The sequence below is a fragment of the Akebia trifoliata genome, chromosome 16 (assembly GCF_017979445.1).
Source record: "Akebia trifoliata isolate Shusen 1 chromosome 16, ASM1797944v1, whole genome shotgun sequence".
In the NCBI taxonomy this organism is placed as follows: Eukaryota; Viridiplantae; Streptophyta; class Magnoliopsida; order Ranunculales; family Lardizabalaceae; genus Akebia; species Akebia trifoliata.
Window position 1 is genome coordinate 2,918,481 of NC_141390.1, and position 142,650 is coordinate 3,061,130.

The following is a 142,650-nucleotide window of genomic DNA, read 5'->3' on the forward strand; positions in this document are numbered from 1 at the left end:
GCACATAATCGTAGATGCTTTTTACTTGTATCTCGTGGAAAAACATCTACGGTAATGTGCACGAACCACATCATTTTATCACCTTTGTGTCTCCGTTTGTGTCACCCCAGCACAACTATTTTTTTTTTTTATAGTGAGAGTCTTTCTAAAAGTAGTGAAACGTGCGAAATTTTCACTTTAAAACCTGCTTCGATATTGTTACTGTTTACGTTTTGGTAATTAAAATGAACAGTGAGCCAAAATCGTAATTCCATCAAAAGTTAGTCACATTTTTTAAATATCTCAATTCATTTTCCCAATTACTATTTTCCCTAAGAGTTCAAATTCCATTGACAATGAATTCTCTATAATTATATATGCAATAATAAATATAAGTTGATTCATCGATTTCCACTAATTTAAATTTTATACCTTATTTCATTAAAATGTGTATCTTCTACATATAGTGGGATATCACATTAAAATAGGAATCATCATTAATGAAATAATTTTGGTAATATGACAGTTTTTGGCTAACAACCCTGATGTCATTTTTTCTCTCTTGACCATATTGAAAAGAAAAAGAAAAAAACTTTCTGATCTGATCACCTTGTGACATTCATAAACATGATCCAATGCAATGGATTTGCAGAGGACGAAATTATATGAACTTTAAAAAAATAATTATTTTTTACCATTGAATTTTATTTTCAAATTTGGGCACTCATTGGCCGTCCATTTTTAACACCATGGATCAAACTCGAAAAATAATATTTTTTTAATATGAATATTTTCATGAAATCTACAAGGTTGTGTTGTTAGATTGTAAATGTGATAATCAATGTGGGGCCAACAACCCTTTTTAAGATTTGAAATCTAAAAAAATAAATATGTGGGCAACGGACAAGAAAAGAATCTCTATATTGCTGATATGATTCGTAACACATGTCAAACGTTTGTTGGCCTATGAGCAGATGCATGAAGGGCGTGCGCCAAAACTGTGTCATATTATCAGCACTCTTAACCAAATGAAGACATTATTGTTATTAATTAATTCTTTGCTGGAGCAGCTTTCACTACATATTCCGCTCTTCTTTAATAGTCATATATTTCAAATATTTAGTCAATCAGATAACGAAGCTTTTGACATACATTGTACAATCAATATAACTGCTTTATCCATTAGTAATTACCCCCACAGTATAAAATATTAGATTATATCTATACTAAAAAGGCACTTTTGCTTGAACTCTAAGGTAAAATTTTCAGATTAAATGATGAATTGATCTATACATCTTCAATTAAGTTATGTATGATTGCTCACGAAAAATGAAAGAACCAATGATTTCCCTAGGAAAATGTGATTATCCCTAAAAAACATGACTTTTTCAAGTGTGATGGCATGTTCCCCAGAAATCATTTTCCTACCAAAACAGAAATATTACACCCGTGGCCCTAGGAAAATTATTATCCCACTTCCTAATGTTATTCTTTCAAGATTATCCCCACCTCCAAATCGAAAAACCTACTCTCCTTTCAACATTTTCCTAGGTGGGGGTTGGTTCCATGTATACCCAGAATCAGATTCAAACTTGAACATCGGTTTCAGTTCCGATTTCAGGTATGAGAAACTTACAACTAGAACCACCCAATAAATGCCCGCTACCCATTTGGTACCTGTTAATAAAAAGAAAAATTAATTTGACTTAATTTCTAAGAGTTGTTTTACTCAAATAGATTATCACATTAGCAATCCAACACCACAACCCTCAAAACTTCATCCAAGAACTCATAATATATATATATGTGGTTGATCCAAGGTTTTGAGAATGGACGGCTACCGAACTTACACCTAAATATTTTTGAATATATTTTTTTCAAAGTTCATAGAATTTTGTCCTCTACACAACTCTAAATCAACGGATCACATTTTTTTATGTGACAAGTTGAGACCAAGGAACCTTAGTAAAGGTGAAATCATTACTAACTTAGTAGGGCTAGTCAAACTCTTATATTTGTTTGTATTTTTTGAACTATGAATGGGGTGTTTTAATTTTTAATTAAAAAGATTGTGATGGCAATTCTCTTCTTCTTTGAAGTCAAAACTTGATAAGGACAAAGAGAATTAAAGATAGAGGTTTAAAAAATAGATAGGGTTGAGACTTGAGAATTAAGTTAGTTGTTTGATAAATTATTAAACATTGAAATATCTCTTCATATTATACTACTAAATAATAAATATAAACATCCTTTCAAATAATTACCTAATGGGATACCCAATGGAGAACTGATTCTTAATGGGTCCTTAAAATTATTACCCATACCCGACCTGAAAATGAATCGCATCTCTCATAGTGGATCCAAAACCAATTATCCCATTGGAGAACTGATTCTTAATGGGTCCTTAAAATTATTACCCGTACCCGACCTGAAAATGAATCGCATCTCTCATAGTGGACCCAAAACCAATTAATTGGTTTTGGGTAAACAGGTGATTGGGTACCCATTGACACCCTAGGTGGAATCTATCAACGAGATCATTTTTCCTCATAAATTATTATTTTCATATAATGACACATGAAAGAGTCAATGCATGTACATCCATCAATTTGGACTAATTTATTAAATTTCAAGCCATCTTTCATTAGTATTTCTTGGATGAAGACATTATTGTCGTTACTTTCTTGCCAAATCAACTTTTATTACATATATATCGCCCTTTAAATCCTTCTAATGTATTCTCATACTCCATAAATTAAGAAAAACTATTACTTAATTAGATGGTTGGTCCTATCGATATGCTATACTTCTAGCATCTAAGGTTGTCACCTGGTGACACACCAAACTGGTTACAATAATCGGTAAAGTATCGAACCCTTGCATCAACAGCTCCAGGGTTTCCGCCGTTACATTTAATATCCCCATTGATTGCTCGAATTGTAGCACCAAATCCTTGGCCCGATGTTATGCTTGAGTGAACATTGTTCATCCAAAACCACAAGGCAGTCTTGAACGACACAATGGGATCGTTGGCCACGGTTTCTGGAGCATTTAGGCCATTGAATCCAATGCTGTTTCCTGCCGCACCATAGTTGTAGTTCCATGTGAGTTGAAGCGGTCCTCGACCATGGTAACTCTTTCCGGCTACACATGGGTACTGAGTATTTTTCGGATCACAGTAGTTCTTAGATGCACTATCTATCTCTTCTACGTAGCAAAAGTCTGTACAAGCAAGACAATTAAAGGGTATTTTAATCATTTACCAAAAAGTGATTGTTTTTAGGGCCAATTTATCATAAATTAGGGTAAATTACACTTTAGCCCTGTGGTTTGGCTTATTCGATTAAAAGCATCTATGGTCCTCATATACTTTCACGTCAATGGAGGAGAGAGAGCTACCTTGGAATATAAAAAAAACTAACGTCTCAGCCTCTCGTGATCATGATTTCAATCTGATTTAAAAAAAAATATCTCAAAAAATAATTTTTTCTTTTAGATCTATGTCTTTGAAAATGAATGACTAGTGAACACCCAATATTTTAAGAATGGGATCTAAGTGTATGGCTGATGTGGCACTTTTTCAATCATTTGATCTATACTATATGTGCCAAAGAAACAGTTCTTATATAAAGAACTATAGGGAGAAGTGACCCCGTTACATATAACTATAGGGAAGATAAGTGGAATTGTTGAAATGACTCTTTAAGGAGTTACTATAGAATTACACCAAACTATAGGGTGTGAAAATGTAATTTTACCCCCATAAATTACGTTTAAAACTCATAGAGTCGACTCAAAACTCAAATGAGTCAACTCACGAATCTTAAATGAGTTGACTCAATTAATTTTCAAGTGGACTCAGTCATTCAAGTAGGAAATAGAAACACCCAAGTCAACATAGAAATACATGGAGTCGGATTGGGAACACTACTGAGTAATTCGATCAATTATCTAATGTTTGTTATAAACATAGTTTTAAATTAGATTATCTCAGTCTCGATGAGTCAAATTTCTTAATATTATATATTTATATTTAAACAACTATCTTTTACTATTACAAGGAGCTGGGGCCACCTTATTCGGGGCCAGTACCACAATACCCGAATTTACTGCAACATAAACCTGGAGCACAGCCACAATTCTGCCCCACAACGGATTCTGACAGAATTGTAACAAAAATTCCGATGGAAATTCGGATTATAAGTAAGGTCTTCATGGCAGAGGCGGATGCCATTTTTTTGTTTTTTTGAGCAATACTAATAGGGTTTTGGAGGAAGATTGAGAGCAATGGGTTATGAGATTAATGTGGTAAAAGGTTGAGAGGTATTTATAGTTTTGTTTGGAGGAAAAAGTAGTTAGTGATGGAGTTAAGATTGTTGAATAAGGCAACCATACGTGTCTACTTTGGGTTTGAATATTCAAAATTTAAAGTCAAATTTGGCTGTGGAACCATTCATGAAAAAAATTTCCTGCCTAACAACAGATAATGTTTACTCTCTGCATTTGTTTGCTTATAGATTTTTGATACATTTATATGGGAAAGTTTTGTATATATATTTGCAAAGATTAACACTCGATAGATTGCAATAAAACACCCAACAAAAATTTATTACAATTTACGGTGGGACAACCAAGTACGTTAGGAATGCAAATTTTTATTGATGGGTTATAGTATTTTTACTGTAAATTTCTATTCAAAATATTTTAGTAGCTTACAAAATATGTAGGTTACAAAATTTAATTTTAAAATGGTATTTATTTCAAAGTTAACACGAAATATCAGAGGAACACGAAAGCCTAGGGAAGGATCGGATATAAACTCCCAATTTCCAAATAATTCAAGTGGATATTAAACTAAATTTTGTCCATGTATGGAAGATTCATGATGTAGGGTCCATCTTGAGACAAAAAGAGAGAAAAACAATGACAAGGCTTTATTATTTCTTGATGGTCATCTTGATTAGTTCTTTTTAACGAAATTTTACTTATAAAAAAAATGACTAGGCTTGATTAGGTACCGGTCGAGATACCACATCTTAAGGGGATGTATTTTTTCTAGAGTCAATTTTGTTGACAAACTGGTCAATGTTCCCAACCATTTGGCCAGGAGACAGAATGAGGAAGCCAAGAGCCCTGAGGAATGTTTGAGGGGGAAAGATAGCTTCCATTGATCAGATAAAAACCTTAGAGATATTTATGTGAACGTGACCAATTTTTCACTTATTTACGATTCCGGCTAATTGTTCATTTTAATTACCAAGACATGAATATTTAAAAACAAAAAAAAAAAGAAGAAGAATAAGGGTATCCCGAGACTGCCTCATAGTATTTTACCATTATTGGATAACATGACTAACTTAGTATGATTTGAAATCTTAGTAAAGGTCGTTGGACCGACAAAAATTATCAAATTGGCAATCCAACATCACAGACTTCTAGGTTTCATGGAAAAACTCAAATTCAAAAGATTTTTGAGCTTGATCCAAGGTCCTGAGAATGGATAAATAACTCATTTTTAGCTCGCAAAACGGAGGTTCACCCAAAACCTTACTAATCCCATATTCAAACCAATTAGATGTCCAACAAAGATTGGAGGAATTCAATATTTTTTTCTAATCTTCCGTTGTGTTAAAAAGAGGGTAAATTCGATACAATTCTTTTAAACACTATTTGAAAAGGGTTAAATTCGACTGATCTTGGTGTTGAATTTACCCATTTTTTCATGTGGTGTTCACTAAGTTAGTGAAAATATAGAAACAGATAAATTTTTTGCTCTAGTTAGATAACTTTATTATTCGTGTGAAACTTTTGTAGTGAATTTACATTTGAAACCATTTGATTTTAAAATATCAGTTATGTAAATTTTTTTAGAAATCGGTGGGTATAAAGCTAAATTCACGTCAAAAGTTTTACAAATTAACTAAAATTTATCTAAGTACGTAAATATTTCAAAATCTTATTTGGTTAAGTACACTACAAAATAAACGGTCTTCACCGGTGTTTTCAAATCGCCGTCATATGATAAAGAAGCGTTGGTATTATATATCAATGGTGGTTAGCGTTTAACTAGCAATTATAGCATCGAGGAAAATTATAGCGGCGCTTAAACGGCGGTTATAGAACCACCAGCAATAATATATTTTTTTCAGTGATTTTATTATCAATTACCGGCGATTATGAAATACTGATACAAATCTTGGTCCACGTGTATTTTTCTATTACTGGCGGTTATAAATAGCCGGCAATATATAATATAAATAGTGTTTATTGAAAACCGCCACTGAGATAATGTATTAGAGGCGCTTTAAAAACTACCGGTAATATATCATATTTACGGCATTTCATGGAAACCGCTGTTAAATACTGTTTTAGCGGCACTTTATAAACTGTCGGTAATATATTCTATTAACAACATTTTTTTGAAATTGCTGGTAAATAATTTATTAGAGGTGCTTGTCTAAACTGCTTGTAATGGATCATATTAACAGCATTTTCTGAGAACCGCAGGTAATTATATTAATAATATATTAAATATATTATTAAATATTATTTACCAATTGTTTCCTATAGTTGAGAAACAATAATTAATAACAAACAAACATGCCTCTAACTCTAGTACAAAACATCCTTAAAAAGTCCATCAAATGTTAAATTATGTAACACAAAACAATTTTGATTGGCTTAAAAAAGTAGTCCCATTGGCTCAACTATGAACAGTAACAACTGAGGCGATTAGGGTGGTGCGGGAGGTTATTTTATGAAGTTGAGTAGGAAATTTAGTGAGGTTTTAGGAAAATTGAATGAGAGTTGAGAGGCGAGTGAGATCTTAAAGTTGAGAGGGATGAGAGATTTAGAAATGAGAGTGTTGAGATTTAAGAGAGGGTTCAAGTATTGGGGATTTGTGATAAATTGATGGGTTTCCATATAACCATGAGGTGACTTTTGGGGTAAGATGGGGTGAAATTATCAAATGATGAAAAATGACATAAAGCTTATGGATGAGGTGTAGGGAATTTGAGTTTACAGGAGGGGTAGATATGAAAAATGATGTGAGTTATTTTTTACCCAAGTGGATTGGATCTTTCAACTTATATGAGTTGAGTGTTAGGTAAGGTTAAGGGGTGTGGGTATTGGTTAGAAGATTGATTATATAAGGAGGGTAGGTATTAATATTTTTGGAGGGTGGAGGAGATGGTGACACATGACAAAAGTTGTATGAGGGTGTCGATTAAGTGACTTGATTAAGGTGAAGCGGTGTGCGTGTTGCTTGTGATAAGGGTTTGGAGAAAATGATGAGGGTAGTTTATGACATAGGGTATGGAATAATGATGAAAATGATTTCTTTTTAAAGATTGATTGTGGAGGTGATTTGTTAGTAGTTTTGGTTAGGTTAAGCTTAGGTTTGGGTTTGGGTTTGGGTATGGGTTAGGATTAGTTTGGAAATTGATTAGAACCATGGGATTAGATTGAGTTCGGTTTAGGTTTAGGTTAGGGTGAGGTTGGAAATTGATTGGATTTGGATTTAGTGGGGTCTTAGGAGGTTAGTGGGCTTTAAGGAAAATGGCTTTGGGACTTTAGAAATGAGGTTAAGGATTGAATTTAATGGGTTTTACGGTGGACCTTTAGGTCAATTGGGCGTTGAGGATCCTTTATTTTGAATAAAAGCGATTTTATAGGGTTAGGGCTGTAAACCCATTTTGATTTTAAAAAATATATTTTTTGAGCTTTTTTGCACCAGGCCCATTCAAATTGGGGTGTCTGTAACTTTAAAGCCTCTGCTACTTTTATTGTTTACATTTTGGTAATTACAATAAATAATTAGTTGGAATCGTTATTTCATCAAAAGTTGTCACTTTTTCATAAATATTTCAATCCAATTTCCCATTACTATTTTCCCTAGGAGTTCAAAATCCATCGAAAATGAATTCCCTATAATCATATATGCAAGAGTAAATATAGGTCGATTCATCGATTTGCACTGATTTAAATTTCAAACCTTATTTCATTAAAATGTGTGTCTTTTACATATAGTGGGATATCACATTAAAATGGCAATCACATTTAACCATATGAAAGACATTATTGTTATTAATTACTTCTTTGCCAAAACAACTTTCACTACATATTCAGCTCTTTATTTCCTTGTAATTTATTCTCATACATCATAAAGAAGAACCAATATTTAGATAATCATTTCGCTATAGCTCTAGCATCTGAGGTTGTCACCTGGTGACACACCCAGTTGGTTACAATAATCGGTGTAGTACCCAACCCTTGCTTCAACAGCTCCAGAGTTTCCACCATTACATTCACCACCGTTGATTGCTCGGATTGTGGCACCAAACCCTTGGTTCGATGTTATGATTGAATGGACATTGTTCATCCAAAACCACAAAGCGGTCTTGAACGACACAACGGGATCGTTGGCTACGGTTTCTGGAGCATTTAGGCCATCGAATCCAATGCTATTTCCAGCTGGGCCATAGTTGTAGTTCCATGTGATTTGAATCGGTCCTCGGCCATAGTAGCCCTTGCCGGCCACACATGGGTACTGTGTATTGGTCTCATCACAGTAGTCCTTAGAGGGACCATCTATCTCTTCTATGTAACAAAAGTCTGTACAAGCAGAACAGTTAAAGGGGTAGTTTAGTTATCCAAAGGTCATTAAAATCATAAGCTATGTTTAAAATTCATCAGTTGACCCGACTTGTAACTTGGCTTAGTTAACTCAATTAAATTTGGAGTTGATTTAATCGTAAATTTCTATTATATCTAATAAGTTTTGATCCGTTGTCTCGTGAAAAAATGCATAATCCCAACAGTTGAAAAGTATATCATGAGAATATAGCATGTACCCTTGAAGATAAATCTTATCTTTTGGATTTCATATTTCAACGGTTGACATTGCGTATTTTGTTAAGAAAAAAGGAAAAGTTATGATCGTAAACTTACGTCCAGTCTCATGTGTGACATGGGCAAAGAAAGCAGCGATCTCGCGTTTTGAGTCATCTTGGGATCCAACAGTACCAAACTGAGGGTACGAATTCAGGGCTTGAAGGAATCTGTCTCGTGAGTAGAAGTTTTTGCCTGCACACCCTCCATCTGCTTTATTAATGATCCCATCAAAGAACCCTTGGGTTACAATGTCAGCAACCGAGCCACCATTCTGACCCACAACGGATTCCAAAAGAATTGTGCTCAGAATTACGATGGAAATTTGGGTTAGAAAGGTCTTCATGGTAGAAGGTGATATCATTTTTGAGTAATAATAATGGGGTTTTGGAGGAAGAATGAAAATAAGGTGTTATGAGAATTGGGTACAAGGTTGGGAAGTATTTATATTGTTGTATGGAGGGAGAGATATTTAAGTTTTGAATTAAAAGAGGTGGTTCTGAAGGCAAGAGTGTCGATAGGGGCAACACGACTTTGAATTTTCAGAAAAGAAAGTCAAATTTTAACGATTAGATGTCGAATGAAGATTGCAGGGGCAACATCTTGAGGGTAATGGCTTTGGGACTCTAGAAATGAGGTTAAGGATTGAATTTAATGGGTTTTATAATGGACCTTTAGGTCAATTGGGCCATAAGGATCTTTTATTTTGAATAAAAACGATTTTGGAGGGGTTCGGGTTTTAAACCCATTTTGATTTTAAAATATATTTTTTTCAGCCTTTTTTGCATGGGGCCATACAAATTGGGGTGTCTACAACTTTAAAGCCTTTGATACTTTTATTGTTCACGTTTTGATAATTAAAATGAATAGTAAGTTGGAATCGTAATTTCATCAAAAGTTGTCACGTTTTCATAACTATTTCAATCCATTTTCCCATTACTATTTTCCTTAGGAGTTCAAAATCCATTGAAAAAGAATTCCCTATAATCATATATGCAAGAGTAAATATAGGTCGATTCATTGATTTGCACTAATTTAAATTTCAAACCTTATTTCATTAAAATGTATATCTTTTACATATAGTGGAATATCACATTAAAAGGGCAATCATCTTTAACCAAATGAAGACATTATTCGGCTCTTTATTTCCTTGTAATTTATTCTCATTCATCATAAAGAAGAACCAATATTTAGATAATCATTTTGCTATAGCTCTAGCATCTGAGGTTGTCACCTGGTGACACACCCAGTTGGTTACAATAATCGGTGTAGTACCCAACCCTTGCTTCAACAGCTCCAGAGTTTCCACCATTGCATTCACCACCGTTGATTGCTCGGATTGTGGCACCAAACCCTTGGTTCGATGTTATGATCGAATGGACATTGTTCATCCAAAACCACAAAGCGGTCTTGAACGACACAACGGGATCGTTGGCCACGGTTTCTGGAGCATTTAGGCCATCGAATCCAATGCTATTTCCGGCTGGGCCATAGTTGTAGTTCCATGAGATTTGAATTGGTCCTCGGCCATAGTATCCCTTGCCGGCCACACATGGGTACTGTGTATTGGTCTCATCACAGTAGTCCTTAGAGGGACCATCTATCTCTTCTATGTAACAAAAATCTGTACAAGCAAAACAGTTAAAAGGGTACTTTAGTTATCAAAAGGTCATTAAAATCATAAGCTATGTTTGAAATTCATCAATTGACTCGAAACTTGAATAAGTTGACTCGACTAGTAACTTGGCTAAGTTGACTCGGTTAAATTTGGAGTTGATTTAGTCGTAATTTGCTTGAATGAACTCTGTGATTCAAGTAGAAAATGCATCCTAGTCAACATAGATCATATGCACCGAGTCGGTTGGAAAACCCCATCGGGAAATGCTATTATATCTAAGATTTATTTCAAATATAATTTCAAATTATTAAATCTTATGTATTTATATTTAATAATTATAACTTTACTAACTATTAGGTGAATAACAAACATCTAAATGAATAAAAAATAGTTATTTTATATCAATATAAAAAACACAAATATCAGTCGACTTCCGAATATATATCTTCCAATTTATTTTCTTCTAAAAATTTTATTGCATGAAATTTTCACTATTAACATAATACCATTAGAGATAAGCCCCCAATCATGTTGTTATGATATACTTTCTTAAAATTTTGATTAGATCATGTCAAAATAAGTTTTGATCTGTTGTCTCGTGAAAAAATGTGTAATCCCAACCGCTGAAAAGTATATCACGAGGATACATCACGTACCACTAAGATAAATCTTATCTGTTGGATTTCATATTTCAACGGTTGACATTGCATGTTTTGTTAAGAAAAAAGGAAAAGTTATGATCGAAAACTTACGTCCAGTCTCATGTGTGACATGGGCAAAGAAAGCAGCGATCTCCCGTTTCGAGTCATCTTGGGATCCAACAGTACCAAACTGAGGGTACGAATTCAGGGCTTGAAGGAATCTGTCTCGTGAGTAGAAGTTTTTGCCTGCACATCCTCCATCTGCTTTATTAATAATCCCATCAAAGAACCCTTGGGTTACAATGTCAGCAACCGAGACACCATTCTGACCCACAACGGATTCCAAAAGAATTGTGATCAGAATTAGGATGGAAATTTGGGTTAGAAAGGTCTTCATGGTAGAAGGTGATATCATTTTTAGGTAATAATAATGGGGTTTTGGAGGAAGAATGAAAATTAGGTGTTATGAGAATAGAGTATAAGGTTGGGAGGTATTTATATTGTTGTATGGAGGGAGAGATATTTAAGGTTTGAATTAAAAGAGGTGGTTCTAAAGTCAAGAGTGTTGACTGGGACAACATACGTATAATACGCGTTTAATAACACTTTTGAATTTTCAAATTTGGATACGTGGTCTGTTTGCCTACTTTTATCTTTGTATGCGTGTCACTTTATTATTGGATAAAAAAAGAGGAACAAATGTTTAATAAGATTCATTTATCTTCAATAATATCTAGTGGACTTTTTCTAGAAGCCAATCATACAGTTGAGGACTCCATCAAATAAGAGTGGGAAAAATTTTTAGAGATCAGTAATTATTTTTGAGGATAAAAGTAAGTAAGTATATATATATATATATGGGTCCTGTTCAATGGCAAATATTTTGGCAAACATTTTTTCAAAACATGGGTTAGAGGTCTTGGAATAGGCTGATTTTTGGTGAGGATGATCTCTACGGTGAGGAGATCATCCTCACCAAAAATCAGCTCATTCCAAAACTTCGAGCCCCAGTTTACAAGTTGAAAAATCATGGACCGTCAATTTTTTGTAAACCATTTTTGATGGGGTTATAAGTTTTGGAATGGGCTGATTTTTGGTGATGATGATCTCCTCACCGTAGAGATCATCCTCACCAAAAATCAGCCCATTCCAAAACTTCTAACCCATGTTTTAAAAAATGTGTTTGCCATTGAACGCTACCCCTATATATATATATATATGGGTCCCGTTCAGTAACAAACATTTTGACAAACATTTTGGCAAAACATTTTTCAAAACATGGGTTAGAGGTTTTGGAATGGGCTGATTTTTGGTGAGCATGATCTCTACGGTGAGGAGATCATCTTCACCAAAAATCAGCCCATTCCAAAATTTCTAACCCCAATTTACAAGTTGAAAAATTGTGGACCGTCCATTTTTTTTAAACCATTTTTTATGGGGTTAGAAGTTTTGGAATGGGCTGATTTTTGGTGATGATGATCTCCTCACCGTAGAAATCATCCTCACCAAAAATCAGCCCATTCCAAAACCTCTAACCCATGTTTTGAAAAATGTTTTGCCAAAATGTTTGTTGTTGAACATTTCCCTATATATATATATATATATATATATATATATATGGGTTCCATTCAGCACCAAACATTTTGGCCAACATTTTAGCAATTATTTTTGTCTTACATGGGTTAAAAGTTTTGAAATGGACTGATTTTTGGTGAGGATGATCTTTATGGTGAGGAGATCATCCTCACCAAAAATCAGCCCATTCCAAAACTTCTAGTCTCATGTTTATAAGTTGAAAAATCGTGGACTGTCCATTTTTTGTAAATCATTTTTGATGGGGTTAGAAGTTTTGGAATGGACTAATATTTGATGAGGATGATCTCCTCATATGTAAAAACAATGTAACATTAATAAATTTTCAAAATATGAGTTAGAAGTTTCAGATTGAGCTGATTTTTTTTTAGGATGATTTCTATAATGGGAAGATCATCCGAAAAATAAAAATAAAAAAAATAAAAAAAAATAGTCTAATCTGAAACTTCTAGCCCCATTAAAAGGGATTTAGAATGTAGACCGTTGTTTTTTTGTCAATAATTTATAAATCACTTTTGATGGATTTAAAAGTTTCAGATTGAGCTGATTTTTTCACAATATTTTAGTAGCTTACAAAATATGTACGTTCCAAAATTTAATTTTAAAATGGTATTTATTCAAGTGGAGCTTAAACTAAATTTTGACCATGTATGGAAGATCCATGATGTAGGGGTCCATCATGAGACAAAAAGAGAGAAAATAATGTCGCGACAATGACAAGGCTTGTTTATTTCTTGATGGTCATCTTGATTTTATAAAATCAAATTTGTGATAAGTATACATATTTGCATCGATTAGCACTCAATAGAGTATGATAAAATACCCAACAAAACTTTACTACAATTTACAGAGGGACAACTAAGTACATTATGAACGCAAATTTTTATTGATGGGTTATAGTATTTTTACTGTAAATTTCTATTCACAATATTTTAGTAAGATACAAAATATGTAAGTTAAAAAATTTAATTTTAAAATGGGATTAATGTCCATGTTAACACGAAAGCCTGAGGAAGGTTCCATCTTGGGATAAAGAGAGAGAAAATAATGTCACAAATCATGACAATGACTATTAGGTTTGATTATTTCTTGATGGTCATCCTAACCAATTCTTTTTAATGAAATTTAACATTAAAAAATGATTAGGTACCGATCGAGACACCACATCTTGAGGGGATGTATTTTTCTTGGAGTCAATTTTCTCAAGAATTTTGTTGACAAACTGGTAATTAATGATCCCAAGCATTTAGGCAAGAGCCCCAAGGGAAAGATAGCCTTCCATTGACCAGATAACAACCTTACTAGTCCGGTATTCACACCGGGAAGATGTCCAATAAAGATTGGAGGAATTCGGTGTTTTTGTCTAATCTTTCACTATATGGAAAAAAGGTGTAAATTTGATACGATTCTTTCAAACACTACATGAAAAAAGGGCTAAGCTAAATTCAATGGACGAAAACATAGAAACAGATAAAAAAAATTTCTCTAGTTACACAACTATATTAGCCGTGTGAAATTTTTTATAGTGAATTTACCTTTGTACCTATTGATTTAAAAATATCAATTGTGTAATTTTATAGAAATCGGATGGGTATAAAGCTAACTTCATTACAAAAGTTTTACAAATATGCTAACAATTATGTAAGTACGTAAATATTCAAAATCTTATTTGCTTAAATAATTTCATCAAAACTCTTTATTTGACTTGTAAAAATTAAAGATTTATGCTGGAGTGACCTAAGTGGGGAACACGCGGGGTACATCTTGACATGGTGGCGTGCGCATGGCTGTAAATGTGTTTTCTCCAAGATACGAGTAAAACACATCTACGGATATGCACACTCCACCACGTCAAGGTGTCCTCCGTATTAAAATACCCTTTGTGTAAAGGTATAGAATTGAAAAAAATAAGGAAGAGTAAGTGAAAATGCCTGAGTGGAGGCGGGAGTGGTCAAGATGATTGCACGTCACAATAAATCCATAGAGGAAGCCGAATGGGCATGACCCACCAATGTAATGATTTAAGGACCATCATTGTGATGGTTCAAATCGATGTATTTCAAAATGGAGGTACGAAAAATTGATTGTCTTGCGTGTTGATTTATGACCCGTCGACGAAGGCAATTTTTCCAAACCCCGTAAATCTTTTGTGTTATATTTTGTTTATCTCTGTTTGAAACTTCATAGTTTATCCATCTTGATCGATTAAAGGGAGTTTTTCCGATATATTGCGGGCGTACATAGCTCACGAAGGCAAAATTATTGGATATTAAAAGTCATGGATCCTTGGGATATTTTATATAATAATTAGAGAATCCCAAAGTGTAAGAAAACTACTAAAATTATAATTTAAGGAAGGTGATTCTAGAAAAAGAAAAAAAGTAAATTTATTGTAATATTTCTTTTTGAAGTGCAAAGGAAAAAAAGAATAATGGTTTCGTTCGGCCTTTATTTCTTCATCTTCCTATTTATAAGTACAACTTAAGCATCGAAGACGCCCTGATAAGAAGCATACTGATGCTCCAAGATAGTAGCAATAGAAAATGATCGACAAAGCAACATCAACAAGTAAAGAATTGCTCATTGATGATCTTGAGGTGTTGGAGTTGAAGGAAAAAATTATCCGCACAACACCCTTGATAATTATTTAAAATGTTATTTTTTTTTTTTCCTTATAAATAAACTTGGATTTTTGAATTTACAATCATATAGGTTGGGTTTTGATAAATTTGGGGGTCCAACTCAAAACAAATTGGCAATGAGGGAGAGGCCCACAAACTTATAAGGAGAAAGACAAGACAATGAGTCTCCGATGTGGGACTAAACACAACATGCCCCGAACGTGTGGGAAGGAATAGGCCAAAGCACGTGAAGATATAAACTAAGTGTTGTGGATGAGAGGAAGGCCAGCTATACCATGATAAATTTGGGGGTCCAAGTCAAAATCAATTGGCAATGAGTGGAGAGGCTCAAAAGCATATAAGAAGAAAAACAAAACAATGAGTGCCCGATGTAAGATTGAACTGAACATGTTTCAATTGGCTTTAGACTCATTTCATTACAGAGGGAAATGTTATGTTATATTTTGAAGTAATTATTAAATGAATCCCCCACATGGCATACTCAATTCATTCCCCTGACGTGACATGTGTTAGAATCATTGATTTGAACTCCTTGGGATACACAACTGTATATCCCCATAAATATGTGTTGTTATGTATTTTGAGGAGTATAGAACAGTTCTAGCACATGTCACCTCGTGGTAGTCGATTGAGTATGCCACATGGGGGAGTCATTTTATCACGACTCTATATTTTGACAGTGTCTGGGACATCTCAATGTATAGAAGCCATAATAAATAGGATATGGTTTATAGTGATATGTCTACCGGGAAATTTTCAAGTCATATAAATCTCATTAACTACATTTAAAATCATATGCATTAGCTCTTCGTGAAATTGAGGTGATCCAGTCGTACCTTCCAGTAGGGCTACCTTATTATGACTTCACCCAAGTTACAAGTCCTGCCTTCGGCATCCCCCTTCTTGCGGTTAAGGTAACAATTTCAGACATGACCCACTCCCATAGGGTGCCGAGCATTGTGGACAAGGCCCGGGAACGAATTCACTATTGTATGGTTGATCGGCGGTACTAGCGATTTTGACTTCATGTAGGCGAGTTCCAGTGTCCAATCCGAACTGAGGACGCATTTTTGGGTTAGCTGACTCTCGCAGGATCACAATCCTTTGGTCCAGCCATTGTAGCACAAGAGTCGCCTAGGGCATTAGGGGCATGATGATTTTACATCATCCTCACCTTCCTTTGTATGGGAAAGTTTTAAATAATTTCTCAAGGAAAATCTTGAGTTCATATATACATATTTGCATCGATTAGCACTCGATAGAGTATGATAAAATACCCAACAAAACTTTACTAGGATTTACGGAGGGACAACTAAGTACATTAATTTTTATTGATGGGTTATAGTATTTTTACTGTAAATTTCTATTCACAATATTTTAGTAGGATACAAAATATGTAAGTAACAAAATTTAATTTTAAAATGGGATTTATTTCAATGTTAACACGAAAGCCCCAAGAAGGTTCCATCTTGGGATAAAGAGAGAAAATAATGTCACAAGTCATTACAATGACGATTAGGTTTGATTATTTCTTGATGGTCATCCTAACCAATTCTTTTTAATGAAATTTAACATAAAAAAATGATTTGGTACCGATCGAGACACCACATCGTGGGGGGATGTATTTTTCCTGGAGTCAATTTTCTCAAGAATTTTGTTGACAAACTGGTAAATGTTCTCAAGCATTTAGCCAAGAGCCCCAAGGGAAAGATAGTCTTCCATTGACCAGATAAAATCCTTACTAGTCCCATATTCAAATCGATTAGATGTCCGATAAAAATTGGAGGAATTCGGTATTTTTTCTTATCTTTCACTATATGGAAAAAGGTGTAAATTTGATACGATTCTTTTAAACACTACATGAAAAAAGAGCTAAATTCGATGGATGAAATTATAGAAACAAATAAATTTTTTTCTCTAGTTACACAACTATATTAACCGTGTGAAATTTTTTATAGTGAATTTACCTTTGTACCCATTGATTTTAAAATATCAATTGTGTGATTTTTGAGAAATCGGAAGGGTATAAAGCTAAATTCATTACAAAAGTTTTACAAATGCGCTAACAATTATCTAATTACGAAAATATTTCAAAATCTTATTTGGTTTAGTAATGTCACCAAAACTTTTTATTTGACTTGTAAAAATTAAAGATTAATGTAGGAGTGACCTCAGTAGAGGACACACGGGGGACATCTTGACATGGTGGTATGCGTATGCCCGTAGATGTGTTTTCTCCGAGATATGAGTGAAACACATTTATGGACATGCACACGCCAACACGTCAAGGAGTCCCTCATATGTCCACCTCCGCTAAGCTCATTCTAGCTCGACTCAAAATTAAAACCCTTTGTCTAAAGGTATAGAATTGCAAAAACAAAAAAGCAAAAAAAAAAAAAAACAGAGGGAAGGGTAAGAGTAAAATCATTAAAGTGGAGGCGGGAGTGGTCATGATGATTGCACATCACAATAAATCCTTAGAGGAAGTCAAATGGGCAGGACCCACCAATGTAAAGATTTAAGGACCATCATTGTGATGGTTCAAATAGATGTGTATCAAAATGGACGTACGAAAAATTGATTGTCTTGAGTGTTGATTTATGACCCTAACTTGAGTTATATCTGGATGTAACTAGGGTTGGGTGTGTGGGATTTTGAGGGCTCAGGATTGGGATTTTTTTGGGTGTCTATACAATTTCTTAGTGTTTTTTTATCCTTAAAAAATTTGTGTTTCAAGTTCAGAAACCTAATTAAATTGTTTTATATTTATACAATTTTCAAAACTAAAGAATTATCATTGTCGCCCGTCGACGTAGGCAATTTTTCCAAACCCCATAAATCTCTTGTGTTATATTTTGTTTATCTCTGTTTGAAACTTCATAGTTTATCCATCTTGATCGATTAAAGGGAGTTTTTCCGATATATTGCGGGCGTACCTAACTCACGATGGCAAAATTATTGGATATTAAAAGTCATGGATCCTTGGGATATTTTATATAATAATTAGAGAATCCCAAAGTGTAAGAAAACTACTAAAATTATAATTTAAGGAAGGTGATTCTAGAAAAAAAAAAGTAAATTTATTTTAATATATCTTTTTGAAGTGCAAAGAAAAAAAGGAATAATGGTATGGTTTGACCTTTATTTCTTCATCTTCCTATTTATAAGTACAACTTAAGCATCGAAGACGCCCTGATAAGAAGCATACTCATGCTCCAAGATAGTAGCAATAGAAAATGATCGATAAAGCAACATCAACAAGTAAAGAATTGCTCATTGATGATCTTGAGGTGTTGGAGTTGAAGGAAAAAATTATCCGCACAACACCCTTGATAATTATTTAAAATGTTGTTTATTTTTTTTTTCCTTATAAATAAACTTAGATTTTTGAATTTACAATCATATAGGTTGGGTTTTGATAAATTTGGGGGTCCAACTCAAAACAAATTGGCAATGAGGGAGAGGCCCAAGAACTTATAAGGAGAGAGACAAGACAATGAGTTTCCGATGTGGGACTAAACGCAATACGCCCCAAACATATGAGTCGGGATAGGCTAAAGCACGTGAAGATATGAACTGAGTGTTGTGGATGAGAGAAAGGCCTGCTCTGATACCGTGATAAATTTTGGGGTCCAACTCAAAATCAATTGGCAATGAGTGGAGAGGCTCAAAAGCATATAAGGAGAAAAACAAAACAATGAGTGCCCGATGTAAGACTGAACTCAACAGGTTTCAATTGGCTTTAGACTCATTTCATTATAGAGGGAAATGTTATGTTATATTTTTGAGTATTAAACGAATCCCCCACATGGCATACTCAATTGATTCCCTTGACATGACATGTGTTAGAATCGTTGATTTGTACTCCTTGGGATACACAACTGCATATCCCCATAAATATGTGTAATTTTGTATATTGAGGAGTATAGAACAGCTCTAGCACATGTCACCTCATGGAAGTCACTTGAGTATGCCACATGGGAGTCATTTTATCACGACTCAATATTTTGACAGTGTCTAGGACATCTCAATGTATAGTAGCCATAATAAATAGGATATGGTTTATGGTAATATGTCTACCGGGAAAATTGTAGGTCATATAAATCTCATTAACTACATTTAAACTCACATGCATTAGCTCTCCCTGAAATGGAGGTGATCCAGTTGTACCTTCTAGTAGGGCTACCTTATTACGACTTCACTCTAGTTACAAGTCCTGCCTTCAGCATCCCCTTTCTTGCGGTTAAGGTAACAATTTCAGACATGACCCACTCCCATAGGGTGCCGAGCATTGTGGATAAGGCCCGGGAACGAATTCACTATTGTATGGTTGATCGGCGGTACTCGCGATTTTGACTTCATGTAGGCGAGTTCCAGTGTCCAATCTGAACTGAGGACGCATTTTTGGGTTAACTGGCTCTCGCAGGATCACGATCCTTTGGTCCAGCCATTGTAGCACAAGAGTCGCCTAGGGCATTAGGGGCATGATGATTTTACATCACCCTCACTTTCCTCTGGCTTATCATGGGAAATTTGTTCAGGGTTCTAAACTCAACGGTGACAACTAAACATGTGGATTGCATTCCTTGCGAGACTTAACCCAACATCTAACAACTTTAGCATCCCCCACCATATATATATATATGGACAATGTTCAAGAGCCAACTATTTGGCCAATGTATTTTGTCTTACATGAGTTAGAAGTTTTGGAATGCGTTGATTTTTTATGAGGAGTATCTCTATGGTGAGTAGATCATCCTCCCAAAATTCAACCCATTCCTAAACTTCTAACCCCAATTTTACAAGTTTAAGAATTGTGGACCGCCTATTTTTTGTAAATCACTTTTGTAAGGGTTAGAAGTTTCAGAATGGGCTGATTTTTGGTGAAAATGATCTCCTCACCATAGAGATCATTATCACCAAAAATAGCTCATTCCCAAACTTCTAACTCATGTAGGACAAAACACGTTGGAGGCCGAGCATGACCATATATATATGAGTAGCATTCGGCAAACCTCATTAGGGGGACAAAGGTAGGAAACACTATTTGTCCTATATAGTTTAAAAGTTTCGAATTGAGAAGTTTTTTTTTTTTGTATGGAGAGTGATCTCTATGGTGGTGAGATCTTCCTTACAAAGAACCAGCCTAATTTGAAACTTCTAACCCCATCAAAAGTGATTTACAAATCAACAGTTAAACAATTCACAATTCTAAACTAATTTTTTGTGTGGACGATTTTTTTTTTCGTGAGGATGATTTCTTCACCATAGAGATCATTCTCACAAAAAAATCAACCCATTCCGAAACTTCTAACCAAAACAAGACAAATGTGGTCTCCCTAATGTTGTCTGGTGAACCCTATATATATAGTTCACTAATTCTATTAGTGAATCATATTATAATAAAGCTACCGCTTTATCAATTACCTCACAATATTAAGTATTATAGTACTTTCTATAAATGTACTTTTGTTTAATATTCTTGAAATGGCATTTTGTTTAATTTCCTTGCATTGGATTAATTAAACATAATACATACAAGTAACAATAATGATAGGAGAATAATCTCCTACGTGTAGCAAGATAATTTACATACTAGATGGTTTCTTAATTAATCATTTTATATTTTTCTTTTGAAATCTTTAACATGAATTTTTTAGATTTAATGATGAATTGATATATGCATATTAACTTTGATTTATATAATTTGTGCATGGAAAATGAAGGAAAAAAAATAAATTTCCTAAAAAAATAAGTGATTTTCATGTGTATAATTGTGTATTTTCTCTCCCAAAGAGATTTTCCACGCTTGATGGGATAATGTTTTCCTACTCCAATCCCAGGGAAAATGATTTTCCCATCTCCTCATATAATTCTCTCATGATTACCCTCAATCACCTCTAACATTTTAGTGCAAATAAGAATCCAATTGAGTAAATTACCTTTTTGTGAGCCAAATTTGCCAAAATTATGATTTTGGCTAACTGTTCATTTTAATTACCAAAATTTGAATGTATGAAATAGCAGATTTTTCAAGTAATGTGATCACAGATTTAATTTTTTGTATAGTGACGATCTTGCTAAAAGTAGCGAAACATGCAAAATTTTCACTTTAAAACCTACTTCGATATTGTTATGGTTCATGTTTTAGTAATTAAAATGAACTGTGAGCCAGAATCGTAATTCCATCAAAAGTTAGTCACATTTTTGTAAATATCACAATTCATTTTCCCAATTACTAATTTCCCTAAAAGTTCACATTCCATTGAAAACGAATTCCCTATAATCATATATGCAAGAGTAAATATAGGTCGATTCATCGATTTCTACTAATTTAAATTTCATACCTTATTTCATTAAAATGTGTATCTTCTACATATAGTGGGATATCACATTAAAATGGCAATCATCTTTTCCGAAATAATTTTGATAATACGTTACAGTTTTTGGCTAACGTCCTTGATGTCATTTTCTCTTTCTTAACCACAGTGAAATAAAAAGAAAAAATAAAAAATAAAAAAAAATAAAAAATAAAAATAAAAAACCTTTCCGATTTGATCACCTTGTGACATTCAAAAACATGATCTGATGTAATGGAATTGCAGAGGACAAAATTATATGAACTTTAAAAAAATAGTTATTTTTCACCCTTGAATTTTATTTTAAAATTTTTGTGCTCGCTGGTCGTCCATTTTTAACACCATGGATTAAGCTCAAAAAATAATATTTTTTTTAATATGAATATTTTCATTAAATCTACAAGGCTGTGCTGTTAGATTGTAAATGTGATAATCAATGTGGGCCAACAACCCTTTTTAAGAATTGAAATCTAAAAAAATAAATATGTGGGCAGCGAGCAAGAGACAGAATCTCTCTATTGCTTATCTCATTCTTGCCACATGTCAAACATTTGTTGGTCTGTGAGTAAACACATCGAGGGCGTGCGTCAAAACTGTGCCATATTATCAGCACTCTTAATCAAATGAAGACATTATAGTTATTAATTAATTATTTGCTAAAACAACTATCACTACATTTTCCACTCATCTTTAATAGTCATATATTTCAAATCTTTAGTTAATCAGATATTGAAGCTTAAGACATACTACAATCAATATAACTGCTTTATATTTTAGTAATTACCACCCCCCCCCCCCCCCCCACACACACACACAATATAAAATATTAGGTTATATCTATAATAATAAAAAAGCACTTTTGCTTGAACTCTAAGGCAAATTGTTCGGATTTAATGATGAATTGATATATACATCTTCAATTAAGGTCTGTATGATTGCACATGAAAAATAAAAGAAACAACGATTTCCCTTGGAAAATGCGATTATCCTTAGAAAATATGACTTTTTCAAGTGCGATGGCATGTTTCTGAGTAGATTCTAGGCTCGAGAGTAATGCTGAATATTCTTCAACTGAAGTCAAGATTGGTTTCGTATCTTCAAACATATTAGTTTGGATTGGGCTAGGCTTAGGTCACACATTGATTATGAGCTTTTAATGGGCTTGTATATGCTCTTTGAGCCATGATTGGAGAAATGTAGGACATCCATAAAACTTTCCACCACCTCGGCGAGTATAGTGGGAAAGACTGAGGAGAAGCACTATATAGATCATAGAGAAGCGTCCGAACTTGCTGATGTTGAATATGGATGTTGCACAATAATCAACTGACATGATGTTACTTCTCAATAGTAGTAATTGTCTGACTACTACTAAGGTAAAAGCCCCACATTTGGCGACATATTGAAAATCCTCTAGTGACATCCACCCCTTCGTCAATAGAAAATCAAAAGAACATACGTTATATCCTCTAAATGCTTCCTTCTCTATATGAGGTTTTGATATCTTTAGCCATTCATGATGTTTAAGGTATTTCTAGGCTTGTGCTTAGGGATGACTGCTTCTTTGCCCTCATTAGATGGGATGTCCAAGAATGTCTCCAGCTCCTCAATCGTAAGACATAGTTCATGTCCATTAAAATGGAAGACATAATGAGATGGGTCCTCGAATGCAATGGCTACCTTCAACATAGGCCAGTTTATCTTTGAAATGGCTAAGGCCAAAGTGTCCCCTTTTATACTCTTGCGTTTCCACTGCACCATTTAAAAAAATGGATTTCGAATAATCAAATTAGTGAACTCTAGTGTGTATACAAAATGATGCGTAAGGGTTGAGCCTACTAGCTATCACTAGTAGAGTCGCCAAGTTGTAGACATGAAATTTTTGAGTCCTAAAATAACTACTACTTAACATAGTGAAGCAGTTGAATACAACCCCAGCTTAAATCAGCATCTTAGGCTTCTTACAAAGCTTAGAGGAGCATCAAGAAACCCTCTTGAAGGTCTTAGGCAAGTCATATGTGCACACAAATACTTCACTAACACAACTGGAGCAAACAGTAAGGCAAATCATAACACCCAACTCGATCGTCTTCACTGAAAGTAAATTTATCTTGGAAGGATGATGGCATATAGAACCGTTAAACATCATGATCATGTGCAAAGGGATGATCATCGAGTGTTGATTGATATTGACTCAACCTTAAACATTTGTCCTTTGGAAACCTTTCATAAGCTAAATGTATACTGGTCTAATATTAGACAAAATAATAAGGTTGTCCAAGGTTTTGAATAATCAAGAAGGGATTCTTTGGGGATTTGGAATTGCCTATCATTATCAACCCTTATACCTTCGAGGTTACATTCGAAGACATGGAAATACTAGCAATGTTCAACCTTCTTTTAAGAAGACCTTGGATTTACATAGTAGGAACAACCCCTTTGTCCCTACACCAGAGAGTCAAGTTCGTAATGGGACAAAGAATGATATCGGTTTTTGTAAAAAATCTGATCCTGTCTGGTTGATCTTTGAACGTTCTGTTTATAGATGTAGAGATAACCAAAGACAAGATCATGTATCACTCATACCCCTATATTATTGTCAACAATGTCGAGAAATGGAAAGAAAACGTAAAGGCAGAGTTGTCAAAGAAAAATCTAATGATTAAACGGGTAATGAAAATGGAAGACTATTGACCACTTTGATTATCGCAAATTATCATACCCTTTACTTTGGTCTCTAATTCAGGCCCACGAAAAATAACATTGCTAATATGAACAAGAAGAAGAAGGAATCCCAATTAGCGAGGAGACAGATCCGTGAACCAAACGTTTAGAACCTGGGTAAGGTTCCTCATATCAATGTTAGCTTTCCAAGATCGCAAGCTAGACCCGATGGCCTATTCGAGAAACCACTACTAAAACTAGCAAGAAAATTAAAGACTATAAGTTTCAAGCCAAGGCACATATGAAAAAACTTGGTTGTTGAGTCCCCATCTACTTTTGTGGACGGTGTTAATATCTTATTTAATGGGGATTCCACTAAGAGCCACGAAAGTAAAAGTTGCCACGAGCAAGAAATAAGAATCACCATTTCCTATCAGCTTCAATTGGGATTTTATTATCACTCCACGAAGCTTCGGCGGTATTATGTCCGGCCCTAAAAATAGTCAGCCAGATGTGATGGTCATTTTTGAACTATCAAGGGAACCACCTTCCTATCTCATCTATCCCGTAAAGAAAAGGGGAAGTTTTGAATAACTAAAAGGAATTTCCTATTACCTTTAAGGTTGTAGAAGCTTCTAAAAAAATTGCATTAGACGAATCCAATTGCTCGACGATTATAACGGGCCCTCATCCTTGGGGAAAGACTGTTTTGAGGGTTCCCTATCATTACTAATAATTATAAATGCTTGTTCTTATTTTATATATTCGAAAAAAAAAACTCTTAAAACAAGAAAAAATCAAATATTTTCAAAAATAAAAAATAAAAATAAAAACCTTTCAATATCTAAAAAATAGATATTTTCCAAAAAAAAAAAAAAAAATCAGGATTCAAGGGACTTGTCTCAATCAAATGAATACTTAGACAGAATAAAGTTTGAAAAGATGAGTATAACTTCGATATTTAATTCGACTTTGACCTCTGGAGATCGAAGAAGATTCAGAAAACGAAGTGGTGTACCTTTCTAAAGAAATTAAAGAATTCATAAAACGTCATGAAAAAATGTTTAGCCAAGCATTGAGGAAGCAGATTTGGTTAATCTCAATATCGAAAAGAACTAATGAGTCATCAAGATTGGAGACTTGTTAACACCTTAGCAAAATGAAAAAATGATCGAATTGTTACACAATTACTAAGACATCTTAGAATGATCCTATAAAGATATGTCAGGCTTAGATACAAATCTTGTCGTTCACAAAATCAAACTGCTCCCGAACGCAAGTCGATCAAATAAAAATTGTGAAGATTAAAGCCAAAATAGACTTTCAAGGTTAAAGATGAAATAATGGAGTAGTTCTAAGAAAGGTTTCTTGTAGTCTCTACATACCTTGAATGGCTCGTTAATGTCATTCTAATGCCAAAGAAAAATAGAAAATTACGCATGTGCATCAACTATTAGGAGTTGAACAAAGCCAACTCTAAGGATAATTTTTCACTACCACACATAGACATTCTAGTCGACAGTACGGTAGCACACGGCATATTCTCATTTATGGATAGTTTCTTAGAATACAACCACATAAATATATCAAAAAAACTAAAAGAAGACATCATTCATCACATCTCAAGGCACTTTTCTACTATAAATTCCTATCATTCGAGATAAAAAATGTCAGGACAAGCTATCAATGTGCAATGAAAACTTCATTCCACGATATGATCCACAAAGAGATGGAACTTTACGTTGATAACATGATTGCCAAGTCCGGTCTAAAGGAAGATCATTTGGTAAATTTGAAGAAGTTGTTTGATCGATTGAGAAAATACAGTTAAAGGTTCAACACGATAAAATGTCTTTAAGAAAACATCGAGAAAACTATTGGGATTCATCGTTGACAAAAGAGACATTAAGATAGATCCAGCAAAGATCAAGTAAATTCTTGAAATGAAGGCACATGTGTCAAAGAAAGATTTTAGAGTATTCTTGGGTAGAATACAGTATATCAGTCGGTTCATTGCTCAACTCACACCTATTTGTGAGTCGACCTTCAAACTGTTCAAGAAAGATGTATTGAAAGTATGGAATGAAGATTGTTAAGAATATTTGACAAGATTAAAAAGTATTTGACCAATTTATAGTTTTGATCCCTTATACTTTAAGGGCGACATTTGCTAATGTACATCTCAATATAAGAAATACCAGTGGGTTGCGTATTAAGTCATTTACTGTCTCAACAAGAAGTTCAATCTCTACGAGGAAAAGTATCCAGCATTTAAGAAAACTTGTTGTGCATTAGTATAGGCATCCCAATGGTTATGTGATTATCTGCTCAGCTACTCGACTATGTTCATCGTTCAAATGGATCCTTTGAAAAAACAACGCTAACAGGTCATATTGCAAAATGACAACTACTCCTATCTGAGTTTGATCTCACCTATGTCACTCAGAAAATCATCAAAAGACAAGTCATTGGTGATAATTTAACTGAGCATTTGTTGCCCGATTATGAACCATTAAAGACAAACTTCTTGGATAAAGTCATTTTATTTACTCAAGTCAAAGACGATAATGAATAACTAAGCTCAAATTTTACCAGAATTTTATTCATGTACATGCCACAAGCCAAGAACCTATTTACAAATGCATTGGCCACATTCACTTCTATTATTAGCATCTCAGAATATTTGACCATCGACTATGTTGAGATGGATATTCAATATGAGTCGAGTTACTGTTTATTAATAAAAGTATAAGAGCCTGAAGAAAAACCATGGTACTCGGACATTAAGACATACATAGAAGATCAAATTTTCCTGCCAGATGCAACACATAATGATCGGAGAGTCATCCAAAAATTGATAGGACAACTCTTTCTAAGTAACAAAATTCTATACAAAAATTCGCACCATGAGATCCTTTTTCAATGTGTAGTAGAAATAGAAGTTAAGTGACTGATTGAGACTATACATGATGGAGTCTATGGATCCCATATTGATAGTCAAATACACGCCAAGAAGATCATGAGAATGAGATACTATTGGATGACTATGGAAAGTAATTGTTATCAACATGTCTAAAAATGTCATCTATGCCAAATTTATAGCAACAAGATCAATGATCCACTCTCGAAACTATCTAATATTTCTTTTTTGTTCCCACCCTACTTTGTTCCTGATGCAATCTTCTTTTTTGTGTTATCTTCTTGATTTTAAAAATATTAGTTTATTAGCTTTGAATTTTTGAATTTTGATAGTGAAGTGGAGATGCATTTTAATGTATGGATTAAGGTGTTGCGGGAGGTTATTTTATGAAGTTGAATAGGAAATTTAGTGGCGTTTTAGGGAGATTGAATGAGAGTTGAGAGGCGAGTGAGATCTTAAAGTTGAGAGAGATGAGAGATTTAGAAATGAGAGTGTTAAAACTTAAGAGAGGGTTCAAGTATTGGGGATTTGTGACAAATTGATGGATTTTTATATAACCATGAGGTGACTTTTGGGGTAAGATGGGGTGAAATTATCAAATGATGAACAATGACATAAAGCTTATGGATGAGGTGTAGGGAATTTGAGTTTATAGGAGGGGTAGATATGAAAAATGATGTGAGTTATTTTTTACTCAAGTGGGTTGGATCTTTCAACCTATATGAGTTGAGTGTTAGGTAAGGTTTAGGGGTGTGGGTATTGGTTAGAAGATTTATTATATAAGGAGGGTAGGTGTTAATATTTTTTAAGGGTGGAGGAAATGGTGACACATGACAAAAGTTGTATGAGGGTGTCGATTAGGTGACTTGATTAAGGTGAAGAGGTGTGGGTGTTGCTTGTGATAAGGGTTTAGAGAAAATGATGAGGGTAGTTTATGACATAGGGTGTGGGAATAGTGATGGAGATGATGAGAATGATTTCTTTTTAGAAGTTGATTGTGGTGGTGACATGTGCCCCTCTTGTTGATCATTGACTTTTTATGTTGATTAGTTAAGACCATGGATATGGGTGGGCTTTTTTGTATGTTGGGTTTATGATTTGTTAGTAGTTTTGGTTAGGTTAAGCTTAGGTTTGGGTTTGGGTTTGGGTATGGGTTAGGATTAGTTTGGAAATTGATTAGAACCATGGGATTAGATTGAGTTCGGTTTAGGTTTAGGTTAGGGTGAGGTTGGAAATTGATTGGATTTGGATTTAGTGTGGTTTTAGGAGGTTAGTGAGCTTTAAGGAAAATGGCTTTGGGAGTTTAGAAATGAGCTTAAGGATTGAATTTAATGGGTTTCATGGTGGACCTTTTGGTCAATTGGGCATTGAGGATCCTTTATTTTGAATAAAAGCGATTTTAGAGGGTTCAGGCTGTAAACCCATTTTGATTTTAAAAAATATATTTTTTGAGCCTTTTTTGCACCAGGCCCATTCAAATTGGGGTGTCTACAACTTTAAAGCCTCTGATACTTTTATTGTTTACATTTTGGTAATTACAATGAATAATTAGTTGGAATCGTAATTTCATCAAAAGTTGTCACATTTTCATAAATATTTCAATCCATTTTCCCATTACTATTTTCCCTAGGAGTTCAAAAACCATCGAAAATGAATTCCCTATAATCATATATGCAAGTGTAAATATAGGTCGATTCATCGATTTGCACTAATTTAAATTTCAAACCTTATTTCATTAAAATGTGTCTTTTACATATAGTAGGATATCACATTAAAATGGCTATCACATTTAACCAAATGAAAGACATTATTGTTATTAATTACTTCTTCGCCAAAACAACTTTCACTACATATTCAGCTCTTTATTTCCTTGTAATTTATTCTCATACATCATAAAGAAGAACCAATATTTAGATAATCATTTTGCTATAGCTCTAGCATCTGAGGTTGTCACCTGGTGACACACCCAGTTGGTTACAATAATCGGTGTAGTACCCAACCCTTGCTTCAATAGCTCCAGAGTTTCCACCATTACATTCACCACCGTTGATTGCTCGGATTGTGGCACCAAACCCTTGGTTCGATGTTATGATCGAATGGACATTGTTCATCCAAAACCACAAAGCAGTCTTGAATGACACAACGGGATCATTGGCTACGGTTTCTGGAGCATTTAGGCCATCGAATCCAATGCTATTTCCGGCTGGGCCATAGTTGTAGTTCCATGAGATTTGAATCGGTCCTCGGCCATAGTATCCCTTGCCAGCCACACATGGGTACTGTGTATTGGTCTCATCACAGTAGTCCTTAGAGGGACCATCTATCTCTTCTATGTAACAAAAGTCTGTACAAGCAAAACAGTTAAAGGGATAGTTTAGTTATCCAAAGGTCATTAAAATCATAAGCTATGTTTAAAATTCATCAGTTGACCCGACTTGTAACTTGGCTTAGTTGACTCAATTAAATTTGGAGTTGATTTAGTCGTAATTTGCTATTATATCTAATAAGTTTTGATCCGTTGTCTCGTGAAAAAATGCGAAATCCCAACCGTTGAAATGTACATCATGAGAATATAGCACGTACCCCTAAGATAAATCTTATCTGTTGGATTTCACATTTCAACAGTTGACATTACGTGTTTTGTTAAGAAAAAAGGAAAAGTTATGATCGTAAACTTACGTCCAGTCTCATGTGTGACATGGGCAAAGAAAGCTGCGATCTCCCGTTTTGAGTCATCTTGGGATCCAACAGTACCAAACTGAGGGTACGAATTCAGGGCTTGAAGGAATCTGTCTCGTGAATAGAAGTTTTTGCCTGCACACCCTCCATCTGCTTTATTAATAATCCCATCAAAGAACCCTTGGGTTACAATGTCAGCAACCGAGCCACCATTCTGACCCACAACAGATTCCGAAAGAATTGTGATCAGAATTACGATGGAAATTAGGGTTAGAAAGGTCTTCATGGTAGAAGGTGATATCATTTTTGAGTAATAATAATGGGGTTTTGGAGGAAGAATGAAAATAAGTTGTTATGAGAATAGGGTATACGGTTGGGAAGTATTTATACTGTTGTATGGAGGGAGAGATATTTAAGGTTTGAATTAAAAGAGGTGGTTCTAAAGTCAAGAGTGTTGACTGGGACAACGTACGTATAATACGCGTTTAATAACACTTTGAATTTTCAAATTTGGATGCATGTGGAACCATCTATTAGCAGTCCAGATCTACCAAGATAAAATTTTTTGCTTACATAGTCTGTTTGCCTACTTTTATCTTTGTATGCGTGTCACTTTGTTATTGGATAGAAAAGAGGAACAAATGTTTAATAAGATTCATTTATGTTCAATAATATCGTGGACTTTTTCTAGAAGCCAATCATATAGTTGAGGACTCCATCAAATAAGAGGGGGGAAAATCTTAGAGATCGGTAAACCCCATATTTACAAGTAGAAAAATTGTGGACCGTCCATTTTTTGTAAGTCATTTGTGATGGGGTTAGAAGTTTTGAAATGGGCTGATTTTTGGTGAGGATGATCTCTCTGGTTTGGCAAAACATGTTGGGCAAATGGTTGGGTAAATACTTGGGTGCTGAACATTTCCCTATATATATATATATAAATATATATATATATATATATATATATATATATATATATAGGGAAATGTTCAGCACCCTAAGTTTTACCACACACTTTAACAAACGTTTTTTGTCTTACATGGGTTAGAAGTTTTGGAATGGGCTGATTTTTGGTGAGGATGATCTCTATGATTAGAAGATCATCCTCCCCAAAAATCAGCCCATTCCGAAATGTTTAGCCCCATGTTTACACGTTGAAAAATCGTGGACCGTCCATTTTTTGTAAATCATTTTTGATGGGGTTAGAGGTTTTGGAATGAGCTGATTTTTGGTGAGGATGATCTCCTCACCATAGAGATCATCCTCACCAAAAATCAGTCCATTCCAAAACTTCTAACCCATGTAAGACAAAACACGTTTGTTAAAGTGTGTGGTAAAGCTTAGGGTGCTGAACGGGACCCATATATATATATATATATATATATATATATATATATATATATATATATATATGGAGAGAGGCGGTCCAAGGGATATGTAAAAAAATGATTTTTCAAAATATGGGTTAGAGATTTTGGATTGAACTGATTTTTTGCGAGGATGGTCACTATGATAAGAAGATCATCCTCACAAAAAATCAGCTCAATCTGAAATTTCTAAATCCATCAAAAGTGATTTACAAATTATTGACAAAAATTGTTAAAAATTCAACGATCCACTTTCTAAATCACTTTTAATGGAGTTAGAAGTTTCAGATTGGACTGGTTTTTTTTTTTTTTTTTTTTTTTGAATGATCTTCCAATCATAGAGATCATCCTCACAAAAAATCAGCTCAATCCAAAACTTCTAACCTATATTTTGAAAATTTATTAATGTTACATTGTTTTTACATATGTTTTTTCATATGTCCCTTGATCCTGACCCATATGGTGTAGAGGTCCATCATGAGACAAAAAGAGAGAAAATAATGTCGCGACAATGACAAGGCTTGATTATTTCTTGATGGACATCTTGACTAGTTCTTTTTAATAAAATTTTACTTATAGAAAAATGATTAGGCTTGATTAGGTAACGGTCGAGATACTACATCTTGAGGGGATGTATTTTTCTAGAGTCAATTTTGTTGACAAACTGGTAAATGTTGGCCTGGAGACAGAATGAAGCAGCCAAGAGCAATAAGGAGTGTTTGAGAGGGAAAGATTGTCTTCCATTGACCAGATAAAAATGACCGACTTTTCTCTTATTTATGATTCTGGCTAATTGTTCATTTTATGAAAAAAAAAAATGCTACAAATGTTGCATAATAACCAGATACATTTATATTTTATAAAATCAAATTTGTGATAAGTATACATGATTTTAAAAATGGTAAATCCTTGCTTTGTATGGGAAAGATTTAAATAATTTCTCAAGGAAAATCTTGAGAGCATATATACATATTTGCATCGATTAGCACTCGATAGAGTATGATAAAATACCCAACAAAATTTTACTATGATTTACGGAGGGACAACTAAGTACATTATGAATGCAAATTTTTATTGATGGGTTATAGTATTTTTACTGTAAATTTCTATTCACAATATTTTAGTAGGATACAAAATACGTAAGTTACAAAATTTAATTTTAAAATGGGATTTATTTCATTGTTAACACGAAAGCCCGAGGAAGGTTCCATCTTGGGATAAAAAGAGAGAAAATAACGTCACAAGTCATGACAATCACGATTAGGTTTGATTGTTTCTTGATGGTCATCCTAACCAATTCTTTTTAATGAAATTTAACATAAAAAAATGATTAGGTACCGATCGAGACACCACATCTTGTGGGGATGTATTTTTCCTGGAGTCAATTTTCTCAAGAATTTTGTTGACAAGATAACAACCATACTAGTCTTCCATTGACCAGATAACAACCTTACTAGTCCCATATTCAAACCGATTAGATGTCCAATAAAGATTGGAGGAATTCGATGTTTTTTCTAATCTTTCACTATATGGAAAAAAGGTGTAAATTTGATACTATTCTTTCAAACACTACATGAAAAAAGGGTTACATTCAACGGACAAAAACATAGAAACAGATTAAAAAAAATTCTCTTGTTACACAACTATGTTAGCTGTGTGAAATTTTTTATAGTGAATTTACCTTTGTACCTATTGATTTTAAAATATCAATTGTGTAATTTTTTAGAAAACGGATGGGTATAAAGCTAAATTCATTACAAAAGTTTTACAAATGCGCTAACAATTATCTAAGTACGTAAATATTGAAAATCTTATTTGCTTAAATAATTTTATCAAAACTCTTTATTTGACTTATAAAAATTAAAGATTAATGCTGGAGTGACCTAAGTGGGGAACACGCAGGGTACATCTTGACATGGTGGCGCGCGCATGGCTGTAAATGTGTTTTCCAAGATACGAGTAAAACGCATCTACGGACATATGCACGCCACCACGTCAAGGTGTCCTCCGTATTAAAATACCCTTTGTCTAAAGGTATAGAATTGAGAAGAAAAAAAAGGAAGAGTAAGTGAAAATGCCTGAGTGGAGGCAGGAGTGGTCAAGATGATTGCACGTCGTAATAAATCCATAGAGGAAGTCGAATGGGCATGACCCACCAATGTAATGATTTAAGGATCATCATTGTGATGGTTCAAATCGATGTATTTCAAAATGGAGGTACGAAAAATTGATTGTTTTGCGTGTTGATTTATGACCGTAACTTGAGTTATATTTGGATGTAACTTTGGTCGGGAGTGTAGGGTATTGAGGGCTTAGGATTGGGATTTTTTTGGGCTTCTGTACAATTTCATGGGGTATTTTTATCTTTAAAAAATTTGTGTTTCATCATATGACGCCATGTGTATTCCAAGTTTAGAAACCTAATTAAATTGTTTTATATTTTTACAATTTTCAAAACTAAAGAATTATCATCGTCACCCGTCGACGTAGGCAATTTTTCCAAATCCCGTATCTCTTATTTTCTATTTTGTTTATCTCTATTTGAAACCTCATAGTTTATCTATCTTGATTGATCAAAGGGAGTTTTTCCGATATATTGTGGGCATGCATAACTCACGATGGCAAAAATACTTGATATTAAAAGTCATGGATCCTTGGGATACTTTATATAATAATTAGAGAATCCCAAGGTGTAAGAAAACTACTACACTTATAATTTAAGGAAGGTGATTCTTGGAATAAGTAAATTTTATTTTAATATTGCTTTTTGAAGTGTGAAGGAAACAAAAAATAATGGTATCGTTCGACTTTTATCTCTTCATCTTCCTATTTATAAGCTACAACTTAAGCATTGATGACTTCTTGATAAGAAACATACTAATGCTCCAAGATGGTAGTAATACAAAATGATTGACAAAGCAACATCAACAAATAAAGAATTGCTCATTGATGATCTTGAGGTGTTGGAGTTGAAGGAAAAAATTACTTGCACAACACCCTTAATAATTATTTAAAATGTTGTTTTTTTTTCCTTATAAATAAACTTCGATTTTCGAATTTGCAATTATACAGGTTGGGTTTTGATAAATTTGGGGGTCCAACTCAAAACCAATTAGAAATAAGGGAGAATCCCAGGAGCTTATAAGGAGAGAGACAAGGCAATGAGTCTCCGATGTGAGACTAAACACAACATGCCCTGAACGTGTGGGCCGGAATGGGTCAAAGCACGTGAAGATATGAACTGAGTGATGTGAAAGAGAGAAGGGCCCGCTCTAATACCATAATAAATTTGAGGGTCCAACTCAAAATCAATTTGCAATGAATGGAGAGGCTTAGGAGCATATAAGGAGAGAGACAAGACACTGAGTGCCCGATGTTGGACTAAACTCAACAGGTTTCAACCGGCTTTATACTTATTTCATTATTGTGGGAGATGTTATGTTATATTTTGGAGTAATGATTAAATGAATCCCCCACATGACATACTAAATCGATTCCCCTGACGTGACATGTGTTGGAATCATAAATTTGTACTCCTATGGATACACAACTGCACATCCCCATAAATATGTGTAGTTATGTATCTTAAGGAGTACAGAACGGTTTTAGCACATGTCACCTTATAGGAGTTGATTGAGTATGCCACATGGGGGAGTAATTTTATTACGACTCTATATTTTGATAGTGTCTAGAACATCTCAATGTATGGTAGCAATAATAAATAGGATATGGTTTATAGTGATATGTCTATATATATAGTTAGCTAATTCTATTTGTGAATCATATTATAATAATGCTACCGCTAAATCAATTACCTCACAATATTAAATATTATAGTACTTTCTAAAAATGTATTTTTGTTTAATATTCTTAAAATGGCATTTTGATTAATTTCATTGCATTGGATTAATCAAACATAATACATACAAGTAAGAATAATGATAGGAGAATAATCTCATACGTGTAACAAGATAATTTACATACTAGATGTTTTCTTAATTAATCATTTTATTTTTTCTTTTGAAATCTTAAACATGAATTTTTTAGATTTGATGATGAAGTGAAATATGCATATTTCCTTTGATTTACATAATTTATGCATGGAAAATGAAGGAAAAAAAAAATTCCTAAAAAAAAAGTGATCTTCATATGTATAATTGCATATTTTCTCTCCCAAAGAGATTTTCCACCCTTGATGAGATAATTGTTTCCGACTCCATTCCCTGGAAAAATCATTTTCCCACCTCCTCATAATATTCTCTCATGATTACCCTCAATCGCCTCTTACACTTTCTTATAGGTGCAAATAAGACTTCATTTGAGAAAATTACCATTTCGTGAGCCAAATTTGCCAAAATTATGATTTTCGCTGACTGTTCATTTTAATTATCAAAATCTGAAGGTGCGAAATCATAGATTTTACAAGTGATGTTATCGCAGATTTAAAGTGACAAACTCGCTGGTTTGTATAGTGACAATTTTGCTAAAAGTAGTGAAACGTGTGAAATTTTCACTTTAAAACCTGCTTCGATATTGTTACTGTTCACGTTTTGGTAATTAAAATAAACAGTGAGCTGGAATCGTAATTCCATCAAATATTAGTCACATTTTCGTAAATATCTCAATTCATTTTCCCAATTACTACTTTCCCTAATAGTTCAAATTTCATTGAAAACGAATTCCCTATAATCATACATGCAACAATAAATATATGTCGATTCATTGATTTCCACTAATTTAAATTTCATACCTTATTTCATTAAAATGTGTACCTTCTGCATATAGTAGGATATCACATTAAAATGGCAATCATCTTTAATGAAATAATTTTGATAATATGATGCAGTTTTTTACTAATGCCTCTGATGCCATTTTCTCTCTCTTGACCATAGTGAAAAAAAAAAAAAAAAAAAAAAAACCTTTCTAATCTGATCTGATTACCTTGTGACATTCATAAACATGACCTGATGCAATGGATTTGTAGAGGATAAAGTTATATGAACTTTAAAAAAATAGTTATTTTTCACTATTGAATTTTATTTTTAAATTTGGGTGCTCACTAGCCGTCTATTTTTAACACTTTGGATCAAGCTCGAAAAATAATATTTTTTTAATATGAATATTTTCATGAAATTTACGAGGCTGTGTTGTTGGATTGTAAATGTGATAAATAATGTGGGCCCAACAGCCTTTTTTAAGATTTGAAATTTAAAAAATAAATATGTGGGCAGCGAGCAAGAAAGAGAATCTCTTTATTGCGATATCATTCATGCCACATGTCAAATATTTATTGGCCTGTGAGCAAACACATCAAGGGTGTGTCAAAACCGTGTCATATTATCTGCCCTCTTAATCAAATGAAGACATTATTGTTATTAATTAATTCTCTACTAAAACAACTTTCATTACATATTCCGCTCTTTTTTAATAGTCATATATTTCAAATCTTTAGTCAATTAGATATAACTACTTTATCCATTAGTAATTACCTCCCACAATATAAAATATTAGATTATATCTATAAAAAAAAAAAAAAAAAAAAAAAAACCAAAGCACTTTTGCTTGAACTCTAAGGAAAATTGTTCAGATTTAATGATGAATTAATCTATACATCTTCAATTAAGGTCTGTATGATTGCACATGAAAAATGAAAGAAACAACGATTTCCCTTGGAAAATGCGATTATCCCTAGAAAATATGACTTTTTCAAGTGCAATAGCATGTTCCCTAAAAATCATTTTCCTACCAAAACAGAAATATTACACCCGTGGCCCCATGAAAATTATTATCCCACTTCCTAATGTTATTCTTTCAAGATTCTCCCCACCTCCAAATCAGAAAACCTACTCTCCTTTCAACATTTTCCTAGGTGGGGGTTGGTTCCATGTATACCTAGAATCGGATCCGAACTTGAACATCGGTTTTGGTTCTGATTTCAGGTATGAGATCCTTAGAACCAGAACCACCCAACAAGTACCCGATACCCATTGGATACCCGTTAATAAAAAGAAAAATTAATTTGACTTAATTTCTAAGAGTTGTTTTATTCAAATAGATTACCACATTAGCAATCCAACACCACAGCCCTCAAAACTTCACCAAGAACACAATATATATATATATATATTGTGCTTGACCCAAGGTTTTGAGAATGGACGACTACCAAACTTACACCTAAATATTTTTGAATATACTTTTTTTAAAGTTCATAGAATTTAATTTGTCCTCTACGACTCTAAGTCAACGAATCATATTTTTTTATCAGACAAGTTGAGACCAAGGAACCTTGGTAAAGGTGAAATCATTACTAACTCAGTAGGATTAGTCAAACTCTTATATTTGTTTGTATTATTGAACTTTGAATAGAGTGTTTTAATTTTTAATTAAAAAGATTGTGAGTGCAATTCTATTCTTCTTTGAAGTCGAAACTTGAGAAGGACAGAGGGAATTAAAGATAGAGGTTTAGAAAATAGAAAAGGTTGAGAATTGAGTTATCTGTTTGAGAAATTATTAAACATTGAAATATCTCTTCATAATTATAAATTACTATTAATTAATTTTACTATTAAATAATAAATATAAATATCATTTCAAATAATTACCTAATGGGGCAATTTATCTAATGGGGTACCCGATGGAGAAGTGGTTCTTAATGGATCTTTAAAATTATTACCCATACCCGAGCTGAAAATTAGTCACGTCTCTCATAGTGGACCCAAAACATATTAATCGTTTTGGGTAAACAGGTAATTGGGTACCCATTGACACCCTAAGTGGTATCTATCAACGATATCATTTTTCCTCATTAATTATTTTTTTCATTTTATTTTCTTGACGTAGTCATATTACATTTAAAATGAATTCCATGCCATATCATACATACCCATTGTGCATTTTCAAGAAATAATGATACATGAAAGAGTCAATGCATGTTATTAAATTTCAAACCATCTTTCATTAATATTTCTTGGATGAAGACATTATTGTCGGTACTTTCTTGCCAGCTCAACTTTTATTACATATATATTGCCCTTTAAATCCTTCTAATGCATTTTCATACTCCATAAATTAAGAAAAACTATTACTTAATTAGATGGCCGGTCCTATCGATTTGCTATACTTCTAGCATCTAAGGTTGTCACCCGGTGACACACCGAACTGGTTACAATAATCGGTAAAGTATCGAACCCTTGCATCAACAGCTCCAGGGTTTCCGCCGTTACATTCAATAGCCCCATTGATCGCTAGAATTGTAGCACCGAATCCTTGGCCCGATGTTATGCTTGAATGAACATTGTTCATCCAAAACCACAAGGCAGTCTTGAACGACACGATGGGATCATTGGCCACGGTTTCTGGAGCATTTAGGCCATTGAATCCAATGGTGTTTCCTGCCGCACCATAGTTGTAGTTCCATGTGAGTTGAAGCGGTCCTCGACCGTGGTAACTCTTTCCGGCTACACATGGGTACTGAGTATTTTTCGGATCACAGTAGTTCTTAGATGCACCATCTATCTCTTCTATGTAGCAAAAGTCTGTACAAGCAAGATAATTAAATGGTATTTTAGTCGTTTAGCAAAAAGTGATTGTTTTTGGGGCCAACTTATCATAAATTAGGGTAAATTACACTTTACCCCTTTGGTTTGACTTATTCGATTAAAAGCATCTATAGTTCCCATATATTTTCACGTCAATGGAGGAGAGAGAGCTATCTTGGAATATAAAAAAACTAACGTCTCAAGCTCTCGTGATTATGATTTCGATCTGATTTAAAAAAAATATCTCAAAAAATAATTTTTTCCTTTAGATCCATGTCTTTGAAAATGAATGACTACTGAACAGCCAATACTTTAATAATGGGATCTAAGTGTATGGCTGATGTGATATTCTTTCAATTATTTGATCTATGCTATACATGCCAAAGAAACAGTGTTATATCGAGGATTTGCTTCCGGATATTTTTGTTTATAAAAAAAAGTAAGATTTTTTGAAATGACTCTTTAAGGGGTTAATATAGAATTACACCAAACTATAGGGTGTGAAAATGTAATTTACCCCCATAAAATTATGTTTAAAACTCATAGAGTCGACTCAAAACTCAAATGAGTCAACTTATGAATCTTAAATGAGTTGACTTAGTTAATTTTCAAGTGGACTTAGTCATTCAAGTAGGAAATAGATACACCCAAGTCAACATAGAAATACATCGAGTGGGATTGGGAACACTATTGAGTAATTTGATCGATTATCTAATGTTTGTTTTAAACGTAGTTTTAAATTAGATTATCTCTGTCTCGAATGAGTCAAATTGTTTAATATTAGATATTTATATTTAAATAACTATCTTTAAGGTGGATTGTAGTAGACTCGGTCACAAAATCTATATTTTATGTGGGTAACAAATATTGCAATGTAATACATTTACTTATATCCATATAATGTACCCTTTTAAACATTTGGTTTGATCATTAAAGAAAATGGTTGGGTTCCATTGACTCCTAATAAGCACGCAATCTCTAATGGTCGAAACATGAAATCATATAGTTAGGATTTATAATTTAATTTTGTAATGTAACGGTTGAGATTGCGTGTATTTTTGTGAGTCACTCGATCCCCATCCATATAAGTAAGGAAAAAAAAAATTATGACCATATACTTACGTCCAGTCTCATGGGTGACATGAGCAAAGAAAGCTGCAATCTCGCGTTTTGAGACATCTTGGGACCCTACTGTACCAAAACTAGGGTACGACTTTAGGGCTTGGATGAACCCGTCCCGTGAGTAGAAGTTCTTGCCCGCGCACCCAGCAGCAGCCTAATTAATAATCCCATTAAAGAACCCTGGTGTTACAATGTCAGCAACCGAGCCACCGTTGGTGGCAGGCGGGCTGCTGGTGCCACAATATTCGGGGCCAGTACCACAATACCCGAATTTACTGCAACATAAACCTGGAGCACAGCCACAATTCTGCCCCACAACGGATTCCGACAGAATGGTAACAAAAATTCCTATGGAAATTAGGGTTATAAGTAAGGTCTTCATGGCAGAGGGGGATGCCATTTTTTTGTTTTTTTGAGCAATACTAATAGGGTTTTGGAGGAAGATTGAGAACAATTGGTTATGAGAATGTGGTAAAAGGTTGAGAGGTATTTATAGTTTTGTTTGGAGGAAAAAGTAGTTAGTGATGGAGTTAAGATTGTTGAATAAGGCAACCATACGTGTCTACTTTGGGTTTGAATATTCAAAATTTAAAGTCAAATTTGGCTGTGGAGCCATTCATGTACAGATATTCCTGCCTAACAACAGATAATGTTTGCCATCGGCGTTTGTTTGCTTATAGATTTTTGATACATTTATATATATGGGAAAGTTTTATATATATATTTGCAAAGATTAACACTCGATAGATTGCAATAAAACACCCAACAAAAATTTATTACGATTTACGGTGGGACAACCAAGTACGTTAGGAATGCAAATTTTTATTGATGGGTTACAGTATTTTTACTGTAAATTTCTTTTCAAAATATTTTAGTAGCTTACAAAATATGTAGGTTACAAAATTTAATTTTAAAATGGTATTTATTTCAAAGTTAACACGAAATATCAGAGGAACACGAAAGCCTAGGGAAGGATCGGATATAAACTCCCAATTTCCAAATAATTCAAGTGGATATTAAACTAAATTTTGTCCATGTATGGAAGATTCATGATGTAGGGTCCATCTTGAGACAAAAAGAGAGAAAAACAATGACAAGGCTTTATTATTTCTTGATGGTCATCTTGACTAGTTCTTTTTAACCAAATTTTACTTATAAAAAAAATGACTAGACTTGATTAGGTACCGCTCGAGATACCACATCTTAAGGGGATGTATTTTTTCTAGAGTCAATTTTGTTGACAAACTGGTCAATGTTCCCAACCATTTGGCCAGGAGACAGAATGAGGAAGCCAAGAGCCCTAAGGAATGTTTGAGAGGGAAAAGCTTCCATTGATCAGATAAAAACCTTAGAGATATTTATGTGAACGTGGCCAATTTTTCACTTATTTACGATTCCGGCTAATTGTTCATTTTAATTACCAAGACGTGAATATTTAAAAAACAAAAAAAAAAAAGGAAGAAGAATAAGGGTATCCCGAGACTGCCCTCATAGTATTTTACCTTTATTGGATAACATGACTAACTTAGTATGATTTGAAATCTTAGTAAAGGTAGTTGGACCGACATAAATTATCAAATTGGCAATCAACGACCGACATAAATTATCAAATTGGCAATCCAACATCACAGGCTTCTAGGTTTCATGGAAAAACTCAAATTCAGAAGATTTTTGAGCTTGATCCAAGGTCCTGAGAATGGATAAATAACTCATTTTTAGCTCACAAAATGGAGGTTCACCCAAAACCTTACTAATCCCATATTCAAACCAATTAGATGTCCAATAAAGATTGGAGGAATTCAATATTTTTTTCTAATCTTCCGCTGTGTTAAAAAAAGGGTAAATTCGATACAATTCTTTTAAACACTATTTGAAAAGGGTTAAATTCGACTGATCTTGGTGTTGAATTTACCCCTTTTTCACGTGGTGTTCACTAAGTTAGTGAAAATATAGAAATAGATAAAATTTTTGCTCTAATTAGATAACTTTATTATTCGTGTGAAAATTTTTGTAGTGAATTTACATTTGAAACCATTTGATTTTAAAATATCAGTTATGTAAATTTTTTTAGAAATCGGTGGGTATAAAGCTAAATTCACGTCAAAAGTTTTACAAATTAACTAAAATTTATCTAAGTACGTAAATATTTCAAAATCTTATTTGGTTAAGTACACTACAAAATAAACGGTCTTCACCGGTGTTTTCAAATCGCCGCCATATTATAAAGAAGCGTCGGTATTATATATCAATGGCGGTTAGCGTTTAACTAGCAATTATAGCATCGAGGAAAATTATAGTGGCGCTTAAACGGCGGTTATAGAACCGCCAGCAATAATATATTTTTTTCAGCGGTTTTATTATCAATTACCGGCGATTATGAAATACTGATACAAATCTTGGTCCATGTGTATTTTTCTATTACTGGCGGTTATAAACGGCCGGCAATATATAATATAAATAGTGTTTATTGAAAACTGCCACTGTAATAATGTATTAGAGGTGCTTTAAAAACTACTGGTAATATATCATATTTACGGCATTTCATGGAAACCGTTGTTAAATACCGTTTTAGTGGCACTTTATAAACTGTCGGTAATATATTCTATTAACGGCATTTTTTTGAAATCGCAGGTAAATAATGTATCAGAGGCGCTTGTCTAAACCGCCTATAATGGATCATATTAACGGTATTTTCTGGGAGCCGCCGGTAATTATATTAATAATATATTAAATATATTATTAAATATTCTTTACCAATTGTTTCCTATAGTTGAGAAACAATAATTAATAACAAACAAACATGCCTCTAACTCTAAGTAGTACAAAACATTCTTAAAAAGTCCATCAAATGTTAAATTATGTAGCACAAAACAATTTTGATTGGCTTAAAAAGGTAGTCCCATTGGCTCAACTGTGAACAGTAACAACTGAAACTATGAGAAGCCTTACATTTTTCCAATTTATTAGAGAGATACCTCATTTAATCATGTAGCTCATAATAAGCTGCACAACTAAACGTGTGTTAACTAAACTTGGATTAATCTAAACATTTTAGAATGTTACGCATACTATCATTCATGTTCTAATTTCTTGGATATACATGATAAATAGAAAGCACCCAAATGTGTCAACAATATTTTATTTTTATAAGTTAAAATTTTATTAAAAAGGGGACGAGATGGCCTCCTCTAAATTACAAACCATATCCCACCTATCAACGAAGTCCTCAAAGAAGATTCCTTTGAAGACTATACAATTTACCACAAAAGAACAATAGACCCAAAATGGACAATAATAGGCTGTGAATCGTGAGCTCTTTCCCCTAAAAATTGCATTTGTTTAAATATTTCGAGTGTTTAATAATCAATAAGCCAATATCAATATTTCACAAACCAATTGAGTTGAAAAAGTATATTTTGAAGTTGAGTATCATAGTATCGGGATGTAAACGATACATACTGAGTAACTTGTTGTGAGAACACAATTCATAATTTGCCATGCATATCTCACTGCATCGTAAGAGAGGTCTGCGATTCCTCTAGACACAACAAATATTATCTACGAAGCCAAAGACATGAATAACAAAATATTTATATCCAAGAGTTAATAGGATGAATAATATCTTGGAAAAAATTTCATTAGAAAGACTAGAAATATGAAAAAAATAATAATGAAGAAAACACAAAGGTGCTGAGGTCATCAGATTATGTTGCTACTTATTTTATAAAAATAAATAACTCAAAAAAAAAAAAAAATTCAAGGGATAACCAGGACCCGACAATTAGTTCTTTTTTTGATAACCAAATGTATTGTTAGGGAAAGAAAGGTTGGGCGAGATGACCAACCAAGCAAGGTTAGCAATTAGTTTTTGTTTTCTTTAACCTACTTTAGGTCTTAAAATACAGAATTTTTTTTTTTTTTTTATTTTAGCTAAAAAAAAAAAAATGTTTCAAAATGTTTCACCTAAACTCTTATTTGACTAGTAAAAATTAAAATACCCTTGAGTCAAAAGATATAGAATTAAAAAAAAAAAAAAAGAGGGAAGAGTAAGGGAAAATGCCTGGAAGGGAGGTAGGAGTGGTCAAGATGATTGCACATTGCAATAAACCCACAGAGGAAGCTGAATGAGCAGGACCGACCGATTTAAGGACCATCATTGTGATGGTTCAAAGAGATAGTACCTTAAAATGGAGGTAAGAAAATTGATTGTCTCGCAGGTTGATTTATGACCCTAACTTGAGTTATATTTGGATGTATCTTCGGTCGAGTGTGTGGGGTTTCGAGGAATGGAATTTTTTTGGGTGTCCTATAACTTCTAGGGGTACTTTCATTTTTTTTTAAATGTGTGTTTCGCCCTATGACACCAATATGTATTCTAAGTTCAGAAACCTAAGATTGTTTTATATTTTCACAATTTTCAAAAAAAAAGAATTTTCATCATTACCTGTGGACTTGGGCAATCTTTCCAATCCCTGTAAATCTCTTGTGTTTTATTTTGTTTTTCTCTATTTGAAACTTCATAGTTTATCAATCTTGATCAATCAAAGGCAGTTTTTCCATTATACTGTGAGTGTACATAACTGACGAAGGAAAAATATTGGATATTAACAGTCATGGATCCTTGGGATTTTTTATATAATAATTGCCAATCCAAGATGTAAGAAAACTACTAAAATTATGATTTAAGGAAGGTGATTCTAGAAAGAAGTAAATTTATTTTAATATTGCTTTTTGAAGCATGAAGGAAACAAAAATTAACGGTATCATTCAACCTTTATCTCATCATCTTCCTATTAATAAGCTACAACTTAAACATCGAAGACTCTCTGATAAGTACCATACTGATGCTTCAAGATAGTAGCAATAGAAAATGATCAAGAAAATAGCCTTAACAAATCAAGAATTGCTCATTGATAATTTTGAGGTGCTAGAGTTGAAGGAAAAAATCATCTGCATAACACTCTTAAATATTATTTAAAAAGTTTTTTTTCCTTATAAATACACCTAGATTTTGAAATTTCCAATCACATAGGATGGGTTTCAAACATGGTTTCAAAACTCGTCTGAGACCTAGACGTCTTGCCCAAGTCGTCTCGATATCAGGCATGGATGAGACAGATGCATAAGTCAATTTTTCGATCGAGATTTATGACCTCACCTTCATTTTTCAAAATTTGGAACGAGAAACATATCGGAAAACTCATCCAAGACGACTCGGTATCTAGTATGGACAAGACGAGACGCTAAACCGACTTTTAAAATCATGGTTTCAATCAGCTTTAAACTCATTTCATTATAGAGGGAAATGTGTTATATTTTGACATTTAGCCGGGAAAAATCTCAATGTATAGTAGCCATAATGAATGGGATATAGTTTATAGTGGTATATCTACAAGGAAATATGCAAGTCATATAAATCTCAATAACTTCATTTATATAGATATATATAAAACCAAAATTCCCACTAAGCATTAGCTTTCCCTGAAATGGAGGTGATCCCTTTGCATCTTCTAGTACGGCTACTACCTTGTTACAACTTCACTCCAGTCACTAGCCCTGTCTTCATGTCACGGCCCTATTCTTTCGAAGCGAGATCGTGTGGCGCAAGGGGGTCAAATCCACTTGCAAGCCTGTAAAATGATCGTACACCACACACACGTAGCTAGCAAACAAGTAAATGAGGCAACACGATGCAAAGCCCGGAGGCAACTTTGTTGATATAATATTGAATTACACGGGATAACGCGTTACAAAAGCAATAGATGAGTTATAAAGCAATAGATGATCCTATGACACGCGGGACTTCCACGGAGCTAGGCTTCAACAACGTGGGTGTAGGCCGGGGATTGGGATAGCACTGACACCCTTCCTACAAAGTATATGCTAAGTCTTTCTCAGGTTTCCAGAAGGAAACATCAAAAGAAGAGGCCGGTCATACTTCCTTATTACAAAAATGCCACTAAGCTAACAAGTGTGCCCTGGCACGGGGCTGACATGGCTTCATAACGAGCCTTACATATTGTTACATGGGTGCTCCCGGGTAGCTCCGGGGCGAGCTTACACCTAACTCTAGGTGACAGATGATATGATCGTTACAGACTCCCCCACCTATTATGCAGACGTCCTCGTCGCATTGACCTGGCAAACTCTTCAATCGGCTGCTTGAAAGATTGTAGGTTATTTGCACTCTCCTGTGTAGCTTCAAATTCTAGCATGTCCTGTGTGACGAAGTATTCCACGTGCTGCTGCTGCTGTTGCTGGATGGAATTGCTGCTGAAATGACGTCTTCGAGAACTTTGTCGATAACATGCTCTGGCTGAAAAACTGAATGAGAAGATGTACGTGTTGGAATGCTGCGCGCGGGATCTCCTAGATCTGCATGGTACGGCTTGAGACTTCTTGCATGGATGATAGAGTAGATGCTGCGTAACCTGTATGGTAACCAGAGTTTAGCAAACCTGTACTTCCTCGGACTGTGTCTCATGTAGCCTGAAATAATAATGTGAGAAGTTAAATATTGTTGGCCTGATATAAGTTCAAAAGTACTCTTGTTGGAGGAAGAGTTCTTCTGAAAGGTTGAATTAAACAAATTCGCCCAATTCTGATGATCGGCATTGGCAAGATGCCTAAAATTCTCCAACACAGAACTGAATTCTCTGTTGGCCAAACTGATTGATGATGCACACTGCTCGAAAAATCAAGTTGGAATCCAAGTAATCTGCACGGTCCGTCCCATAACTTTCCTATGACTCTTGAATCTCTAACGCTGACAATACTCTGAGGTACATCCCAATTCTTGCTGACTCTCTGACGAAGTAACTGAGGGGCTTTTTCTGTAACTTGAATTTTACAGTAACCTGATCTCTGACCTAACTTTGTAGAATACTTGACTGTCCCAAGCTTACCAAGCAATTCGGTACTCTACTAGATAGAGTACTTGTTCTTGATGGTGATCTTCTTCGATGCTCGATACTCGACATAACGTCGTGAAGACCCATACTGCTGCTTGCTCAACTCAGGTAGTCTTGGATGATTCATCCTGAAAGGCCTCTCTATAAGAAGTGTGGCAACAGGTAGCAATTCATTCTGATAATCTATTGACCTACGTGGCTGTAGTGTCTTCGGAAGCTCATTCGCTATCACGTCATCAACTTCTGTTAAAACCTGTGTAATTTGTGTGGGAGTTGAACTATGGTCATGTTCTTCAGCTTCATCTCTCAAGGAAGCAATGTACGGTTGCTTACCTTTCTTTAACCCTTTCTTCAACTGAATGGCTGAAATCAAATTTCCTTCTTCCTTGCTTGTGGAGATAGGAACAAAGCTTGGACATTCGCCTAGCATGACCATGGTGTTGGCAAATGGCATCGGTACTACCCTGTTCTGTCGCATGAAATCCATCCCAATGACAACTCTGAACTCATCGAGCGTAACTGCGAGTAAATCAAGCTTACCCTTCCATGTACCTATCTTGATGGACACTGACTTGGCCGAACCTTGGATAGGAGTGGCTTTGGAGTTTACAACTTTCATATGGCTTGAACTTTTATCTAATCGAATATTAAGACGCTTCGCCTCTACAGGGGTAATGAAGCTGTGCGTTGCTCCTGTATCAACCATTGCCTGGGTGGTCTTCCCACCAACTTCAATATCGACATACATAAAACCCTTCCGTTTCTGACTATTTTGAGTCTTAGATGTCTGCTTCATTGCATTCAAAAGATGCAAGGCTCCCATGTGAGGAGAATCTTCATGATCTCTCCCACTCGTACTTTCGTGACTAGGGTCACTTTGGGAAGCTAAAAGTGCAGTCAGTTTGGCTCACTGTGGGCACTTAATTGTCTTGTGAGGCCCACCACACAAAAGGCATACTTGCTTGTGACGACGCTTGACTGGCGAGGTACTTCTGCTCTGTGAAGGAGAGGAGTTCCGTGAGGAACCCGGACTAGAACTCTTTCTGTGCCCTCTATTCTTGTCATTCAAAGACTTCTTCGTGTACTCTGATTGCTGGTAGTAACCCTTCGACTGAAGATATACATACTGTTTGCTCCCTCCCGCGGGAGTATAATCAGTCAACTGCTCGACTGTTGCAATTGCAGAAGCAAGATCTTCCACACGTTGCCGTTGGAGCTCTGTTTGAACCCAAGGCTTGAGTCCTTCTTAGAATGAGAACAACTTGTCTTTCTCTGACATATCACGGATATCAAGCATCAAGGTGGAAAATTGCTTGACGTACTCATGAACTGTACCTGTATGTTGGAGTTGCCTTAACTTTCTACGGGCAATGAACTCCACGTTCTCTGGTAAGAACTGGTGCTTCAATTCTTTCTTGAGGTCCTCCCATGTATCGATGGAACATTGGCCACTTTCCATCTCGGTGTACTTTGTCCGCCACCATAGCTTGGCGTCACCTACAAGATACATAGAAGCAGTTGTTACTTTTACCTCTTCAAAATCCGGACGAGCTGCACGGAAGTACTGCTCCATGTCGAACAGGAATTCTCGATTTCGCATCGCGAACACCATCAAAGGTGCGTGGCTCGGGTACTCGCAAGCGCGAGGGAGAAGCATCACTACTGGTAGGCCGTTAATTACCGACGACTCTGACCAGGAGGCCTACTTTCGTAGTGAGCTCCGTAATCTGTTCCTGTACGGCGGCTAGGTTGCCTCGGGTATCTTCCTCAAGGTCTGTCACTCTAGCTCTTAATGTCTCGGATCTTTCCTCCAGCGTGTTCTGACGATCATTTAATTGCGCAATACCATTAACTATACCGGATAGCATACCTATATTTTCTTCTAATACCTCAATGCATTCCTTGTTTGTACGTGGTGCTGGTGTGTTTGGAACGGGTTGATCCGCGGTACTAGTAGTTCCTCTTGCCATCGTTCGCATGAACTAAATGGATTCTCGGGAGAATACCAACTGTGCTCAAACAATTGCAGCTCTGATACCAATTGTCACGGTCCTATTCTTTCGAAGCGAGGTCGTGCAGCGCAAGGGGGTCAAATCCACCTACAAACCTATAAAATGATCGTACACCACACATACGTAGCTAGCAAACAAGTAAATGAGGCAACATGAGGTAAAGTCCGGAGGCAACTTTGTTGATATAATATTGAAGTACACGGGGTAACGTTTTACAAAAGCAATAGATGTGTTACAAAACAATAGATGATCCTATGACACGCGAGACTTCCACGGAACTGGGCTTCAAGGGCTTTAACAACGTAGGTGTAGGCTGGGGATTGGGATAGCACTGACACCCTTCTTACAAAGTGTATGCTAAGTTTTTCCCAGGTTTCCAGAAGAAAACATCAAAAGAGGAGGCCAGTCATACTCCCTTATTACGAAAATGCCACTAAGCTAACAAGTGTGCCCTGGTACGGGGCTGACATGTACCCTAAGCTAACAGATATGCCCTGGTACGGGGGCTGACATGACTTCATAACGAGCCTTACATACTGTTACATGGGTGCTCCCGGGTAGCTCCGAGGCGAGCTTACACCTAACTCTAGGTGACAGATGATATGGCCGTTACACTTCAACATCCCCCTTCTTGTAGTTAAGGTAACAACTTTGGGCATGGTCCGCTCCCATAGTGTGTCGAGCGGTGCGTACAAGGCTCGGAATCGAATTCACTACCATATAACTGATCGACAATTACTAGCGATTCAAACTTCATGCAGGCGAATTGTAGCCTGCAATCCGAACTAAGGATGAATTTTTGGGGTTAGCTCACCCTCGTTGGATCGCAATCCTTTATCCCATCCATTATAGCACGTGAGTCACCCAAGGCAGTACTATTTACCTCCTCATCTATGTCAATGACATAATCATTACAGGGAACAAACAACATTCTATCTCTATTATTTTATCATTCACTACAACAACAAAATGGATTAGGAAACTCTTATACGGTTTTGAGCCTTTTTTTTTTTTTGGAAAATGCTGAAATAACATCAAAATTGACATTGATTATCACATTGCAGACGTGGATGTATGTATGGAACAATAAATGCTTTTCATTGAGATACAAGTGAAAAACATATATGACTATATGTGCACCTCCACATCAGCAATGTGAGAATCGATGTCAATGTAATGTTGATCTAGTACAACTAATTTTTTTTTTTTTTTTTTTTTTTTTTGTGGAAAAATGCTGAAATGACATTGAAATTCACATCATTTCCCACATTGTTGACTTGGATATGTGCACAGAATCAAAGATGCTTTCATCGAGATACGAGTATAAAACATCTATGACCATGTTTGCATCTCCTAGTCAGCAATGTGTGGAATGATGTCAATTGTGATGTCAATCCAGCATGACCCCATTTTGTTTTTTGCATTGCTATTGGCATCTTAACTTTTACGTCTACACCTTAATTAAAAATAAAGAAAATAAGTAAATGATTAAGAATAAGTAAAAGTTTGAGATGCTAATAGAATTTCTCTTGTTTTATGATTAGATTTCTATTTTTTGGGTTTAAGATTTTATATGATTCTAATATAATTGTGAACAACTACTAAAATTATTTGAACAAGTGGTATGATTGATGTTCTGTAATGTCGAGATAATAATTTAAGCAAAACCTTTGTGATGTTAAAATTGTATGTTTAAATCCTTAATTTGAGTGTGATAAATAATTTAAGAAATTTAAAGTAATAAGTAAAAGTTGGGGGTAGCAATAGTAGTTCTCTCCTACTTGGAGTGTGATAAATAATTTAAGTTATGTTCTGTAATGTTGAGATAATAATTTAAGCAAAACCTTTGTGATGTTAAAATTGTATGTTTTAATCCTTAATTGGAGTGTGATAAATAATTTAAGAAATTGAAAGTAATAAGTAAAAGTTGGGGGTAGCAATAGTAGTTCTCTCCTACTTATTTTTTATTTTTTTATTTTTTTATTATTATGATTTTTTAAAGTAAATAAAAATGTTAATTACAAAAAAAAAAAAAAAAAAGTTTGTGAAGATAACGGTCAAGAATGATAGAGTCAAATCATCATTGTCTCAACCCTATTGTTGACCGTTATCTCAACCAACTATTTTTTGAATTTTCCTTTTGTTTAATATTGATTGACTAAAAGGTTGGGCCAAGACGACCCTTACATCACGGGTCTTCTTCAAAATTTGGTTGAATAGAAGATTGCAGTTACGTATCCCGAGGAAATATATTTATAATTCTCTGTCCATTAGATCCTTACTGTAAAAATACTAATCTATCCATAAAAAAATTTGCATTCCTTTGGCTGTCCCTCCATAGATCATAGTAAAGTTTTGTCGCATGTATTGTTAGCAATTCGGAATATGGTAAAAATTTGATTGGTGAAATTTTCAAGTTTTATTGGATTTTAGGTTGCAAACATTAATTAAAAAATTATTCAAAGGAAAATATGTGATATACATTTTATACATGTTTATACGTCCCATAAAAAAGTCGATATATTTTGAAAGGGATTCAACTTATATGGTAATATAATGATCATATTCTAATGATTCTTTAAAAATACATGGCAAACTGTAATTTAATTTTAAAAATAATTAATTCCTCCACCACTCAAGCAATTCATTAAACAATTAAAATGATTTAATTATCAATCTAAAAATTCAATAAAAGATTTACAATTACAATATTTTAATAAAATAATTAATCTTATAATTCTTTGAGAAGATTTAAACAATCAAAAACATCTAAATTTAATATAAAAAAATTACAACTTAGAATTAAAGCAACTATCAAAAAAAATTCAAGATGTAATAAATTAAAAAAAAAAATTCAATAAAAAATATGAGCATCCCTTTCTCTCCTGCCCACAGTGAAAAAAATAATAATAATAATAATTTTTTTGATTTGATCTCATTGTGACATTCAAAAATATGATTCAATGTGATGGAGTTGTAGAGGACAAAATTATATGAATTTTTAAAAAAATTAAAATTAAAAAATAGTTATTTTTCACCGTTGAATTTTATTTTTAAATTTGAATGTTCGATGGCCATCATTTTTCAACACCTTGGATCAAGTTTGAAAATTAATATATATATTTTAATTTTTTGAATATGAATATTTTCATGAAATCTAAAAAGCTGTGTTGTTGGATTGTCAATGTGATAATCAACGTGGGCCTAACGATTTTTTTTAAGACTTGAAATCTAAAAAAATAAATATGTGGGCGATGGACAAGAGAGAGTAGCTCTCTCTATTGTTGATGTTATTGCGCCACATGGCACATGTTTGTTGGGCTCTGAGCCAACCTCATAGGGCGTGGGTCATTTAAAAAAAAAATAGGAAAATTTAATTCTATTTTTGAAAAAATATAAAATTTTGGCAAATTTGACACTTTAAATGCCGATATTTTTTTTGTTTATTTAAAAAAATTTAGTACTTCAAGTGTCAATTTGGGTTTTTTTTCCTAAAAATAAAAAAATATTTTACTTGTTTTATATAATAAATTTTCTTTTTAGATTTTTCTTTTATAATTTCACCTTCCTGCAATCTTCATTCGACATCTAATCATTAAATTTGGTTGGCAACATTTACGACTTTTTCAACAATATTCTAGAAAATTGACGATAGGGAAAACACATCCCCTCAAGACGTTGCCCCTGCAATCTTCATTCGACATGTAATCGTTAAAATTTGACTTTCTTTTCTGAAAATTCAAAGTCGTGTTGCCCCTGTCGACACTCTTGCCTTCAGAACCACCTCTTTTAATTCAAACCTTAAATATCTCTGCCTCCATACAGCAATATAAATACTTCCCAACCTTATACTCTATTCTCATAACACATTATTTTCATTCTTCCTCCAAAACCCCATTATTATTACTCAAAAATGATCTCCCCTTCTACCATGAAGACCTTTCTAACCCTAATTTCCATCTTAGTTCTGATCACAATTCTTTCGGAATCCGTTGTGGGTCAGAATTGTGGTTGTGCTCAAGGCCTATGTTGTAGCCGATTCGGGTATTGTGGCACGGGCCCTGACTATTGTGGCACCGGATGTCAGCAAGGCCCATGTGACACACCGACACCTACGGGTGGTGGTAATGGTGGCTCGGTTGCTGACATTGTAACCCAAGGGTTCTTTGATGGGATTATTAATAAAGCAGATGGAGGGTGTGCAGGCAAAAACTTCTACTCACGAGACAAATTCCTTCAAGCCCTGGATTCGTACCCTCAGTTTGGTACTGTTGGATCCCAAGATGACTCAAAACGCGAGATCGCAGCTTTCTTTGCCCATGTTACACATGAGACTGGACGTAAGTTTAACATCATAACTTTTCCTTTTTTCTTAACAAAGCACGAAATGTCAACCGTTGAAATATGAAATCCAACAGATAAGATTTATCTTTATCTTAAGGGTACGTGCTATATTCTCATGATATACTTTTCAACAGTTGGGATTACGCATTTTTTCACGAAAACAGATCAAAACTTATTAGATATAATAGCAAATTAATTACAACTAAATCAACTCCAAATTTAATTGAGTCAACTCAGCCAAGTTCCGAGTCAACTGATGAATTTTAAACATAGCTTATGATTTTAATGACCTTTTGATAACTAAACTACCCTTTTAACTGTTTTGCTTGTACAGACTTTTGTTACATAGAAGAGATAGATGGTCCCTCTAAGGACTACTGTGATGAGACCAATACACAGTACCCATGTGTGGCCGGCAAGGGATACTATGGCCGAGGACCGATTCAAATCTCATGGAACTACAACTATGGCCCAGCCGGAAATAGCATTGGATTCGATGGCCTAAATGCTCCCGAAACCGTGGCCAACGATCCCGTTGTGTCGTTCAAGACCGCTTTGTGGTTTTGGATGAACAATGTCCATTCGATCATAACATCGAACCAAGGGTTTGGTGCCACAATCCGAGCAATCAACGGTGGTGAATGTAATGGTGGAAACTCTGGTGCTGTTGAAGCAAGGGTTGGGTACTACACCGATTATTGTAACCAACTGGGTGTGTCACCAGGTGACAACCTCAGATGCTAGAGCTATAGCAAAATGATTATCTAAATATTGGTTCTTCTTTATGCTGTATGAGAGTAAATTACAAGGAAATAAAGAGCGGAATAATGGCTTCATTTGGTTAAAGATGATTGCCCTTTTAATGTGATATCCCACTATATGTAAAAGATATACATTTTAAGGAAATAAGGTTTGAAATTTAAATTAGTGCAAATCGATGAATCGACCTATATTTACTCTTGCATATATGATTATAGGGAATTCATGTTCAATGGATTTTGAACTCCTAGGGAAAATAGTAATGGGAAAATGGATTGAAATATTTATGAAAACATGACAACTTTTGATGAAATTATGATTCCAACTTACTATTCATTTTAATTACAAAACGTGAACAATAAAAGTATTAGAGGCTTTAAAGTTGTAGACATCCCAATTTGAATGGGTCCCGCGCAAAAAGACTCAAAAGAATATATTTTAAAATCAAAATGGGTTTAAAACCTGAACCTTTCAAAATCGTTTTTATTCAAAATAAAAGATCCTTATGGCCCAATTGACCTATAGGTACTCCACCATAAAACCCATTAAATTCCATCCTTAACCTCATTTCTAGTGTCCCAAAGCCATTTTCCTTAAAGCCCACCAACCTCTTAAAACCCCACTAAATCCAAATCCAATCAATTTCCAACCACCCAACCTAACCCAATCCAATCTCATGGTTCCAATCAATTTCCAAACTAATCCTAACCCAAACCCAAACTTAAGCCTTACCTAACTGAAACCACTAGCTAATCATAAACCCAACATACAAAAAAACCCACTCATATCCATGATCTTAACCAATCAACACAAAAAGTCAATAATTAACCAGAGGGACACATGTCACCCTCATAACTAACTTCTCAAAAGAAGTTGTTCTCATCATTTCCATCACTATTCTCACACCCTATGTCATAAACTATTCTTATCATTTTCTCCAAACCCTTATGACAAGCAACACCCACATCTCTTCACCTTAATCAAGTTACTTAATTCACACCTTCATACAACTTTTGTCATGTGTCACCATCTCCTCCACCCTCCAAAAATATTAACACTTACCCTCCTTATATAACCATTTTTTTAACCAACACCCACACCCCCTAACTTCACCTAATACTCAACTCATATGGATTGAAAGATCCAACCACTTGGGTAAAAAAAATAACTCACTTACATCATTTTCCATATCTACCCCTCTTGTAAACTCAAATCCCCCACACCTCATTCATAAGCTTTATGTCATTTTTTATCATTTAATACTTTCACCCCATCTTACCCTAAAAGTCACATCAAGGTTATATAAAAACTTATCAATCTGTCACAAAACTCCCAATACTTGAACCCTCTCTTAAGTCTCTACACTCTCATTTCTAAATCTCTCATCTCTCTCAATTTTTAAAGCTCCTTCACCTTTCAATTCTCTCTCAATCTCCTTAAAACCCCATTAAATTCCCTACTCAACTTCATAAAATAACCTCCACCACCACCCTAATCCATACATTAAAATGCAACCCTACTTCATTATAAAAATTCAAAAGTTCAAAGCTAATAAGCTAACATTTTGAAGATCAAAAAGAGAACACAAAAAAGAAGATTGCATCAAGAACAAAGTTGGGTGAGAACAAAAAAAACTATTGCATAGTTTCGAAGGTGGATCGTTGATCTTGTTGGCATAAATTTGATATAAATGACATTTTTGGACATGTTGATAATAATTATTTTCTATAATCATCCAATAATATCTCATTCTCATGATTTTCTTGGCAAGCATGTGACTATTCATATGAGGTCTAAAACTCCACCACGTATAGTCTCAATCAATCGCTTAGCCTCTATTTCTACCACACATCGGAGAAGCATCTCATGGTGTGACTTTTTGTATAGAATCCCATTACTTAGAAAGAATTGTCTTGTCAATTTCTAGATGATTATCTGATCATTATGTGTTACATCTGGCAGGAGAGTTTGATCTTCTAAGTATGTTTTGATGTTCGAATACTATGATTTCTCTTCAGGCTCTTATACTTCTATCAGTTGATATTAAGTTGACTCATCTTGAATGTCCATCTCAATAGAGTCAATGATCAAATATTCTAAGATGCTAATCATAGAAGTGAGTGTGGCCAATGCATCTGCAAATAAGTTCTTGGCTCGTGGCATGTACATGAATAGCATTCTAGTAAAATTTGAGCTAAGTTCTTTGAGATATTTGTGGTAAAGAATTAAACTCTATTCTCGAGTCTTCTATTATATAGTCATCTAGTAGACTACTAGGTTTGAATCTCCGAATACATAAATTTCATCCACCTCGAGATCAATCATTATTTTCAATCTTATGATATATGCATCATGCCTTGTTTCATTGTTAGAACATTAGAACTTTAACTGGATAGCTATCGGAATATGAGATCCATCAAGTTTAATCAAGTACCCCTACTCCATTTTACTTATGGTTTGCAGTCCCGTCGTAATATATCTTCCAACTTGGTTCTTCATTATCGTCTTTGACTTCAGTAAACAAAGTTTGTCTTCAATGGTTCATAATCGGGCAACAAATACTCGTCTAGATGATCACCAATGGCTTGTCCTTTGATGGCTTTTTGAGTAACATAGGTGATGTTAGACTTAGATAGGAGTAGTTACTATTTTGCGGTATGACTTGTTAGCATTGATTTTTCAAAGAGATATTTCAAAGGATTCATTCGAACGAAAAGCATGATCGAGTACCTGAGCAGATAATGACGTAACCATTATGATGCCTATACTAATGCACAATAAGTCTTCTTAAATGCTGGATACTTTTCTTCGTAGTCGTTGAACTTCTTGTTGAGATCATAAATGACTTGTTCTTTTTCACCTGACTTATCACATTGCCTTAATACATAACTCATTGGTGTTTCTTGTATTGAGATGTACATTAGCAAATGTCGTTCTGGAGTAAAAGGGATCAAAACGATAAATTAATCAAATACTTTTTAATCTTGTCGAATACTTCTTAACAATTTTCATTCCATACTTTTGACAAATCTTTCTTGAGTAGTTTGAAGACTAACTCGCATATAGGTGTGAGTTGAGCAATAAACCGACTGATATACTGTACTCTACCCAAGAATGTTCTAAAATCTTTCTTTGATACAGGTGCCTTTATTTCAAGAATATACTTGATCTTTACTGGATCTATCTCAATGCATCTTCTGTTGTCGATGAATCCCAATAGTTTTCTTGATGTTGCCCCAAAGACACTTTATCGAGTTGAGTCTTAAATTATATTTTCTCAGTCGATCAAACAACTTCATCAAATTTACCAAGTGATCTTCCTCTAGATCGGACTTCGCAATCATGTCGTCAATGTAAATTTCCATCTCTTTATGGATCATATCATGGAATAAAGTTTTCATTGCACGTTGATAGGTTATCCTAACATTTTTTTTTATCTCGAATGACATGAATTTATAGTGGAAAATACCTTAGGATGTGACGAATGCGGTCTTCTCTTGATTTTTTCTGATATATTTATCTAGTTGTAGCTTGAGAAACTATCCATAAACGAGAATATGCCGTGTCGTACCGTATTGTCGACTAAAATGTCGATGTGTGATAGTGGAAAATCGTCCTTAGGGTTGGTTTTGTTCAACTCTCAATAGTTTACATGCGTACTTTTATATTTTTCTTTGGTATTAGAATGATATTAACGAGCCATTCAAGGTATGTAAAGACTACAAGAAATCTTGCTTATAACTACTTTATTACTTCATCCTTAACCTTTAAAGTCCATTTTGCTTTAGTCTTCTCAATTTTTATTTGATCAACTTGCTTTAGGGAGTAATTGGTATTTTGTGAATGATAATATCTGTATTTAAGCCCGACATGTCTTTGTAGGACCATACTAAGATGTCTTGTTAATTATGTAACAATTCGATCATTTTTTCATTTTGCTAAGGTGTTAACAAGGCTCCAATCTTGATGACTCATGGGTCCTTTTCGATATTGAGATTAACCGAATCTATATCCTCAATGTTTGGCTAGATATTTTTTTATGACGCTTTTTGAATTCTTTAATTTCTTTAGGAGGGTACTCCATTCATTTTTTGAATCTTCTTCGATCTCCGTGAGGTCAAAGTCAAATTCAAGGTCGAAGTCATGCTCATCTTTTCAAACTCTATTCTGTCTAAGTGTTCATTTGATTGAGACAAGACCCTTGAATCTTGAAAAAGCTTTTTATTTTTATTTTTGGAAAATATCTATTTTTTTAATATTTTTTTGACTTTTGAAGATTTTTTTTATTTAATTTGTTTTTTGGAAAATATTTGATTTTTTCTTACTTTGCGAGTTTTTTATTTTTTATTTTTTCGAATATCTAAAATAAAAAGAACAATCATGTATATTTATTAGTAATGATAGGGAGCCATCAACACAGTCTTTCCCCAAGAATGAAGGCCTATTATCATCCTCGAGCAATTAGATTTGTCAAATGGCATTTTTTGGAAATTTCTACAGCCTTAAAAGTAATAAGAAATTCTTGCTAGTTGTTCAAAACTTCCCCCTTTCTTTACAGGATAGATGAGATGGGAAGGTGGTTCCCTTGATAGTTCAAAAATGACCATCACATCCAGCTAACTGTTTTTAGGGCCGGGCATAGTACCTCCGAAGCTTGGCAGAGTAACAATTAAATCTCAATCGAAGCTAATGGGAAATGGTAACTCTTATTTTTTGCTCATGGAAACTTCTACTTTTGTGGGCTCTCTTTCTCTTTCTTGTATACTCTCAATGGAATCCCCGTTAAATAAGATATTAACACCATCCACAAAAGTGGATGGGGACTCAACAACCAAGTTTTTTCGTACGTGTCTTGGCTTGAAACTTATAGTCTTTGATTTTATTGCTAGTTTTAGTAGTGGTTTCTCAAATAGGCCATCGGGTCTAGCTTGCGATCTGGGAAAGCTAACATTGATATGAGGAACCTTACTTAGGTTCTAAGTGTTTGGTTCACGGTTCTGTGCCCTCGTTAATTGGGATTCCTCCTTCTTCTTATTCATATCAGCAATGTTATTTTTCGTGGGCCTGAATTAGAGACCAAAGTAAGGGGTATACTTATTTGCAATAATCAAAGTGGTCAATAGTCTTCCTCTTTCATTACCCATCCGATCATTAGATTTGTCTTTGACAACTCTACCTTCACATTTTCTTTCCCTTTCTCAACATGGTTGATAATAGTAAATTGGTATGAGTGATACATCATCTTATCTTTGGTCATCTCTGCATCTATAAATAGACCATTCAGAGATTGACTAGATGGGATCAGATTTTTTAAGAAAATCGATATCATTCTTTGTCCCATTATGAACTTGACTCTCTGTTGTAGGGACGAAGGGATTATTCCTGCTATGTGAATCCAGGGTCTTCCCAAAAAAAGGTTGAACATTACTGGTATTTCCATGTCTTCGAATATAACCACAAAAGTATAAGGGCCGATAATGATAGGCAATTCCAACTTCCCAAAAGAATCCCTTTTTGAGTTGTCGAAATCCTGAACAACCTTATTATTTGGTCTAATATTAAACCAGTCTACATTTAGATTATGAAAGGTTTCCAAAGGACAAATATGTATGGTTGAGCCAATATTAATCAACACTCTCACGATCATCATCCCTTTGCACATGATCATGATGTTCAACGGTTCTATATGCCATAATCCTTCTAGGATAAATTTACTTTCGGTGAAGACGATCGGGTTGGATGTAATGATTTGCCTTACTGTTTGCTCCAGTTGTGTTCATAAAGTATTTGTGGGCATGTATGACTTGCCTAAGACCTTCAAGAAGGTTTTTTTGATACTCCTTTGAGCTTTTAAGAAGCCTAAGATGCCGATTTGAGCTGGGGTTTTATTCAACTACTTCACTATGTTAAGTAGTAGTGATGTTTGGACTCAAAAATCTCATATTTTATGACACAATCACCCTCCATGTTTAAAAAAAATAAAAATAAAAAATAATTTGGCTCAAAGAAAGAAAACCCAGTAAAAATGTTTCCAAAATAAGTAAGAAATGTACTAAAAAATCCGAGAACAAAAAAATCGAGATTAATATTTCATAAAAAAAAAATTGAAATTTTTTAATCAAAATTTGATATATCTTTAGGTAAAAAAGTATCATCTAAGATGATATTTTCTGATCTCGATTTCTTCATGACACTTGTAGTTATTTTCATTATGTTTGAAAGGAGAATAAGTTTACTGAAATCCAACATTGGAGTACAAAGTAGTGATCGTTTTATGATATTGTGCAGAAGTTTATGCCTCCAACATTGTTCTCGGATTTTGACAATACACTTAATTTTGCTACACTACTTTCGATTTTGGGCACATCAAATTCATCAATTTTGATCGTTCAAGTTCATCAATTTATGACTTTTTTATTTTTAAAAAATTAATAATAAAAATAATTTATCTTTGTATATATATTTTATGAGCTTTCTTATATATCTAAATATTTCTTTAGGAACTCGTAATTTGATTGATCATCAAATTGTTGAGCATAAACACTTTATTTGAGTAGATGTATCGAACGAGTCTAAGATCAATTAAGTCACAAGCACTACGTACTCATACCATCCATTACACTTCACGTCCTAATTGGATTTACCCAAAAACTTATATGAGGTTCAAAACTGAAGCTTTATAGGTTTTATCATCTAAAGGACAAGTAGAAAGCTCCAACCCAAGCCACCAACCAAAAACTCGAGTTAACAATAGATCAACGAGGTTTGAAGGTATGGAAAAGCTGATCTTAGAGAAAGAAAAATTGAGTCATACATTAGACATTCTTAGGCTAGATTTTCTTAGGATAAGAATATAGATATTTTTTAGAAATTTGAGTCGGGAAGGTGCATCTTTTCCCCTTTTTTGTGCTTGTGTGTTTAATAAAGCTGAGGATTCATGTCCATGATATTTCACTTATATTATGCATTCATCTCACATCACAAACACCATAGGATGAGTCTGAGCTCGATCAACCTTACGCGTCATTTTGTATGCACACTAGTTTTCTTTAATTTGATTACCAGAATTCCATTTTTTGAAATGGTGCAGTGGAAATGCAAAAATATAAGAGGAGACTCTTTGGCCCTAGCCATTTCAAAGATAGACTAACCTATGTTAGAGGCAGTCATCCCTAAACACAAGCCTAGATATACCCTAAACATCATGGAATGGCTAAAAATATCGAAAACTCATATAGAAAAGAAAGCATTTGGAGGATATAACGTATGTTTTTTCGATTTTCTATTGACGAAAGGGTGGATGTCATTAGAAGATTTTCAAGATGTCACTAAATGTGGGACTTTTACCTTAGCAGTAGTCAAACAACTATTACTATCGAGAAGTCAACATCATGTTAGTTGATTATTGTGCAACATCCTTATTCAACATCAACAAGGTTGGACGCTTTCCATTATGATCATTACAATGCTTCTCCTCAATCTTTACCACTATGCTCACCGAGGTGGTGGAAAGTTATATGGATGTCCTACATTTCTCCAAACATGGTTTAGAGAACACATATTGGCCCTTTCAACGCTCATAATCAATGTGCGACCTAAGCCTATCCCAATACAAACCAATATGCTTGGATATCCAAAACCAACCTTGACTTCAGTTGAAGAATATTCAGCATTACTCTCTTGCCTACAATCTAAGGTTATTTGGCATAGAACATGATGCACGCAATCTCAAAGATTCATTACTCCAAATTGTAAATATATGGTCCTCGTTAGCATCGATGCTTCCACTCCATATGTACCTCTTTGAGTATTGAGACAATTCACTTTTCTATAAGATCCCCCCCAGATTGGGATAGTGTTTGGGGATCTATATGCTTTCAACCTCGCTACAATACCTGACATTTTTCAAAGATCACAAGAATTATGGGTAAGTAGCAATGATGTAACTGCTAAACTCAAATTAAGTACTACTACTAGAACTTCAAAAGAGTACGATCAATGGATCCAACAAACATACCACAAAATTCATCCTCAAAATCTACAAATGATCAATTTCGCACCTAAAAAAGGCAAAGAAGTGAGATCGATAGTCGTGCAGCGAATGTCATCCTCCGCCTTTCAAAAGAAATGGATAATACTTACTCTTGATTAGTTGAAGAAATGATAGTTAGAGAAAACTTCCAGAAAGAACTTGAGGAAGTCAAATCTCAATAGATAGAAGCTAGGATCTAATGAGATAATGTTAAGGAAGAACTTCGTAGAGTCAAACATGAGGTTGAAAGACTATTGGAGTATAAAGATGAATCATGACTTTGAGAAGAAGAATTGCAAATTCAGAACAACGAACTTGTTAACTTAACATTTGAAGAATCCCAAGAGCAATAGAGGTTGATCGATCACAGAATCAATCCCTACCTTATAGTACTTTATATGTTTTGTAATTTTCATTTTTGTTCTTTGGTGTAAATCCTTAGTTAGAAGGATAGATGTATCTCCTTTTAAATAAATAAAAAAAAAGCTACATACTTATGACTCCTTTTTACAAACATTCCAACTTCATGTTGATGCCAGTTTTATGTTGATAAATTCTCTAAAAATGAAATTAAGGATTGAACAGTTGCAAGAGAACGTTTCCAACTCTGGATTGATGCTATCTCCATGATAATAAAATCTCTTAAAATTTTAAGACTAGTATGACAACTCTCTATTGATGTCAGCTCTACACTGATGAAACATCTTGTAAAACATCCAAGAAGTAATCAACTCTACATTAATGCCAGCTCTGTGCTAATATAATTTTCTTCTTCAGAAACACACAATCCAGTTTCATGTTAATGCTAGTTCCATGCTTATGCCAGCTTTGTTATGATGTAACCCCATGTTAAAAAATATATAATCCAACTCTGCGACGATGTTAGCTCTACATTGACGTACCTAACCTAGCTTCATGTTGATGCTAATTTTATGTTGATATCAATTCTGTACTGATGCCAATTCTACGTAACATACCCAACCCAACTCCGTGTTGATGCCAGCTCTGCGCTGATAAACCTCATTTTAATCTTATTCATCTTAAAAAATTGGGTGTCATCCCTAAATAATTGAATTAGATTTAATAAAAAATCATACATATTATTTTCGTAAATAACATACCAACACTCGACTTTTATACCCATAGGTAATAAAACAAAAGAAATACAAATATCCTGAGGAGCCTCCATATTTTTTCGATCTTCACCAACAATGAGTACCTCAGAAGACCCATAACTTATAGCAACAGAATTAGTAGTGGCTAACGCAAGAATAACAACGTTATTAAACAATAAAGAGACAAGAGAAAATGTTGATTATTAACACCAGTTCATACAAGCCCAAACCGCACAACACCAAGTATTCGAATTGAATCCTGAACTCTTCGAGTAGCAACAATCAAGAAAATAAACTATCCTGCCTCCCATGGTCTCGGAGTATCAAGGCCCTCCGTTCTACATATCATAGAATCGACCACCTCCTCTAATCTTCCCAGATGATGAATGTGACTTCAGGGCAACTAAGGCCAAAAGCACTACGGATGAGAAGATTGCTCAACATATAGAATTCTTCCAAAAGGAGATGAGAAGGATCAAAGGGACAAACATTCTAGGAGGGACCAAGTTCAAGAATCTCTGTTTTTATCCCAACACACAATTATCAGCCAAGTTCAAATGCCTAGAATTTGGGAAATACAATGGCATAGGACGCCCTCTCTCACACCTAAAATTGTATTGTGTGTCAATATGCTAGTTTGGCGAGGATGACAGAATGTTGGTATAATTATTTCAAAGAAGTCTGAAGGGACCACTCACTCATTAAGGGTTGGCAAGATCTGATAGAAATATTTTGGCATAACTACCGATTCAACAAAAATGTCAGGTTAGACATAAATGATATACGACAATGACACAGAATAGAGAGAAGTTGTGAAAGAATACGCCTAAAGGTGGAAAGAATCGACTTCCAAAAAAAGGCCAACCATGACAGTGCAAGAGATGAACACTACATTCATCTCAATATTGGGGCATTCATTTTACACCCACCTAGTGGGACACACTATCAATACTTTTTCAAATTTAATACAAGTAACAGATCGGGTAGAAGATGGGATCCAAACTGGTCTGATATTTGACTTCACAAGTCTAGGAACGATAGCAAGGGCATCAACTCAGAGAAAGTCGATACCTTTGGGTTAGAAGAGACAGGAGACTTAACAATTTATAACCCAGACAACCCCTCTTTATCCCAATACATCTCTAGAGAAAGTAAGTGCAACAAGCTCCTTGGGTGCTAGTACCTCAAAATATTTGGGACCCTACGCCTCAGAATCCTTTTCAAGTAAATCCTCCACAACCCGCACCAGCACAACAAGTACCATATTTCGACTAAAACCAACAAGCATGAGCTAACAAAGTTAATAGAATATTCACCAAACTATCGATAATATCATCAAAACTACTTCCAACTCTATTCAAAGTAGAGTACCTTATTAAGTGATTACCGAACCCAAAGGTCATTAAAAGACCAAAGTAAAATTCCAACTCTTTTGTGAGTTTCATATGGGTGCACTAGGGCACTCAACGAATCAGTGCTGACAATTCAAACATTAGGTACAAAATTTGATTAATAGGAAGGTCATCATACTGGACAACCCTACAAGCCATACGCAACAATAAAATATCTATCATAATCTCTTGCCTAACCCATAATGAAATAGGAAATAGACTCACAATACACTATGTGAAAAATCTCATATTTGACAGCCTCAGTTTGTCAAATATGCTCGTCAAATATTTTCTTGTAGAATTTGTTTTTGACGGCCTTGAACTATCAAATTATTGAAGGATGGGCATAAAAATAATAAAAAAATCCATAGTATATGATTGTCGAATATGGATGTTTAATAAACATTAGGACGGTCCTCTAATTTACCAATCACAACAAACAAAATAGTAAAAAAAAAATCATAAAACAAAGGTCACTCATAGAAATCAAATCTTAACCACCCAAAGAAACTTAATTCACATCAAATCTAATTAGAAACAAAACACAAAACATATCATCGCAATACCAATTAATTCACAAAGAACATAATAAAACAAATTATTCAACTTAAATTAAGAATGGGAAACAAAAATGCAGATTCCAAATTCAAAACTACTTCTCACGAAAGATGCAAAGACACCAATCGTTAGTGTGCCCTCCAAAACCCATTACTCAACTTATATGACCCTTTATTTACTCCTACCAAAAACATAGGAGCATCAACACATGGGGCTAATATTACCACTTTCTTGGCACCTCCCTATTGAAGCAAAGAAATAAAAACTGGTAAGAATATTAGGAAAGAGAGAGAATATAAAAAACTAACTACATAAGTTGAATCCACAACTAACCTTTATATGTGATGATACCTTGTCTACTGTGGTAAATCCTCTAGAAGATTCAACAACATAATTGGCCCCATAATTTTCCCAATGAATCTCTTCTGGATCCCTGAATAAATTTAAGTTATTAATATTTCCAATGGATCAAACATGTTGGTAATAATCTCAGAACCAAAATAAGAATACTAATACAAGATTATTCATATGTCATGCAAGTGATTAGTGGATTACTGACACGTGTTCACTGCGTAGAATAAAATCTTTCCCATTATGACAACAAAAATTAAATTCTCTATATGAAAATATAGAAAGAAACTATCATCAAAACAGTGTCTTTTACTTGTAATTTTAATCTGCTTCCCATTGATTTCCAAAGTAGAACCATCAACAATCTTAATGGTTCCTTTAAAAACTCCATGGGTTGAATCATACTTGAACATGTAAACCTGGAAAGTAAAAAAAAAAAAAAACAAGTACATTCATCATACTTTGCTCATAAATTTTAAGGATTCTTAATTGGTGAACTGGCAACCAATTCTACATCCCCAAATAAGATATACACACAAATCAAAGAGTTTGTTTGGAGAATGGTTACTTAAATCCAACACTAGATTTAATATTTCATTGTTTGTATTGTCAAAAAGTAGGCATGGCAATATAAGCCCACTAAATTTATGGGTGGACGCTTACGTGTCAAGCAACTGACATTGCTTGCTCTGAGGTCCATAAGAACCTTGTATTTTGCCAATAGTTACCATACTTCCCAAATGCTTGTAAACAACTTTGTCCCCTAGTTCCATAAAATTACTAACTTGAAATGAAATATATTCCATAAAAAATTTAAAAAATTATGCAGGTAGAATGCATTCTATATCATTTTTAAAGTTGATTACATATGTTGATCGAGAACCACGTAAGCTCAAGTATCAAATTATTGTATGATTTTAAAGGATGTAAGGAGCATGCATTACAATCCACTTTTTGTTTGTGATGATTGCAAAGAAAATCACAAATTTGGGTTAACTTCAAATAGAACACCCTTTTTCAAAGAAGGTATGCAATGAAATAGTTTTTCATTCAAAGATTTGACAGTACAAGGGAATGCATCATAAACCTCCAACTGTTTGCAAAATCTACCTTTCGAATGATGTAAATCCCGTAAATTTATTTGAAAGGATTTGACTCATCCAAGGCGAGATGACCTGGACAAGTCAACTAGGTCTGCATGGATGGTAAAATGATATGAGAAATTATGTCAGGGAATGACACTGTCATTTACATGGTCCTTTTCTACTTTCTAAACTGTGGTCAATTTTAGTTTATTTCATGATAGAAACAATCTAATTCAACAGTCTATAATAATACATCCAGTGGAATCAAATCATATAAGATATCACAAAAACTGATAGTTTTGGACCAATTTACAATAGATGCTGTCTAATTCAACAGTTTACATTAATATGTCAAGTTTGAATAGATGGCGTAGTTAGGGTGGCATCAAATCATGTAAGACATCTAAAAAAACTGACAGATCTCAAGGCAAATAACACATTTCAGTGTGATTATCTTTTTTTTTTTTTTTTTTCTTTTATTGCTTATGCCTTAAATAGAAAGACCACCACCCACCTTAGAAGTAAAAGACAAGTCAATCTGTTTTGCAAAGTTACAAATTCAACCATAATTTTTACTATTAAAACTTAAGAAAATCACATTAAAAACGAATATTAGAGTTAGGACAATATAATTTGGATTTCTAGGTATAACCACATGGGAAAGGTGGAAATAATGATTGTTACCAATATAATAGTTTGCAAATCAAGCATACCTCCAATGCCCATGAAATCTAGAATTAAGACAAATAATTACACACAGGGATTGACGCCATTTTTATAGGGTAAACAAAATAATATTTACTGAAGCTACACAAAGTTGTGTAATGTAATTCTATTTAATAGTTATGTACGATTATAAATCTATAAATGTAAATCTATCTCTAAAACATAGATAAAGTGTCCACCATAAGGTAGGTGCTATTTGTTGTACATTATGAGATGGTTCTAAGTGTGGAACTCTATGGATATTCTAATGTAAGCATTCCTCTACAAGTCAGACCATACATGTGCTTCCTCTATAAACACATAAACATCATTAATCTTCAAGTTTTCTAGGTCTCAAAACATAAGGGTAGCAGTAGCATCAAGTACTTATAACAATATGAATAGAACTCCAAATTGAGTGATTTCACTGGCCATGGATTCATCTGGGAGTCTATTTCACCTTATTTAAATTTAAGGCTACAAAGCATGGGATGTCGCAGCAACGATGCACAATGGTAACAACAGCTTTGGCACACAATATCTTCACTTGCACAAGTCTAATTTGGCAAATTCATGTGGCCATGGATTCATCTAGAATTCTATTAATTCCTATAAAATTTTCAAGTTTAAAAAAAATTTCTAGGAAATAGTTCTTGGAAGTGCTTAGCAATTTACTATGCCTTCTTGTAGTCATGTGCACTAGCAGAAATATATTTGAAGCTTAGTAATCCAAGAGGTCATTTACCTATATATCATCACCCCTACATTATTGCCTTATTTGGATGGTGGGAAAGCACAAGTTTCATATTGCAACGTGCATAACAATTTACTTAGGTTTGAAAAAAAAACGCTTAAGTAGAGCAACTAATAGAAACCATGCATGAAGTAACAACCGAAACTAGTTTAATTTTAAAGGGGAGAATTTAAACTTATGAAGATGGAAGGACATCTCTCCAACTTCAACTACAATATCACTTGGAAGACCAAGTGTACGGAGTTAACCTATAAAAAATTTAGAAGGTTAGGCTATGAAGAAATCAAGAGCAGTAGGGACTCTTACAAATAATATCTCATTGAGTAATTAGTCTTATTTGCAATGATTCATTGACTTCTTTTCTATTAGTTTATTTTTTTTCCATTTAGTTTTCCCATGAACAATAATTTAGCAAATGTACATTGATGTATCCAACATCAAAAGTATGATCAAAATCTATAATAGAGATCAAGAACATATTGTTCTAGGGATTATGATTGTGATATCATTGACAAAATTAAAAAGGTCTACCTAAAAAGAAAAGAAATGAACCAAACCATAATCCTTGAACGGATTTGAATTATCTGTTCTAAAGGGACCTAGGTTAATAGGTCTTTTGATCATGTTGATTACAGATAACCGACATGATTGCAAATTATTGTAATAGCATCGGATTTGAATAATAATGTTGGTGATAGGAATCTGACCACAACCAATCCAAAAATGGCAACAAACATCTTGCAAATATAAGCAAGATGATCAACAATAATGTTGGCCCCTTACCTTGCTAAACAATAACCCTTACAAATGGAAGAGCAACACCAATGCATAGGGAAGAGTGGCATCAATCTACTGAATAAGTGAATAAGTATATAAACTGTGCGAGGAATTACAAAACCAAATTAAAGGACTGAACTATTTAGCATCGATACTTCAAGCTAATAAAGGGCATGATCAATTAAGTGTTAGAACTCACTTTTAAAATAGGTTCTTGGTACAGGATACACCTTGTTCAAGGTAGCCGCATTTTCAAAATTGGTTCTTGAGAAGTAATACATTTTATGATATTATAGTTGGAGGGTTCAATGTAGTATTTCTTTGGTTAAACATTGTCATGTTGAACTAGCAAACTCAAAACTTTGATCTCACTATGCAACAATGCCTAATGCAAGCTGAACTTGCAGTGGATTTAGTATATAATGCCTAAATCAAGGTCTAGGGAGGTGTTAGGTCTTTAAAGTAGGCGCTATTGCACATGCATTTAAGCTTTTGCCAAAGTGAAACATATAAAATCAATTTTACATGTGCTTTACACATCATAAGTATATTCTTCTTTATTGATATTATTATTGTTATTATGTCTCTGTTTTTCTTATTGTATATTTCCATGATGATATCATAACTTTAAATGTTGGGATCACACAATCTAGAAAAACATTTCTAGTATTATAGACTTTATGTTTCGTTAGGATAAAATCTTTGAGGAATTTAGTGAAATATTCATTTAGATATAATATTTAGATGGGAACAGGTCTCTCAAATTGATATATAATAGGCTTTTGGTTTTGTTTTGCTGCTTGTGTAATTGTTTTCCTGGTTTCTTGTCCTATATTTGGTTGGTCGTCTTAACTATCACTTCTTTATTTTAATCTATATTTATCTAATAGTTTTAAAAAAAAAGCATATGAGAGTTGAATTCAGACCTACATACAAAATAAACACAAGAGCCCTTACAATAGATTACTGATTTGCCACCGAAAAAATGAGATTCAAAATAAATCTCATTTTTGGTGATTAAAAAAACTAACAAAAGAGGTCCAACGTAGCAACTAATAACAATATCAATAAGAGATGTTATGTTTAACAAACCATAGCAAGAAATGGGGGAAAATACCAAATCTACCTTCGCATAATAATTTTTCCAAACTCTGCGAGTAATCTGATGCCCTCCCAAATCCAAGGTCAATACTCAATTCCTCTTACAGATACAGTGTTGGTTGATGCTGAACTAATCTCTACAAATCATACAACAAGAATATCACTCAAAATTTATAAATAAGTTAAAATGAAGAAAATAAGAGAGTAAAAAACAAAGAATAGTAGAAAGAAATAATCAGAACTTCAAAGATCGAAAGGAGAAGAATCCCATCTTTCAAGATATGAAGCAATGTTATCTTTCCAGGATCATCGAGCCTAAAAACAAGATCTTGGACTCTTTCTGCCATAAATCGAGCAATGCGAGCACACAACATAACCAATCGAGAAGAAACATGGCTCCAAACGAGAATTAAACCTCAATTTGACAAAATCGCCTCCAAAATCAATCCAGATTGGTTCCTGAAATCCCTAAAAGATAATTTTTGATGAAATCTCTAGAAAATCGTAGAAATTCCAAAGAGAAAGAGAAAGAGAAAGATTATGGATAATTCGAGATGAGAGGGAAGACAAGAGACAAAATGAGAGATCGATCGAAACAAATAGAAAGTATTAAGGTTCAATCCAAGGTTCTGCCCTAAACTCCATCTATTGTTTTTTTGTTTCTTGATTTCAGAATTCTCTCTATTAATAGGGAGGCTTATTTTAGACTTAAAAAAATATGCCCACAAAATTTGTCGGTCTGGAAGCCAAAATTTCGGTCTCAAAAATTCATCGGCTATGTCTTGACAATTGTTTTTGCAAAATTCCTCATTTTTTCACATAGTGGTATATGCAGTTATGAAAGAAGAATCAAACTATAGTGCTCCAACCTTAATAACTTCCATAAGATCAAAGGTCGGAATCCATTTAACAAAGAAGTCAGAAACGCCAACCGTTACTACTCTCTCTCAATATATGAAAAATTCAACATTATCTCAAAACTCACTACTACCAATTAGAATGGTTGTTCTAAGCATCTACTCTAGCCCTCAAGCTCCCAACGTGGCAACCCGACCCCCTCTCATCATATCCTCCAACTCGACCTCCCCTTCTTATCCCTTACACTCCCACTCATCCTTTTCTATAGTCCATCTACCCTGCAAGTCTTCACCGCTACTATCTCTACTCCCATGTCAAGTCCACCACCTCTTATCCTTCACATAAAATCAGAACCCTCCCAAATGAGCATGTTTTCCTCCAAACCCTTCTTGTATAACTTTAACCAAGTAATTCCATGGAGCTATGAAACTAATATTTTTATATCAGTAAGGATAGAAAATATGAAGAAAGCCATGATAGCAGACATCGATCATTTGACTAGGGTAGGGAAGTATCATAAGGTACTGTATAAAGCATAAAAAATTAGAAAAAAAAAAAACAGAAAGCAATAGAATAGAACAAGGAGGAAAGTAGTATGGAGAGACAAAATGAATCATAAAAGAAAAAAAGGCTGAGTTTCAAAAAAGGAAGCAACAAACTTCATGATTAAGCTTGTCCACAAGAGTGAGTTTAACATGGTAAAGCAGTTGAGCAAAACACTAGCTCAAATCAACAACTTAGGCCTCTTACAAAGCTCAGAGGAGCATCAAGAAGCATTCTTCAAGGTCTTAAGCAAGTCATACATGCCCACAAATACTTCACCAACACAATTGGAACAAACAGTGGGGCTAATCATGGTATCCAACTTGATCGTCTTTACCGAAATCAAATTTATCTCGAAAGGATAGGGGCGCATCATAGTTGCTAACATCGTCTTCACCAGAATTATTTCTTCTTCTTGTTCATATCAGCACTAGGTTGAATAATAAGGTTGTCCAAGATTTCGATAGCTCAAGAAGGGATTTTCTTAGAAAGTTGGAATTGTTTGTCCCTATCAGCCCTTGCACATTCAAGGTTATATTCAAAGTCATGGAAATACCAGCAACAACTTTCTTTTGGGAAGACCTTAGATTCACATAGAAGGAGTAGTCCCTACACTAGGGTGTCAAGTTTATAATGAGGCAAAAAATGATTTCGGTTCTAGTAGAAAATCTAATCCCTTCTAATCGATATGCGGACGTTTCGTTCATAGATATAAAGAAAACCAAAAACAAGATAATGTATCACTCATACTAGTTTACTGTTATCAACCATGTTGAGAAAGAGAAAGAAAATGTGCAAGTAGAGTTTTCAAATACAAATCTAATGATCGGACGGGTAAATATAAAAGGCAGATTATCGACCTAAGTAGGGGTTAGGCCAATGAGGAAAGGGGAGAACCGCTTTGATTACTGCAAATAGACATACCCCTTACTTCAATCTCTGATTCAGGCCCACAAAAAAGGATAGTGCTGATATGAACAAGAAGAAGAAATAATTCTGGTTAGCGAGGAAACAAAATCATGAACTAAACATTTGGAACCTGGGTAAGGCTCCTCATATCAGTGTTAGTTTTCCAAAATCGCAAGCCAAACCCAACGGCCTATCTGAGCAACTACTACTAAAGCTAGCAAAAAATCAATGACTATAAGTTTTAAGCCAAGACCCATATAAAAAAGACTTGGTTGTTGAGTACCCATCTACTTTTGTGGATAGTGTTGATATCTTATTCAACAGAGATTCCAACGAGAGTCTACAAAAGAAAGAAAAAGAGCCCTGAAAGTGGAAGTCACCATGAGCGAAAAAAAAACTCACTATTGTGATAGTCATTTTCTAACTATTAAGGGAGCCACCTTCCCCTTTCATTTACCTCGTAAAGAATGGGAAAGTTTTGAACAGTTGGGAGGAATTCCCTATTACTTTTGAGGCAGTAGAAGCCTTTGAAAAAATTCCATTAGATGAACCATTTGCTCAAGGATTATAACAAGCCCTGGTCCTTGAGAAAAGATTGTTTTGAGAGCTCTCTATCCTTATTAATAAATATGAATGATTATTTTTCTTATGTGAGATGTTTGAAAAAAAATAAAAAAGCTCACAAAGCAACAAAAAATCAAATATTTTCCAAAAAACAAAAAATAAATAAATAAACTCATCAAAAGTCAAAAAAAAATTTTAAAAAAAAACCTTTAAAAATCTCAAAAGGACATATATTTTCAAAAATAAAAAAGTATTCTTCCAAGATTCAAGTGACTTGTCTCAATTGAATGAACACTTAGATAGAATAAAGTTTGAAAATGATGAGTATGACTTCGATTTTAAACTCAACTTTGACGTCATGAGAATCGAAGAAAAATCAGAAGATAGAGCGGAGTACCCTCTTAAAGAAATCAAAGAATTCATAGAACAACATAAAAAAAATATTTAGCCAAACATTGAAGATATAGACTGGATTAATCTCAATACCAAAGAGGACCCATGAGTTATCAAGATTAGAGCCTTATTAACACCTCAACAGAAAGAAGAAATGATTGAATTGTTGCATAACTATCAAGACATATTCACATGGTCCTATAAAGATATATAAAGCTTAGATACAGATCTTGTCATTCACAAACTACCAATTGCTCTTGGAAGCAAGTCGATCAAATAAAAGTTGGAAAAACTAAAGTCAAAATGAACTCTCAAGGTTAATGATGAAATAATGAAGTAGTTCTAGGCAAGATTTCTTGCAGTCTTTACATACCCTGAAAGGCTTGTTAATGTTGTTTCGATACCAAAGAAAGATGGAAAAGTACATATGCGCTGTGAAGCCCGCCAAATGCTAACACAAATCTCGAGGTCGAACCTTGAAGTTTGAACAGTTTCCTCCGTTTATGTTAGCGTTCTACAGAACTCAAAACAAAGAAAAACTGATAACCAACAGATCCTACATATGACAATGAACCAAAATATACAAAGTACGGAAGACAGTAAACTGCAAATAACGTAGAATTTGATCAGAGTTGCTCAAAAAGAAAGAAATATACAGGATTACAAAAAATTTCTCACTCTAACATAGACCTAGCACTCGGCCCCAAAAAGAACATATACCGCTCCTAAGACGAACGAACTCCTAGTAGAAGTAGTCCTGGTACTCACCGGATAACGGACTCTGGTCGTCAATATAACCCACCAGGTAGTCCTCACTAGACGGATCTACGACTGTCTCTCCTACTGCAGGCTCTGAAACTAAAAAAAAATATGAAGGAAAGGGTGAGTAACAATGGTTACCCAGTAGGTCCACAAACAGCCCCTACTAATAATCTCACCTAATATGTATGAGTAAGCATACTGAAATATTTCAATACATGCAAGTTTTACTATTAAAACTGCGGTTAACTGGTACGTATAGCCAGGGATGAGCAACTAAACAATTTTAAAGATTCACATGGCATCAATCATCAGTACTTACTATACATTTTCATTTTGTTATACAACTAAGATTTATCACATTGAAATAACAAGCATGCTTTGCAGTTTATAATTCAAAATATAACAACAGATACATAATACAAGTTGGTGGAGTAGTGGAATCAGAGAGTTGGGATTCATGACTGGATTGCTCCTAGTCGGGACATGATGTTACAACATAAATCTGGCTTTTAATTCCTGATTTTCTAGTCGGTCTCTGCTCTTACCACACTGGTGACCATTTATCCGACTTCAACAGGCCGTTTGACATGACCATAAGCAATGGGTCTCTTTTTGATGTGTCAGAACGTTCGACTACTACTAGATTGTTAGTGATCACTGACCAATCATCTTCGTCTATGTCTATCATGAGTGCATGTGATACCCAAAATAAACATTCTATTTGGATATGACCACCTTTACAATACACGTTCACTGGTAAAGATTGAAGGGAATGGACCCGGATTCCAGTTGTGACTCCACTCTCATACGCGTCCCATACCACGTATGAGCTTGGTGGTCCCTACCGTACATCCCAAGATAGTACACCACTCCGGATGACATGATACACTATCTCTTCAGGCATTCACAAACTCTTTAACAGCTCACAAAATAGCTACATATATATTGTTTTCCATTTAAAACAAAAGAAATTAACAGAATAGGGTTGAGAATGGATATCCAATTCCTACCATGCAACTGTGGACACCCGTCCTAAAATAAACAATAATACTCGGAACCTCTGCGCCAACATAAATTTAAATAAACATGCAATCCTTTAATTAATAACCTGGATATCCTTTCACCAACCTATATACAACATACAATGTAAAATGCAGACATCACCCCTCGGGTGTGATTCTGACATTTTACCGATTCATCCATTTTTTTATTCTCTCGACATTCTCACTTTTCGTCTTTTCAAATCAAACCTTTCATTTTCAGTCTTTCAAAGTCATTTTTGGTCTTTCCATCGAAAATCATCAAAGTTTATTCAAAACGAGATCCCAACAGGTATGCAAAGGCAAACTATCAAAATTAGAAAAATCGGTGAAAATTTGGCTAAGTGTCGAAAACTTGATTTTTCAAAGTTTTCAAAATTGAAAATGAATTTTTGTAAATGAAGGCCTCAATAATATAAGAAGAGGCATGTAATTTTGTAACCTAATTCAAAGAAATGCAAAAGATATCATGCGAATACTTAAAACATTCTCGTCGTGATGAAAATTTGTTTATTTTTTTTCCGCTTGGTTTGAAGGAGTTATGGGGGCATAAGTAGTCGATTTGGCATGTTAAAAGCATGAGAAATCCAAAAAAAAATATCAAAATTTTTTTGAGCACTTTTTTATTTTCACGGTAACACCGTGAATAGTGCACGGTGACTCACGGTAGCACTGTGAATAGTGTACGGTGACACCGTCAGAATGTTGGAATTTCACAAATTTTTTCATTTTTTCTTCGTTTTCGATTCTAATAACCCACCCATGGATCCAATAATTAAATCACGATAGAATACATCAAATACCTTAAGTCTAGCATCAATTTGAAGTAACTACAATAACATTCTACGATTTTTAAAACACAACAAAAGTTTCGAAAGATCCCTAAATGAAATTTTTTCAAAATCGACGGTTATTAATAAGAGTTGAGAGTCACCTACTTGGTTTGTGGTTGTCAATGGCGATGAACCAACACAAATGGTCAATGTTCGACAGCTCGAAGTTCCGATAGTGGTTGAACTCGGGTACCAATGGTCGAGTTGATTCCAAAACCCTCTTTGAAGGTGTTCTTCCCCTTTTCAATGATGATGGACAACTCTCCCTTAATTTTGATGAGACTCTAAGTGGGTATAAATAAATCTACTTGCTAATTTTTGTGAGATAGCAAAAGAAAGAAAGGAAAATGAAGGTTAAACGGGTTGAAGGCGTGGACTTCGTCGATGCCGACAACTTTCTCTCCTTCGTCGATGATCAACTCGGGCTCGCTTACGATAGATCTTGATGGGAAGGGTTGAAACCCTAAGGTTGGAGAATGGGCTGATTCTTTGTGAGTTGGAGAGGAGTAAATGAATAAAAGAATAAGTTGGTTCTTTTTATAATAAAAATTGAGGGTATTTTTGTATTTTTCTTTCATTTCTATTTTCGACAAAATCTTGACCATTCAAACTCGAAAATTGACATATGAGTACTCCATTTTGAATAATTTTTTGTTGCGGACCTCATGGTGTAGTTAAATTTTCCTGATTCTTCTTCTATAAAAAATTCACTGTTTTGAGTCCCACTTAACACGAAATTCGAAGATTTTATAACTTTCTCATCCAAACTCAAATTTGAACGTTCTTACAGGCTAAAGTGTATATTTCGATCATTTTAAACCTAATGACGAATTCAATATTCATTAAAAAGGAACGGACTAAAATTCGAGTATTCTACCCTAAGTCCTTCTTTTAGAATTTTATCGAAATTCACAATTAGATTTCCTCGAGATATAAATTAAAAACTTGGGGTGTTACATGCGCATTGACTATCAAGACTTGAATAAAACTAGTCCTGAGGACGATTTCCACTGTCACACATTGATATTCTAGCCGACAGTATGATAGGATAGGACATGTTCTCATTTATGAATGATTTCTCAAGCTATAACCAAATAAAAATAGTAGAAGAAAATCAAGAGAATAATGCATTCATCACATCCTAGGGTACTTTCCACTACGAAGTCATGTCATTTGGGCTCAAAAATGTTGGGGCAACCTATCAACGTGCAATAAAAATTTTATTCCACAATATGATCCATAAGGAGATGAAAGTATACATGGATGACATGACTGCCAAGTCTAGTATAGAAGGAAACCACTTGGTGAATTTTAAAAAGTTGATTGATCGACTGAGAAAATACTGTTTAAATCTCAATAAGATAAAGTGTCTTCAGGGCAATATCGAGAAAATTATTGTGATTCATCGTCAATAGAAGAAGCATTGAGATAGATCCAACAAATATCAAGTATATTCTCGAAATGAAGGCACCTATATCAAAAAAGGATTTCAGAGCATTCTTGGGCAAAATATAGTATATCAGTTGGTTCATTGCTTAACTCATACCAATCTATGAGCCGATCTTCAAACTACTCATGAAAGATGTACCGAAAGTATGGAATGAAAATCGTTAAGACGCATTCAACAAGATTAAAAAGTATATGATCAATTCACCAGTCTTGATCCCTCCCACTTTATGATGATATCTTCTAATGTACATCTTAATACAAGAAACATTAATGGGTTGCATACTAGGACAACATGATAAGTCAAGTCGAAATCTTAGTAATAAGTTTACTAACTACGAGGCAAAGTATTTAGCACTTGAGAAGATTTGTTTTGCATTAGTCTAGGCATCCCAACGGTTACGTCGTTATCTATTTAGTTACTCAACCATGATCATCACTCGAATGGATCCTTTGAAGTATCTCTTTGAAAAACTAACGCTAACAGGTCATGTTGCAAAATGAAAACTACTCCTATCTGAGTTTGATATCACCTATGTCACTTAGAAAGCCATCAAATGGACAAGCCTTTGGTGACCATTTAGCAAAGCATCCACTTCCTAACTATGAAGCATTAAAGACAAACTTCTAGATAAAGCCATTTTATTTATTGAAATCGAAGATGATAATGAAGAGTTGAGTTGGAAGATATTCTTCGACGGGGTTACAAATCAAAAGAAAAAAGAAATAAAGGCAATCTTGATCAAACTTGATGGTTATCATGTCCTGATCACCAGTCAATTGAAGTTCCAATGCTCTAACAATGAAGTACAACATGAAGCAAAAATCACATAATTGAAAGCAACAATTGATTTTGAGGTATATGAAATCTATGTATTTGAAGATTCAAACTTAGTGATCCATCAAACGACTAGATAATGAAAGAGTTGAAAATAGAGATTGGTTCTTTATCACGAGTATCTCGAAGAACTAAGTTCAAACTTCACCAGGATTTTATTCACATACATGCCATGAGCCAATAATCAGTTCGTAGAAGTACTGGTCACACTCGTTTATATGATTAGCATCTCAGAAGATTTGCTTATCGACTCTATTGAGATTGGCATTCAAGATGAGCTGATTTATCGTCTACCGATAGAAGTAGAAGAACTTGAAGTGAAATCATGGTACTCGGGCATCAAAACATAATTAAATGATCAAACTCTCCTGCCAAATGCAACACATAATGATTAAAGAACCATCCAAAAATTGGTAGGACAATTCTTTCTAAGTAACGGGATTATATACAAGAAGTCACACCATGAGATCCTTCTTCGATATATGGCAAAAGTAGAAGCTAAGTGATTGAGCGAGACTGTACATGGTAGAATCTGTGGACCCCACATAAAGGATCACATGCTCTCCAAGAAGATCATGAGAATAATATACTACTGGATGACTATGGAAAATGATTGCTATCAAAACGCCTAAAAATGCCATCTATTTCAAATTTATGCCAACAAGATCAACGCTCCACCCTCGAAACTGCATATTATTATTTATTTTTTCGTTCTCATACTACCTCGTTCTTGATTCAAGCTTCTTCTTTGTGTTCTCTTCTTGATCTTCAAATTGTTACCTTATTGACTTTCAACTTATGAATTTTGAGAATAAAGTGGGAAGGTATTTTAGTGTATGAATTAAGGTGGTTGGGGAGGTTATTATATGAAGTTGAATAAAGAATGAATAAAGAATTTAGTAGGGTTTCAGGGAAATTGATAGAGAGTTGAAAGGTGATGGAGTTCTTAGAGTTGAGAGAGATGAGAGATGGGAGTGTTGATGCTTGAAAGAAGGTTCAAGTTTTGGGTGCTTGTGAGAGATTGGTAGGTTTTTATGTAACATTAAGGTGACTTTTAGGGCTAAGATGGGGTGAAAGTATGTAATGATAAAAAGTAACATAAGACTTGTGGATGAGATGTAGGAAATTTGAAGTTATGGGAGGGATAGATATGGAAAATATTGTAAATAAGTTATTTTTTTCTCAAATAGGTTGGATCTTTCAACCCATTTGGGTTGAGTGTTAAATGAGGTTAATGGGTGTTGATATTGGTTATAAGAATGGTAATGTAAATAGGGTAGGTGTTGATATTTTGAGAGGGTAGAGGAAATGGTGACACCTGACAAAATGGAGTATGAAGGTGTGGGTTAGGTGACCTGAATAAGGAGAGGGGTATGGGTGCGGCTTGTGATAAGGGTTTAGAGAAAATGATAGGGGTAGGTTATGACATGGGGTGTGGTAATAATGGAGATGATGCAAATGAATTTTTTTAAGAGGTTGGTTATGGGGGTGACATGTGTCCCTCTTGATGGTCATTGACTCTTTGTCATGATTGGTTAAGATTATGGATATGGGTATGATTTGGGTAGAGATTTCATTTAAAATGATTTGTTTTAATATGTTAATCTTAGGATTGGTTAGTGATTTAGGTTAGGTTAGACTTGGGTTTAGGTTTGGGTTATGGTTAGTTTGGAAATTAATTGAAACCATGAAATTAGATTGGGTTAGGTGAGGTTGGAAATTGATTGGATTTGGATTTCGTGGGCTTTTAGGAGGTTGGTGGGCATTAAGGGAAATGACTTTGGGACTCTAGAAATGAGGTTAAGAATTGAATTAATGGGTTTTATAGTGGACCTTTAGGTCAATTGGGTTTCAGGGATCCTTTATTTTGAATAAAAGCGATTTTGGAGAGTTCAGACTTTAAGTACATTTTGATTTTAAAACATAATTTTTTTGGGCTTTTTTTGCATGTGTCCCTTTCAAAATTGGGGTGTCTACAACTTTAAAACCTCTAATACTTTTATTGTTCACAATTTGATAATTAAAATGAACAATAAGTCGAAATCGTAATTTCATCAAAAGTTAGTCACGTTTTCGTAAATATTTCAATTCATTTTCCCATTACTATTTTCCCTAGGAGTGCAAAATCCATTGAAAAGGAATTCCCTATAATCATATATGCAAGAGTAAATATAGGTCGATTCATCGATTTGCACTAATTTAAATTTCAAATCTTATTTCATTAAAATGTGTATCTTCTACATATAGTGGGATATCACATTAAAGTGACAATCATTTTTAACCTATTAAGACATTAATTCTTTGCTAAATCAACTTTCACTTCATATTCCGCTCTTTATTTCCTTGTAATTTATTCTCATACATCATAAAGAAGAACCAATATTTAGATAATCATTTTGCTATGGTTCTAGCATCTGAGGTTGTCACCTGGCGGCACACCCAGTTGGTTACAATAATCGGTGTAGTACCCAACCCTTGCTTCAACAGCTCCAGAGTTTCCACCATTACATTCACCACCGTTGATTGCTAGGATCGTGGCACCAAACCCTTGGTTTGATGTTATGATCGAATGGACATTGTTCATCCAAAACCACAAGGCGGTCTTGAACGACACAACCGGATCGTTAGCCACGGTTTCCGGAGCATTTAGGCCATCAATCCAATGCTATTTCCGGCTGGGCCGTAGTTGTAGTTCCATGAGATTTGAATCGGTCCTCGGCCATAGTATCCCTTGCCGGCCACACATGGGTACTGTGTCTTGGTCTCATCACAGTAGTCCTTTGAGGCACCATTTATCTCTTCTATGTAACAAAAGTCTGTACAAGCAAAACAGTTAGAAGGGTCGTTTAGTTATCAAAAGGTCATTAATATCATAAGCTATGTTTAAAATTCATCAATTGACTCGGAACTTGAATGGGTTGACTCGACTAGTAACTTAGATGAGTTGACTCAGTTAAATTTGGAGTTGATTTAGTCGTAATTTGCTTGAATGAACTCTGTGATTCAAGTAGAAAATGCATCCTAGTCAACAAAGATCATGTGCACCGAGTCAAAATCCCATCGGGTAATGCTATTATATCTAATATTTATTTCAAATATAGTTTCAAATTATTAAATCTTATGTATTTATATTTAAATAATTATAACTTTACTTATTATTAGGTGAATAACAAACATTTAAATGAATTAAAAAATAGTTATTTTATATAAATATAAAAAACACAAAAATCAATCGACTTCCGATTTCATAAATGGTTGAAAATAAATCAATAGTATTTTTTAGGTATCTTCTTCTTTTATTTTCGTTGGAAAGGCATAACAGCTATATAGTATAAACTATAAACACAAGGCAAAAATTTAATTCTAAAATTTGAATTGTTCAAGTTTCAAATATATATTACTTCCAATTTATTTTCTTCTAAAAATTTTGTTATGAATCACCAAACCCGATCCATACATAAAAAAAAGGAAAATTTATGATCGTAAACTTACGTCCAGTCCCATGTGTAACATGGGCAAAGAAAGCTGCGATCTCACGTTTTGAGTCATCTTTGGATCCAACAGTACCAAAATGAGGGTACAAATCTAGGGCTTTAAGGAACCTGTCTCGTGAATAGAAGTTTTTGCCTGCACACCTTCCATCTGCTTTATTAATAATCCCATCAAAGAATCCTTGGGTTACAATGTCAGCAACCGAGACACCATTGTCATTTGTAGGTGTCGGTGTGTCACATGGGCCTTGCTGACATCCCATGCCACAATAGGCAGGGCCCTTGCCACAATACCCGAACCGGCTACAACATAGGTCTTGAGCACAACCACAATTCTGACCCACAACGGATTCCAAAAGAATGGTGATCAGAATTAGGATGGAAATTTGGATTAGTAAGGTCTTCATGGTAGAAGGGGATATCATTTTTGAGTAATAATAATGGGGTTTTGGAGGAAGAATGAAAATAATGTGTTATGAGAATAGAGTATAAGGTTGGGAAGTATTTATATTGTTGTATGGAGGGAGACAGATTTAAGGTTGGAGTTAAAAGAGGTGGTTCTAAAGTCAGGAGTGTTAACTGGGGCAACGAACGTATAGTACGCGTTTAATCAGAGTGAAATTTCAGAAAAGCAAGTCCTGGTCTCCCAAGATAAAAATTTTGCTTCCATGGACTGTTTGCCTAATTTTATTATTGTATACGTGTCACTTTATTATTGGATGAAAAAAGAGCAACAAATGTTTAATAAGATTCATTTATGTTCAATAATATCTATTAGACTTTTTCTAGAAAGCCAATCATACAGTTGAGGACTCCATATCAAATAAGAGGGGAAGAAAATCTTAGAGATCAGTAATTATTTTTAGGCATAAAAGTATATATATATATATATATATATATAGGGTCAGGTTGAAGGGCCTTATGAGAAAACATATGAGAAAACTTTCGACGGTAAATAAAATTTTAAAATATGGGTTAGAAATTTTGGATTGAGCTGATTTTTTGTGATGATGATCTCTATGATGGGAAGATCATCCAAAAAAAAAAAAAAAATCAGCCCAATCTGAAACTTCTAACCCCATTAAAAGTGATTTAGAATGTGGACCATCGATTTTTTATCAATTTTTATCACTAATTTGTAAATCACTTTTGATGGATTTAGAAGTTTCTGATTGAGCTGATTTTTTGTGAGGATGATCTTCTCATCATAGTGACCATCCTTGCAAAAAATCAGCTCAATCCAAAACCTCTAACCCTTATTTTGAAAAACAAAAGTTTTCTCATATGTTTTCTCATATGGCCCTTGAACCTGACCCATATATATATATTTATAGATAATTATCAGTTTGATGTAAATCAAAAAATAAAAAATAAAACAATTAATGATAACAGTCAAATTAAATAATATTGTAATAAAAAATAAAGATAAAACATGACACAAAATTTACATAGATGGGCAAGATTGCCATCATCCATCAGTGGTGATGAGATCATTTCACTATTTTCACGAACAACGAAATCATTTGTCTTCGTAAATTATTATTTTTTATTTTATTTTCTGCCAATTGATCTCTGCACTTTTCTAGATTTTTTTTATTTTTTATTGATTCTCCTTTTGTATTCTTCTTTCTTTTAACAATAAGAATAAGCACACTCTCTCTCTCTCTCTCTCTCTCTCTCTTTCTCATTCATTCATTCATTCATTCATTCGAGTTTAAGGGATGTTCATATATTTTGTTGAATTTTTTAAATTTATTATATCTTGAGATTTTTTTATGGTTGCTTTACTTTTAAGTTGTAATTTTTTTTAATTAAGTTTAAATGTTATGATTATTTAAATCTTCTCAAGGAATTATATGATTAAGAATTTTACTAAGATATTGTAATTGTAAATTTTTTATTTGATTTTTAGATTGATAATTAATATCTATTGTTATAGTAATTATCTATTCTTTTTTGTTAGGCCAATAAATATCCAATCACAATATATTTAAAACCAAAATTCATTGGAGTATGGAAGACCCGTGATTTACGGGTCCATCTTGACCCAACTTTTTAAGTCAAGAATAATTTAAGGCAATCGATCTTAAACAAAAATTCAATAAAAAAAAAAAGTGGGTCTAGATAACGGTCAAAAATAGTCTTGAGCGATGATTTACTTGATTTTTCTTGACCGTTATCTTGACCAAATTTTTTTTATTGATTTTTTATTTATTTAAAAAAAAAAACGAAAAAGAAAAAGGAGAAAGCTGTTATTGGTACCTAACTTTTACTTACTGCTTCCAATTTCTTAAGTTATTTATCACACTCCAATTAAGATTAAAACACGCCATTATAACATTACAAAGGTTTGACTTAAATTATTATCTCGACATTACAAAACCTCAATAATACCATTCCTTCAAACAATTTTAGCAGTTGTTTACAATTATATTAGGCTCATATAAAACCTCAAGCCTAAAAAATAAAAATCTAGCCATAAAACAAGAGAAATTCTATTGGCACCCCAACTTTTACTTATTCTCAATCATTTACTTATTTTCTTTATTTTTAATTGGGTGTATAAGTAAAAGTTGGGGTGCCAATAGAAATTTGAAAAACAAAATGGGGTCGTTCTGCTGTGACATCAATATTGACATCGTTCCACACATTGCTGACTAGGAGGTGCACACATGGCCATAGATGTTTTTACTCATATCTCGATGAAAAGCATCTATCTATACACTTATCCAAGTCAACAATGTGTGAAATGATGGGAATTCACTATGTGAAAAAGGCCCATATTTGACAGTGTTAGCCCGTCAAATATTCTCTTGTAGAATTTTTTTTTTACGACTCTAGACTATCAAATTATTGGAGAATGAACTTCAAAAAAAAATAAAAAAAAATCCATAGAGTATGACCGTCAAATTTGGAGGTTTAACAAATAATAGCACGGTTCTCTAATTCACCAATCACAATGGACGAAATAATAAAAAAAATCAGAAAAAGAAAAAATAAAAGAAAAATCATAAAACCAGCTCCAAATTAAACTAAATAACCCAAAATTAGTATACATGTAAACCTCTTTGTTAAGATCAAAAATTCTGTCAAAGGTACAAATAACTAACAATAATTAAACTAAATAAGACCAAATGATATTGAAATTATTGGATCGGCAACATCTTTGGTGGAGGTCGGTGTTGTTATCGTTGTAGATTGGGGAATGAACCCTTGTGCTTCACATGCCGCTTTTTCCTTGGCCTTTTTCGCCTTTTCCAGCACATCCTCCTGCATGCAGCATTTCATTAATCATTTTCCCTATATTGCATCCATCGATAAGTAAAAATCATTCAAAGGGGAAGAACTATAACTACTTACTAAAAGAAAAAAAAAAAGAACGAAAATGGGAAGCATGATAGGCAACCGGGTTAATTAGATTACTATTACATCGGTGGGGAGGGGGTACATAGAAAGTGAAGTTCTCGAACACAATGGTAGACTCAAAATTACCTAAAGTTGATACGTTTAAGCTGATTTTAGGTAAATGGCACAAAAATCAAATAAACTTTTTTCATTGAAGAAATATTAAGAATAAAACTTAATTGTTGTTAGGCGAATCTGAAGACTAGACTGTATAAGAACAAAGCCTTCAATGCCAAATTAGTAGAGAGTATTAGTAATAGAAATAAAAACGCACCAACTTAATTTATGTTGTTGTGCATCAACACTATCAAAAATTCTGTCGAAGCTACAAATAACTGACAATATACATGTAAACCTCTTTGAATGTTGTGATTTGTTCTAGAATGTTTCGATCAAAATAGTTTCAATAGATTTTAGACCTTGGTTATAAGTAACCCAAAAATCATACCACAAATGGTGTGACAGTACTTGAAATTATGACCCAACAAGATGAGTGAGCCATACACAAAGTTGGCCCTGTGGGATGGAGGCAGCACCAAAATACTTCCAACAGTCTAGGCAATAAATTGCGTTGGATTATCTATAGAAGTTGCCTCAGCAATAAAATGGAATAACTATAATACAAGAACTCTAACAAACCTGTAATGTAGGTTTTATTGCTAGAAACAATAAATCAATCTCTTTGGCAACCAAACCAGGCAGAAGTGACATGGCCAAATCCAATAGCTGGGCCCTGCATTAAGAGGTATAATGCTTAAAAATGTTAGTGTGGAGTGTTTTTACACCTAGTTTAGGATGGACGCATGTCATCTCACAAGAATGTGTTTGAACTTAGTGTGAAGCAACTATACTAACGTTCAAAAACAGGATGTAAAACTTTGTTTTGAATCACTAATTACAAAAAGTAAAGGAAATGAAACTAACAATTATAATCCTATTCTTCAATTGTTTTAAGAAGTAAAAAAATTATTATTGTTGAAGCAATATACTTATTGGTGGAGCTTTAAGTTGCTCAGATATGAATATGGGTTACAGAGCTTTACTCAAAATAAAAATAAATAGATAAATAAATTAATAAATAAATAAATAAACAAAGAATATAAATTACACAAATCCATAATAAGGGCATTGGAGTATGACTAGTGCAGTTTGGCCCATTAAACATGTTCATGCCAGGCTTTAAACATAGTTTACAAGCAATAATAATTTTCACTCACCGAATTTGACAAAATTTTAAACATTTACACATTTTTGCATTAAAGAACAAACAACAAAACCATTAGTAGTGAAAAATTATCAACACTCGATGGAAAAATGTACAAGTATCAATGATTAGTAATTCAATAACAAATTGTGTTGATACAAATACACTAAGTAAAAGCAAAATAATGCTTACAGTAATAGACGGTGAAAGCCAACAGTGCAGTGCAGCACCAGCATGCAAAGCATCAACTGAATTTGAAACGAAAGGAAGCCGAGAGATATCAACTCTGATCAAGATTAAGTTCCTGCAAGGCAACAAGTATTAACACATCATATATAATCTAATAAACACAATTTTACCCTTAAAACACTACAGGAAATATCACATGTAGCGACGAGATTTAGCGACAGTAATTTCTTGACCGTCTCTATGGACTCATTTAACGACGGCTTTTCACTTGACCGTCGTAACAGATTTAAGTCTTTCTCATGGAAATTTCTTTTGTCGTCCTTGTGTGTGCATTCAGCAACGGCCACTCCTGCTCACTGTCGCTAAATTATCCTATGGCGACGATTAAACTTGGCTATAGCTATAGGGGCATTTATACGACATAAACTCTCGACTTCCCCCTTCTCTGTTTTTAGTTTCAGTTCTCTTTCCTCTATATTTCAACATCGAAGAGGAAAATTAAGGGAAAAAGAGGGTAAAACTCTCCAACATTTTCCCTCTCGATCCTTCATACTACAGATTAGATTTAGGGTTTTGAGATTTCAATTTTATTGGATTTTATTTTCTGATTCATTAGTTCATTGATTCGTAGTTGAGTTGGTTTGGTTTTTCAGATTGTTAATTGCTAACGAAATTTCTCTAGTTTCCATTGTTGAATCGAGCTTCATATTATCTAAGGTGAGAAGACTTTTACTGATAACTGATTCGAAATCTTTTCTTCGATAGCACTATTCATGATCATAAGATCTTTGATGGAGAGTTTCTTAATTTTGCTAGGGTTTGATGGATCTGATCATGTTGGTTTTGGGTGATTCTTTGGCGAGTTTTGCACCATTTTTTATTTCTAAAGTGTTTCAAATATTTGTTTATTGACAATGATGCAGGATTTTTGGGGTACAATTTTTATAATTTTTGTGAGAAGAGCTTTACTTCGAAGAAGGCGAGACTTGTGGGAATTACAACGTACAAATCAAGCTTTCTCCGCTTTTGTTTCAAGAATCATCTCCATCTTTTGTTTGTTTTACTGGGAATTACAACATGTTTTACAAATTGCAGCAACCTCAGAAAATGGAGTTTTTTAGAAGACTCTCTACGGATGTAAGTTTATAGACATTTTGTATCTTGTTCGGGTAGATTCAAATTTTGGTTTTTATTAACTTGAGTGGTTACATTCTTTTCAAATTCCACATATTAGAGTTTGAACACTTAGTCATGATTTGCCCAGTTTTATAATTACTTCCTTTCTTGGAAAACTACGGATTTTGGTAACCTTTCAACTTTATATACAGAATTTAGTTTAAAAGGCCATTCGTGTAAAGAAATTATTGGATCATTTGCTTCTTCTTTTTTCTTTGAAGAAATTATTTGATCCCTAATTTGGTCACTACTGCACTCTTTTGATTGTGAATTTTGCTAAATTAGGTGTCATAGGCAAGTTAGCTTTCAACATATATGTGACTTTTTGGTCCCTTGGATGGTTCATGAGTCTGAAAAGAAGAGAAACCAATAAAAGAAAATTTTAAAAATAATAAAATTTATGTTGCAATTTCCAAATTTTCGGTTACTAAAGGAGAATGGTTTCCTATAAGTGTTCCATTTTGTAAGCACTTCCCTTGGACAATGTCTTACAAGAATGTGATTCACTACAGTGATTCAAAATCTTTAAATGCCTAGAATTTTATTTTTTTTAAATGAGAATGGTATTCTAATTTGGATCCTTGGCAATCTTTATAATTAAATGTTGTTATTGTATTGTTTGATCTTATTGTAAATATTCGAAGTTACCATCTATAAGATGGTAGTTGAGAACTCTTGATTTCACCTGTACGATGGTTATTTCTATCCTATTTGAAGTTCCACAAAAATTTTATGGATTCGCGTGAACTAATGGCATATGATTTTTTGTGCCAGCTTCCCAAGGTCTTAGGGCCAAACTATGTTGGTCGGGTGTTGTTGGATGCACCCAATAGTGGGACTCGGGTAAGCTAACCAAACTATGCTAACACCCACTGAACTCTCTCAAAGGGGTTTCTCTTCTTTATGCTCCATCTGTTAACATGTTACTTCCTGATCACTCCCAACTCAATAGGTTCATATCAAACTAGTTTTGACTTGGAAGTGGAATCCACATCCAAGGAAAAGTAATTGCTTTCTGGCTTGGTCTGGCTTCTTTGGGTAGAATTACAAAAATGGATATTTTTAGTTACCCATTACTAGATTGTTATGAACGTTTGTTCATAGTGAAATGTTAGCATTGAGTATGTTCCTTCTTCATTGCAACTTGGCATGGAAGATTTAGGGATCTTTCTTTACACACTTATTCACTGAATTGTATCATGTTTTGTTAAAGATGTATTATGTTTCTTGGTGATATTTCTTTCTTATGCAATTAATTTGGCATATTTAAAAAAAGAGTATTCACAGATGAAGAGTAACGTCTTCATAAAATTGTATTTTGCATTATGGGGCTCTTATTCAATGGTTTTTAGTCCTTGAAGAACTTAAAAGGCTATCTATTGAGGATTTTGTTTTTAGATGGGACCATGTTGTTACTGAAAATCTACCTATTATGTTGACACAAGGGGCTAGACACTAAGGAACCAAACCTCGAATATTTATCAAGCACTCAAGATAAGATTATTGTGTCAAGGGTCACCCCATTATAGAAATAATATGAGAATCATACTAGGTAATAAGTATGATGCTGCCCTGGTAAATTATCAAAATTGAGATTGGCACAAGACATTGTCTTTGATTCATTAGTGGTGTCTTTGTTAACAGGTGGGATAGAAACACCTAGTATTGAGTTGTCGAGAGAAGACTGAGTTCTGGATGATGTCAAGTATTGAACATATCCTAGTATTGGAAACTTTTCTAGTATTCTTGGGGTTTACTATGGCATGTCATTAATAGTGCACATACCACAAGCTTAGTTGTGTGTCAGTCCATTAGGTGACCCTTACGCCTTTCTCATTTCCAAGTGGGGAAAATGAGCTAATTAGATATGTCTAATAGAGCCCACAATCGTTTTTAAATAGATAGAAAGCAGGACTAATGATGTATATATACTATACTGCTTTCGCACACTTGCAGCCCCTTGCCACCACTACTAACAAAATAAGCTCACATTGAACCACCATTGTCAAATCTATACATTATAGTCTATTGACTAGTATAAACATTATGGAACTTAATTTGATGTTCTAAATTAAATTAATATTTTGTTGTGATTTTCTGTCACCACTAACACCTTGATACCTCAAATTTCATAGATACTGGCTGGATTTTTTATAGGATGAGCTCCTTGGTGAAGAGATCCCATCAAAAACAATCATACTAGCTTGTGTGGTCTTGATTTGGATAGCCAGTGAAAGGTGTAGAGTTGTCCTCATTTTCTGAGATTGATTTTTTTCTTGCATATTTGTTTGGTGAAACTGATGGATTGGTTTCTTGGGTGCAGGTTGTGGATTATGGGGTTCATAAGCTGTGGCAATACAACAATGTTCAGGTATGAGATTTACACTTGATCTTGTTCTCTACATGATGAATATGTCCCTTTCTATAATTGTAAGGATGTTTGGCACATATAGAAATATCATTGTCGAGATGCATGAAAGAGGATGGGGAATGTAGAAATATCATTGCTTATATGGCTGAATTGGTTCCGATTTTGTAGTGTTTCGTGGGTGCGAACGATGGAGATAAGTTCAAGATGTTTGTTGTCTCTCTGAATTAGATAAGTTAAATAGGTATGCTTCTCTAGAATAATTCAATTTGAATTTCTTACTAGTTAAACACTAGTTAACTAAAATATTCAATTTGATGGACTTTATGGATTAATTTTCTCTTTAGGAGGGCATTCAATGAATAGCTTCTACATACTATAAAGGATGAAGGTGTTTATCTACATACAAGCCTCCAAGATCAATGTCCTTAGCGTATTATGAAGAAGACATTGAAACATCGCTTTGTAAAATTGTATATTTGTTGAAGCTATAAGAAAGTTCATTAGATTTTGAATTCAAAGCATGCTATGGATTTAAAGACAAACCATATAATAATATTTGTAGTAACTTCAAGGAATCTAAAATCCTAACTTATTTTCCTTATTTTTTGGGGTTGGGAAATGAAGATTTTGAGTTCCCTATCCTCTGTTTTGAATTTTGAATCTTGATTCATCATGGAATCAATGCTTTGGTTTGATGGTTATTTATGGTATTCCTTTTGGGATTTTTTTTGTAGGGAAAAGTTGTGGATTAAGATGGTTTAACCAGCTAGATCCAAGGATTAACAAGAGGACTTTTAGTGAGGAAGAAGAGATGAAGTTGTAGCCTCTTCCATGGTAGAACTGTTAATGCATAAGAAGATGGAGATGGCCAACCCATGGTCTAAAATCTCGTATTGTTTCAATGTTTCGATATTTTTTAGAAACTGAAACTATACCGATACATTTCGATACAATGGTTACATTTGATATATTCAAAAACAAATCTTCCAGTGGAAACCAAGGTCAGGGTGCATATCATCGATTTGAAAACAAAAGGGTATCTGAAATATGTACGAAAACAAAGAGGGTGTTATTTAAATAATGGTCTTTGGGAGGAGATCAAGGTCAAGGGCATTCATCAGTTTGAAAACAAAAGGGTATCTCAAATATTTATCAAAACAGTGAGGGGATTATTTAAATAAGTGGTCTTTGGAAGGAGACCAAGGTCAAGGGCATTATTTCAAAAGCATTCAAAATCAAAACGTTCCTTCAGTCTGACGTTTTGGGGAAAAACAGAGGCGAGAAGAAGAAAAAGAAGGGAGGTAAGCTGAGAACTCCACTCAAATCTGAAAATCCAGGAATCTCTCTCTCTCTCTCTCTCTCTCTCTCTCCACCTTTGGATTCTCCATTTTTTAGTTTTACTTTAGAAACAATTGAAATTTATCCTTTTTGTTTTAATTTTTTTTGTAGGGAATTATTTTGCAAATTTTATTTTTTTGAAATCGAAACCCTATAACGAGGGTCAAACATGATCGTCACCATAACCTCATTTTCCATCAACAAAAAAAGTTTTCCCAAAATAAAATTTCCTGAAAAAATGCCTATAGCGACAGTCATTGTAAAGGTGGTCGTCGCAGAAAGATATAGCGACTTCAGTTATACCAACGAGCAGCAATGATCACTTTGGCCGTCGATAATGAAAATAGCGACGGACTTTGAAAGATATAGCGAGGGTCTCAGCCGTCGCTATATATCTGTTTTCTTGTAGTGAAAAAAAGGTATTCCTACTAATAGATTAATCAAAACAACTTTCAGAAAAATTGAAGCCAGAACCTATATATACTGAGAAATGAATTCAAATTAGTAAGTTAAAAAGTACTCTTTAGGGAAGCCTTCTTCCTTCTTAATGAATTCATAGCACTGTTGCAGCATGTTCTCTGAGAAGTCTAGAGCAACAACAAGAGAAAACAGTCCACTCTTGGTGAAAAGTCTTGAAAATAACCCGCTTCCACAGCTGGCATCAACTATGTTTCCACCTAATACAGGCTTAAGGTAATCTTTGGCCATTTCAAACTGTAACCAAATTATTAGATTGTTAACTAGATGGACGACTTGTGAAATACGTGGAAGCATAAGTCACGTGGGTGAGCAGAAATAACCATTGACATATTAAAAATACGATAGAAACCATCATGATTTCATCAATAAGCAGCAGGGGTGATGAATAAGCACTTAAAATTTCTCAAAAAAAAATAATTAAATAACAAATCATATATTGTAGATTTAATAGAACATCAGATTACCTCTTTCTCGGGTCGAAGAAATCCACCCCATATAAAATTTGACGCCATCCCCTCTCATAGAGAAATGATACCAGTGGAGTCCTGTTTGAAAAAAATGATCTTCATCTGTTATAAGGAAGATATAAGTTGAAAGAAAAGTAATGTTCCTCCTATACTAGTGAATAAATTTCTTCTTGTGGAAGTTTATACGGTTTAAATGGGGAGATGTACAAAGATGGCTTCATGTAGAATAGGATTATACTGCTTCATTATATGAACCCCGACTTTGTGACTATGTTTGAGTTATCTCGTTCAATAATGGGAAAAATGAACCATGGATTTAAATGTCATCCGATACGTTTGACTAGTCCATCTGTCTCGTTGTTGGTAGATGATACTGAGATGTATTGGATGAGTTGTCTCGGTCTCGGACGAGATTTAAAACCATGCATATTACAATCCAACAGAATAATGTAGTATAGGAACATTGGCCTAGGAAGGTGAACTCATTCATTGACGGTGAATGATAAGGCCATATATCTGTCACTTTTAAAAGCAAAATCAGTGATGTTAGTATTCCTTGCTTAAACAATGACTGAGGGATTGTTGTGGTATTAAAGAAAATGTAACAGGTCAGCAAATATAAACAGTTCTTCGTTAGTAGTTAAAATTTAGAAGCACCAAAACTTAAAATGACAGTCAGAACCAAATGGTACTTGAGAAGAAATTTTATTGACATACACTAGGTTATACAAATTAAACTAAGGTCCAACAGGAGACTAAGTCATAATAATGGATACTATTCTAGATTGAATGTCTTCTCTATGGTGGAATCAAGCACATATTGGGTTCTATCTTCTGCAAAATTGAGTTCATAAATATTATTAGTACACTAAAAGTTCCTTAGCATTCAAAGTGGGTCATAGAGAGAGAAAAAAAATAGCTGGTGGATACAACAATAATTTATTTTTTGGGATAAACTTGTATTACAAATCCTTAGACGCTTCGGTCCCTAGATACAAATTCATCATCAAAATCGCCATCGCCTTATCCCAAAAACTACGGGTTAGCTGAATGAATCCCAAAAAATTGGAGCCATGTCTTATGTTATTGCAAGTGTAACAATGCAATCGTAAGAAAGAGATAAGGCAAGAAAATTATCCCATACCTGTACACAAAGAACAGCAGCTTTGTGACTTTCAAATTTATAGATTGGTGACCCAACACCTCCAGAAGTGAGGTTTCGGCGATCAAACATGTGAACGAAATTATCAGCCGACCTGAAGTAAAAGAATGAAGAATAGTAAATGACCAAAAATGCTGTAAAAGATTCTAGACAGATTTACCAAAACATGCACAACTTTTCGTTTATTTACCAAAACGGTACACTATTCAAAATATTTCCGAAAACTGTAATTTTACCGTTTTCAGAATTAATTTTTTTTACCAAAACGGTAAAAACAGTAAAATGTATTTTTTTTTTACCGAAAATACCCTTTTTTATTTTTTGACTAAAATTAAGAAAATAAAATTGTTTTCGGTAAAAAAAATTTGTAAATACATATGATTGTTGGATTACAAAAAGAGAGTGAATCTTTTTAGTTGGATTTTCATTTTATTAAGGTTAAAATTATAAATACATATGTAAAACAAAAAAAGGGTATTTTCGGTATATATATATATATATATATATATATATATATATATATATATATATATTACTGTTTTTTCCATTTTGGTAAAAAAAAATAATTCCGAAAATGGTAAAATTATCGTTTTCGGAAATATTTTGAATAGTGTACCGTTTAGGTAAATAATTTCAAAAACTCTACCGTTTTGGTAAATTATTCAAGACTCTACATCTATTAAAATTAAGCATATAACTAGGTCAGGAAAAAATAGCATTATACATTTATGTACTTCTATTTGCAAATTCTAGCTGATAACAACATGTTTGCAACAAGAAGAAAACATTAATAGAACTCCCATACCCAGTTAGAATAAGGTTTACATCATGAGGGTTCCAATCAACACAGTGAAAATCAGCATTATGAGCTTTCTCGACCTGCCCACCCAAGATAAATAACACCCAAAGAACATCAGAATCAAAAGGAGGCATTGTCTAATAAAGAATTGTGCATATCAGGATAGTGAAACTTTTATTGAACATTACCAAGGTTAACTACATGAAAAAATACAAGAGAAAAATGGGGGGAAAAAAAAAGAAAAAAGAAAAAGAGGGGTAACGACTTAGATTTAAATAATGTCTGAGATACTAGTCTGATGTTATCATTGTCATAGTCAATCCTTGTCAGCGCTGCAGTAAAAGAACTTTCGTGGCACAACAGAAACATCGTTCAAATTAAGACAACATATACGATTCAAAATAAAGACCTGCACTATAAACACTTACTTCCTAAACAAGAGAATGATCACAACTCTGTAACTTAACATGGATATGGTGCCAGACACCAACCTAAGAAACTGATATTCCAATACACCAGCACGGTTTGTTCCATGTCTATGAGAGATTTTTAATTAAGTAATTTCATAAGGTATACAACTTAATGGAAAATTGTATATACATATGCTGAAAACAGAGAAAAAAAAGACAAAATATAGAGGATAAATTACAATGTGACTAAACTATTTTTGAGACATGAACACACTTTTCCTTTTTTTTTTATGAATACATGAACACACTAGTGTTAACACTGACAAGTGACAAATTTCAGAAAAAAGAGTATCCATCCACAGCAATGTGTATTAAACCAGATTCAAGCTTTCAAATTCTTGCTGCTAAAAATTAGAAAGGAAGAAAAAGAGAGCTGCTATTGGCACCCCAACTTTACTTATTACATCCCAATTTCTTAAATTATTTATCACACCCCAATTAAAGATTAAAACACACTATTCAAACATACAAAGGATTGGCTCAAGTTATTATCTCAATGTTATAACACTCATTCAAATAATTTCAGTTGTTGCTTACAACTAGGATTAGGCCTATATAAAATCCAAAACCTAAAAATACAAATCTAACAAAAAAAAAATGAGAGCTTCTAATGGCACCCCAACTTTTACTTATTCTCAACCATTCATTTTTTTTAATTGGGGTGCAATAAGTTAAAAATTGTATAATGTCATGGTTTAATTACACCACAACAATAAGGCAAAGAAGTTAGAAGTAAAGGCAAATTGCTCATTGCATGTCTTAGAATTCAAAGAAGGAAGATCTAAAAGTGAAGAGAAGTTGATGGACAAAGAATAAATCAATCCGGAGGTCCAAAAACTCAATCCAAGAACAGATGAGAAAGTTCAATCACCGTGGATTGCGGAATATATATAGGTCCACAATCAGAGTATGACCCCACTTTAATAAATATGGTCACAACTCATTTGGTGTATTATTGTGTTTCTTCTACTTTTATCAAATTCTTGACGACTCTACACTTCCCTTTTTTCCCTTAGATTATTGGACTTTGACCACACCTCACAATCCATCACCCATCTTTTCAAGCTTATCATACTATATTTTTACTTAATCCAAGACACCCCTTACTTACACACTTGCTTTCTTTCTCTCTTTCAATGTTATGTTTTAATCCAATTCCAAACCCTATACCTCCCTCCCAGCCTTAGCCCCAATCCCAGTCCCATGTATTGGTCGCACAAATCGAATCTCTTTTTTATTATTCCAATTAATTTGTTCCAAACCCCACACTCCACATCCATGTTTCACTTTTACCAAACTACTATCATTTCTCACAATCACATCACACTATTGTTACTATACTACTGTTTGTGTTTGGAAGGGAAGTTTGGTGTCTCATGCATCAGTTGGCATGCTTCCATCTTTCATTAAATTACTGTTTCAGCTAAAATCAACTATTATGATACCTCCTGCACCCTCACCTTAAATTAATAGCACACTAGTGCAGTGCAGATATTCCTGTACTCTAGGTCATTATTAAAGTTTTCAAAAGGCTTTTTTAGTAAGGAGAACTACATGTTTGTTTTTTTGTCTTTGGAAGGATAAGTTCAACAAGCTCTCTATCAAAGTCTCATTTATTTAGATGATTTTAAGGTACAATTATTTAACACATGTCAGTATAGGGTTTTTTTTTTTACTAAATGCCCCTAAGTACCTTTTCAGATTTGACCTTATTTGACATGAAAGAGTTACTATTGCCACACTAACTGTGTGCCATTCTTTGGTGATTTACATAGGACTTGGTGTGGCACAATTGCAGCTCTCTTGACATAAATGAGAGAAAATGGCTTAAATACCTAAAATGTTTTTAATTTATTATTTTATGACAGTTGAAAGGGCATTTTAGGCCATTTGACATCATTTTGTATTTTTATAATCACCATTAAATTTCATTTCTTCCTCACAAAATATACAATTATTCTTCCTATTCTCGCTTAATCTGAATTGCAAAAACAGAAAAATTACATTCAAGATTCCAAGTATTCATATTTTTTAATTGATCATAATGCATGGTTGATACATAAACATAAAATTTAGGTCATTTAAATTAGTCTCTTAGAGAAGACCAAGTTGAAGGGATATGTTTCCCCTTGTAATGGTCATTGTTTCAATTCCTCCCCTCCTTTTAATTTTATTATGTTTCAATTTGTATCGGAATTTTTCAATTCTAAGACAAACAAAATAAATTAGTCTCAATAAATTCTCACAATTTCGTAATTAGTCTCAATAAATTCTCCACATTCAGACATTACCTAGAAGCATCAAATTACATGCTTCAAAATATAGGAATCTATAGGTATCGAGATTGATACGAAATAAATCGAATAAAAAACCTAAATCTTCAATCCAAATCTAAATATTTCGGATAAAAAACCTAAATCTTCAATCTAAATCTAAATATATCGGATTAGAGAGAGTACCTAGCCCGAAGTCGCAATGATTCCTGGCTTGTCGCGTGAGGTGATGCAGCAGGTGAGAACGAGGATCAGATCTAGATCGAGATCGATCGATCAAATAGTGGGAGATGAGATCTGTCGAGGGAGACAGATCAAAAGAGAGATCGATCGAGAAAGAGACTGTGAGAGAGATGGAGAGGTCAATCGATCGATGGAGAGGTCGATCGATCGCGAAAGAGTGAAAAAACGAGGTCGATCGATCAAGATATCAATTGTGAGAAAGAGATGGAAACGTTGATCTATCGAGAGAGAGAGAGAGAGAGAGAGAGGGCGAGGTCGACCGAGACAGAGACTGTGAGAGGTCGATCGATCGATCGATGACAATGAGAGAGGGCAAGATCGACCGAGACAGAGACTGTGAGACGATGACAGTGGATCGATCGATAGATGACAGTGAGAGAGGTGGAGAGAAAGAGAAAGAGATCGATGATAGTGAGAGAGAGGCAGAGAGACTGAGAGAGGCAGAGAGAAAGAGAAAGAGACAATGACAGTGGATCGATGAGAAAGAGAAAGAGAAAGAGATCGATGAAAACGTGGTCCACGGGCCGCGGATTTTGGATTTTAAAATTTGACGGGCCAGGCCCAACAAATTTTTTTTAATATAAATTTGGGATTTTGACGTAGTGATTCCAATGTCGCTTCAGCATTTTCCAAAAATAAATTTGATGTGCTGGAGTAACATTAAAATTGACATCGATTCTCACATGGCTGATGCAAAGGTGCACATATATTCATAGATGTTTTTCACTTGTATCTCGGTGAAAAGCATCTATAGTTCCGTACATGCATCCACGTCAACGATGTGAGAATTGAAGTCAATTTTAATGTTATTTCAGCATTTTCCAAAAAAATATTAGACTTGATTAGGTACTGAGATATATCTTGAGGGGATATATTTTCTCTATAGTCAATTTTCTGGAATATTGCTGAGAAAGTCATAAATGTTGCCAACCAAATTAAGCGATTAGATGACGAATGAAGATTGCAAGAAGGGAAAATTATATATTTTTTTTTTTAAAAAAAAAAACCTTAAAAGAAAATTTATTATAAAAAAAAGTAACATATTTTTTATAATTATTAAAAGGAACCCAAATCGGCACTTGGCCAAAAACAACGTCCATTTAGCATAATTAAAAAATAGTCGAATTTGCCAAAATATTTTAAAAACAAATAATAAAATAAAATTTTCCTAATTTCTTTTTAAATGACCAATGCCCTATGAGATTGACTTACAGCCCAACAAATGTTTGACATGTGATGCAATGACATTAGCAATAGAGAGAGTTTCTCTCTCTTGCCGACTGCTCACATATTTATTGTTTTAGATTTCAAACTTAAAAAGGTCATTGGACCCACATTGATTATCACATTGACAATCCAACAACACAACCTTTTAGATTTCATGAAAATATTCATATTAAAAGAAAATGAAATTAAAAAAATATTATTTTTCGAGCTTAATCCAAGGTGTTGAAAATGGATGCCCACCAAGCATCCAAATTTAAAAATAAAATTAAACAGTGAAAATTAATTATTTAAAAAAAAAAAAATTGTTTGTCTTAAAGTTCATATAATTTAGTCATTTACAACTCTATTGCATCGGATCATGTTTTAAAATGTCACAAAGTGATCAAATCATAAAGTTTTTTTTTTTTTTTTTCACCATGGTTAGGAGAGAGAAAGGGGCATCAAAGGCGTTAGCCAAAAGTAATGTCCATTTAGCATCATTCAAAAAAAGTTTTTTTTTTTAAATTGAAAGCTAAATGGACGTCGTTTTTGGACCCCCCCCCCCCTCCCTTCCCTCCCATATCCCTTCTCTCTCTTGCCCATAGTGGAAAAAAAAAAAAAAACTTTCTGATTTGATCACCTTGTGACAATAAAAAAATATGATGTGATGCAATGGAGTTGTAGAAGACAAAATTATATGAACTTTAAATTTTTTTTTTTTTTTAAATAGTTACCTTTCACCGTTGAATTTTATTTTTGAAATTTGGATGTTTGATGGCCATCCATTTTCAACACCTTGGATTAAGCTTAAAAAATAATATTTAAATTTTTTATTTTTTAATATAAATATTTTGGTGATATCAAAAAGGCTGTGTTGTTGGATTGTCAATGTGATAATCAATGTGAGCCCAACGACCTTTTTTAAGATTTGAAATCTAAAAAAGTTAATATGTGGGCAGCAAGCAAGAGAGAGAAGTTCTCTGTATGACTGATGTCATTGCGCCACATGTCAAATGTTTGTTAGGCAGTGAGCCAACCTCATAGGGTGTGGATCGTTTAAAAAAAAGTAGGGAAATTTTATTTTATTTAAAAAAAACAAATCGGCAAATTCGGCACTTTAAATGTTGATATGTTTAAAAAATAAAAAAATTAGGCACTTGAAGTGACAATTTGGATTCCTTTTAATAATTATAAAAAATATGTTACTTTTTTTATAGTAAATTTTTTTTAGGTTTTTATTTTTATTTATTTTATCTTATTTTATTTTTTTAATTTCCCCTTGCAAGAATTCAATATTTTTTTCTCTAATTTTCACTAATTTGGTGAAAATACAGAAATAGATAAATTTTTTGCTCTAATTACTTAATACCCAAATCAGAGGGGTATAAAGCTAAATTCACTAAAAAAAATTTATTTATGAAAGTGCTAAAATTGGACTAGGTTGGTAAATATTTCAAAATGTTATTTGTGCGGTTATGTGCCTTGTCACGTCAACCATATATCCAACCGCATATCAAGACTGCACGCATTCATCATTATTCTTTTCTTATATCTCCTCATCTTCTTATTACACTTGTGTGGGGTAGATGAATCATTCTAGTTTGAACTAGTGACCTTACTTTATTTCTTTCATTCCCCCTTTTAACTTTATTATATTAACTCTCATCTTCCTTACTCTTTCTCTTTTTCAATAATACCCTTTAAACTTTATTATCTTTCTTTTTATTTTTTGTCTCTTTAATCTTAAAGATTTTTTAATAATACCCCTCTAATTTTATTATCTTTCCTCTTTTAACCTCGAAACAGCATAGCACGAGCAAACTCTAACATATTTATAAACCACTACTCACTTTGTCATTTCCAATTTTCCTTATAATACAAGACTTTTGATCAATCTTTGAATCTTACTAAGTTAAGTATCAAAGACTCTTTGGTAAGTACTATATTGATGTTACAAGACGATAGGAAACGAAAAAAATAGAGACAGAAGCATCAACAAATAAATAACTAGGAAAAAATCATCTTCACAACACCCTTAATAAAAAAATTTGATCAGGAAGCTGGGGTTGAAGGGTCCCCACCCTTTATTTATTCCTTAGACACGAACATAGTTACAAATAAGAACGTCAAGTACAATGTTCATAAGTTCTTGAGGAATCGAATCACTATCCTCAACTAAAAAAAACTCAGCACCACATGCTCCAAAGCATGCCAAGAAATCTGCCGCTCTATATAGTCGTTTCCCTCCAATGAAAGTCAAAGCCACAAACTAGAAATGATGCCGCCAAAATCTCTGGATTTCCCTCATTCTTTATACCTCCAAGATGGGGATAACATATTATTTAAACAGCCTATGGAGTATATTGAATTCGAGCAATTCTGGAATTTTGTGTACCTCTTCCTTATTGCAAATAAGAGTGCTTCCTTTATTGCTTGTAACTCAATGGAAATGATGTCATTTTCATTCAAAGACGACTAACCTGCAAACATAAATTTCCCGTCACGATTTCTACTGAAGAAATAACTGTCCCCATAGATTACATGGATCCATCTTTATTTATTTTCACACCTGCTTTTTGTGGGCAAGACCAAAACATACTCTTTGCCGTTTTTCCCATAAATCTACCCGAGCAATTCCAATTTTGCATAAAAGAGCGACTATCTTCTTTATGATCATTTTTTATTTTCAACCCATAAAATTAAAAATAAAAAAAACCCTTACATCTTGGCCAACTCATTGGAGAATAAGTCTATCATTTTCTTTCCCCTAAAAAAATACGTCTATTTCTTTCCTTCCAAAGATGGTAACTAGTGAACAAAAACTCAAGTTTAGCATATGTTACACCTCTTACTCGATTACTAAATATTATCAATCACCAAAAGTTCATCCTAGATTGAACCCACCCTTGTAGATACGTGGTGTCAAAACCTTGCGAATGTTCGACTCATCTACTTGGGATTTTGAAGTTGCCACCATTCAATTCACTGCGTCAAAATAGTAACATTTCGACGTTACTGTAGCATTAAATTCGGCGGTCCTAACCCGTTGTTTATAGTTCGTCGGTCCAAAGCCCACGTTTAACCCCATCAAATAATTCGACGGGCCTAGCCTACTGAATTTCTTCCATCGTTTTACCCAACCCGTTTAATGAACTCTCCCTCTTACTGTTTTTCATGTCTTCTCTCTCCAGTCTCTCCTCTCTCCTCTATCCTCTCAATCTGTCCGTATTAGTCTCTCTCGATCTCTCCTCTCTCTTTAAAATCTCTCTCGATCACTATGTAATTAAGTCTCTCTCCTCTCTCCTCTCTACATTCTCTCATCTCTCCTCTCGATCAATCTGTCCGAATCTCTCGATCTCTTCTCTCTATGTTTTTGATATCTCTCTCACCTATTCAATCGATTGATTAATAAAATTTTTGATCGTCTTCTTCGATTTAAGCTCAAATCCTCTCGATCTCGTCATCATTTGCCCCTTCCAAGAACTAAAGCTCAAATCGAAGAAATTAAGCTCAAATCCTTGATCTTCTCTTCTATGCCAACTATTTTCGAAGCTCAAATTGAGATATCCATTTGATTGGTTCAGTTCCAGTAAGTATTGTCTCATATTTCTTCTCCTTATTTATCGTTCATCAATTTTCCCTTGTTTTTAGGGTTTTTTAACAGTTTGATTGATTTTGTTTAGTCTTTATTTTTCATGCTAAAGTGTATCATGTTGTCATGATCATATTTAATGCATGTCAATTGTAAGTTTGTAATTTTTGATTGTTAATTTTGCTGTTAATGAGTAAAGGCATTGAGTCCTGCTCATCCATTGCTCTTTTGTTGCTTCAATTTGGTTCCACTTGCTTTACTTTTTCAATTTATGTTGGCGCTTTCTTTTTCCTATATTGGCCTTGTTTCAATGTTGGCAGTCACCTTTCATTTCAAGAGAAAGGATTGTTGGGAGGGGGGTTGAGGTGTATTTTGTGGCAATAGCCTTTGGTAGAAGCTCATGAACACACAAATTCCAGGCTAGGTTCAACACTCTAAATACAAAACATCACTATAATTGATAAAGTGAATGTTTTTTCTCCCCTGAAGATACCAGAACAGAAGAACATTTGGGTAATTTGATTCTATCATCTATAACAATAGTTACAATCTATGAATCCTGGAGAGATGAAAGCAAATTAATGTCTTTCAATTCCATTCATTTTTATCAATATTGCTAATAAACTGCCATCATCATCTAAACAAATTCCTCATAGTTAACTTGACCATCACCATCCAAGACTGCCTCTCTAATCATCTGTTGTTCCACCTCTTCATCTGTTAGTTTCTCCCCTAGGTTGTTCATCACATGCATCAACTACAACCACAAAAAACATAGAAAATTTTATCAATAAAACAACGGTAATCAATTAATAAGCAATTTAACAATCTTTACATTTCAGCCTCTCTGTGATTGTTAATGAGTAGAGGCATTGAGTCCATGACATGCTTGGGCTATGACTTCCCTTTTTATTGATCAACCAAATTCTAGGCAAATTTGACTTTTGAATTCATTGTATTCCTTGGACTGGAATATATGGGCCTACCGTACGTGGGATGGAGAATATTATATGAAAATCCGAGTGATGTAACAATTGCTTAAGTTGACTCCTCTTGTTTCCTTGGTTTATACACATGTGAACATGAGTGATGTAACAATTGCTTAATTTTCACTCACCTCATAGTTGATTCTTAAGAATCTCAGACTCACTTGTGCATTATACACATAAAGAGTTGAGTTTCTTAAAACAAGTTATATTTATAAAAGATGCATAATTGAAGATAAAATCTCATTAAGTCTTGTTTTTGGGACGGTTGAAGAAAAAAATCAACATTGGGGAAGATATTGTCTAATGTACTAACCGATCATCTCTAAACTTCTATTGAGAGGTTCAAAACGAGAGAGAGAGAGAGAGAGAGAAGAAAAAAACAGGATTTTTGAGCAAAACGTGATAGGTTTTTCAAGTTTAGATTGGATCGTGGTTAATCTTTGTTGGAAAGACAATAATAACAAATACAAAATACATACAAATCTATCGTAATTTAATTTGCTTCTAAAAGGGATTAAAGATGATTCTTAATCGTTGTAAAAAGAACAAGTCAGTGCAGTCTTCAAGTCAAGCATATCATAATCGTATTTAATAACTATTGTTTTTAAGTACCCAATACTTCAATGTTATTGTATATAATAAGAATTGTTTCAAACAACACCATATTAAACAGTCTCACCTGCCAACACTTAAAAGCCCAATAGGTTCTGGTTAACAAGAACAATATACCATGAGATCCTGCACATGCTTTTGTTTCCTTGCTTAAGTTGACCCAATTGAAGCCCCCAGACTAGTACTACAATGGGACAGTAGCAAAAGTGGTATGGATAAGAATTTCGGGTTAGCTAGAGTGGCGTATCGGATTGCTAGATCCCCTAGCATGGTTGGTGAGCGACATGCCTCTCTAATTAGAGATTATGTGTACTTATCTAACTATCGACATTTCACATTATATTAGAAGTTTATAACTAATGTATTGTTTGCTTGTTGAAGATCAATAGAATTACAACGAGCTTTGTTACTTATACTTAATTTTTATATTGTCCTTGATACTATTAGAACTCTAAAATCCGTAGAATTTATCACAATCCTGTGACTTTAGTTATCGTGTTGTTTTTGCATGATATTATGTATTTTAAAAGGGTTGCAATTCATCCATATATGTGGATACACATATCTTGTGAAGGAGTTATACTAAAATAATCATATATATAGTTGAAATGAAAACAATTTGACATACACAATACCTTAAAATAAAATCTGAGGTTCTGCTAGAGGTGTTGAATGTGACAGGATTTCCTAGAGGTTATGTTTATCATGAGTCATTCAAATACCCAAATGAACATGGTGGAACAATACAACCCACGATGAACTACTAACAACAATTCGGGTTTGATTAGGCACTTAATCTATCATTTGGATTCTGATGTTACACTTGTTTGCAATTAAACTTTATTTTTTCGATTCCTTAGTATTTTTCTGAAGCACAGTTTCAGAGCTGTAATACCCATTAAATTTGTTGATAAACACAATGATATTGACAAGTTTTTCAGTGAAACATAAATCCATTACCTCAAACATTCAGCAATAACCTATTTTCTGAAATTCATATTTTTTTGGTGTTTTTTCCCCCTAAAATATCCACTAAGCTATTAAAGGTCTGCATTCCGCTTCTAACAGAGGAAGTGCATCTTATGTCTCTTGGAAGTGGGTTTACCATTCCTCAATGAATTTGCAATGGAAACACACAATTTTATAATATGTGTTCTGGTTGTCTTTCTTCTGTTTCAGGTTTTGACAAATTCTTTCTAACCCATCGTTCAAATGTATGTTTCTGAATTCTCCCAATTTTTTGTCTCATTTATATCTACTAGTAGAGAGAATGTATGCTTACATGTATATATTTTGGGTAAATAAGCTTGTTTTAGATGGACACATACATCTACTTTAAAGTGGTTATATTTAAAATGCTGAACACGTGTTAGGGTAGTTGGTACGTGCGGGCTGCCAAAGCAAAAGGAAAAAAAAAAAAAAAAAAAAAAAAAGGTGGACACATACATCCATTAATCATAGATTACATAGGAAGTGCATATATCGATTAGCATCCTCATTTGCAATCCATGCGATGCTTAAGAAATATTAAATGGTAACTTAAAAGTTGTATATTACTTTCTCTACATAATTGTTAGTAGTATAAATCAAGTTATTAAGCATAAAAGTTGTATATTACTTTCTAAAATTCATTAATAGTGAAAGTAGTACATTAGTGTTCTCATGCATGTACTTCCTATGGTTCAAATCTTTGTTCTGTTTTGGGATCTTTCGAGTAGAGCCTAAAATGTTTAAGAATCTGATTTTAACAGATTTTGTTCTTCAAGTATGTCTGAATTAAAAAATAGTTTTGATATGGGTTGATGTCCATCCGAGTTGGATATGGATCCATTCCTATATCCACTTAGATCAGAATGATATATCATTATGTAAGTTATATTTTTATATTTTTTAAGATATATTTCTTCATTTTGGTTTTGAAAATATTTTTGTTTCTTCGAAATGTTTTTGAAGTTCTCTCTTGCAATGTTTGTCTTGACTGAAACATTGTCTAAAGAAGATCTAAACCTTGGTGTTGTCAAATTGTTATCTACATCTCGGATGGCCAACGAGTCCTTTGTGACTAAATAGATTATCTATATCCAATATGACTAATTACCATCCGATTCCTAGACTTCTGCCATGCCTATTTTGCTCTATTTGTCTAATAGTGGGAAACAAACTGGGTGCTTGCACTATTGCAATGTCATTGGGCCTTGGAAATCTCTCTTGGCTTATTCTATTGTACGTGTGGCCTATGCATTTAATTTGCAAGGAACAAGAGGAATTGTTTAGAGGGCAATTTGCTACGTTTTTAATTTGGTTAGGCAAGCGATGATTAGTAGTTGTGAGCACTCTTAAAACATGTTTGTATGATTTCAGCATATATTTGGTCTATAAATAATGGTTTTGATCCACCTTGTAGTCCCTTTTAAACCATATATATGATGGATTTGTATAGGTAAATTTATCATGTGTTGTTTATAAGGGACGGTTTTGGTCCACATTGTGATCCCTCTTAAACCATGTGCATGCGTGCGTGTACAACTTAGTAAGTAGTAGCATATGTCTTCATCGCTTAAGGTCCAATCTTTCTTATTTTCAGCTTATTTTGTGAATTTATCCTTTGTTTTTTCCTCTTACTTATTAGTTGTATGTTTGATGGAGAGGCTCGAAGTTCCAAGTAAAGAGTGGATGTCGAAACCTAGGTTATCAATGGAATACATTGATGGTGTAGTGTCATTTATTGTGTATTTGAAAACAAATAAATAGAATTTCAGTTATGATGATCATTATTTTTGTCCTTGTGTCAAATGTTGTAATACTTTATCGGGAAGGAAATATATAGAAACAATCGTAGAACACTTAGTTTATGACGGTGTAGATACTTCTTACACGATATGGATATTCCATGGAGAACATTGGAGGGGTGGGGATCATGTAACAGTCGGGGCTAGTACGTCTGTTCGTTAGTGTGATGAAGATATGGTCCTAAGAATGACAGACATCTTGAATGATGCACTTGGACATTTTTCCAACGAAGAAGATGAAGTTACTTGTATAGACGAGTGTCCTGATAGAAATGATGACCAAGTTCATGATGATTCAATAGATGATACTCAATATCGTCAAATGATAGAGGAAGCGATGCAACTCTTATATAACTCATATCGAAAAGAGGATACAAAACTGTCAGTTATAGTTGAGTTTTTGAGTACGAAGACTAGACATCAATGGTCTCAGAAAAGTTATCATACCTCTGATGACATCGGATCCACATTCATCATCTGATTCACGCCTCCATCTAGAATTCAATTCTATGGGGAAATACATTGGGGATAATTCGACAGACTTATCGACCAATATAAGCCGCTATGCGATGACACACGTGCCACCTTTCTATGCTTCATGGAGGAAGGTACCGACGGAGTTGTTTGAACTTATTTGGTGTCTTCTCCAGGTAGTTTAAATATTCTATTGATTATTTGTAATAATGATGAATATTTTCATTATATTATAATTGATTTATTTGTTCATATTTCGACAGTCTCGTTATGACATTTCTAAGGATTACAAGAAATTCTGCCTATAGAAAGTCGGTCATGCATGGAGAGACTGGAAATATCGATTGGGGAAGGAATATTACAGAATTGGTAGTACTGATGCAAAGCGAAAGTTGAATAAGCCCAAAAGTAAATGGATCAAACAGGATGATTGGGAGAAGTTTGTCGATTTAAAATCGACATCGGCTGACCAAGAAAAGTGTGACAAAATGAAAAAGCTTCGTAAGAAAAATAAAATTCCACAAACAACCAGTAGAAAGAGTATAACAAAAAAAGCTGAAGAAATGATAAGCATTAATCTAATTATTAATTTATATACTTTGTTTCAAATGTTCATTAATTTGTATTACTTTTTATTAATGTATTTTTGTTTTTTAATATTTTGCACATTTTTGATGTGGCACATTTTTGGTCTAAACAGAAAAAATATAAGACGGGTGGTCGAAAGCTCACAAGAACAGAGCTCTTTGTCGATAGTCATACGAGGAGTGATGGTAGTGCTCTCACTCCTGAGTTAGCCAAATCCCTCGTAAGTGATGTCATTTTTTTGGTCAAATTTTTTATTTTTATTTTTGAAAAAATTACTTATTATCGTAATGTTTTCATTGTTTTGTATGATCAATTAAACAATCTTATGAAAGAAGATATTAGCTTTGCCCATAAAGATATCGACTAAGATCCTATTTCCATTGTATGTATGACTTATATTATTTAATTTTGATTTTTTATTTACATACATTATATTAATCGTAGTTGTGCATAGTTGTTTGGGAAAGATGGAAAAGGTAGAGTAAGAGGTATGGGAGGTGGAGTTTCAAAGACTTCATTACGTTATACAACTCAAAGTCGGAATTATACGAATAAGTTTGAAAGAGACATGGTTAACTTAACTCAACTAATTTATGCACTAATAGAAGATAAGAAGAACAAAAAGAAGAACAAAAACAAGCACAAGAAGAAAAAATCATCTACATTTAAAGTTGGAGGTCCTTCTACTCAGGTAAAATGTAAAAATACTTTAGCTTTAGAGATTCTTCATTTAATTTCTCATTAATATTTAATTCATATAAAGATGGATTTCAGCTTACATATCTAATCATAAACAATAATTTTATTTTATAGGCGACATCAGATTCCACAATTCCTAATAGGCGAGAAAGTAAAGAACCAGTATCAGAACCATTACCATCATTGAATAATGGTAGGGTATGCTTATTGATGAACTTTAGAAGGAATGTAATCTACGCCAAAGGAGCACTAGTAGCTCCTGAGAAGCCAGATTTGGAGTATTATTCAATTTGTATCGATGAGATCATTGACTCTTCGGCTGAGCTAATGGATAGAATTGGACCTCAAGGGACTTTACTTAATATTCTTTGTGGTGAGGTGATTAGATGGCCTAGGAGCCATTGTCGTGTATTTTGATGAGCATGAGGTAATTTCTATAAATCTCAATTCTGTTTTAGATTTTCCTAGGTTGCCACTGAATTACAATCTTGATAATCATGGGTTTTTTCAAGGGATGGAGTAGATGCAAACTCTTTTCAAAGGAAATCCGAGAGGTCAAGGATTGATGGTGCGGATACCTCATCATGGTCCACGGTTTGTTTGCATTCTTTCAGCAAATGGCGCTATATCCAATGTAATATCTATTGGCCTATCTACAATTCTTTTCTTTTTATTTTTTTCTTAAGAAGGATTTACATGTACAGTTTTGTCCATCAATTTTCAATTCATATGAATAACCAATGATATTGTTCCTCTTGTGGAATATTCTGGCTCTACATGTTTTTGTTTCTTTAAAGACGAAACATGTTGTATGAAACTCCCTTCTTTTCTTATGCAGGGATGATTTGAAATCCTATCACTTTTTGGTTCATTTCTACTCTCTGAGAGTGGGGGCCAACGTAGCAGAACAGGTGGACTGAGTGTATCCCTAGTTGGCCCGGATGGTCATGTTCTAGGTGGTGGTGTGGCTGGACTTCTAACAGCGGCATCCCCAGTTCAGGTTTGTATAGTTTTCTATTCTTTAAAGTATACATTTTCTTTTTGTTCAATGGAATAATAGTGTTATTTTAGTTCCTAACATGGTTTGCAAACAATGATGTTTGGCGTTTTGTTTACTCAAATGCATCTATGGAATGTATATGGCTTGTCTCAATTATGTGAATTCTTAAGAAGAAAAGACAAGAGATGTGGTTATGATGGTAGAGTTGTATTTGCAAAATGTTAGTGAGAAAGTGGTTTGTAAAGTTTGATTAGAGAGAGAAGAAGAAGAAGAAAAGCAAAGGATTGATTGTGGTGGGGTTGTTAATCAGATGGTAACTTGACAAAAAGGAGAGGTAATGGTAGGAGTTCATAATTAAGTGGTTGGTTGGTCGGTTACTGGTAAAACCACTTGTTCTGTGTGAGCTCTCTTAGCTAGTATGCCATCTATTTAAGCATATATTAAGAGAAGAAACCTATCATCTTTATTTTGGATGGGTTTAAAATCTCATCTCGAGGCACTGTTGTAGTCTAAAGATGAAAACCCAAACAGTCTCTATTGAGACAGTCTGAAAGCATTGAATATTTTGGGATCAAATGTTCCGTTCCATCATCAATTCTCAGTAGAAATCAAAACGTAGTCTCGACCTAGACACTATAAACCATACGATTATTGATTTAATTAGTGGAGGGTCCCAATCTCTTTTGCATGTGTTGCTTTTGTAAGGATGATGAATTCTGATGTCATTATCCTTGGTGATGCTAAAATTACTAATTGCTGATGTAAGTGCTTCCTTTCTCACTCAAGTGAAGTGATGATTAAAGTGATGGTAATTATTGTTTCTTACACTATTAATGAAACATCATCACTTGTCCCAAGTGTGATTAAAAATGTGATACCACTACCATACTACATTTGAGTGAGTGAGTGATTAGAGAACAAATGCTTTACTGTACATTGTTTGCTTTTCATTTTCTGATTTATGATATTTTTCTTATACTTGTTCAGCAACAATCGCAATCTTTGCTTGAAACTCTGAGTGTAACTAAGCCTCACTAGTGTTTTCATTGCAATTTTTCTTATGCTTTAATGTACATTGTTTGGGCGTGTCAACAAGGTAGAGGTCGTCAGCCTTGAAGAGCTTGGACGTCCGAGGATTGATGTTGTCGTCGATTGCTCTAGTGTTTTCAGAGATCTCTTCATCAATCAAGTACTTTCATAGTTGATAGTTCTTTTGTTAGATTCTGATTGTTAGAAACTGATTATAGAAACTGATTCCGGAATCTAGAATTAGAATATTGTTTTGCTGAACCTGTTTCTACAGGTATTATATAATGAAATATTATATGCTTAAGCACAAAAAAGTCCCTTTATTGCAAGAAGAAACATATTTCCAAAAATGTATGAATGGGTTCTGCATTGCTTCTGATTTTATCCGATTTAATTTTCTGCTTATGGGAAAATCATTTTGATAATCCGAGTCAAACTAACATCATCGAATTTTAGAATCAAATTATGAGTAAGAATTCTCCATTGATGATCGATGTTTGTTTATGTTTCATATTTGAACCTCTTGGACAATGCGGAGAAGATGGTGGCAGAACTAGAGGAGCCAGAGGACCAAAACTATGCCAAAAAGCATGCAGCCGAACAAGCTCAAGAACTTGGCATTGATGTTCACGAGGCTGCAACTTGGTATCTTCTCCAACGCGTCAGGCTCTTAATCTTCTAATGTCAACCTTGTCGTTGAGAACGGATGAGAAGCAACTTCAAGACATGTACTTTGATGAAGTCAAGTTTAGCACGGATGCATTCCAAGGAACTTGATCTGTTTCCTTTGTTTCCGATTGAAAGTGGGATTTTTTTTTTTTAGAATTACATTGATGTATGTGAACATGATCTCAAGAATTCTTCCAACATGTGAGATTAAAATTTTGACTTATATAAGTTTTAAAAAAAAAATTAATCTTATTATGAATTGAATGCAAATTGGTATAGATGGGATATGAATGGATGGGGATGAGAGTGGATGGGATGGGATGTGAATGTCGATGTGGATAGGATATAGATATAAATGTGTGATTTTTTTTCGCAGGTATAGGTTGAAAAAAAGCATTTGGGCACGAAATAAAAGTTATAATTGGTCTTCAAAGTAATTTGATGGTCTTATTCCGTCGAAAATATGGTAGAATCCCATATTCGACGGCCTTAAACCGTCGAAAATATGTTATTCGACAGCCTATAACCGTCGATATATATATATATATATATATATATATATATATATATATATATATATAGGGGACGGTTCGAGGGACGTGCTGAAAACCAGCTGAGAAACAGAGGATTGGGAGTCGTTAGATATAAAAGAAACAATGGTCTGGATTGCATGACACGTCAAATCGTTTCTTTTAAAACAAAGGTAATAAATTTCAAATACCTCCTTTTATTTTGTTTTAATTGTTTTTTTCTATTTAAAACCCTTTTTTTTATTGAAATTGTTCTCTGGAAAGATACCCACTTTGATTGGGTCTCTGTCTAGTCTTGAAGAGCTCTATCTAGCCAACAATCGTCTTCAAGGTCCAATCCCAGAGAGCTTCAATGGGTTGATGAGCTTAAAAAGGCTTGAACTTCAAGAGAACAAGCTATCATGTGAGTTTCCCAACATGGGTTCTCTAAAAAACCTCTTTTTCTTAGATTCCAGCAATAATGGTATCTCAGGAAGATTTCCTGCTAGCTCCTATATCCATCAAGTCAAGAAAATAGAATGAGGGGCCTCGAGAATCTGTCAAAAGTGGAGTAAATTTCACCTTAGAGGACACACCCCCTATCTCCAAAAGGAAGGTATCCTGTTGAGCTTGACGCGGTTGGAAGACCATATGAGAAAATCCCTCCATATTTTTTAGTTGTCTGAGACACAACCAACAATTTGTCATGGTCGAGGCCAAGCAACTCGGCAGCCAACCCAAAGAGCCCTCTGTTTTGTTGCCTGCAACCAAATTGGAATTTCAGGAACACATCCAATGGAGATAGGGTTAGTGTTTCTTGTGCAAAGTATCCTAAAGAGTATGATCGATCGCCATATTAGATACCGTAAATTCAAGTAGAGGTGGATTTAGAACACTTAGGAATGGTGCTCATGGCCGATCTGAGTTGATAGCACTCGGTAGTTTTGCATGAGATGTCGGAATACGATGTTGACTGAGATGGATCAAAGATTGGTTCTTGTTGTCAATAGCATGATCTAGTGCTTGGGTTTGAAACCGGGCTCTGCTAACGTGAGCCTGGTGGATAAGAGGGTTTTAAATAGTAATAGGTGTCCAATGAGTTTCTTCTTCTGTCAAGGTGGAGTTCAGAATTTGTGTTAGACAGTGAGACAGTGAGAGAGATAAGAGGGTTTTAAATAATAATAAATAAATAAAAAACAATTAAAACAAAAATGAAGGAGGTATTTGAAATTTATCACCTTTGTTTTAAAAGAAACGATTTGATGTGTCATGCAATCCAGACCATTGTTTCTTTTATATCCAACGACTCCCAATCCTCTGTTTCTCAGCTGGTTTTCAGCACGTCCCTCGAACCGTCCCCATATATATATATATGGGAAATGTTCAGCACCCTAAGTTTTACCACACACTTTAACAAACGTTTTTTGTCCTACATGGGTTAGAAGTTTTGGAATGGGCTGATTTTTGGTGAGGATGATCTCTATGATTAGAAGATCATCCTCCCCAAAAATCAGCCCATTCCGAAATGTTTAGCCCCATGTTTACTAGTTGAAAAATTGTGGACCATCCATTTTTTGTAAATCATTTTTGATGGGGTTAGAAATTTTGGAATGAGCTGATTTTTGGTGAGGATGATCTCCTCACCATAGAGATCATCTTCACCAAAAATCAGCCCATTCGGAAACTTCTAACCCATGTAAGACAAAACGCATTTGTTAAAGTGTGTGGTAAAACTTAGGGTGCCGAACGGGACCCTATATATATATATATATATATATATATATATATATATATATATATATATATGGGTCAGGTTCAAGGGTCATATGAGAAAACATATGTAAAAACTTTCGTTTTTAATAAAATTTTAAAATATGGGTTAGAAATTTTGGATTGAGCTGATTTTTTGTGAGGATGATCTCTATGATGGGAAGATCATCCAAAAAAAAAAAAATCAGTCCAATCTGAAACTTCTAACCCCATTAAAAGTGATTTAGAATGTGGACCGTCGATTTTTGATCAATTTTTATCACTAATTTGTAAATCACTTTTGATGGATTTATAAGTTTCTGATTGAGCTGATTTTTTGTGAGGATGATCTTTTCATCATAGTGACCATCCTTGCAAAAAATCAGCTCAATCCAAAACCTCTAACTCTTATTTTGAAAAACGAAAGTTTTTTCATATGTTTTCTCATATGGCCCTTGAACCGCCCCCTATATATATATATATATATGGGTCCCGTTCAGCACCCTAAGCTTTACCACACACTTTAACAAACGTGTTTTGTCTTACATGGGTTAGAAGTTTTGGAATGGGCTGATTTTTGGTGAGGATGATCTCTATGGTGAGGAGATCATCCTCACCAAAAATCAGCTCATTCCAAAACTTCTAACCCCATCAAAAATGGTTTACAAAAATTGGACGATCCACGATTTTTCAACATGTAAACATGGGCTAAACATTTCGGAATGGGCTGATTTTTAGGGAGGATGATCTTCTAATCATAGAGATCATCCTCACCAAAAATCAGCCCATTCCAAAACTTCTAACCCATGTAGGACAAAAAACGTTTGTTAAAGTGTGGTAAAACTTAGGGTGCTGAACATTTCCATATATATATATATATATATATATATATATATATTCGATGGCCTAAAACCGTCGAATTTAAAAAATTCTATGGTTTTCAGCCGCCGAATATTTTTTCGACAAGCCCCAATTCGATGGTTGAGACTGTCGAATTATCCATAATTCGATGGTTTTTGGCCGTCGATATTTGGGTATTTTCACATAGTGAATTAAGATACGAATGGACACCATAAAATAATAATAAAAAAATTGAAATTCATTTCATTGGCTTGTAGTGACTCTTATATCCAAATGGATAGGTAAAGGTCTACCTAGAGTTCTAAGTAAGGGAGTCCGGTTGAGGGAGTCCTTGTCCCTCTCATCCTAAAATGATTACCAATATGACCATAAATGAAGCTTTTAAAATTGATTTTTTGGATTTTTGAAGATAGAGAAAGTTAGGAAAAATTGATTATAATTTTGTTTTGAAAAATGAGCAAATTAAGATAATGAACAAAGCATTATTAGAACTAGGCGTTTGTTGGATTTTTTATAAGCTTGAGACTTTGATGGAAATCCATATGGATTTCATCATTTGGGGTCCCAAAGCTTCAAAACAAGTTTATGTGTTCCCTTGAAAGATTTTATTTGTTAGTTTGGTCCCTAAGTGATGTTTATGGATTTAACAAAATCATATTGGAATCAAACCTTAAGCATGAAATTTTTATCCATTCTTGAACTATTTTTTGTTAGCTCTAAAAATTGAATAAAAGCCCATAGGGACCTATAGACACCCCAATTTGAACGGGCCCATACTCGAAAGGGTCCAAAAACACAGATTTTTCAATAAGAATTGCCAACGGGCCTCAAGGGCCTAAGTCATTAAAAAGTGACATTTTGATCGAATCAAGGCCCTCAAGACTCCCTAAGGGTCTAGGGGGTCCACCAAAATGAGTCGGCCTACCTTACGTTTTCCCAATATTCACCGTTCCGCTTCCAAAACCAAAAACGCCAAATTTTCGATAAAATTCCCCAACGGGCCTAAAAGGCCCGATTCGCCAACACGTGACATTTTTTATCAAACTAATGATTGTAAAAATCTAAAAAAATTAAAAAATTAAAAATGTGAGACTTGGGATACCTACCCTTCATCTACCTTCCACCGCTCCACCTCCGAATCCGCAAACACCTTAAGCCCATTCAAAGCCCACAAAGCCCTCAACTCTTTCCCAAATTAATTTCTCACCTTACCCTCAACCTAAAATCGATCCCATATCACCTAAATCCTAAAATGAACCTACCATCGAAAACCCAACCCAAAACAAATCCCATCCAAGCCAAAATAACCCACAACCCTCCTAAAACCAAGGCCAATACACTAAAAGCCCACAAACCACTATCCATACCCAATTCATTATCCAAACCATAATCCTAACCCACAAACCACTACCCACATCAACCAATTACCATCTTGATAATCAAATATGACACATGTCATCACCCCATCTCACCTCCCTCATCCAACCACCTACCCCATTAATTCTCTTTAAACCTCATCTACCCACACATCAACCCATCACCTTTTCTCTCAAATCAAACACATCAACCCACACCCCTAACCTATACCTCCCCTAATCAATCATCATCATTCCCTACAAAACCCACATCTACAACCTAAACCTACACCATCCTCTCAAGTCAAACACTCAACCTCTCCCATCAACTTATCTCAACCCTTCATTTCCAACCACTTTGACACATGGCATCATCTCCCTCACCCTCCCAAAATATCATCAACCACCTCTTTAAATCCTTCATTCTCTTAAACCAAATACCATTTAATCTCAACCACCATCTTAAACTCACCTCACCAAACACTCACCCAAATGGGTTGGGTAGGATCTAAACCATTTGGGTCAAAACTCACCCATTTAACCATCCTTCCCTAAATACCCTCCAATCTCTTCTAAATTACACCCACTTCTTTATCAAATTTATAACCATTCTATCATTTTTCTTCATTTCACCCCATTATATCCCTAAACTAACCCCTCAACATCTATAAATACCCTCCTCCTCTTCCCAAAAAAGGCCCCAACTTTTCACTACAAAAATTCTCCCAACTCTTACTACCAACCATTATTCCCAATTCTCACCACAAAAATACTCTCAATTCTCTCCCCCAAGTCTCATAAAAAAATTACTATACTCCACTCACTTCTCTCATCTCTTTTCTACTCCTTCAACTACAAAAAAAAAATAACATTTTCCTAAACTACTAAGGACCTTAGAAGACATCAAAGAAGAAGAAAAAAAGAAAGATTGAAGCTTCAAGGTGGGTTCAAGGCAATCCCCCCCTCTCTCTCTCTCTACCCTCTCATCCTCCCTCTTCTATTATCCCCTCATCTCTTCTCAAGGCAAAGGTTTATAAGGGTCATCCCCTTTAATGGGATGATCCTATAATCAAGCCAAAAATAAATCCCTACTTATGGTACACATTATCAACACGTGACACTTTTTTTTTTATTCTTATATTTCGATTAAAATGACCGAGTTGAGTTGAGGTTACCACTATTTAGTGGGGAGAAAAGGGTGTCTAACACCTTCCCTTTTCTCCAATCGAGCCGCTTACACCGTATCTCAAAGATTTGATCCATACCTTATCTATCGAGAGTCACTAAACGCCAAAATGTCACTTTTTCAAAAAATGTACATCGGGTGACCATTCACACCCACTTACAATATGAATGGTGGCGACTCCAAATCATCGTAGATGTGGTCGTCGTAATGATGAAATCACGTATCTACAGGACCTACACTCTTGCATGTAACATCTTAGAAATGAGTTTGTGAAAAGTGTATGCATGTGAAAAACTCATCAAGAGAAGATTACCTCCTAAGAGGGTTTACTCTCCAACTTTATTACAATAAAAAAAGAGAAGAAAATACACATCTAGTCTAGAAAATTAAATTAACAAAAAAATAAAATGGAATGTAAAACAATTATACTTGAAATTTAAATTGCATGAAAGTAAATAAAAGTAAAGCATCATAGTATAATACTCTCAATGAGCTTATTGAGGAGTTAATGGGGGAGATTACCTCTACTATCTACCCCAAACCTCTAGATTTAATAAAGAAAAATGCTTGAAAGTAAAAAAAGAATAAGAGAGTAAAAGTAGGGAGATTAGATGGGAAGTGAAGGGTTTAATCTCACCTTGGTCTTCTTCTTTTTGAGTATTTTATTTATAGATTATGAGAATGGTTTAAGAGAATAGGAAGGCTAAAGAGGTTTGGGAGAGATTTGAGTAGAATTTTGAATCACCAAAATGAGTTATTTCTATTTGCCTTGGATTTTTGGGAAATCCTTGGGGGGTAAACTTATCCTAAAACCTTGATTATCCTTTATGAAAGGTATCAATTCAACATTCTAACATTGACCTTGATGGTCTTTAACGTCTTGTAAAGTCACACCAATCTTAGTGATTAAGAGATAGGATATTCTTTGCACCCATAGTTCTAAAGAATTCTTAGTGGGAGTAGAATGGTCATGGACCTTATGATTCGGGTCAATTATGAAAGATCTATGCCAAATGATATGTAATGAGGTAGAAACTTTTTGTCCTCTTTGGTCACTTCCTTTGGCTAGTTTTCTAACAAATTAGGGATACAAAGGTCATTAGGCACAACTTCAAAAGACTTCTTGAGATTGGAAAAGATAGTCATAAGATTTGAAAAGTGACCAATTTACCTTAAATGCAATGGAATCCTATTGATCTTTGAAAAAGATTAAAAGGATAAAAAGATGTTTTAACTCGAATTTGTCTCAACAAACCAAGGTTAGAGGAGATAATTATTCTTGAGTGGGAACCAAGCAAGACCTTTGGTTAAGTTTAAAGAATAAGAAGATTACCAAAAGGCCCTTGATGGAGGAGATTTAAAATTTTAAAGCATAGATAGAAAGGGAATTAGTAAGGGTTTTCATGGAAAATAAGTCATTAGAGAAGGGTTTAAAGAGTCACTTCCTGTGGAGAATCTCGTACGCACATGGGTTCTTTAACTGTCTAACTGAATTGGATGTATCCCAGGTACGGCCATAAGGAATTATGCCTAGCTTTACTTGAGGTAAGGCCAATGCAATTTTAAGCATACACATCACAAAGGTAAAGCAGCACAAAAAATGCCTTGACCATATGATCTGTATGGCCAGGCAAAGTTATGTTTGGCCGTACAGGCCATATGGCCAAACAAAAAATCTAATTTTTAATGATCAAAATTGATCATCTTTGATTGGTCCAAGTAGGTCCCATTTTTTTTTATCGAAATTCTCTTGATTTGATCCTCAATGCATGGATTCGAATAAGCTCTCGGACTTGTTCGATTAAATTGGGGTGTCTACAACCCCTACTCGTCGATGAATCCCAAACTTTAAGAGAATTGTTTTCCATAGCCATTGACTTAGCCCACATTCAAAGAAGATGTGGTCACACATTTCCATGGCTTTAAAAGACAAGGAACACCGTGATACAAATAAGAGACCTCTCTTGTTAAGATTATCCACCATCGAAAGTCTACTATATATTACATGCCATGTTATCAATGAATGTCTTGGCATACTCCATTTGTTCCACTCCAAATTCTTCCAAGCCACTTTCGGTGTCTCACCATTACGAAGATTTGTAAATTTGAAGGCCATGAGAAGCAGTATTTTTAATATATCACAAGATTCGCTTGATCAAACACCGATGTTCATATGTTGGTTTGAGCCGGCAAACCCTAGATGAACCAAGAAATAACTAAGTCTATGAAACCAAGCTCGTGGGACTTGTTTTAACAAGCTTGTTTTAAGTCATAAAGAGAGTTTTGCAATCGATATACATGATGTGGGTAGCGCTGATCATTGAAACCTAGAGGTTGAGCCATATAGATTACTTCATCAAGATAGCCATATAAGAAGGCATTTTGGATATCTAGTTGATGAATCATCCAACCATTAGCAACAACAAGGGAAATCACAATTTGAATAGTAGTGGGTTTGACAACTGGGCTAAATGTATCTGTATACTCAACCCATTTTTGTTGATTATACCCCTTAGCCAAAGTGGACTTTATCGGTATTTCTCTTTATTTTCAATATCCATTTGCATCCCACAATCTTTCTACTTGGGGCTAGTGGGGTAAGGATCCAAGTGCATTCCAAATAAGAGTGTTAAATTGGATAGTAATAGTTGAACGCCATTGGGGTAGTTTAGATGCTTTTCACAAGCATCAAAACTACCCCAATGGTGAAAAAAAAGCGATATGCATTGGGTGCTTTGTGCCTAAGTAACTTTTTGGTTTATGGGTTCCAACTTTGGACCAAGTGATCATCAAATAAGTCACAACAACAAATATGGCAATTAGGAACAGTTTATAACCGTTCATAAGCCAGTATGAAACGGTTGACCGATCGTCTCTAATCGAGGTGTCATTAATGGATTAAAACGGCTGGAAGCCGTTCTAGATCTCAGGATTTTGAACAGTTAAAAATCGTTCCAAAACTCAGATTTTGGAACGGCTTAAAACCGTTCCAAATCTGCATTTACATAACTACAAAAATATATATCTTAAGACATCGGTTTAAAATCCGATGTTTATAAGACTGATGTCCTAAGTAGACTTTAGGCATCGGTTACAAACCGATGTCTAAAGTGGTCATAAACCGACATCTAAACTTAAAAAAAAATTATTTTTTAATTTTTTTTTTATATGCACGTATTACCTATGGTCAAAATAGGCCCAAATAAAGAACATCGAGGTTCTCTATCACAATCATTTATACACAAAAAGAGTAACAATAAGTCATAAATGGAATCAACCCCCCCCCCCCCCCCCAAAAACAAGAAACCTACCCATTACTTCTTCCCTACATTACCATATATACATTACAAGTTCCAAGCACTCGTAAAGCTCTGTTTTGGGAGTTCAATAGCAGGGCTACCACGTCAGTAAACCGTGAGAGGGATTTAACAGGGTAGAGCCCTTTGAGTATTGGATCGACCATCTTAGCCAAAGCATCAATGTCATGGAGCTGACGCGTCGCCCATTGAACCAAAAACTGCTCCAATCTCGGCCTTGAACTGTCAGGTGCAAATCCCCATAATAATTAGGAAGTAAGAAAGAATGATATCAGAATATCATTTAATCTCCAAAAATTTGTAGTGAAATCATCTCTTGTTTAATATATAGCTTTACCTATCAAATGATTTCCGAAAACTTGAAAACCTAGAATCATCCATACACACATTGATTCAAACTTGAAAACCTGAAATCATCCATACACACAAGTGTCAGACTTGCTTCACCCACATATCTGTTTGTTATTTTTAATATTATTATAAGGAAATTCTTTTTGCTATTTTCTTTTATTTTTCAATACAACTTTTTTACTTTAATATTATTCAATGTCGAATCTTTGGGTTCAGCTGAGCCTCAAGCAACAAGGCTCCCATACCCATACCCACAACATAGATATACAAAGGGATATGAAGGGTCCAGGAAACTTGGGATTAGACAGTTTGCGCAAAGTAGGAAAGGTTGGGTGAATTGCTCTACAAACAAATATATGACAGGAAAAAATGTAATAAATAAGGTTATAGTGGAATAGGACAGTTGAGTTACAAGAAGACTCCATGCACATACATCAAATGTACTACGTAAGTAGGGTGGATTATATCTTCCTGCCCTAACATCCTGACGTTTATTCCTTGAATATTGGAATATGAAAAGTTTAACATAGTGACTACAGTAACAACTTGCATGAAAAATATATTAGAAAAAAAAATTGGGTGCAGTAAAGATTGACAAAAGAGGGTATAATGAGTAACACCTAACCAACCAGTAACGTACTTCCAACATATTTCATTTTTTGGTTATACATAAGGATATATTTTGGTAATGCACTAGAAATGAAACCTTGGAAGTATGAGTTTTTACCTGATGTTTTGCATTTGGAACAAAGCTTGCCAACCCACAATCTGAAAGGTGAGGATTGAGCTCCATGTCCGGCAAAATGTTGGCTAATTTGAAATTCTTGTGAACAACAGATGGTGAGCAAACTTCATGTAAATACCTGAATAGATTCCCTTTTGTAAGTACCAAGCAATTGATGAGTATCATTAGCAAAATCAGAACTATTACTTTGTAAGGATAAAAATAACAATGTTCAAACAAATAAATCAACTGAACACATTCTTTTAGGAATGCCAAAAGAACACTCTTTAAAAAAAAAAGACTCCACTTTTCCACAACAAACACTAGGGAAAAAAATAGTGCAATCTTCTTTCTTTACTTTTCATTAATAATTGTTATAATGACATGAAAGTATAGTCCTACGAAGGAGAAGATTCACACAATTTAAACTAAACCAAACAGGACCTGATGCATGTAAGAGAAATGTATACCTTTCCATCATCAAATTGAGCCCCATAAACACGTCCGATAGACCCCTCCCAATGAGGTTTTCTATGTTGAAGCTGTCTGTAGCCATCTGCAGGTCAGCAACTGAATATGCTGTAGCGTTAATGGGTACTGCATTAACTTTCTTGACAACAACATGCTTGTTTGAAAAATCATCTTCATCGAATGATTTGTGCCGATCACTAGGTGGAGGTCTAAGGTTCATTGATGCTAAAGTTTCAAATTTTTTTGTGTTAATTGCTGAAGAGGTTTGAATAGGCTTCATTTATGCAATAGATATAATAGTCATCATCAGCTTAGTGACTGCTCATGGGATGACATGAATGTGTGTTAAGAACATCCTCCCATAATATGAAGAATCTTTGTAATCAACAATCAATGGTAAGCATTAATGGTAAACATCCATAATATACGCTATCCAATTGAATTTATTAAGAAAAAACATTTAGAAATATATATATAGAGAATTAAAACAGAAGAGAGCACAGAAACAACCTTGGCAAGGGTAGCAAGACAATGTCCATGTTGCGTTTGTATTCCTTCTCATTGACACCCATAACAAATATGGGAGCATCCTTGCTTGCTGCCATAATGACTACCTTCTTAGCACAAAGTTTAACATATGGCAGTCCCGATTATATGGCTGGGTTCACCCACCTTAATACCAGCTACAAGCAAGCAGGCAAGCTGCATTTAGACCATTTAATCTCATGACCAAGAACCTTCTAAAAGTTTAGCACAAATAGCCACCCTAACATGTCTTCTTCAACTACACAATACTTTTGCTGAAAGCTTGGACAAACGTAGCCTCCCTACCAGAACTTAATAGTTTAGGTGACAGCTATTACGATGCATCAATTTCTGGTGAAAATGGTAATATCATTATGGCAAAACATTGAACAGTTTGTGGAAGTATGCATAAATTGGATACTGCTATGGAGAACTAGCATGGATACAGAAATTGATGAGGACTTGGCTCTTAGGCTGTAAATCAATAACTAATAAACTAGGAGTCAATTAAAAAAACTCTCTAACCTCACCATAACATGACTCCATTAGCCTATTGCAAGGTTTGAACTCCAAAAGAATTTCTTCTTCCTCCCACCACCGACCTTAGATTTCTAGTTGGTGGTAAATGACTTGCATTTGGATTTGCACGAAGTAGCAGTCCTCAATCACGAGCTCTAGTACCTTAAAAAAGAATATAAAACATCTAGTTCCTCAAAGTATCTGCTGGTCCTCCCCATCATATGAACGACAATGAAAAGAAAATTTGATCAATAAGAAAAACCAAATAAAGCTAAAGAGTTGTCTAAGCATGGTATGTGCATTTGTACAATATATCATAGATGTAATAGCAGATAAAAGCATGGCATAAATATCCTTGTACATATGCAGGTAGACAAGAGTGAGCTTTTCCAATTCAGGCCTTAGACATCAAGAAGAATGGGAAGAATCCTGATTTAATTCTAAGATGAAACATTTGAAAAATAAAGATGGCAAAAGAAACCTACTCAAATGTTTCTAAAGCAAGAACAGACAACTCTTCAAGTGTTTCTAGTTCTGGTTATTGTTCAGCTACAAATAAAAAAAAGAAACTAAAATATATAGCAAGAACAGACTTGGGTAAAATCTGACTCGGCCACTCGCAAAACTAATAGCAAGGATAATGCCTTACCTATTAGAGAAACCAAGAACTGTAATCTCAAGGCCAATACTCCTTATACCTAAGCAAGTAATCAGAGAAAAGGATAAGAAGAATGGTGGTTGCAATGAATAATGTGGAAAATACACTATTTATTTATATTTTATTTTTTTGAAAATGAAAACTACAACTATTGTTCTACTTTTAAGGGGGGAAAGATGATGGAAACACAACATATGTGTTGATGATGGTTAATGTTGCTTGAAACCAGCATCTCCATTGTCTTCTCTTGAATCCTGTTCATAGAATCACAACATATTGTGTGAGCTTGATAGTAATCGTCGTCCTACTACAGGATAATTTTTAGCTCTTTATTTGTTTCTTTTTTATTATATATATTTTATCCTCCTCACTATTTTTAGCGATAATCCTTTCCTTATAGTACTAATCAGTCCAATACATTCACCCCTCTTTCATATATTTCATGGCTCTAAAACCAACAATGTTTTTCTAAATTTCCACAACCATATTAATGAAGAACTCTGTTGCAACTGCTTTTTTGGGAGCATAAAATTTTCCATATGATGCAGACTGACTCATCTACAATTAACCTTAACAACTCAATAAGAGACATAATAAGTATGATTAATTTGGTTCTGGTAGTTTCAGTTATGGTGATGCCACACAGATTTAAGTTTCTAAATGTCCATTCTTCTCTCACAATTCTTGATTGTTGATATCTCATATAGAATTCTTCTAGGATCAATACAAAATAAAAGAGCAATGTTTTAACCAAGCCTAGGATGGGGGCTGTACTCCAATTTTGCATCCTAATTTTGTAGGGGCAAGGGGATCAATGTGGAGAGATGCTTTATCAAGCTTGCTAAGAACCCTTCAGGGGAACCATTCACAAGAATAGACAAGGCTTTGGAAACGAAAGCTTCTACCCATCTTTAACATCCTTTCTCAATTCTAATTCCTCCTCCAAGAACATAACCTAAGAAATCCCATTCCACATGAATATTTTGTGCAACCCCAATGCATTAATGTTACCCTTTTTATGCTGAATGGGGTCCCTTTATGTTGTTATCTGATAGTCTTATAGTATACTATGAGCAAGGTTATTTGAAAATTGGATCCAATAGATCATCCTATGGGCAGCAATGCCCTTGGTAAGGTTAAAGAGGGTAGAGATGGTACTCAAGCTAAATATTACACAATTGTGGAAAATAACTCAGGCAGAACGGTGGATAAATACGTAAGGGATTTCTAGTCGGGGTTAGCAGAGGAGACTCAACAAGATTATGGTGGAAAGCAACTCAGCTGCAGCATAAAATTTAACTCATCTAAAATTGGTTATAGCAGTAAAAATTAAACTGAAATTGGCTAGTATAAAAAAGAAATCAAGATATTAAGCAAAAAATTCCACAAAAAACCAGCATGTACAGAGCCATATATTTTAACCATAAAAACACAATAAAATCAAATCCTTAACTATAAAATGTCAAGAAAATTCGAGGATTTCAGGAGAAATCGAGATTATTAAACACGACAAGGTCTGAGGAAGCAGATTTTTATTCAAATCTAGATTATTAAACAAAGAATGAAACTGAAATACATGCTAATGTTGGAAAAATAACAATTTCTAGTTAGAAGATGAAGAGCAAGGGTTTATAATGGATTGATTAAAAAAAAGGGGGTTTTGTTTAGGGTCTTACAAGTTTACCTTCTTCGAACTTCTTTCTGGCTTCGACTGCTAAAACTTTGTCAACTGATGTGAAATCAAACTCAAGATGAAGAATGGGAGAAATCGAGATTACGAAGAGAGAAATTGAGATGAAGGTGGAATAACCTTTTAAGATGGGAGATTTAGGTTTAAGAGATAAATCAGAACAGAGATTTATGTTTTATAATCGAAATAGAGGTTTTGTGAAGATTGGAGAATCGACCTTTAGGGTTTTGTGAGGACGTTGTTGCGAAGATCAGAGATCAGAAACGAGACTTAAGTTTTGTTCCATGATCGTTCTCTAATGCAAGCCATATGCGAATGTGAGCCTCTGTTCTCTAATTTCATATTTAAGGCAAAACTCGATAGGTTCACTGATGCAAATCACGCCTTTTAAAACGGTTTTACATAGAGAAACGGCTCAAATCCATTTTCATTTAGAAACGGTTTAAATCCGTTTCTTACCCTCGTTCCTTATCCACGACTTTCTTGTAGTGAGTGTTAGAGTTGATGGGTGGAGCAGGACAGTTACCAAAGGATTGGATGGGAAGTGAATTAGATTTAGTTGGTATATTATAAATTTAGGGGGAGGTAGATTGTCTAGGATTGTCCTCAAGGGATTGGATGTGAGTAAGTGGGAAGAACAAAGTGTCATGTTTGATTGGTTAAGGTAAGTACTAGGTTGAGATTGGGTTGCACTATGTGAAAATTAGAAAATTTGACAAGAAAATTTGACGGGCCAAGGCCACAAATTTTAGAAATCGAATTTCGACGATCTAGGGCAGTCAAAATTCTTGATGTTCCCCAAGTTCGACTGCTTAGAGCTGTCGAATTTCTCCCACCCTCCATTAACTTGATGGTTTCGACCCATCGAAAAAAGAAATTTGATAATAAAAAATTCGATGCCAATTCTACCCCTTGATCCATCAAATTTTATGAAATTCAACAGCCTTGGACCATCGAATATGGGTTTTTTCACGTTGTGTTGTGTTTATGGAAATAGTACGAGGAGGATTGGATATTGGAATAGGTGGTGTTAAATGGGTCAAATTGGAAGGTGGTTTGTGAGAGGCAATTGTTGTGCTTTGTAAGATGGTAGATGGAGCGGGGATTGGGAGTATAGATGTGGTAAAATGATGGTCAGAAGTGGGTTTAAAGGGTTGACTTAAATGTTGGTGGGTATTGCTGAAAGTGAAGTTGAGTTCATAAAAAATGACATGATGATTAATGCTTATCTTTTGTGTGATAGGATTGAAACACTTACACCCATGATGCATCATACAATATCCGAGAAATATAAATTTTGTGGACCGAAGTTGAAGTTTATGATCATTGAAGGGTCGGATATATGGATAACAGGCACATCCAAACACTCATAGAATAGAGTAGTCAGGTGGAGAACCAAACAGTTTCTCATATGGTGTTCCATTAGCAAGAGTCGTGGGAAGTTGATTTATTAAGAAGAGACAGCTTCAAAAGCATGATTCCAGAATTTCATAGGGACTGAACTATGGGCCATTAAGGAGAGTCCGGTTTCAACAATATGTTTATGCTTTCTTTCTGCAGATCCATTTTGTTCATAGGTATGTGGACAAGAAACGCGATGTGCAATGCCACATGTAGCGAAATATCGAGATAAAGAGCGAAATTCACCTCCCCAATCAATTTACATTGACTTGATTTGTTTATCAAATATATTCTCAACTAAAACTTTAAACTTCTTAAACATATCCATAACATCAGACTTTTGAAAAAGGGAGAATATCCATGTAAATCTTGTAAAATCATCCAAAAAATGAAGGTAATAGCGATGTCCATCAAAATAAATAATTGGGGTCAGTCCCCATACATACAAATAAATGAGATCTAATGGAATTGTGCTTCATGTTGATGACCAAAGAAAAAGAAGTTTATGCGATTTCCCCATCTAATAGGCTTCAGAAACGCCACTATCTTTATTCGAAAGTACTGGAAGTGCAAACTTGTTGAGAATACAATATGAAAAGCATGATGTCCAAGTCGATTGTGCCATTGCATTATTGAGGTTCATTCACCCACAAACACTGCTTTATTATCAGATGTGTGATGAGGGTTGATTTGATACAACCCATTGTTACTCATGCGGCGTAGTAAGGTCCTCGCTGACTGTTGATCCTTGATGAGAAAATAGTACGGATGAAATTCAAAAAGTACATCATTATCATGAGTAAATCAGCTCACAGATAATAAAGTTTGGGTGATAAGTAGAACATGACGAATGTCATTGAGGTGAAAAGATGAAGAATTAGTATGTAAAAGAGACTTCCCAATGTAGAGGATAGGCAAACTTGTACAATTTCCTACTTTTACTTTATCATTTTCATTGTAGTTGAAATGAATAGATAGATTGGCCAAGTCTGGAGTAAGGTGATTTGTCGTTCTCGAATCCGGTTACCATATGTCATTATATTGAAAAATTCTTAGTTTTATTCATGTATTTTGTTGAGGATAAGGTTCGAATTCAAGACCTCTTGATTGTTACTTGTAAAGAGTAGAGATTTTCTTAATTGTTGAAATATAAGCTAAATTATTTTTCTCTTTTCTGTATAAGTTGAAAGTCAAAGACTCTCTTAGCTTTTTTGTTTGTGAGAGTTGTAGAGATAACTCTTCAAATCTTTAGTCCAACATCGAATAAATTCAAATTATAAATGATCCCTTTCTCTATATTGCTTGAGTGTGAATGAGAAAGAGACTGTGTCTCACGCTCACATGGGAGTCCAAGGCACCGTGGGACTACAACCTATTATGTTTGGGGTCAACCCGTCAAAAAATCTTAGTACGCGTGTACGCATGCAATGCGCGTAAGGGAGGGGTGCAAATCTTAATATTTAAGCCTCACGTGAGTGCATATGAAAGGCTCACTTTTACTAAAATTTTATGTCCCATTAGAGTTAATGTGTTGACCGTTCGGTTTCTCCAACGTTTAGAAATGGGCTAGTTAAGGCCCAAACGTATCTATAATTATTATTATAAACCGTTGGGCCTACTACCTATAAAATTAGATCGTGCCTTAATGTTTGAGACATAGAAAATCTTTTTGATCTCTCTTCTTCTCTACTCAATTCTTCTCTTCGAGATAACATCTTGCATACAATCTTGTTGCTAGTACAACATTAGATCCGATCTAGTTTGCTGTAAATCTATTATTTTCGAGTGCACAGTTAGCAGATAGTGACTGTTGAATCTTGAAAATCAGACACCTGAGACCAACTGCATTGAGGATTCATTCCTAAGGGGGTGAAATTGGTTTTAAGGACATCGGCTTCTTCGTGCCTCAGTCACCAATAAGTTCCTCCAATTTCTTCGTGTTTTTTTATATTATTTTATTGGTTATAATATATTGTTTTTACAACACATAACGAGAATCAGAATTCACAACACATTAGAATATGAAAGTGTCGTATAAAAAGCCTTGGGAGTGCCACCATCAGGCAAGAGAGAATGATTGAATTGTTGGTGACAATAGAGGGCCGTACATCCTACCTTGCTGCATAGCTGACAAGTGGATTAAAGTAGTTTGGTCATGTTCCACGACCAACATTTTGTCCTCGTCCACAATTGAGATTGTTGTGTGTACTGCTTCTTCGGCCACGAGAATCTTGTCTTCCTCGATGAGAAAGTGCTGCGTCTCTTGTAGTACCATTTGCTAAAATGTTGGTGGAATTTGAATGTGTGTCATTGACACGAATTTCGTAGATAATCTAATAGGCACATCACGAGTAGTAATTCATGTGACAAAGGGGCTGTATTTTGTACTTAGTTCTACTAGAATATAGAGGATCAGATCACCATTGTCAATAGGCTTAAAAACTATGGCAAGCTAGTCTGCAATGGTTTTGGCATTAAGTAAATATTCAGACATTGAGTCTGCATCTTTCTTGAGTTGGTGTAATTGAAGACGTAATTGCATTATTCTAGTCTATGAGTGGTGGGCATAAGTGGTCGCCAATCAATTTCACACAGCTTGTGAAATGGAAATCCCAACCATCGCGATGTAGTCGGGATTGATTTCAATATCACCATCTTTTTTTGCTGGTAGAAATTGAGGTGGGCAGGTGTCATGCCATCAACAAAACCCATGAGGTTGTGCCCTTTTAAATAGGAACCTCCAAAATAAATAACTAATAGGAGATAGGTTAATTGGTAGGAAATGGTGGATGTAGGATACAGGGATGGTGGTTGTTGAAGACATGTTTATAGTAGTATGTCTACCAGGAAATCGAAATTTTTTTTTGAAGCAGAAATCCCACTTTAAAATTTTGGTAGAACCCTCTTAATTGGATTACAAGTGCTATTCCAAGAAAGTATCCCAAATATTAACAAAAATGGGCGTGAAATAAATGCAAAATGCCACATGTCATGTTAGAAGGAGGGTTCCTCCAAAATTTTGAAGCGGGCTGGTCGGGTCAAAGTCGAACCTAAGAAATATGTAAGTCATATGCATCTCTATAACTTCATTTAAAGTAATATATAGCTAATTTATAGAGAATCAGCTGATTATAATTAACAAAGCTCTCTTTAGACTTTTCGTGATCAATGCCACTGCTTTGATCTATTAGTAATTAATTCATTATGTTTATGCATTACATTAAGGGTGGCATTCGGAGGCCCTAAAGAGAGCCAAACATTGTGCCAAACATTTTTTAAATGTATGGGTTAGAGGTTTTAAGATGTGCTATTTTTTGTGAGGATGATCTCTATGATGAGGAAATCATCTTCACCAAAAATCAGTCCATTCCGAAACTTTTAACCTCATCAAAAGCGGTTTATAAAACGCAGGCAGTCCACAATTCTTCAACTTGTAAACATGTAGCAAGATAATTTACCTACTAGATGATTTCTTAATCATTTTAATTATTTTTACTTTGCAATCTTTAATCTAATTTATTTAGATCATTTGATGATGAATTGAGATATGCATACATAGTCACGTAAGATCTTTATAATTGTGGACGGAAAATGAGGAGACGAAATGATTGTCCCTGAAAAATGTGATTTTCATGTATACTATATATTGCACATTTTCCCTCCCAAAGAGATTTTCCACCCTTGAAGATGTCCTAGAAAATAATAAACTAAAATCAACTCTCTTTTTGACATTTTCCTATGTACAAATAATAATTCATTTTCCCATTATTATTTTCTCTAGCACAGAGTTCATATTCCATTGAAAAGGAATAATCTAGAATCATAGATGCAAGAGTAAGCATAAGTTGACTCATCGATTCTCACTAATTTAAATTTCGAACCATATTTCATTAAAATATCTTTTACATATAAAGTAAGCGATATCACACTAAAATGACAATGATCTTAACAAAATGAAGACATTATTGTTATCAATTCTTTGCCAAAACAATTTTCGCTACATATTCCACTCTTTATTGCCTCGTAATTTATTCTCATACACTAAAAAGAAGGACCAAACCAATATTTAGATGATCATTTTGCTATAGTTCTAACATCTGAGGTTGTCACCTGGTGACACACCCAACTGGTTACAATAATCGGTAAAATACCGGACCCTTGCTTCAACAGCTCCTGAGTTTCCACCGTTACATTCAAGAGCACCATTGATTGCTCTGATTGTGGCACCAAACCCTTGGTTCGATGTTATGATTGAATGAACATTGTTCATCCAAAACCACAAGGCAGTCTTGAATGCCACAACAGGGTCGTTGGCCACAGTTTCTGGAGCGTTTAGGCCATCGAATCCAATGCTATTTCCTGCTGGGCCGTAGTTGTAGTTCCACGAGAGTTGAATCGGTCCTCGGCCATAGTATCCCTTGCCGGCAACGCATGGATATTGAGTATTGGTCTCATCACAATAGTCCTTGGAGGCACCATCTATCTCTTCTATGTAACAAAAGTCTGTACAAGCAAGACATTTAAAAGGGTATTTAGTGATTTATCAAAATGTGAATGCAATCATAACCTATGTTTTAAAATTCATTTAGTCGATTCGGAATTTGAATGAGTCGTTTCAACCAGAAACTTGGCTGAGTTAACTCAGTTAAAGTTGGAGTGGATTCAATCTTAATTTGCTTGAATGAATGAACTTGATTAAGTAGAAAATGCATCCTAGTCAACACAGAAATACTCGGATTAGAAACCCAAATGTGGACGTGTCCCGCCATTATAATATGATGCCATTAGACATCAGTGCTCTATTATGTCGATATAATATACCTTTCTAAACTTTTGAGTTTTGATCGACTAGATCATTTCAAAATAAGTTTTTGGATCTGTTGACTCACGACAAAGCACACAATCTCAATTAACCATTGAAAAGTGTACCTCGAGGATATATCACTTACCCCTAAGATAAAACATATCTATTGGATTAATTTCATGTTCCAATGGTTGGGATTGTGTGTTTTGCCATGAGACACCAAACCCGAGCCATAAAAGAAAAAGAAAATAAGGATGGTAAACTTACGTCCAGTCTCATGTGTGACATGGGCAAAGAAAGCTGCGATCTCGCGCTTTGAGTCATCTTGGGATCCAACAGTACCGAACCGAGGGTACTTATCTAGGGCTTGAAGGAACCTATCTCGCGAATAGAAGTTTTTGCCCACGCACCCTCCATCGGCCTGATTAATAATACCATCAAAGAAACTTTGCGTTACAATGTCAGCAACTGAGACATCATTGGTAGGTGGTGGCGTGTCACATGGGCCTTGTTGACATCCGGTGCCACAATAGTCGGGGCCATTGCCACAATACCTAAATCGACTGCAACATAGGTCTTGAGAACAACCACAATTCTGACCCACAACGGAATCAGACAGAATTGTGACAAGAATTCCGATGGAAATTAGGGTTAGTAAGGTCTTCATGGTAGAAGGGGATACCATTATTGAATAATAATAAGGTTTTGGAGGAAGAATTAAAACAATGTGTTATAAGAATGTGGCATAAGGTTTGGATGTATTTATATTGTAGTATGGAGGAAGGGTTCAAAAGTGAAGACTGTTGACTTTGGCAACGTTACTGTACGCGCTTAATTTGACTTTGAATTTTCAGAGTAGAAAGTCAAATTTAGATGTGGAAGCTTCTATAATTCCATGGAAAAAAAAAAAAGCAAAAGTGATTGGGCATGCGTTTCACACTGTGCTGACGTGGAGGTATGAATAGAACTGTAGATGCTTGTCCTGAGCAGTCACTCTAAGGCGAGTCATTTTCAATTCCTTTCTAATTGCTTACAATCTCTGGTTACTAACTTTTTATCTTTGTATACGTGTTACTTCATTATTGGATGAAAAACAACTGCCATAAATGTATTGCATTTATCTTCTATAAATTAAGTGGACTTTTCTAGAAAGGAAAGCTTGTGGTTGAGGCTCCATCACATAAGATGGAAAAAAATTCTTAGAGACTAGTTCTTAAATTTGTAGGATATATATATATATATATATATATATATATATATATATATATATCTATGGGAAATGTTCAGCACCCTAAGTTTTACCACACACTTTAACAAACGTCTTTTGTCCTACATGGGTTAGAAGTTTTGGAATGGGCTGATTTTTGGTGATGATGATCTCTATGATTAGAAGATCATTCTCCCCAAAAATCAGCCCATTCTGAAATGTTTAGCCCCATGTTTACACGTTGAAAAATCGTGGACCGTCCATTTTTTGTAAACCATTTTTAATGGGGTTAGAAGTTTTGGAATGAGCTGATTTTTGGTGAGGATGATCTCCTCACCATAGAGATCATCCTCACCAAAAATCAGCCCATTCCAAAACTTCTAACCTATGTAGGACAAAACACGTTTGTTAAAATGTGTGGTAAAGCTTAGGGTGCTGAACGGGACCCTATATATATATAGGGAAATGTTCAGCACCCTAAGTTTTACCACACACTTTAACAAACGTTTTTTGTCCTACATGGGTTAGAAGTTTTGGAATGGGCTGATTTTTGGTGAGGATGATCTCTATGATTAGAAGATCATCCTCCCCAAAAATCAGCTCATTCCGAAATGTTTAGCCTCATGTTTACACGTTGAAAAATCGTGGATCGTCCATTTTTTGTAAATCATTTTTTATGGGGTTAGAAGTTTTGGAATGAGCTGATTTTTGGTGAGGATGATCTCCTCACCATAGAGATCATCCTCACCAAAAATCAGCCCATTCCAAAACTTCTAACCCATGTAAGACAAAACACGTTTGCTAAAGTGTGTGGTAAAACTTAAGGTGCTGAACGGGACCCATATATATATATATATATATATGTGTGTGTGTGGGTCCGTTCATCAACAAACATTTTGGCAAAACATTTTTCAAAACATGGGTTAGAGGCCTTGGAATGGGCTGATTTTTGGTGAGGATGATCTCTACGGTGAGGAGATCATCCTCACCAAAAATCAGTCCATTCCAAAACTTCTAGCCCAATTTACAAGTTGAAAAATCGTGGACCGTCCATTTTTTGTAAATCATTTTTGATGGGGTTAGAAGTTTTGGAATGAGCTGATTTTTGGTGATGATGATCTCCTCACCGTAGAGATCATCCTTATCAAAAATCAGCTCATTCCAAAACCTCTAACCCATGTTTTGAAAAATGTTTTTTCAAAATGTTTGCCAAAATGTTTGTTGCTGAACATTTCCCTATATATATATATAAGAGAGATTTTTTCCCCGTTGGATTTAAATTTTAAATCTATGAAATCAATGGCCATCTAGTTTTAAACTCAACAAATGCTTTTTTGTTTTTGTTTTGAAGCATTGGTCCAATCCGATTTGATCTTCAAAACACTGGCTTAAAGTCACATCTATGAATTTAATAGGATTTTTCCGATCTCTACATGTGTCACTTTTTTATTGGATGAAAAATTCAACAAATGCATAATAAGATTTGGGGTTGACGGTGGATCGGGTTAGACCCAAAAATATGACCCGTTGGGTCCAATAACTATGGGTGTAGATGAAGAGTTTGGGTTCTAATAAAAACCTCCAATCTTATATGAATCCAATTCAATGAGGAAAATGTTTGATTGCCTGCATTAGACGATGGGTTTAACATTGTACTGACTTGTTTAATGCATTTCTCGAGAAAATAAATCTATGGCTATTTGTGCATTGCCAGATCAGCTCAATGTTGAACTTAGTGTCCAACGTAGGCAATGTAGCATGACTCTCGATATGGTGGGACCCAATCCAATAATGTGTTTGAAATGTTTACATGATGCATATTCTTTTATTAAATCAAATTAGATCCAGCAAATTTTGAAATTTGTTTTTTTGAAATGGGTCATGATTATGAAATATATTAACTAGGGTTTAAAATGATATATTCCAATTTGGTACCAATCTATTCTCAACCCGGTCCATTGAGAGCAATAACAACAAGATGCATTTATTCCATAAAGTCAAATTAATGACTAATACATGGTTCAAGACGACCGTTGTAATTATCTAATTATAATGGCAAATCCCTGCTTGGTATGTATGCAAAATATTGAAATTTTGTCAACTCTTACGTTCAAAAGTTTGGCACCATTTATTTATTTTTTTTCCACAAGCGCTCGTTGTCCATCCCACACCCACATTCTGAGACTACCCCACCTCATTTTATATTTTATCAAATCACCACCCATCCCCCTTCGAAAACAAAATCATCTCACCCTCCCTTATTCTACCACCACCTCTCATATGAAAAAATACCAAATAATAGGAAAGATAAAGAAGGGGTGACACTAACTATGAAAACAATGAAACAATAAAGAAAATAAAAATCACACACCAAGATTTACATGGTTTGATAGTGTGGTCCATGGATGATAACCAATCTTCTAAGCTAAAACATCAAAAAAGAAGAAGTTTTAATCCCAAAGTCAAGCCTTGAAATCCTTTGTAGGAACAAAATTTTTACACTAATCCTTAAATTCTCTCAAATTTATAAATAACCCTTTTATTATTCATAAAGTATAAAAAAAAACACCCTAAGATTACTAATGGGCCCTACACCTCTAAATTGGGACTGTTTGTTAAAATAGTCTTTTGTGACTTAAATTTGGATTTTCACACATAAAATCTAAAGTTCCTAACTTTTTCAAGGGATAGATATAAGTTCTTAGGCCTACACGCTCATAATTTAGGTTAATCCACAATCAAATAATCAAAACCCACCAAATGGGTTAGTCAAACCACCAAACAACTTAATCTTGGGCCCTTTAATTAAAATCATGGGCCAAATCCATCATAAAGTCCCTATAACTTTTTAAATTGAAAATATAACATTTTACCCTTTAGACTAATTTACTAAAACCTTTTAAGTTGGGAAAATAATTGAAAAATCACATTTATCTGATTCTATAAATATCAAAGTCTAGGCATTCAAAAAATACCTAGATCATTTTCTCCCAAAGAAAAAAAAAAACATGTCACATTCTCCTATGGAAGAGAAGTAGATCATTTTCTCAAAAAAGAAACTCCCACTCTAGAGAAGAAAAAACTCATAAGCCCCCCTCTAGAGAAGCAGTAAAGATCTAAAACACTTGAACACCAACATTTAGAAAAGATCAAGCTCGAAGCTCTTCTCCGAAAATAAAACCACCCTTTTCAACCGGTAAAATGTGAAGCTCGGGAAGAAGAAATCACACATCATCATCTTAAAAATTCGACTCTTAATCAGAGGAGATAGTTTCATCTAGTGAGTGTACTAAGAATTATATTACCATCATTTTCAACAAAATCAATAAAATCATTTTTAAAGTAACTTTATGCTCAACCACATTTATAAAAATAAAAATAAAAGAATGAACTATCCTTGTAATGAAAATAAAAGCTTTATTACTACTGGAGGAAAAGTGTGCAATAATAATTTCATAAAAAAAAATTAGGAAAAAAAAAAAAAAACGAAAGAAAATAGGAATTCAAAAAGTTCCATTCTACTTTGTCCCATCTTTGTTAAAAAATAGTGATAAATTTTCTTCTTGTCCCATCTATGTTTAGAAACAAGGGCCATATTTTTTTGTCACATCTCTATTGAGTAAAGGAAACCAATTTTCCTTTAACATCCTTATTCAAAAACAAAGGTTATTTCTTTTCTTGTCCAATCTTTGTTCAGAAACAAAAGTTCATTCAATTGTCAATATGTGTCGAAATTATATCAAACTCTGAGCCTAAAAGAGATCATTAAAAAAATAGATTCATCAAAGTAAGAGACAAGCAAGAATGATAGTTCCACGATGATTGCAGTGGTTTGACAACATGTATAGACCATAGATGCAGTAGGTTTTTTCTACAATTGTGAATGGAAAAGAATGAAGATCGAATGCTGGTGTGCTACCTATTCATGTGGTGGAATCTTTAATTGCATCAAATAAACTTTGTGAATGCGAGAATTCTGAGGAAATTTGGTAGATGATGAAGCTTTTAATATGTAAGCTGGTAAAGGATGACATGTAGGCCTTGGAAGATCTCAGACATATAAGAAGCCGAAGGAGTTCATTGTAAATTAGTTATTGATTTTTGTGAAAATAATGATGATACAATTCTCAGTACACTTATCGTAGATCTGCTATTTCCAAGTGCATGGTTAGCAAACAGTAGCTATTGAATCTTGAAAAAATTACTAAAAGGACCCTCACGAAGGGACTTCTTTCCAAATAGTCATTAAATTTTCCGACTTAGTTGAACAGTACATTTAGTAAACCTTTTCTTTCTAAATGGTCCTTGAAGACCATTTTCACCATTTTTGCGTGTGAAATATCCAAACTCCTTTTCTCATCTTCTTCACATAGTTAGGTTTTCCAACGGTGATTGCAATCATTTCCGACGATTTTGGATCATGAATGGGAAATAAAGAATGATGTTCTTTTGATTTTGAACATCTAAATTTTTTTTCGATGATTTATAAAAAAAAATTGAAAAACAAGGTTGAGATTATAATTTTTTTGATGATTACATCATAACTTTTGAATTGCATCAATTTTTTATCGAATCAATCAAGGTTTTACCAACTCGGACGATATTATCAAGATGTTGGATGACTAGACTAGTCAATGTGGTAGACGATTCACATTGATCATCTCGCTCAGCACCTACTGAGACTGGGATTGATTGCCCAAATCATCCCAATGTCAGGAGAGTCTGAAAACCATGACACATATCCATCCTTATGTCATTGTAATATATCTTATAAGCGTATTTCCTGTCTCATGTGTAAATGGGCTAAAAAAATCTGCAATCTCATGCTTTTAGTCATCTTGGGATCTGACCATACCAAATTGAATTTGGGGCTTGAATGAATCTCTCCCGTGAGTAGAAGTTCTTGCCCTCGCACCCTCCATCGGTGTGATTAATAATCCCATCAAAGAACTTGGATGTTACAATGTTAGCAATAGAGCCACCGTTGGTACTGGGAGGGGGGCACAAGGCCCCTGACGCTCAGTACCACAATACCCGGAGCCATTGCCATAGTACCTGTACTAACTGCATCATAGGTCTTGAGTACAACCATAATTCTGACCCACAATGGATTCCGACATAAATGTGACCAAAATTTTATGGAACTTACAGAGTTACTAAGATCCCCATGGTTAGAGGGGATACCAATTTTAATAATAATAATGATAATGATAATTAGGTTTTGAACCCGACAGTATATAGGTAGAACGACAGTAGATAAAATTTAATGTTTGAATATAAAAAATCTTTCAATTACAATCTTTGATTATTTGAAGATCGAGAGAGAGAATAATTTATTGATCGATGGCTTCGTGTGTGTAGCTTTACTACTACAACCACTGAGAGGAATATCGCTCTTAGCGGACATTTGCGTGCCAGGCTTTAATTATGTCATGTGTTCAGGAATCTGTAAACTCATGGAATGTCCTCCTCAGCGTGATAATCTAAGTGATGATTCAGCCTCCTTAATCAAAGGATGATGGGATCATAGTCAACAATCAATCTGGATAATGTGGTTACAGGAATCAAAGGAGAAGAATTCATTAGAAATCAATGTTGGTTAGACTACTCTGACTTTGAAGAGGAGGAGGAGAAGGAGAGTAGTAATATGGAGGAGGAAACATAACAAAGACAAAGAACTCATCGTCTCATTCTCACCCACACTACAAAAAATTGAAAAAAAAGAACAGACGTTTAAAACGGCATTAAGCCGTTTTTATTTAAAAACAGTATTAAACCGTTTTACTTTCTTAAATCGTTTTATTCCTCTTATAAACGTCGCAATATCCGTCTCAGTTTAATAAAACGAATTCATTCTAACCTCTCTCTCTCTTACAGTCGCTCCTCGATCGAACTCTCTCTTTCTCAATCTCTCTCTCTCGATCGAACACTAGATTGATCCATTACCGTGCAAGTCTCTCTCTCAGTCTCTCCCTCTCTCTCTCTCGATCTCATCTCTCTCTCTCTCTCAGCCGCTCCCTCATCGACCTCTCAATCTCATCTCTCTCGCTCAGAGATACGAAACATAGGAAATCCGAAACATATTTGAAAGCAGAGCAAACCAAGTTTGTCTCTGAAATCTTTTACAGAGAGCGAAATCAAACCCTAACTTTAGCAGAAAGCAGAGCAATTGCTCGATTCCTAGATCGAAAATGGCGATAGGGACATCAGATCTTGAGCAACACAAGCTTTCGTTCTTTGACAAGATTGTTTGATTCATAGTGTTCTTTCGAAATTTAGGTTAATTTGCTTTTAAAATTACGATTAATTTCTCTGAAATTGTTTGCTTTGCTTTTGATTTTGCTATAATTAGTCGATGACATCTTCCGAAGACATCAGCAGCTCAAGAGAGCCTCTTATTGATGAAAATTGCTAATGCGAGAGCTATTCTGTTTATGCAGCAATCCTTCCATGAGTTTTTCTTGATACCGGTCTATTGGTTTCTATCAGCCAAATAATATTTTGATTCTTGAATTTTTTGCATAATTTACTTGATAATCGTTATTTTTATATGAGACTTTCAAATATCATATTATCATAGATGTTATATATATATAGTTGCCCCCACAGGGGAATGGAATTTATAGTATTTGTGCCTCCTTAATGGATTTCTTAGAATTTCTAGAAGTACTTTCTTTTACAACTGTTTGAGAGTTTTCATTAGTGAAAACATTCCTAGTTGGGATTATAGTAGGACCTTATAAAATGGAGGTCATAAGCAGCATTTGGATTTTTAACTATTACATTTTCCCTTATTAAATATTATTGTTCTCCATGTGCAATTGCAAAAATGTTGAGTATATAACTACAAATTAGTGTTTCAAGGGTAACGAGCCCATATTTTGCTGCGGCTATACAGTGAAAACTGATTTTTGGGTTGTTGATCCCCTAATAAAGGCTGAGAGTAATACTTCAAGTGGTAACAAGAGCCTACATCTGGTGATGGGTAGTTCAATTGAAGGAGATGCAATCCCTCAAAAAAGACAATGGCTACTCAACCATCCAAACACTGGATGTGGGGTGGACGGGCATGTACACATGTCTTTTTTTCTGCATCGGTAAGCCTATTTTTAATAGGACATGTGCGTGTGTATGTACATACATGTGAGTGCATTCATGTGGCTGTGTGTATGTGCTTGTCTCTGTGTTTGGGTGCACCTGTAAATGAATATCCATATAAAAATTGAGAAGCTAAAGTCAGTAGAAATTTTAACCATGAAAAGGAGGTAAAGTAAATTACCAGTCCAATTCCTATACCATATACAAAACGTTCGATCACCATAATAGGGAAGTTAGGTGCTAATGATGTTACTAGAGCTCCAACAAGATAAAGCAAAGAGGAAAGAATCAACTCCCTTCGTCTTCCTTCAATAAAAACTTCCCTCTTTTAGATTTCATCAAATGTAAATTTTATACTATATAATATCCTGAATTCTATATTTGAAGCGCAAAGTCAAAGAACAAACCTAGAATGTCAACAATACTAAAAGCCGAGATGGAACCAATCAAGGCCCCATATAATGAACCACTGACTTGTAAACAATTTTAGCACCCAAATTCAAAGAAATAAATATGCACTCAGAATAGTGAAAATGTCAAACTTACAACTACTAGATGCTTTTTACCCATGTGTATCAAGCAATTACAATCAAAGATGAGATGTCAATTCACAATAAGCCCAATTTCCAATCAAGACAAGTTAAACCATGTTGTTGGGCCTTGTGGTTAAATCGTTTATATTTAGTTTAACAACTGTATATAGTCCATAATCAGATGCCTGATATTTATTTTGATTGTCAGGTTGGAAATGATGTGGTAGAATGTTTACAACAAGCAATGACCAAGAGAGGGCTGGATATGCGAGTAACAACACTGGTAAGCACTTACTGTCAATCTATAGGATGTTAAAGCATTTAGGGATTTAATGTGTGGACTAACAAAAAAAATTGATCTCTTATGAAAATGCCTAATGCTAAGAGAATCATTAACTGTTAAGAAAACCACTTCATTGTTACATAATTTGTTTTGCTTGGCTTTTAATTAATATCTTTCAAATTTGTTATTTCTCTTGAACACTCCCACGCACACACATGCATTCAATTTATGATGCTTCTAGAAATTTTGGTGCTAACTCATTCTTTTATATTTCTATAGTTGTAAGTGATATGGTTCATTTTTTTCTTCCAGCTGACACTTGTGTAAGCAAACATAAAGTTAAAATTCCAGGTACATACTGTAAGCATCATTTCTTGCGAAAGCTAAGCACTAATTGGCAGAGGTTATCATGATGCTGCATATGATGCAGGTCAGTTCTGTTCTTTTATACAAACATTTCCCTAGGCTTTGTGGAAATGCTTTCTTTATTTCTTTTATATTTATTTTAAAGAAAATATCTAAAATATCAAATTTTGATTTCAGCTTAATCTAAGCAATTAATTTGGATGGTTGTAAAACAGTCATCCAATTCTGTTAGTTTTTTTTTTTTTATATATATATAAATCAGGAGATCTCGTAGCTTGCATGAGGAAATGACCCATTTATAATTATCCTCTATTGTTGTCGTATTGATTTACAATTAAATATTCATTGAGAAATCACCCATTGTATTCATTGAGAAATCATCCATTATATTCGCACCATAAAGAGACTCGAATCCAAGAATATTATCTTCTTTTTCTTTGATGGAGTTCTACACCACTAAGATGAAAATCCATTACTTGCAAATCAGCAACATGAGGCAACTTTCCATCATAGCATGTGTCTGTATCGATCTTTCCATATGTATCGATCTGTAAGGCTGGTGAGTCTTTGAAGAGGGATGAGGTCATCTAAAACTTCAATAACTTCATTAAGTGGATCATCTCTAAGATTGGGAAGACTCTGTGTGAATTACCTATACGTAATTCCATGACAAATCCAAAATAAAAACGATCTAACAAAATAGTAGCTATGTTTTATTTCAGAAATAAAAGATAATTGAACGTAACTAAAAAGTAATGCGGCAGACATTATGGAATTAAGATCAAGAATATGTAGATAAGGAAAGATCAAGAATATATAGATAAGGAGACTGGAATTAAGATCAAGAATATGTAGATAAGGAAAGATCAAGAATATATAGATAAGGAGACTGGAATTAAGATCAAGAATATGTAGATAAGGAAAGATCAAGAATATATAGATAAGAAGACTATTTGGAATTGAGGGTTTAAATAGACAAAAGATAAGAGTTAATAGTCATTTAATATGGATAATGAATTTTGCGTGGCTTACTTGCCCTCACTAGGACGGTGAGCCACACAAATTTTGTTTATTATCACCAACTTGAACCATGCTTTCTTACCTGAGATAGTATGGTCACCAACTTAAACCATGCAGATTTTGTGATTTGAATCTCATTGATTGCTCGATTAACAAGTTATTTTTAATATTTCGGACATGTACTTTGCAAACCAAGGACCAACAAATATATCATTAAAAGAAGCCAAAAAAATAAATCATATGTGGTCTATCTAAATACTTGACAAGACACAATACAGTTGGAATAGTAGAAATAATATGTGCTCCATACTCCTGTAAATTCATAATATTATGAATGAGTTCTCAAAGAGTCAGAAAGTTAAATGTTTAAAACATGGAAACGAATAGCTCGGTTATAAGCCGTAGAGATAAATTGGTTTTCCTTATCTAAATCTGGTTAAGAGCTACATTTTGGTGAATTATAAATGACTATCCAAAAGACTTTCTCAGGTGCATTAAAATACCAATTCACGGATCTCTTGATTAGAGTAATAAGAGGATCAAACCATTTCATCTAACTCAGTTTCGAATTCAATAAATGTTGGTTGATCCTATGTTTCGCCCTAGTAAAAAAAATCATTTTTAAGGGATGTTTATAGTTTTAGACATCGGCTAAAACCGAGTCTATACCAGTGATGTGGATTTTTAAGTGATGTTTAAAGTGACAAAATCGATGTAAATTTTTCTTTAGAAATCGGTTTTTAAAACATACTTTATATATCGAATTTTTCAAAAAAAACGGATGTCTATTGTTCACTTTAGACATCAGTTAAAAATCAATGTCTAAAGTGAATTTTTTAGAACTATTATTGGCACCTCAACTTTTACTTATTACACCCCAATGTCATAAATTGTTTATTACCCCAATTAGAACACACTCTTCAAGCATTACAAAGGTTTGATCCAAATTATAATCTTTACATTCCAAAACTTTACAACACACATTGAAACAATTTTAGTTCAACAAATCCCAAATTTATCTTCAAAGAAAAGGAAAAAATATTTTCATCGATTTAATTCGAGAAATCCCTCTAAATCCCTGCAACGATTTTTTTCTCACTGATCTGTGAATCATGACAGCAGTCCAGTTCAAGTTCACTTTCCATCTTTGCGTTTTTTTATTTTTCTCTCATGCCTTTGATTCAAGATGAGAAATCAGCAATTGAGAAAGATG

The 142,650-nt window shown here is 34.3% G+C and overlaps 7 protein-coding genes, 3 long non-coding RNA genes and 3 pseudogenes across 68 annotated transcripts; 4 read left to right on the plus strand and 9 right to left on the minus strand.

Annotated features, from left to right (window-relative positions):
• Positions 1-2,594: 2,594 nt before the first annotated feature.
• Positions 2,595-9,298, minus strand: LOC147382266 (endochitinase EP3-like). Of its 2 annotated transcripts, none has more exons than XM_086428215.1 (2): positions 8,932-9,298; positions 2,595-3,201 (listed from the first exon to the last, which is right to left on the minus strand). In XM_086428215.1, exons 1-2 carry the CDS (start codon positions 9,233-9,235, stop codon positions 2,789-2,791), a joined length of 717 nt encoding a protein of 238 aa, XP_086284341.1. In that variant the 5' UTR covers positions 9,236-9,298; the 3' UTR covers positions 2,595-2,788. The 2 variants fall into 2 exon arrangements, with proteins under 2 accessions (XP_086284341.1, XP_086284342.1); XM_086428216.1 differs by lacking the exon at positions 2,595-3,201 and adding an exon at positions 7,962-8,595 and having other exon boundaries at positions 8,932-9,295.
• A 607-nt stretch (positions 9,299-9,905) lies between these two features.
• Positions 9,906-11,601, minus strand: LOC147382267 (endochitinase EP3-like). The gene is made up of 2 exons (XM_086428217.1): positions 11,242-11,601; positions 9,906-10,495 (listed from the first exon to the last, which is right to left on the minus strand). The coding sequence occupies exons 1-2, from the start codon at positions 11,543-11,545 to the stop codon at positions 10,086-10,088; spliced, it is 714 nt and encodes a 237-aa protein (XP_086284343.1). The 5' UTR covers positions 11,546-11,601; the 3' UTR covers positions 9,906-10,085.
• A 17,419-nt stretch (positions 11,602-29,020) lies between these two features.
• On the minus strand, positions 29,021-30,354 carry LOC147382268 (endochitinase EP3-like). The gene is made up of 2 exons (XM_086428218.1): positions 29,988-30,354; positions 29,021-29,652 (listed from the first exon to the last, which is right to left on the minus strand). The coding sequence occupies exons 1-2, from the start codon at positions 30,289-30,291 to the stop codon at positions 29,243-29,245; spliced, it is 714 nt and encodes a 237-aa protein (XP_086284344.1). The 5' UTR covers positions 30,292-30,354; the 3' UTR covers positions 29,021-29,242.
• Positions 30,355-38,286: 7,932 nt separating this feature from the next.
• On the minus strand, positions 38,287-40,485 carry LOC147382269 (endochitinase EP3-like; annotated as a pseudogene). Its single transcript, XR_015173549.1, has 2 exons — positions 40,015-40,485; positions 38,287-38,889 (listed from the first exon to the last, which is right to left on the minus strand). The product of XR_015173549.1 is annotated as an endochitinase EP3-like (transcript).
• A 12,302-nt stretch (positions 40,486-52,787) lies between these two features.
• LOC147382270 (endochitinase EP3-like) lies at positions 52,788-54,184 on the plus strand. Its single transcript, XM_086429185.1, has 2 exons — positions 52,788-53,277; positions 53,616-54,184. The coding sequence occupies exons 1-2, from the start codon at positions 52,851-52,853 to the stop codon at positions 54,023-54,025; spliced, it is 837 nt and encodes a 278-aa protein (XP_086285311.1). The 5' UTR covers positions 52,788-52,850; the 3' UTR covers positions 54,026-54,184.
• Positions 54,185-60,922: 6,738 nt separating this feature from the next.
• Positions 60,923-71,320, minus strand: LOC147382271 (uncharacterized). 3 transcript variants are annotated; one of them, XR_015173971.1, is made up of 6 exons: positions 70,779-71,320; positions 69,935-70,249; positions 68,815-68,908; positions 65,801-68,279; positions 65,470-65,569; positions 60,923-65,378 (listed from the first exon to the last, which is right to left on the minus strand). It is a non-coding gene; the product is annotated as an uncharacterized LOC147382271 (long non-coding RNA). The 3 variants fall into 3 exon arrangements; XR_015173970.1 differs by having other exon boundaries at positions 70,325-71,318; XR_015173969.1 differs by having other exon boundaries at positions 69,935-71,316.
• Positions 71,321-80,347: 9,027 nt separating this feature from the next.
• Positions 80,348-82,076, minus strand: LOC147382272 (endochitinase EP3-like; annotated as a pseudogene). The gene is made up of 2 exons (XR_015173565.1): positions 81,588-82,076; positions 80,348-80,911 (listed from the first exon to the last, which is right to left on the minus strand). The product of XR_015173565.1 is annotated as an endochitinase EP3-like (transcript).
• Positions 82,077-84,695: 2,619 nt separating this feature from the next.
• Positions 84,696-94,311, minus strand: LOC147382273 (putative methyltransferase At1g78140, chloroplastic; annotated as a pseudogene). The gene is made up of 7 exons (XR_015173641.1): positions 94,113-94,311; positions 93,361-93,472; positions 92,214-92,294; positions 91,790-91,983; positions 86,388-86,499; positions 85,631-85,724; positions 84,696-84,856 (listed from the first exon to the last, which is right to left on the minus strand). The product of XR_015173641.1 is annotated as a putative methyltransferase At1g78140, chloroplastic (transcript).
• LOC147382274 (uncharacterized) lies at positions 86,519-91,295 on the plus strand. 8 transcript variants are annotated; one of them, XR_015173963.1, is made up of 8 exons: positions 86,519-87,101; positions 87,308-87,386; positions 87,480-87,521; positions 88,335-88,403; positions 89,696-89,797; positions 89,884-89,931; positions 90,100-90,172; positions 90,276-90,532. XR_015173963.1 is itself a non-coding variant. In XM_086429220.1 (8 exons), exons 3-7 carry the CDS (start codon positions 87,492-87,494, stop codon positions 90,152-90,154), a joined length of 282 nt encoding a protein of 93 aa, XP_086285346.1. In that variant the 5' UTR covers positions 86,552-87,101; positions 87,308-87,386; positions 87,480-87,491; the 3' UTR covers positions 90,155-90,172; positions 90,276-90,532. The 8 variants fall into 8 exon arrangements, 6 of the variants coding, with proteins under 6 accessions (XP_086285346.1, XP_086285347.1, XP_086285345.1 ...); XM_086429220.1 differs by having other exon boundaries at positions 86,552-87,101; positions 89,718-89,797; XM_086429221.1 differs by having other exon boundaries at positions 86,552-86,898; positions 89,718-89,797.
• A 13,500-nt stretch (positions 94,312-107,811) lies between the features above and the next one.
• LOC147382275 (uncharacterized) lies at positions 107,812-111,003 on the plus strand. The gene is made up of 4 exons (XR_015173856.1): positions 107,812-108,104; positions 108,227-108,539; positions 108,625-108,746; positions 108,951-111,003. It is a non-coding gene; the product is annotated as an uncharacterized LOC147382275 (long non-coding RNA).
• Positions 111,004-119,734: 8,731 nt separating this feature from the next.
• Positions 119,735-125,992, minus strand: LOC147382276 (protein STRUBBELIG-RECEPTOR FAMILY 7-like). 46 transcript variants are annotated; one of them, XM_086428582.1, is made up of 9 exons: positions 124,720-125,226; positions 123,196-123,289; positions 123,027-123,075; positions 122,461-122,578; positions 121,844-122,016; positions 121,333-121,558; positions 120,866-121,001; positions 120,125-120,194; positions 119,741-120,009 (listed from the first exon to the last, which is right to left on the minus strand). In XM_086428582.1, exons 5-9 carry the CDS (start codon positions 121,920-121,922, stop codon positions 119,867-119,869), a joined length of 654 nt encoding a protein of 217 aa, XP_086284708.1. In that variant the 5' UTR covers positions 121,923-122,016; positions 122,461-122,578; positions 123,027-123,075; positions 123,196-123,289; positions 124,720-125,226; the 3' UTR covers positions 119,741-119,866. The 46 variants fall into 46 exon arrangements, with proteins under 46 accessions (XP_086284724.1, XP_086284708.1, XP_086284702.1 ...); XM_086428576.1 differs by having other exon boundaries at positions 122,384-122,578; XM_086428580.1 differs by having other exon boundaries at positions 121,844-122,578; positions 124,720-124,845; positions 124,943-125,225.
• A 4,079-nt stretch (positions 125,993-130,071) lies between these two features.
• On the minus strand, positions 130,072-131,658 carry LOC147382277 (endochitinase EP3-like). The gene is made up of 2 exons (XM_086429228.1): positions 131,198-131,658; positions 130,072-130,629 (listed from the first exon to the last, which is right to left on the minus strand). Exons 1-2 carry the CDS (start codon positions 131,613-131,615, stop codon positions 130,217-130,219), a joined length of 831 nt encoding a protein of 276 aa, XP_086285354.1. The 5' UTR covers positions 131,616-131,658; the 3' UTR covers positions 130,072-130,216.
• A 6,330-nt stretch (positions 131,659-137,988) lies between these two features.
• LOC147382278 (uncharacterized) lies at positions 137,989-141,241 on the plus strand. Its single transcript, XR_015174002.1, has 3 exons — positions 137,989-139,234; positions 139,977-140,051; positions 140,364-141,241. It is a non-coding gene; the product is annotated as an uncharacterized LOC147382278 (long non-coding RNA).
• Positions 141,242-142,650: the final 1,409 nt, after the last annotated feature.

What these genes read in the sequence shown, in the direction of transcription:
- LOC147382266 (XM_086428215.1), bottom strand. Translation starts at nt 9,235, where the DNA reads ATGATATCACCTTCTACCATGAAGACCTTTCTAACCCAAATTTCCATC. An exon ending in TGTCACACATGAGACTGGAC is followed by an intron (nt 3,202 to 8,931) that starts GTAAGTTTACGA and finishes TTGCTTGTACAG; the next exon opens with ACTTTTGCTACGTAGAAGAG.
- LOC147382268 (XM_086428218.1), bottom strand. Translation starts at nt 30,291, where the DNA reads ATGATATCACCTTCTACCATGAAGACCTTTCTAACCCTAATTTCCATC. An exon ending in TGTCACACATGAGACTGGAC is followed by an intron (nt 29,653 to 29,987) that starts GTAAGTTTACGA and finishes TTGCTTGTACAG; the next exon opens with ACTTTTGTTACATAGAAGAG.
- LOC147382276 (XM_086428593.1), bottom strand. Translation starts at nt 121,922, where the DNA reads ATGCTCCCATATTTGTTATGGGTGTCAATGAGAAGGAATACAAACGCA. An exon ending in TTCCAAATGCAAAACATCAG is followed by an intron (nt 120,195 to 120,865) that starts GTAAAAACTCAT and finishes GGATGATTTCAG; the next exon opens with GTTTTCAAGTTTGAATCAAT. An exon ending in TTTCGGAAATCATTTGATAG is followed by an intron (nt 120,010 to 120,124) that starts GTAAAGCTATAT and finishes TGCACCTGACAG; the next exon opens with TTCAAGGCCGAGATTGGAGC.
- LOC147382267 (XM_086428217.1), bottom strand. Translation starts at nt 11,545, where the DNA reads ATGATATCACCTTCTACCATGAAGACCTTTCTAACCCAAATTTCCATC. An exon ending in TGTCACACATGAGACTGGAC is followed by an intron (nt 10,496 to 11,241) that starts GTAAGTTTTCGA and finishes TTGCTTGTACAG; the next exon opens with ATTTTTGTTACATAGAAGAG.
- LOC147382270 (XM_086429185.1), top strand. Translation starts at nt 52,851, where the DNA reads ATGATCTCCCCTTCTACCATGAAGACCTTTCTAACCCTAATTTCCATC. An exon ending in TGTTACACATGAGACTGGAC is followed by an intron (nt 53,278 to 53,615) that starts GTAAGTTTAACA and finishes TTGCTTGTACAG; the next exon opens with ACTTTTGTTACATAGAAGAG.
- LOC147382277 (XM_086429228.1), bottom strand. Translation starts at nt 131,615, where the DNA reads ATGGTATCCCCTTCTACCATGAAGACCTTACTAACCCTAATTTCCATC. An exon ending in TGTCACACATGAGACTGGAC is followed by an intron (nt 130,630 to 131,197) that starts GTAAGTTTACCA and finishes TTGCTTGTACAG; the next exon opens with ACTTTTGTTACATAGAAGAG.
- LOC147382274 (XM_086429219.1), top strand. Translation starts at nt 87,462, where the DNA reads ATGTTTTACAAATTGCAGCAACCTCAGAAAATGGAGTTTTTTAGAAGA. An exon ending in TTAGAAGACTCTCTACGGAT is followed by an intron (nt 87,522 to 88,334) that starts GTAAGTTTATAG and finishes TTTTTGTGCCAG; the next exon opens with CTTCCCAAGGTCTTAGGGCC. An exon ending in CACCCAATAGTGGGACTCGG is followed by an intron (nt 88,404 to 89,717) that starts GTAAGCTAACCA and finishes GATTTTTTATAG; the next exon opens with GATGAGCTCCTTGGTGAAGA.